The sequence below is a fragment of the Oryx dammah genome, unplaced genomic scaffold (assembly GCF_014754425.2).
Source record: "Oryx dammah isolate SB20612 unplaced genomic scaffold, SCBI_Odam_1.1 HiC_scaffold_5, whole genome shotgun sequence".
Classification (NCBI taxonomy): domain Eukaryota; kingdom Metazoa; phylum Chordata; class Mammalia; order Artiodactyla; family Bovidae; genus Oryx; species Oryx dammah.
In genome coordinates this window covers 47,226,947-47,363,069 of record NW_024070189.1, presented here as the reverse complement: position 1 = coordinate 47,363,069, position 136,123 = coordinate 47,226,947, and the positions used below count along the sequence as shown (strand labels likewise).

The 136,123-nt window shown below is 46.6% G+C and overlaps 2 protein-coding genes and 1 non-coding gene across 5 annotated transcripts in view; 1 reads left to right on the top strand and 2 right to left on the bottom strand.

Annotated features, from left to right (window-relative positions):
- Positions 1-2,565, top strand: part of LOC120863388 (proton-coupled amino acid transporter 1) — a 49,654-nt gene extending 47,089 nt beyond the window's left edge. For both annotated transcript variants that reach the window (XM_040239552.1, XM_040239554.1), the window contains exon 11: positions 1-2,565. This exon is cut by the window's left edge and continues 1,847 nt beyond it. The gene's annotated coding sequence lies outside the window, so the exon portion shown is untranslated.
- Positions 2,566-19,084: 16,519 nt separating this feature from the next.
- On the bottom strand, positions 19,085-102,499 carry FAT2 (FAT atypical cadherin 2). Of its 2 annotated transcripts, XM_040239549.1 has the most exons (25): positions 102,340-102,499; positions 82,355-82,546; positions 76,180-79,447; positions 74,451-74,765; positions 70,342-70,400; positions 68,255-68,566; positions 67,080-67,290; positions 65,409-65,548; positions 64,493-64,774; positions 63,220-63,430; positions 55,160-59,218; positions 53,419-53,615; positions 50,756-50,909; positions 48,396-48,629; positions 45,533-45,916; positions 42,899-43,113; positions 41,807-41,944; positions 41,069-41,212; positions 39,054-39,251; positions 33,976-34,786; positions 32,309-32,454; positions 26,348-26,789; positions 23,816-23,966; positions 22,311-22,768; positions 19,085-21,007 (listed from the first exon to the last, which is right to left on the bottom strand). In XM_040239549.1, the coding sequence occupies exons 3-25, from the start codon at positions 79,424-79,426 to the stop codon at positions 20,475-20,477; spliced, it is 13,041 nt and encodes a 4,346-aa protein (XP_040095483.1). In that variant the 5' UTR covers positions 79,427-79,447; positions 82,355-82,546; positions 102,340-102,499; the 3' UTR covers positions 19,085-20,474. The 2 variants fall into 2 exon arrangements, with proteins under 2 accessions (XP_040095483.1, XP_040095484.1); XM_040239550.1 differs by lacking the exon at positions 82,355-82,546.
- An 8,299-nt stretch (positions 102,500-110,798) lies between these two features.
- On the bottom strand, positions 110,799-110,871 carry TRNAW-CCA. The gene has a single exon. It is a non-coding gene; the product is annotated as a tRNA-Trp (tRNA).
- Between the last annotated feature and the right edge of the window lie 25,252 nt (positions 110,872-136,123).

Genomic DNA, 136,123 nt, shown 5'->3' with positions numbered 1-136,123 from the left:
GCTCCTGTGTAGGTAACAGGGTCGTGCTGTCGTCCACCCCTGCCAGCCTCTTACCTGAAAGTGGGGAGAACAGCACTCCTTTATCAGGGGTTTACTTTTTGTGTTTCACCAAAGCTCCTGGGGGCCGGGACCCACCCTCACAGCCCCAGCTTTTTTCTTTCTTTTCTGTTCCAAAGCCAGACTCTCATTCAGTGACACCTGACTTACCTAATCACTTGTTCACTTAGGAAGATGCAGTCAGTGGTGATCTGGTCTCCCTTAGGAAAGTGAACACTTTCCCCCATTCTTTCGGCTCTTTGGTAGTCACTCACAGGTGCTCACGTGACCAGGGTTCTAGCTGGAGGTGGCAGTGGCCCTGCCCTCTGGAGCCGCAAGCTTTCTAAGTAACTTCTGGTTACCAAAGTGTAACTTCAAGAACCTTTAGCTCCCGTTTGCAAGCCCAGGCTCTAGCAGTCTTTCCAGAGCAGTCCTGAGTCTTGTTTCCAGTGAGAAGGCGCAGGCCAGTATTAGGGGCTCAGACATGTGTCCCACCCACAGCTTCCATGGTGGAGGCTTCTGTGTGCTCAGGACACTGCTAGAGGCAGTCCTGTCCAGGTGGCTTTTGAGACCTGGCCTGGGATGCTGGGACCTGATGACTGGACAGCACGATCCTGAGGTCTTCTGGCCCCAGGTCTATTGCTTCAGGGCCCCTGCCCAGGGAATCTGGTATGTAGGAGAGACCGCTGCAGCCTTGGGGCTTCAGGAAACTAGTTTGGCCTGGCCTTAGTCCTGTTCAGTTGTTTCCTGTGCTTTTTCTTCTCGGGCAGCCTGATCACATGGCTACTTCAGGAGACCCAGGCAAGGTGGATGCCATGGGGACCTTCCCGCTTGTGCAGCTGCACAGCAATCAATTGTTGAGTAAAGGGTTGGCCAGATGGTTGTAGTGGAGGAAGCCCTTTCTTTTACAGAAGTAGCTGGCAATCCAGCTCAGGGAAGCTTACTCCTCTGCTGCCCATGGGGATCAGGGCTCCTTCCCTGCTTCCTTCGCAGCCTCTCCCTGGGCCCTGCCTTAGTCTCTGGTGAAGAAGCCCCAGCATAAGTTGGAGACCAATCAGGGAACAAAAGACCAAAGGCTTGCAGGGATGTGAGGCCACATCTTTCTGACCAAAGGTAAACGATAGGGCTTTCCGGCCCAATGCTCTTCCACTCTGTGTCCTTCTCCAGCCTCCCCAGGGCGGCCCCAGGTTCCGTCAGCCCAGAGGTAGCTTCTCAGAGTCCCTTGTTCCCTCCTGCAGATGCCACTATCAGGAGCAGGTTTCCAACTCCCTGCGGGCAGTATACCTCTCCTTAAATGCAGGTTCTTGCTGGGAACAGCGTGACCTGGCATCCTCTAGTCACTTTTTCTAGAAGTTGTACCATTCACAAGTGGCATTATTTATATTTATGTTGTGCTGCTAAGAGCCCTTCATGTGCACAGACCCTGGCCAGACGGATGTGACTGTGTGGTGTGTCTTAGCCTAGAACCTGCAGCTTGACGACTCTGTCACTCACCTCTCCAGTCAGATTCACTGGCTGATAATGCTCACCGTTTACCCTCTACCCCCACGAAAGGCAAACTTTGCAGTTGCCTTAAAGTAATGATCTCCAAACAGGTATGTTAGGAAAATCTTTTCGCCCTCCTTGTTCTCCTGCCTGGCTTTTTTCCCTCAAATCTCTTCCTTCCTAAATTGTAGAACATCATCTCTGTTTAACACTACATGTTCACCTCATGTGTTTTGGAAGTGCAGAATCTCAATTTATGTCTGTTTACAGCTCTCTCTATTCACTACTCATTCCAAGGGAGTCTGTATCAGTTTGTTTTATTTCATGGCTATTTGGATGTTCAGGTGAGCCCTGGCATCTACCTAGCTCAGAACACAAAGCTGCTTCTCTTCAGTGGAAATAAAATTAAAAAGGCTTGACTTGATGTACAGGAGTCGGCTCCAAGTCTGCCTTACAATTTAATTTTCCAAGGTACATTACGCATCTCCAAGACCATTAAGAGGAAAGGAAAGGGTACGGTTTGTCTTGAAATCATGGTTAATACTTTTAGACAGTCCTGCTAGTTGCAAAGCTGTTTGTGCTCACAGCATCAGCCTGTGACATTTCTTCCCTGTCGTTTGTACCCCTGGGTCTTTCCCTGGCCAGGGGACATAAATGGTGCTGAGCTGCGGTTACCAGAGTCGCAGTGGGGAGTAATGGTGAAGTTGCCTGCTGTCAGCCATGTTCTTTTGTTTCAATCAAGGTGATGCTGTGGAAGTGGTTTTGTTGTACTGAACTTTGCTGAACAATAAAATTATGTGACTCTGTTGTAAACCATGTCAGTGGATGTGTGAATAAGAGGAAAATGAAAAACTGCCATCCAGCAGGTCTTGGTAACTAGACAGTCCTGTGTATGTTATGTGCCTCTGTGGATGTGTATGTTCTGAATGGTACATGGAGAAATGTGGATCATGCAGGAACTCATGGAAGATTTTGTTTTGGGTTCTGCACACGGATCATGTGTTAAACTTTTCCTTAATAAATGAGCTTTATTTTTTATTTTTGGGAACTTGGAGTCTGTGTCTTTGTTTTCTTCTCTCTCTCTCTCTCTTTTTTTTCCCCCCCAATCACTCAGATCCCTTTACTGGATCTTGGGTCAAAATGTTTCTTGGTTTATGTCACAGAACTCATCCAGGGGAGTAGTGTGAAGAGCAGACCCACCTGTGGGTGGAGAGTCCCTGAGAAAGGCAGGTAGTTACTTTTCTGTTAGAAAATCCTGCTCTTCCTAAGACGACTACTGCTTCTCTTGAAAGCTTGAGTAGGAATTCTTAGCCTCCTCCGTGCATGTCAGAGGGCCACCCAGGACAGGCGTGATGGTTTCCAGTGTCAAGGTGGTTGGGTGATTTTATTGAATAACCCAGTTATTCAATTAAACACTAATCTAGGTGTTGCCATGGATGCATTTTGCAGTTGTGGTTAATGTCCACAGTCAGTTGCTTTTAAATAAAAAGATAATCCCCATAATGTGGGTGGGCTTCGTCCAATCAGCTGAAGGACCTCAAGAGCGTAATGGAGGTGGTTTCATTGAGAAAGAGAAAATTTTGCCTCAAGACTACAGCATTGATTCCTGCCCAAGAGTTTCCAGCCACCAGCTGGCCATGTACATTCTGAACTTGCCAGCCTGCACAATCACACAAGTTCAATGCCTGTCTGTGTCTCTCTCTGTCTCCTCCTCTCTCCACCCCCCACCACCTCCCATGTGTTTTTATGTGTGTACATCTCCATCTTACTTGTCCTGCTTCTCTGAAGAACCCTGACTGATATAAGAGATAATACTTGTATTACCCCCACCTTTCTTGAAGTGACGAGATAGATGTCAGGACATGGAAGAGATGATTCCCCTTCCTTTTTTGTCACACTGAAGAGGAAAAGCAAGGCCATCCAAGCTGCCCCTAAGACGATTTGAAAACTAGTCTTCGTGGGCTACAAGATTAAGTAAGTGAGGTCGCTCAGTCGTGTCCAACTCTTTGCGACCCCATGGACTGTAGCCTATCAGGCTCCTTTTCCAGGCAGTAGTACTGGAGTGGATTGACATTTCCTTTTCCAGTGGATCTTCCCGACCCAGGGATTGAACCCAGGTCTCCCGCATTGTAGACAGACGCTTTACTGTCTGGGTCAAGATTAGACTTCTCTAAAAGCAGAGCCCTCAAGGGGCACTGTTGAGGCACAACACTTACGGAGAAAGGTGGGGAAAGATGACTGTTTTCTGTGATCAGTGTTATTACTGGACCTGAGGGGCTCAAAGGCATTCAGTGACTGTTCCAGGACAGCGGCCAGGAAGGGACGGAGTTGGGATGCTTACACAAGCCTTGTGGTTACGGAACCCAAGCTCTTTCCTGAGGCGCTGGTTGCCTCACCCTACTTGTTGCAGCCTCAGGTGGGAGGGCCACCCTTAGGGACTGTTGAGAGGCTTAGGGAGAATGCTACATGGTACCTGGCATGAGGAGCTCATGAAACATAAAGTATTAGCTGAATTGAAGAAAACCAATATTTGGAGAGAAGCTGTTTTACTTGTATTTTTGGTTCTGTGTTCATTCATTATAATCTTGTCTTGCTCACTGGCTTCAGGCAGAGCATTCAGCCCTTCTTAGACTGTTCACTTCATGTTTTTGTTCCTGCTCATATCCATACATAATGGCCATAATCCCTCCTTCCAGGTAACAAAGGCCCTCAAGGTCAGCCAACTGCACTCACACAGACATAAGCTGAGTGGACAGGACCTGGATTTGGACGCTGGATCTAGCTAGGGCTTTTTGCTAAGTAGGTTGGTTTCCTCAGACCCAGCCCATTGCATATGTGTGCCAAGAAACTGTGTCTTCAGCCAGTACCCTTTAGATCCTTGGCCACTGATATCCTCCCACCTTTGGGAGAATAAATAGGGATATAATTTACATATGATAAAAGTCACCTGTTTTTTTTTTTTAAGTACACAACTTGATGAGCTTGGGCAAATGCATGTAGTCATCTGTGTTGGGAGCCAGCGTGAGGAACCCCGCCCATGGCAAATGTCATGAGGAAGGAAGCTTGGCATACGCAAAGGCGTGATCAAGCCTCAGGAAACCCCCTGTTCCCGAGCATCTACCCCCAAAACCAGAGTACTTTACGGGGAGCTCTCCCCCATAACCATTTCTCTCAGAGAAGGAGTTAACTTGCAGCTCCAGTTAATAAAAATTCCTGGGCGTGACAAGAATGTTTCAACTTTCGAACTCTGAAGGTTCTCTGGCCTGCCTGATCAGGCTCATCTGACCGCATGTGATTGTTTACAGCCTCCCAACTGTGAGAGGCACGGGATGTTTTAAAACTTTCTAAATACAGACTCTTTTGAGAAGTTAGAAGATCATTAGTATAGTGTTAGTGGGTCGATTAGGAACTATATTGGTGAAGGGTTTTTTCTTCATTTGTCGTGCCAATAATTACTGCTAATTCCCTGCCCTGGGTGTGACAAGGATGTCTCAGGTCAAACCTCTCTGCTGACAGAACCTCTCAACCATAAACAGCACAGAGAGTTTGGAGTATTAGCATAGGGCTTTTTTCATTGATGAGTCAATGATTGCCATCAGGCCTCCATATCCTTAGGCACCTGGGAATATATTAATCAATGTATTTGGAATATAGAAAAGGAAATATAGTAGTTTTTTGATGTTAGCAATACTAGACTTTTGAGTTAATGAATTTTCTCTTTGTTATAGATCACTGTACTTTGTTATAAATCACTATAAATCACTATGCTATGTAAAAGTAACTTTATCACTATCTTAAGACAAAATAGATCTTAAAGGGAACATTGGTGAAGGGTTTTCATTTGTTGGGCTGATGTTTGCTGCTAAATCTCCATATTCCCTGCCCTTATAATGAATATAACTAGCATATAGGAGAAATAAGTATTAACCTTTAAGATTAATCATGTTAAACCTTAGGTTAAGTAAATTCCTTTCTTGATTGTAACTCACTACACCCTCACCCTATAGGAATGCAACTTTATTTGGAGGGTGGCGCCTGATTTAAGAAAAAATCACCCCCGGAAAAATAAGTTTTCTGGTTAAATGACTGGTATCAAAAAGGGCCATAAAATAGCAGACCTCCTGGCCAGAAGATGATGAAACCCATAAGACCTTTGTATAATTTTATATGAAGCACCTGATTGTGATAAGGGTCGGGTCTGCTGACCCCTGCGTGACTCTGTATTCATCCCTATGTATAACAAAAAGGTATATAAACAAACCTGAAAAATAAAGAAATCGGATCAGTTTCTGGAAAGACTGATTCCCCTGTGTCGTTTCTTTCTTGCTCCCCGTTTTCCTGGCTGAATTCCCATCTGGTACCATTAATATTCCTACTACACCATCTGTTCTAATCTCCCTCTATATCTGTAATTAAATAAGTTTTTTCCAGGATGCCGACTCCGTCCCCACCTTCAAATTACCCTGGATCCACCGGGGCTGGACCCTGGCACATCTGGCCCCATTTCAGTTAAGATACAGAATGTTTCCTTTGCCCCTCCAGGTCTCTTGTGTCCCTCTGCTATCAGTCCCATCCCCATGCCACTAGCCCTTGGGAACAACTCATTTAACTTTTCTGTCTCTAGTTTTGCTTTTTCTAGAATGTCATGTATATGGAACGTTAAGTGTTGTCCCCTCTGTCTGGCTTCTTTCACTTTACATAATGCTTTTTATACTTAACATTGTGACATGTGTCCAGAGTTTGTTTTTATTTCAAAATGATACTCTGTTGTGTGTTGAACCATAGTTTGTTTATTCATTCTCCAGTTGTTGGACATTTGGGCTGCTTCCAGTTTTGGATGTTCTGAATAAAGCTGCTATGAATATTCATGCCCAGATCCTTGTGTGGACAGATGTATTTATTCAGTTCTGTTCAGTCGCACAGTTGTGTCCGACTCTTTGCGACCCCATGAACCGAAGCATGCCAGGTCTCCCTGTCCATCACCAACTCCCGGAGTTTACCCAAACTCATGTCCATTGAGTCAGTGATGCCATCTAACCATCTCATCCTCTGTCCTCCCCTTCTCCTGCCCTCAATCTTTCCCAGCATCAGAGTCTTTCAAATGAGTCAGCTCTTTGCATCAGGTGGCCAAAGTATTGGAGTTTCAGCTTCAATATCAGTCCTTGCAATGAACACCCAGGATTGACCTCCTTTAGGATGGACTGGTTGGATCTCCTTGCAGTCCAAGGGGCTCTTAAAGAGTCTTCTCCAACACCACAGTTGAAAAGCATCAATTCTTCAGCACTCAGCTTTCTTTATAGTCCAACTCTCACATCCATAGATGACTACTGGAAAAACTATAGCTGTGACTAGACGGACCTTTGTTGGCAAAGTAATGTCTCTGCTTTTTAATATGCTATCTACGTTGGCCATAACTTTCCTTCCAAGGAGTCTCTGCTTTTTAATATGCTATCTAGGTTGGTCATAACTTTCCTTCCAAGGAGTAAGCGTCTTTTAATTTCATGGCTGCAGTCACCATCTGCGGTGATTTTGGAGCCCCCCAAAATAAAGTCAGCCACTGTTTCCCCTGTTTCCCCATCTATTTCCCATGAAGTGATGGGACCAGATGCCATGATCTTAGTTTTCTGAATGTTGAGCTTTAAGCCAACCTTTTCACTCTCTCCTTTCACTTTCATCAAGAGACTCTTTAGTTCTTCTTCACTTTCTGCCATAAGGGTGGTGTCATCTGCATATCTGAGGTTATTTACATTTCTCCCAGCAATCTTGATTCCAGTTTGTGCTTCTTCCAGCCCAGCGTTTCTCATGATGTACTCTGCATATAAGTTAAATAAGCAGGGTGACAATATATAGTCTTAACGTAGTCCTTTTCCTATTTTATTTATTACTCTTTGGTAAAAACTTTGGAGTGTAATTGTGAGGTTGTATGATTCAGTGTATACCAACTTTATAAGAAACTGGAAATTTGTTTTCCAAAGTGGCTATACCATTTTGGATTCTTACCAACAATTTATGGAAGTTCCATTTGCTCCGCATTCCTCCCAATATTTCATATTGCGGTTTTTTCAGTTTTACCCATCTTAATGGGCTTGTAGTGGTACTTCATTGTGATTTTAATTTGCGTTTGCCTAACCACTACTGATGTTGTGCATCTTTTTCTGGGTCTTTTTGCTATTGGTCTTTTTTTTTTAAATTAAAACTTTTTATTCATAAACAACATGATTGTCTCTGTGGAAATGCAAAATGCAGAAATACAGAATAAAATTTACCATTAGAGACAGTTAGCACATTCACAGTGTTGTGCAGCTATTACCAGTACCTAATTCCAGAATATTTTTATCACCCCAAATGGCAACCATATACGCTTTAAACACTTTCTATCCCATCCCTGCATGCCGTTTTAAAACGTACATGGGTCAGAATGGCTACCATCAAAAAGTCTACAAACAATAAATGCTGGAGAGGGTGCAGAGAAAGGGGAACCCTCTTACACTGTTGGTGGGAGTGCAAATTAGTACAGCCACTACGGATAACAGTGTGGAGATTCCTTAAAAAAACTGTAAATAGAACTGCCATACGACCCAGCAATCCCACTGCTGGGCACACTGAGGAAACCAGAATTGAAAGAGACACATGTACCCCAATGTTCATTGCAGCACTGTTTACAATAGCCAGGACATGGAAGCAACCTAGATGTCCATCAGCAGACAAATGGATAATAAAGCTGTGGTACATATACATAATGGAATATTACTCAGCTAATAAAAAGAATGCATTTGAATCAGTTCTAATGAAGTGGATGAAACTGGAGCCTATTATACAGAGTGAAGGAAGTCAGGAAAACACCAATACAGTATATTAATGCATATATGTGGAATTTAGAAAGATAGTAACGATGACCCTATATGTGAGACAGCAAAAGAGACAGAGATAACACACTTTGGGGCTCTATGGGAGAAGGCGAGGGTGGGATTATTTGAGAGAACAGCACTGAAACATGTATATTACTATGTGTGAAACAGATCGCCTGTCCAGGTTCGATGCATGAGACAGGGCACTCAGGGCCAGTGCACTAGGACGACCCTGAGGGATGGGATGGGGAGGGCGGTGGGAGGGGCATTCAGGATGGGGGACACATGTGCACCCATGGCTGATTCATGTCAATATATGGCAAAAACCACTACAATATTGTAAAGTAATTAGCCTCCAACTAAATAAATTAAAAAAATTAAAATGTACTTGGGATTTGTTTTGCTTAGATATGGTAAGGTACACAGAAACAGATAGGACTGTCAAGGATGGTTTTTAAATTTTGTTTGTTTATTTTTGGGCTGCATGGCCTGTGGGACTTTAGTTCCCTGACCAGAGATCAAACCTGTGCCCCCTGCATTGGAAGTGCAGACTCTTAACCACTGGGCCACCAGGAAAGTTTCAGGATGAAGTTTTTATACTCACAGATCCATAGAAACAGGAGGCAGAGCCACACAGAAAAGTGCCATGAGTGATCAGGAGGCAGAAGAAGACAGACAGACGAGTGGGTGGGAGCCTTTAGGGCGATTTTTGTGGGAAAGGCAAGGCAGGGCAGGGTTAGCAAGCTGAGCAAATTTGAGGTTAGATAGGTAAACACTTTGAGCAGCCTGGGCTGTAAAGGTGGTCTCTAGTTGTTGATAACTCCTGGAGTGATTTAGGGTGGGGACTGTGATCCATACTGATAAGATGAGTTGGGTTGGGAATTGCTGGATTGGTTGATTTGCATATCAAAGGGATGTCCTCAGGCAGGCTGTTTGCTGTCTCCAGAAATCAGCTGACTCTGGGAGGGGCAATCCCTCTCTGGGTCCACAAAGACCCCAAGAGGTCAAAGCATCATAAAGTGCAGAGAATAGAAAATGTGATTAAAACACTCTTTCCTCCTACCCCTGGCAACTGCTAAGCTGCTTTCTGTCTCTATGGGACTTTCCTATTCTGGATACTTTATATAAATGGAACCACAACAATACATGACCTTTCTGGCTTCTTTCATTTTATATAATGCTGTCAAAATCCATCCATGTTGTAGTGTACATTAGTAGTTCATTCCCTAGCAGCAGTCACAAAACTGCTTTCTGTTTCTTGGTTTCATTACTCGATGTAACCAGCATCTTGATCATCTCCTCTTCTCCTCCTTCACCTTCCTCTTCATCGAGGTGACCATTTTCCTTCTTTTCTTGGTTCCCTGATTCCTTAATTCCCTGGTTCCCTGGTCTATCTTCTTTCAGTTCAGTTCAGTTCAGTCGCTCAGTCGTGTCCAACTCTTTGCAACCCCATGAATCGCAGCACGCCAGGCCTCCCTGTCCATCACCTTCTCCCGGAGTTCACTCAGACTCATGTCCATTGAGTCAGTGATGCCATCCAGCCATCTCATCTTCTGTTGTCCCCTTCTCCTGCCTCCAATCCCTCCCAGCATCAGAGTCTTTTCCAATGAGTCAACTCTTCTCATGAGGTGGCCAAAATACTGGAGCTTCAGCTTCAGCATCATTCCCTCCAAAGAAATCGCAGGGCTGATCTCCTTTAGAATGGACTGGTTGGATCTCCTTGCAGTCCAAGGGACTCTCAGGAGTCTTCTCCAACACCACAGTTCAAAAGCATCAATTCTTCAGCACTCAGCTTTCTTCACAGTCCAACTCTCACATCCATACATGACCACTGGAAAAACCATAGCCTTGACTAGATGGACCTTTGTTGGTAAAGTAATGTCTCTGCTTTTGAATATGCTATCTAGGTTGGTCATAACTTTTCTTCCAAGGAGTAAGCGTCTTTTAATTTCATGGCTGCAGTCACCATCTGCAGTGATTTTGGAGCCCCCCAAAATAAAGTCTGACACTGTTTCTACTGTTTCCCCATCTATTTGCCATGAAGTGATGGGACCAGATGCCATGATCTTAGTTTTCTGAATGTTGAGCTTTAAGCCAACTTTTTCACTCTCCACTTTCACTTTCATCAAAAGGCTTTTTAGTTCTTCTTCACTTTCTGCCATAAGGGTGGTATCATCTGCATATCTGAGGTTATTGATATTTCTCCTGGCAATCTTGATTCCAGCTTGTGCTTCATCCAGCCCAGCGTTTCTCATGATGTCCTCTGCATATAAGTTAAATAAGCAGGGTGACAATATACAGCCTTGACGTACTCCTTTTCCTATTTGGAACCAGTCTGTTGTTCCATGTCCAGTTCTAATTGTTGCTTCCTGACCTGCATACAGATTTCTCAAGAGGCAGGTTAGGTGGTCTGGTATTCCCATCTCTTTCAGAATTTTCCACAGTTTATTGTGCTCCACACAGTCAAAGGCTTTGGCATAGTCAATGGAGTATTTATTCAAATAATTTTCTTCTTTTAAAATTTGGTCTTTAGGGACTTCCCTAGTGGTTCAGTGGCTAAGACTTCAAGCTCCCAATGCAGGGGGCCCAGATTTGATCCCTGGTCAGGGAACTAGATCCCACATGCTGCAACTAAGCATTTGCATGCCACAACTAAGGCTCAGCACAGTCAAATAAATAAAAGTAAATTTAAAAAATATCTTTAGCAATTTGGTCTTTAAATTTAAAGATTAAACTTTTTATTTTGAAGTGATTATAGGTTCACAGAAAGGTACAAAGAAATATATAGGGGAATCCAGTGCACCCTTCACCCAATCTCTCCCATGTTGACAGCTTGCATAACTATAGTGTTGTAGCCACGCATTCTGGGAAACAAACTCACTCAGAAGGACAATGCAGATAGTGTAGTGCAGTTAATTACACCGGCGGGCCCAAGGCAGAGTCTCCTCTTAGCCAAGGACCCTGACCAGTTTTTGTGAAAACTTTATATACACTAAGCATACGTGCCCAAACCCACTTCCCCAAACTCCCTGAAACTAGTCTGAACAAAGGAAAAAGAAAGATACAATCAAAGTCAACCTGTGCCCAAACCCACCTCCCCAAATTCCCTGAAACTAGTCTGAACAAAGGAAAAAGAAAGATACAATCAAAGTCAACCCGTGATTCATATGCCTTAAACCTAGGTAGTTAACAGTGGACAATTATCAATAGGCTTGTGGTCGTTCCCTAATAAGCATAATAGAATGTATGATTCTATTCAGTCACACAGAAAATTAGGGTATTCTTTTAGACAATGGAGAGCCCTGGGGCTCTTCCTTCCGGGGGCCTGGTTTTCCAGTTGGTATGTCATTTCCATAGACACTGGGCATGTAGCTCAAAGTCCACAGTTTGCTCCCAGATGGAGTCCTGCTTTCAAGATAGAGCCTGTTCTGTTTCCTCCTTCAATAGTACATTATCCCAACCAGGAAGTTGACATTGACAAAATCCATGGAGCTCATTCTTGTGTCTCCATTTATAACTCACTCATTTGTGTGTGTGCACGCTTGTGTATGTGTCCATGTGTGTGGCTAAACAATTTTAATTACGTGTGGCTTTTTCCACCACGGTCACGGTGCTTAACGGTACCTTTACCACAAGACCCCTTCATGCTACCCTTTTGTTAGGTAGTTAGAATAGGAAACAGGAGTCCAAAATGGCAGTGGCTAAAAGACAAGGAAGGGAAAAGCCTGCGAAAATAGAACAAAGGAAGGTCCAAGGAGGGTCCAAGGACCAGAGTGAGGACCTCGGGTAGAACAAACAGCACTCCTGGCTAACCCAGTTTACATAGGGCAGGCCCAGGGGGAGGAGAAAACACATAAAAAGAGGAGCCAAAGGGCTCGCTCTCTATCTCTCCCGAACGCTGGCGCACTCCCCCACTCTATTCTCTTCGCTTCTTTGGGTCGCCATGCCCTCACGCCTCGAGGATGGATTCTCCTGCTATTTTCTAAATAAAATAGAGCTGTAACACAGAGCTGTAACACTGATTCGTCTGAGAGCTATAACACTGTCTGTCCAAGACCCAAAAGCTGTGATGTTCTGAGGGCTTTAACGTTCGTCACTCCAAATCTTCGTTGTGATGAGACAGAACCGGGGAGCATACACTCTCCTGACACCTTCATAGACACATCCACATCTGGAACCTTACCAACATCTGCTATCCCCTGGCAATGACTAATCTATCTGTTGGTCATCTCTGTCATTATGTTATTTCAAGAATGTTCTATAAATGTAATTATTTTCTATGTATCCTTGTGAATTTGACTTCTTTCACTCAGTGTAATTTCCTTGAGGATCATTCAAGTTGATGCATGTATGAATTGGTCGTCCCTCTTCATTGTTGAGTAGTATTCCGTGGTATGGACATACCGGGTTTGTTTATCAGTTTACCTGTTGAAATTTGCATAGTTTCCAGGTCTGGCTCCTACAAATAAAGCTACTGTGAATATCTATGTATAAGTTTCTTTGTGAAAAAAAGTTTTTGTTTCTCTGGGATATATGTCAGGAGTGCAATTGCTGGGTTATATGGAAAGCTTATTTTTAGTTTTAAAAGAATCTTCCAAACCAGTTTATAGAGTGACTGTACCATGTTACCTTTCCATCAGCAGTATATGAATGATCTAATTTTTTTGGTTTTTTTTTTTTGCATCTTTGCCAGCATTTGGTGGTGGTGTTATTTTCTATTTTAGCCATTTATCAGATCTTGTAAATGTTTTGTTAGATTTTACCTAAGTATTTAATTTTCTTTGAAGCAGTGGTAAGTGGTACTGTGTTTTTTATTTCAGTTTCCACATATACATCTGTATTATATAAAAATAAAATTCATTTATGAGTATTATTGATGTCTTGTGATGTTTCTGCACTTACTTTGTAGTTCTATGAGTTTTTGGTAAGATTCTTGAGATTTTCTATGCAGATGTTCATGTTGTCTGCAAATAGTAGTTGTACTTCTTTTCCGATCTGTATACCTTTTTTTTTTTTTTCATACTGCACTGGCCAGAACTTTCAGTGCATGCATGCTAAGTCACTTCAGTTGTGTTTGACTCTTTCTGACCCCATGGACTGTAGCCTGCCAGGCTCCTCTGTCTGTGGGGATCCTCCAGGCAAGAACACTGGAGTAGGTTGGCATGCCCTCTTCCAGGAGATCTTTCCAACCCAGGGATCAAACCCACATCTCCTGTATTGACAGGAGGGTTCTTTACTAGTAGTGCCACTTGAAAAGCCCCTATATTAGAAAAGAGTGGTCCCAGTGAACATTCTAACCTTTTTCCTGGTCTTACAGGGCAAGCTTTCAGTGTTTCACCTTTACATATGATACCAACTACAGGATTTTATAGAAGTTCCCCTGTATCCCTGTACTGAGAGATTTTCTTGAAATCATGAATGGCTTAATTTTGTTGAGTGCGTTTTCTGTATCAATTGCTATGACATTAACATTTTTCTTTTTTGCCTGTTGATATGATGTATTAAAATGGATCATCTTTGAATAGGTAACCAACCTAGCTTACCTGGAATAAATCCCACTTGGTCATGGTATATGGTATATTATTTTAGGTATATATATGTATACACACATACATGTGTACATACATATATGTATACACACATGTGCATACACACACACACACATGTATACATGTGTGTATATATATTTGGATTGCTTTTTACTCACCCTGATATTGACTTTTATTCTGACAAATGTAGAATCCAGAATGGTGCCTTTTTATAAATGAGCAAAACCATGTGCTGTAACTACAATTTTTGGCATAAGTGGGCTTTTGCCAGTTCCCAGCTGCTATGTGCTACTTAAAGACCACATATATTTCCTTAGGACAGAGCTTCTCAGCCTTGATACCATGTACATTTGGGGCTGGATTATTCTTTGCTGTTGAGACCGTCTTGTGCACTGTAGGATTTTTATCAACATCTCTGGTCTACTCACTGGATGCCACCTGCATCCTGCCAGTCATAACAACCCAAAGTGCTTCTAGACATGGTCAAACTTCTCTGTGTGTTGTTTGTGTGTGTATGTGTGTTGAGTGTGAGGGGTTGTTTGGAAATGACCACCCTCTCAAGAACTGCTGCTTTAATATACTTAGCCTCTACCTACCCCTAACTGGGGAGATGTCCTTGTGTCTTGGCTGTGAAACAAAGATGTATGAGCATGGATACTACAATAGGATCTGCCTTTTTAATAGCAATAATAACATATCTAACATCTTCTAAGCATTTACTGTGCCAACCATGCTAAGCACTTTACTTATATTCTGTCCTCAGACCCAGAGAGGTAAGGTGCTGCTAATATCTCTGCTTTTCAAACTAAAGCCTAACAGGTTAAATGACGCCCAAGATAACACATTTTCTATTATTATTTTAATTTCTTAAATTATGCAAGTGTAATAATACAATTGCAGGAGATTTGAAAAATCCAGAATTATTATCATTTTTTGCCACACCACATGGTATGGAGGATCTTAGTTCCCCGACCAGGGATCAAACCCATGCCCCTGCAATGGGAGCATGGAGTCCTAACCACTGGACCACTGAGGAAGTCCCTAAGATCTCACATTTTCTAAATGGTGAATCCAGGTCTGTCTGACTCTAGACCTCATGTCTTTGGCCCTTGGATCCACTGCCTTGCCACCTGATTCTGTCACTCCTCCCCTTGCATCCCTCGGTGGGCACAGTGTGTCTCCAGACTCCCATCTGCGCACCTAACTTCTCCCACGTTCCCACCCCAGGCTGTTCTCCCCACCCTGCACCCCGCCCATCAGAACCCCCCAGTGCTGAAATACTTTAAACCTTCAGGCCTTCCCTTTGTGCTGTTGTCTTAGCCCAGCCGCTCCTTCTCCCTGTGCTGAACCTGAAGCTAAACTTTAATACCCAGTTGTGATGGCTGCTGCTCTCTAGAACAGGGATCCCCTGCCCTTGTTGTACGTACGGGTTTGTGGCATGTTAGGAACTGGTGAGTGGTGGGTGAAACTGAAACCAATCCCCCCACCAATAATCTCTAATCTTCAGTCCACAAAAGGGTAGTCTGGCTCTGTCTGCCTGTCTTTACCCCCAGACACTCACTTTTTGCTGCTCTTCCCCCAAGATGTCACGTGTGTCCCTCCAAAGCACTGCTCTTATTCCTGGAAGATGCTTCTCCGTGAGGCCTTGAGAAATGCCATGTGATGGTGCGGCAGTGCAGGCTGCCCATGCAAGGAGCAGCCTCACAATTCCCTTGCCATAGGTCCTGGTGGATTCCAGCTGCCCTTCCTCCTGGAACATGGTTCTGAGTCCTCCCCAGCCCCTTCCTGGCTGCCCTCCTCTAGCAGTGCCCAAGATTGCTGTGTAACTCTTAAGGCCCAGGCTCAGAGCTGGATACAGGGTTACCAGGATGGCCTAAGTTGAACCCTGGGGGACTGAGCAGACTCTACTTCCCCAAACCCAGACACTCCAGCTGTTAATACCACCTAGAATTATAGTGACATTCTTGGTCTCTGAACTTAGTTGGATCATTGGACTAAGCCCTCTCAGTCCCAGTTGCTCCTGTTCCTTAATCTTCTGATGTCCCATATTTATGATTAGTTTCAAAAACTCAAATGTAAGGCATAGTTCTGGAGTCAGGCATCCCTGGATTGAATCCTGGCCCTAGCACTCATGAACTGGGAGACTCCACTTGAAGTCATTACCATAAGTTACAAGTCACTTAACTTCTTGTTATTTTTTAAATATAAATATTGTAAATACTCTTCTGTCTTTACTTTTTAAAAAATCTTTATTTATTTATTTGGCTGCACCAGGCTTTAGTTTCAGCACTCAGGATATTTAGTTGTAGCATGCGAAGTCTTGCTTGCAACACTCGAGAACTAGTTCCCTGGATAGAACCCCGGTCCCCTGCATTGAGGGGTGTGAAGTCTTAGCCACTGGACCACCAGGGAGGTCCCAAGCCACTCAATTTCTGTGTGCTTCTTTTCCTCCATCTATAAAACAGAGATGACAGTATTCACACCATAAGCTTTGTTGTTGTTCAGTCCAACTCTGTGACCCCATGGACTGCAGCACGCCAGGCTTCCCTGTCCTTCACCATTTCCCGGAGTTTGCTCAAACTCATGTCCATTAAGTTGATGATGCTATCCAACCATCTCATCCTCTGTCATCCCCTTCTCCTCCTGCCTTCAATCTTTCCCAGCTTCAGGGTCTTTACCAATGAGTTGGCTCTTCACATCAGGTGGCCAGAGTATTGAAGCTTCAGCTTCAGCATCAGTCCTTCCAGTGAGTATTCAGGGTTGATTTCCTTTAGGATTGACTAATCTGATCTTGCAGTCTAAGGGACTCTCAAGAATCTTCTCCAGCACCACAATTTGAAAGCATCAATTCTTCAGTGCTCAGCCTTCTTTATGATCCCATTTCACATCTGTACATGACTACAGGAAAAATTATAGCCTTAACTGGACAGAACTTTGTCAGCAAAGTGATTCTGCTTTTTAATACACTGTCTAGGTTTGTCAGTAGCTTTTCTTCCAAGGAACAAGCGTCTTTTATTTTCATGGCTGCAGTCACCATCCACAGTGATTTTGGAGCCCAATAAAATAAAGCTCACCACACCATGAACTTGATGAGGATTAAATGAGATAAGACATGCCAAGCGTTTGCACAACACCTGTCATATAGCAAGTGCCAGTAAGAGGTGATGGTGAGGATGATTGTGGTTAACTGTGTTTTCACCTGGGTCAAGACAGGTGGGTCTTGCCTGGGTCTCTGCCTTTCTATGCCACTGTCACGCTGTGTCAGACTCAGAACATTTTGAGTCAGAACCCCAGTGGCTTGAGGATTTCCCTGAGACACGTTTGGGGCTGCCACAGCTCTGTATCTTGATCCCAGACAGCCCTCTAGTGGCTGATCTGCGAATGTGCAGGCGCAGGAGACAAAGGGAAGGAGGGACCTGGTGGGGAGAGAGGTGGCTGGGTAGAGAAAGGCTCTGCATTTATGAGAAGAGCAGGGAGTTTTCTAGGGAGACCCCCAGTCTGGGATCAGACCTGAAAATGGTCTCACTACTGTGAAGTGCTACCTGTGGGACTTCAGATCCACCCCTTCTCCTCTGCAGGCCTCAGGGTTAGGAGCATTGGGAATGATGATGAACTGGATCTGTGTATCCCAGACAGAGGTGATTTAGGGGACCCTGGACAGTCATTTTGAAAACCGGAATGTTTATGTGTTTTCAAGTGGCGCTAGAAAAATTAGTAATTTTCACTTCTTTTTGTCTATGGATATTATCCTTTTAGAGAGAAGTGAAATCGCTCAGTTGTGTCCCATTCTTTGAGACCCCATGAACTGTAGCCTGCCAGACTCCTCTGTCCATGGGATTTTCCAGGCAAGAATACTGGAGTGGATTGCCATTTCCTTCTCCATGGGGATCTTCCTACCCTAGGGACTGAACCCAGATCGTCTGAATTGCAGGCAGGCTGAGCCACAAGGGAAGTCCGAAAGTGAAAATGAAAGCCCCTTAGTCATGTCCAGCGCTTTGCGATCCCAGGCACTATACAGTCTATGGAATTCTCCAGGCCAGAATACTGGAGTGGGTAGCCTTTCCCTTCTCCAGGGGATCTTCCCAACCCAGGGATCGAACCCAGGTCTCCCACACTACAGGCGGATTCTTTACCAGCTGAACCACAAGGGAAGCCCTATCCTTCTAAGGTGAATAAAAATATTTTTTAAAGTCTAAATACACTAAAAGAAAAATATTAAGTAAACAATAGAACAGGTGTCATTTTATCAGGATCAAAATCATAAAAGTAAAATCAAAAAGCAACAGAAATTTGGGCGCCGCTGGACTAGATTCTTTGTGGTTTCCTGCACCGTGCTGATAAGCTAATCCTATCTGCATACTATACCTGGTATTGTTCCCTAGCATAAGGGTCACCATTTATTGTTTATGCTGCTATCAGCTCTTTGAACTTCTCTCTCAGAATAGGGGTATTATTTACTGTTTATTTTACTGACCAGTGAGAGGCCCAGTCATACCTGCCTGAGGCCACGTTATGATGTGGCACAGCTGGTTTGGAACCGAGCCCATTGGACCCCCGAGCCACTGTCTGCTGTGGTACCAGCCACGCGCATGCCTTCTCTGCTTACCTGCACTGGGAGCTGGACAGCAGGAACTAGACCCTCCAGTCTCAGTGATGGACCGGCAAGGCCTTCATGGACCAGGTTGCCTGGCGACATTCTCATCCAGCTGGGCCTCAAGGTGAGCTGTGGAGCTGTGGCCACAGGTGACTCTGGGCATCAGGGGAATGGCCTCCCAAGACCTGTGATGTTAAGCCCCCTCAGCCTGGCCACCGCGATGTGGTGCCAAGGGTGCTGGCCAGAGGTCAGCAGTCCTGAAGTCTTGTCCTGGGCCTTTCATTCACTCGCTCCTTAGCAGACCTGTCCACTCACTGTGCCCCGCTGTGTCAGAACTAGAGGCGGTTTTCCAAACAGTATCCTAGGCCCCACCCCTAGAGGTTCTGATTTTGTATGTATGGGTGGAACTCAGGGATCTGCAGGTAAGCCGTTTTGCAAGGGAATCATGGTGCTTAGTGACCTGTGGGGTCCCTTCCAACCCCCAGACTCCATGAACCTTAGCTTGGAATGGCCAGTAGACCCCTGTGACCTTCCCCTGACCCAACCCCAAACAGCCTAAGTGACAAAGAAAATAACAGTAAAAAAGATATTTTATTGTTAAAAAAACAACAACAGATGAGGAATGAAACCAGGCACCCCATCATTCACACTCACAGTCGCCCGCACAGCCGTGAACCACACACACAGACACGCTCTCACCCACACAGCTCCCTCTAGCTGTAAGTGGCAGCCTTGTGGGTAAGAGTCACCATTTCTCTTCCTTTTTACTTTTGTCTCCCTAAACAACACACAGGAAGAAGCAGTGGACCAGCGTGGCAGGGAAAGGAGTGGCCAGGCCACCAGAAGCTCTGGTCCCTCCCACTCCTGGCTACATACATTCTGCACATGTGTGCACACGTACTATACATGGATGCCCATGTGTGCAGACATGCGCCCACACTGACCCTCCATGCATAGCGTTGAGTCACTGCAGGTAATACTTGGACTGGCAGGTCTCTGAGACAGAGGGGCAGGAGAGGACCCTCCTGGTGTCTGACTCCCTGCTGCCACCCTTCCCTGCGCAAGAGTTGACTTCCTTGTGTCTAGGGAGGACAATGAGTCCCTACGGGGCAGCTCATCCAGACAGCAAGGTTGAAAAGTGCCTAAGAATTATTTCAAAAATGAAGAATCGTGCCCTTCTTGCCTTTGGCCCAAAGTGCTTGCAAAACTTGGGCTGAAGAGCCCAGAGTTTCATGAGGTCTGAATTCTTAACAAAGATGGTTCAGGGCTGCACAGATCCTGGCAGGCCCTGGCTGGTAGAAAGTCACATGACTTAGAAAAGGAGGGACAAGGTGCTTGGAGTTAGATTAGAGGAGTGGGACCACCAGGAGACTGCGGCCACGTGATGCCCCTGGGGAACCTTCGTCACCAAGGCTCATCAGCTTACCTCCGATGCCTGGTGGGCAGGGTGCACAGGTGGCATGTGGTAGCTGCTCACCTCTCAGCCCCCTGGAGAGCCCCTGTTGCCCCGCAGGGCTTGTGACCTTGGGCCTTGTCTCTACAGCAGGTGTAGTGCTTGCCTGTGAGGCACAGGCCTGCCGTGGCCTGCAGAGCGCAGCCGTGGGCAAGTCTTAAGAGTGTGCCCGTCAGGGTCGGCCCACTGAATCCCTGGGGACCATCAGGGGGGCCCACCGCCTCTTGCCTATCCCAGGAGTCAGTTTTTCCTGGGTTTCCAGGGTAACAGCTCTGGGCACCCCCTTTCTGCTGGGGGCCCTGGTGCTGGGTCTGGAGCTCTACCCTCAGCTTCCCTCCATCCTCAGGGACCAGCTGGGGTCTGCATGAGCACATTTCAAGATCTGGCAGCTTGGACTGGGTATGGGGGCTTCCCTCCCTCTTTCCCAGCCACGCTCAATTCACTCCCCACCAGTTGGCGGGGGGAGGTGTCGGGTCCTCAGCCTCCCACCTGCCTCCCTCTGAGGATAGCTAGAACATGACCTCCTCACAGCTCCCATAATCACTCTCCACCATGTCAGAGCCCTCATAGTTGGGGGGGGCCTGGGGCTGGCCCCGGCCCAGGGGGTGCCCACCGCCCACCTCACAGTCGGCGTAAGAGGGCCCGGCCCGGCTGAGGCGCATGCTCACCCCCTTGTAGCCCCCTTCTGCCAGGCAGGGCCCTCCCCCTCCCTGCCGGAACTGCGAGTGGTAGTAGCTGATGGCTGTGTACTCGTTGAGACGGGGAGCCGGCAGGTGCTCCCGGGGACTGGGGGGCTGCGGGGGGATCAGATCTTCCAGGTTCTGGTTGCTGTAACGGGGTGGGAGAGGTGCTCGCTTGTTTTCCAGCTCCAGTGGGAAGGGGAAGCCCCCGTAGAGGCCACTGGGCTCTGGCATCACAGCTGGGTTCTGGTGGCAGTGAGGCGATGGTGACAGAGGACCAGGGGTGACTTCGGAGTGGGGGTATTCCCAGCATTCCTTCCTGGAGTAAGTTGGGGGCCAGACCGTGGCTCCGCCTGGGTACACTGAAAGGGAACACATGATAGGGTGAGCTCTGAGTTTCCCTGGTGAAGCTTCCAGCTGGCCTTAGAGCTAATGTACATGACTTAGCATGTGGCAGAGAGGAGTCAAGGAGTCAGTGGGTATGTGGCCCATCTGTGTGTATTGTCTCTGGCAGCTTAAATTAATATCTAGAATCCAGTGGGGCCAAGTTGAAAGCCAGAGGTTTAACTCAAAGCCAGCCCATTTTGCAAATCTGTGCCATTGCTTCAAGGGTCAGTGAATAAGGGAAGAATCTGAATGGCTCCATGCAGCCAACTCCCATTCCTGGAGACAGCAGCTCCATCAAAATCCTACTGGTGAGTTTTGTCTCCTTAGTTGAAGGAAACAAACATGTCTTTTGGACTAGGAGATGTGATGGTGTCTATCACAGGGAATGATTACATGAGACGTGGCTTGGAAGCTTGGTGATCAGGCCTCCTTGGTCCTACCTCTATCCCTGGTCCTACCTCTATCCCTGAAGAGTTGGGAGAGTTACAACAAGTCACTGTGTCTATATGGGTCCCAGTTACCTTAATGGCAGACAGTTAATGCCAATAACTGTTGAACTATTAGTAAGTAAGCCTGGAAACATAAAGTACTTTACAAATTCACCTCCTGTTGAGCTGAAGATGAGAGGAGGGTGAAGATCCCTCCTCAGGGTGAGCCAGGTCTGGCCCAAGGCTGCTATACCTCTAGACTGGGTGGCTAGCCAACTAGACAACTGCCTCTTTCTCTCCCTTTCCAGAAAAGTGTAAATATACATGTAAGTGAGTTAAAGTCACTCAGTTGTGTCCGACTCTTTGCAACCCCATGAACTATACAGTCCATGGAATTCTCTAGGCCAGAATACTGGAGTGGGTAGCTTTTCCCTTCTCTAGGTAATCTTCCTAACCCAGGGATAAAACCCAGGTCTCCTGCATTGCAGGTGGATTCTTTACCAGCTGAGCCATCAGGGAAACCCAAGTAAATATATACAGAAGCTCCCTTTTAACCCCATGGGTCCTCCCCACCCCCATCCAGGGTCTGTGGGTTTCTGCCATGGACGTCAGTCCTGTGGAGTGACTTGGAATTTAGAGGAGTGCATCACAGTTCAGTGGAACGAGGCATAGACTCTTGAGTCCAGAGGCCTGGAGTCTGGTCCAGCCCACTAGTGCACCCTGACCTTGACCACATCCCTTCGTGGACTGGATGGTGGCTGAAAACCCTCATGTCTCAGATAATGGAGTGTTTCCATCTACTGCCCTGTCCCATCGATCCTAGAGGCTAACAGCCTGTGGCTATACTGACCCATCTCCTCGCCTGACCATCTCCTCTTAATGATGGCCTCGTTGTCAGGGTGGGAAGAGACCGCAGCTGGCGGGAGTCTGGGAGGAACGCTGCAGACCATGGGCCGTTGCTTAGAGCTGGGTCCAAAAGTGACAAGTTCATTTGGAGCTGAGGTCTTGCCTGGCTCCATTTGGTTCAGGTTGTTGCAGGAGCTGGTGCTCAGGGGGTTGAGCTCAATGGCAGGCGTGGCTTGGGTGTCAACACCCACACTCCTGGCCAGGAGATCTGGGTCCTCCATGGCCACGGGCTTGTGCGACTTGCAACGGCGGCAGTAGAAGAGAAGCACCGTGGAGATGACGACGATGACCAGCAGGGCCACTATGATGATCAGAATCTCCTGCTGTCCCCAGTCCCCCCTTGTGATCTCAGGGGTGACGAGGCAGTGTCCTTCTGAGCAGCCCCTGGCCTCCATTTCACACCTGCAGGGACAGAGAAGTAGAGGATGCAGTCACTATATAGGCCTTTCCATGACCCCTCTTTATTTATTATTTATTTGGCTTTCTTGAGTCTTAGTTGCTGCATGCAGGAGTTTTCTTTGTGGTTCACAGATTCTCTAGTTGTAGCAGGTGGGCTCTGAAGCACTCGGCTTAGTAGTTGCAGCCCGCGAGTTTAGCTGCCCCGTGGCATGTGGGATCTTAGCTCCCTGACCAGATGCTGAGAGAAAGGACTTTAAGATAAACATATGGGGGAATCTTGGACAAGCCCTTTCCTTCTCTGGGTCTCAGTTTCCCCACCTGTAAAATGGGTGGGTGGACCACACCACTGGATCTCTTATATACACACTGACAGCAGGGTGGAGGGTCCCTTGGGAGCGTGTTATAAATAGAATCCCAGGCCTCCTTCCTTGGAGATTCCAATTTAATTGTTCCAGGAATTTTTATTTTTCATAAGTCTCCCTCATGATTTTTAAAGGTTTCCAAGTTGGGAATTCATAAAACCAGTGAATTGCCAGAAGCCTCTTTGTGTCTAGGATTATCGTGGGTGGCTCTCCTTCCCTGGCAACCCCAGGGCAGCATGACACAAGGCACAGGTAGCTAGTGGTGGGGCATGAGTCCACAGTGGAGCCTGTCCCCAGGGGAATCATTGCCCCCAGGCCACTTTCTGAAAAGTCGGGGGCCAGAGCAAGAGAATAAGAACTTGAGCATTTTCAGACTTCAGCAAAGACCAGAAATGCCTGAGGAGCTGGTATGAGGTAGATTCCTGGACCCCAGCCTGGCAAGTCCAGTCCACTGGGTTCAGCAGAGGGCTTGGGCGGTCTGTCTGAATAGCAAGTGCTTCCCCTTGTGGGGTGTTCCTGATGCAGGTGGTGGGAGGAAGAAGGCCTGACCCCTGGAAAAGGCCACGAGGCCAGGTCGCTGGATTACTCGGCCCCTGGCTGCCCACTGGCCTCTTTAGGGCTTAGAGGGCAGAGGTGCTGCCAACCTCAGGAAGAGGAGCCCACAGCCGGGGGCCTCTCCTGTGCTTACCTGTCTCCTGTGTAGGGGTGAGGGCAGACACAGGGGGCTCCCTCGGGGGAGGAGATGCAAGTTCCACCTTCTAGGCAGGGAGTCGAGGTGCAGTTCTTTTTTTGTTCGCAGTGCCTCCCGGAAAATTGTGGGTGGCACACGCAGACATATCCTGGGAGGAAAGGGCAGGGAGGTGAGAGGACATACTGGCCTTGTGGTCTGGCGACTGCAGGTGGACTGAGCCCCCAGGATGGAGAGGGACCTTGAGTGTTTGCAGATCTCGGGGTCCACACTTAGCTACTGAGTGCTCCCCTCTGCCACGTGCTCCGTGTTGGGCAGTGGTGCTCAGCTGGGCAAGAAGACTTGATTCCTGCCCTTAAACAACTTACAGCCTACAGGGAACAGTCATCTAACAGATACTAATGGGTACCATCATTGTCACCCTAGACAATGCTATTCAGCGTAGTCACTGTTCTAAGTGTCTTCAAGTATTAGCTCATCTGACCCACCCATTGGCTCTGAGATTGGTTGCTGTTATGGTCCTCATCATTAGTTATTATTATTGTCCTTGCGCCTGGGGACAGGTGGAAGTTGATGGCTGGCCAGGAAGCGAGGCCTGGGAATGTATGACATTGGCTCAGAGTTACACCACAAGCAAATGGCAACTGGAGGGTGGGGAATCAAACTGAGACAGTTATATATCATATCAGTATATTAGTAATTATTATAAAAACTCATTTTATTGAAAGGAAGTTTTAGGGGAGGAAACTAGCCTAAACTAGGGACCAGGGGAGGTTTCCTGGAGGAGGTGGTATTTTAGTTCAGACCTGAAGGATGAGTAAAAATTAGCCAGGCAAAAAGATAGAGAGGCAAAGAAGAAGATGCTTTAAGCAAAGGAGAACGTGTGCAAAGACGCAGAGGAGAGGGCATGACATATCACCAGGGGTCGGGGCGGGCCTTTCTTACTCTACTGCCTTTTTCCTTCCCTAAACTGATAGGTAAACATTGAAAGTTTTTTTTTTTTTTTTTTTTTGCCATACTGCACGGTATATGGGATCTTGGTTTCCTGACCAGTGATCAAACCCTCACCTCTCAGTGGAAGCATGGAATCTTAACCACTGGACCACCAGGAGGTCCCTAAAGTTTTTAAAAGTGTCCTTCCAACATGCATGAACTATATTTTACATGCTTGAATTTTTACACTCTTCCATCCACACTGCCACAAGTAATTCTTTTTTCTAATTTATTTCTTTTAATTGGATAATAATTTCTTTACAATGTTGCATTGGTTTCTGCCATACATCAACATGAATCAGCCATAGGCATATATATATATGTCTCCTCCCTCTTGAACTTCCCTCCTACTGCGTTTAATTTTGGCTCAATTTGCCAAGGTGTGCATGTGCTTACCTTTCCCCTCTCCACTTTCCTAGCAATAGACATCCCACTTCCATCAACAGGGCTGCACTGAACATCCTTCCATGTCATCTTAAGAACCTACATGAGAACTTTCACACACACACACACACACACAAAATTCACAAACCCAGAGTATACCAATACTTTGACTAAGTCAGGTCAGATTGCTGTCCAGCATGGCTGCAGCAGTCTGTACTTCCACAGCAAGTGCATGGGGTTCCTAAGCACCTGTATCCCTGTCAACACCTGGCACTCTCCCATTTTCTAATGTTTGCCTGACTGATAATACTGTCATTTCTACCTGAGATATCCAAGGAGTCCATCACTTCTGTGTCCCCACTGCCATGAGTCTGACCCCAGCCCTCACCACCTCTCATCTTCTCTTCTGCACCAGCCACCTCCTTGCTCTCCTGCTTCTGTCCCTCCACTAGCATCTTCCAGCAGGACACCAGAGCCATCCTTACACAGTGCAGATCTAAGCACATAACTTTCCCGCTCAGACCCTAGTGGCGGCTTCCCCTTGCTGTTCAGCTGCTGCTGCTGCTAAGTCACTTCAGTCGTGTCTGACTCTGTGTGACCCCATAGACGGCAGCCCACCAGGCTCCCCCGTCCCTGGGACTCTCCAGGCAAGAACACTGGAGTGGGTTGCCATTTCCTTCTCCAAAGCATGAAAGTGAAAAGTGAAAGTGAAGTCACTCAGTCATGTCTGACTCTTAGCGACCCCATGGACTGCAGCCTACCAGGCTCCTCCACCCATGGGATTTTCCAGGCAAGAGTACTGGAGTGGGTTGTCATTGCCTTCTCTAGTATAAACCTAGCCGATCCCAACTCACCAGACAGTAAAGGAAAGGGAGGAATTATTTCCACTGAGATCTGTACCCTGAGCCTGTCTCAGACTTCAGCCCTGTGACCTTGGCTGAGTTCCCTTATCTTTCCAGGTATCCCTTCTGTAGCACAGTGGTTTCTTGAGCAGTAAAACAGAGCTTTACTTCCTTTTCCCCTCTCTCCCTCAAGGGGCTGCGTTGGAGAAATATACTCAGTCAACTCTACAGTGATCCATGATTGCTAGTTCAGCATGTCAGGGTCCTCTGCAGAGGCTCCTGCGGTAAGCCTCGGGGTCAGCCACAGCCTTACCTGCCCCGCCAGTCTGCGAGCACTTCCCACCATTGAGACATGGGTTCCAGCCGCACTGGTCACTGGGGAAGCAGCACTCAGTGAGGGCCCGCCTCTCCAGCAAACCGGCCGCCTTCTTGCCATGGACCAGCAGCTCCAGCACCTCTCTGTTGATCACAACAGCATCCAGGCAGCCTTCAAAGCCCTGGGAGACGTTTGGGGAAGAATGCGAGTGGATGAGGCCACCCAGAAAGAGGTCCCTTTCAGGCTTCAGACCCTGGCAGTTCTCTGGGAGCTCGAGGGAGGTGCTGCTTGTACTGTCAACCAACAGGCGGACGGAGGTGTCCATCTCCTCCACCAGAACAGAGTGCCACTTGTGGTCATTCACGTGCAACTGGGAGGAAAGATTTCCATAGAAGCCACCTGGGCAGTGGTATTCCAGCTGGAGCACTCCGTTGACCAGCTGTAAAGAAAACCCAGATGACCATCAGCAAAACCAAGAAGTGCTTATAAAAACCCTTGCTCAGAAGCTGCTAGTGCAAAGAATGTTAGTGTATTTTTACAGGTAAGAGGGGTAGTGATTTTTCAAGGCTGTATTTTTTTTAGACATTGTATTTGTAGAGCATAAAACCCCTCAAGGTGCACTTCCATTTGTGGTCTCATTTGGCCCTTGCTGTTCTCCATGGAACGTCCTGGGCAGGGGTGGCATCTCCATTTCACAGATGAGGAAACTGAGGCCCAGAGACATCTCGCTGGACCCTGTCTTTTGGAGTCTTCTTCACAGGCCTCTCCAGTGTCCTACTCTCCTAAGCCTTCAGGGAAACTAAAAACCTCCCTTTCACCCCCACTCCCTTATTCAACAGTTCAGCAGTTCTTGAAGTGGATCTTAAAGATGATTTCAGGAGATCCACAAGCTGACAAAGGTGCATATAGTCAAAGCTATAGTTTTTCCAGCACTCATGTATGGACGTGAGAGCTGGACCATAAAGAATGCTGAGCACTGAAGGATTGATGCTTTCAGACTGTGGTGCTAGAGAAGACTCTTGAGAGTCCCTTGGACTGCAAGGAGGTCAAACCAGTCAATCCTAAAGGAAATCAACCCTGAATATTCACTGGAAGGACGATGCTGAAGTTGAAGCGCCAATTCTTTGGCCACGTGATGCGAAGAGCCAACTCACTGGAAAAGACGCTGATGCTGGGAAAGATTGAAGGCAGGAGGAGAAGGGGATGGCAGAGGATGAGACGGTTGGATGGCATCATCATCAACTCAATGGACATGAGTCTGAGCAAACTCTGGGAGATAGTGAAGGACAGGGAAGGGTGGTGTGCTGCAGTTCGTGGGGTCACCAAGAGTTGGACACAACTTAGCAACTGAGCAACAACAACAAAGTGAAACTATTAAGTAGAGCTGGATTAAGTAGAGCTTCCTCTGGGTGAAATATGAAGGTCTAACCCAGTGTTTTCATAGAGGCTGGCCATTTGTACACAATCTTGCCAATTTTTGCCCTGGTTGAAAACTATACATACCTTTATTAAAAAGAATGTTTAGTATTATTACAGCAAATAGAAAACCAATATAACTTGCCATTGAGGAAAGAGAATGTATGGAGAGAGTAACATAGAAAATTACAATACTATATCTAAAATAGATAGCCAATGAGAATTTGCTGTGTGATTCAGGGAACTCAAATATGGGCACTGTGACGGGCTGAATAGTGGGATGGGGAGGGAGATGGGAGGGAGGCCCGTGAGGGAGGGGACATGGGTGTACCTATGGGTGGTTCTTGTTGATGTATGACAGGAAATCACAAAATTCTGTAAAGCCATTATTGTTCAATTAAAAAAATTTTTTAATAAGTACATCTTATACAAAACACTGTTATTAACTCACTGCTTTCACTTACCAAAGACCACAACTCCATTGATCCCTCCATTTTTTCACTGTTTCTCGCTTCCGTCATGTCCTCACTCCTCACCTTATCAAGCTTAAAAGTCCATAGACAAATTCTTTCCCCTTTCTAACTCGGTAGATCTCACTTGGCAAATACACAAATCAGGAAAAACTCAACTTTCCCTCTACTCTGTATAGGTATCATGGAGCTGAACGTGGCTACGGAGTAACACACAGCCTTTGCTTATCGGTCTCCCTTTAACTTCATGGCCATGAGTCTCAAATGTGTCCTTCGTACTACCCAACAATTGTATAATTGTACTGTCTTGGTTGGGCTTCCCTGTTGGCTCAGACAGTAAAGAATCTGCCTGCAATGCAGGAGACCCAGGTTCGATCCCTGGGTTGGGAAGATCTCCCAGAGAAGAGAATGGCCACCCACTCCAGTATTCTTGCCTGGAGAATTCCATGGACAGAGGAGCCAGATGGTTTTGCAAAGAGTTGGACAAGACCGAGCGACTAACACTTTCACTGTCTTGTCTAGTCCCCTCGCTCTCCCAGATGACTATTTTCACAACTTCTCTCTCCTTAGACCCTTAATGCCTCTCTCCCCATCCTCGCTCTCAGCGACCAGATGGGAAGTCACCAGATAGGCACGGTCACCATCACATCTGTCCATGTTGTCCAAAGCCAATCTCTCTATTCGTGCACTAGATCCCACCTTACTCTTCTTAACCTCCTATAGATTGGACAAGAGACCACTGACTATCTCTTCTCCTTCTATATCTTTGTTCATTCTCTACTGGATCATTCCAGGCATCATATAGACATGCTGTTATTGCTCTAATCTTTTAAAAAATATATATATTTATGTATTTATTTATTTTCCAGGTCTTAGTTGTGACATGCAGGGTCTTTGACCTTTGTTGTAGCATGTGGGATCTTTAGTTGAGGCATAAGAACATCTTAGCTCTGGCATGCGGGATCTAGTTCCCTGACCAGTGATCAAACCTGGGTCCCCTGTTTTGGGAGCATAGAGTCTTCACCACTGGACCACCACGGAAGTCCCTATTGCTCTAATCTTAAAAAAAAAAAAAAAGTTTTATTGAACCCACATCTCTTGCCAGATTGCACTTTCTTTATTTGCTTTCTCTTTGTAGTAAAATTCCACTCCTACCCACCGTGACACCATGACACAGAAACCACTGATATCAGAGTATGCAGCATCCTCTTTGTTGCCAAATCCAATGATTGATGTCACTTTGTATCTTATTTGACCTCTTAGCAGAATATGACTGAGCTGATCACTCAATACTTCCTTCTCTGTTTATATGTAATTTTATTTATTTATTTATTTATGGCTGTGCTGAGTCTTCATTGCTGTACACAGTTGTTCTCTAGTTGCAGAGAGTGAGGGCTACTCTCGAGTTGTAGTGCATGGGCTTCTCACTGCAGCGACTTCTCTTGTTGCATAGCACTGGGCTCTAGGGCATGCAGGCTTCAGTGGTTGTGACACATGGGTTCAGCAGTCGGGCTTCTCATTGCAGCAACTTCTCTTGTTGCGTAGCACTGGGCTCTAGGGCATGCGGGCTTCAGTGGTTGTGACACATGGGTTCAGTAGTTGAGGCTCCAGGACTCTACACTGGCTCAGTAGTTGTGGTGCATGGGCTTCATTGCTCTGAGGCATGTGGGATTTCCCCAGACCAGGGATCAAACCCATGTCTCCTGCATGGATTCTTTAGCACTGAGCCACCAGGGAAGCCCCACTGCTTCCTTCTTAATACAAACCCTTCATTTGGCTTCCCAGATACAATACTCTGTTCGTTTTCCTTCAGCATCACTGGTTGCATCTTTTCATTCTCCTTTATTGGATTCTCCTCTTCTCTTGACTTCTCAGTGATGGAGTATCTCAAGGATAAATCCTTGATGTACCCTCATTTTAACCTGCACTCCTTGGTGATCTCCCCAGTCTCATGGTTGTGAATACTACATGTATGGTGAAGAATCTCAGATCTTCACCTCCAGCCCAGAACTTTCTCACTAGATTTTGGTTGTCCAACTCCACTAGTAGGTCTAATAGTTATCTCAAGCTCATATGTCCAAGATGGAACTCCTGGTCACCCCCGCTTCCCCAGTCTACTCTATCCATATCCTTGGCTAGGTCCGTTGGCAGCAACTCCATTCCTTCTGGTTGCTGCAGGCCAACATCTTACTCCTTGTTTTCTCTCCTAGCCCTCATTCAGCTCCTCTGGGGTCCTGCTGTCTTTGCCTTCAAAATATCTCTAGCATCTCAACTCTTTTTTTCCCAGTTCCACAGTCATTCCCCTGATCTAAACTGCCATCATCTCTCACCAGAATTACTTCCTTTGGGCTGGGTCTTTCCACTTCCATCCTTGTTCCTCTAAAGTCTATTCTCAGCACAGTAGCCATGAGGACCCTTTTCACATATGTCAAAACATCTTAATTCTTTGCTCAAAACCTTTAACCTCCCGTACATTACTCAGAATAAAACCCAATGTTCTTAAATAGCCTGAGAACTTTTTATAGATATGATCTCATCTCATCTTATTATGTATCAGACCTCAACTTGTGCTACTACTGTTCCCCTGCTCACTTTACTCAAGCCATATTGACATCTGAGCTGTTTTTAAACATGCCAAGCAATCTCCTACCAACGACTGTTCCCTCTACCTAGAATGGCTGTTCCCCCAGAGGTCTACATAACTAGACCCTCAATGAAACCTTCCCTAACCACCTTATTTAAAATTGTAACTTCCCACATTCCTGATCCCCCTTAACCTTTTTTTTCTCTTTTTTTTTAATTTTTTTTTCCTTTTTTTTCTCTTTTAACCCCAAACACTTATCACATTTAGACAAATTCTATAATTTTCTGATTTACTAGGTTTACTGTCAGTCTCTCACTATAGGATGAAAACTCTAAGAGGGTTTTTTTTTTTTTAATCTTTTTCACTGATAAGACCCAAGCACCTGGAAGAGTGCCTGTTGCATAGTAATGCTTGATAAATATTTGCTAAATGAATTCAGTTCTAACTAGGGCTTTCCTGGTGGTCCAGTGGTGAAGAATCCGCCTTGCAACTCAAGGGACACAGATCCCTGCTGTGGGACGATCCCACACACCACAGAGCAACACAACTACTGAGCCCTTGTTCTCAGAGCCCATGCTCTGCAACACAAGAAGCCACCACAATGAGAAGCCCCAGCACCACAACCAGATAGTAGCCTCCACTCACTGCAACTAGAGAAAGCCTGTGCGCATCAATGATGACCCAGTGCAGTAAAAATAAATAAATATTTTAAAAATTCTAAATGGGGCTCCCCAGGTGGTGCTAGAGATAAAGAACCCTCCTGCCAATGCATGAGACATAAGAGACGTGGGTTTGATCCCTGGGTAGGGAAGATTCCCTGGAAGAGGACATGGCACCCCACTTTAGTATTCTTGCCTGGAGAGTCCCATGGACAGCAGAGCCTGCTGGGCTACAGTCTATAGGGTTGCAAAGAGTCAGACACAACTGAAGCAACTTAGCACGAACTAGCTGCCAAAATCTCCTTTCTCTTTGGGAGGTGGACATGTGTGATGGAGGTGTTAAAATCAGGCAGGCACTCTGAGACTTTCTACAGATATAATCAGAAGGACTGAAAGACCCTTAGAAAGGAAATTCATTTTCCTCCATATGATTCGATGTACCTTAATGCTGAGTGTGTCATCTTGAGCGCCCCCTAGGTCCAACCCATCTTGGGGAACATTGGTCTGTTACTCAGCAAAAGTGATAAAAGCATCAGCCAGGTCTAGGTGGCCTCATGCATCTCTCTCTCTATCTTCAGAGGCTCTCTGTCATCCCACAGAACAGCCCAACCTCTGTTGTACTAGGACATGATGCACCCCCAAGTGGGGTGGTTTTGGCCATTGTAACTAGAAAGTCTCATGTTCTGACCTTCGAGAGTCACACCCAGGATCACGGTAAACCACGCAAGGATTTCTTTGCGGAAGTTTGCCTTCTTGGCCACACCCATGCCACCCCACCTCCCCAGCCTGGCGCGCCCCCAGGAAATCACTCAGGGTGGCGGTTTCTTACCTTCAGGGAGAGACACACTGTCCTATTGCTGAACAGGAGAATTGCCTGTGACTGGAGTGTTTTCAGGCGGAAGTGTATGTGCCAGTTCTGAAATTCCGGGAGACGGTACCGCCCGAAACTCTGACCGCTGAACCTCACGGCAGTACCTGTGAAAGCAACCAAAGGTGTCACCTCCACATCAAGTGGTCACCATGGAGCACGGGAACCGACTTTGTCTCACTCAACTCTTGGGTGGCAAGCAGCGTCATTGCTCACATTTTACAGGTGAAGAAACGAGGGTGTGGGGTAACTTGTCCAGGGTCACACTGTTAGACAGGGGCCATCACCCTGCACACCTTTCTTTGGTCCCAGGGACCCTTGCCTTGGTCCCAGCCTGGGTCAGAAACTATGAGCTCAAACCATGAAGGAAACGCGAATCGAGCCAGAAATATCAACCAAGTATGTTGGTTGATATCAAAATCCTCCATAGTTTCCATGTTGATTCTGACATCACTTTGGGAAGAAGGAGGCCAAGTTGGAGAGGATCTTGCATATATGTGTGATTTCAGGAACACTACAAAGGCTTTTTGCCTCAAAATATCTCCTTCATCATTAGGAGTGTAATCATTTGAATAAGCACATCCCACATGATATGCTGTTAAGAAGTCAAGAAGAAAGCAAATAGTGACAAATAATGTAGCTAAAACTTCTATAAGGTCCTGCATGCCCCATCCCTCATAGCAATTGCTAATGCACTGTTGCATAGTGAGGGGTCTGAAACTTCACCTAAACTTGAGTTTTTCAAGCTCATTTGACCATGGGACCCTTTAATGTGGACCACCTACCATTAGCCCTTGGACATAGCATTCTGTGGAAACCCCTCTGAGAAATGCTGTGTTATATTAAGCAATGCCCTCCCCAGATTTTGTTTTTTAAATCCACCCTCCCCAGAAGTGAGTCCACATTAAATCCTTAAAACCTCAGTGTGAATAAGATTATCAGTTGTCAGGGCTCCAGATTCCTAGGGAAGAGGATTGATTTGGGGGGAGGGGGATTGGGAGGAGGGGAAAAGCGTTGAAGAGAGGGAACTCAGGTCAAAAGGAGGAGAAAGAGAGTTTTAATAACCCACTCAAGGGTACACAGCTAGTAAATGATAGAAACTCAGATTTGAACCTGAGCTGCCTACTCTGAATGCTAAGGTTAAACCCGTCAGACTGTAGTAATAATAGTAGTAGTGTTACTGACTCAGGTTAATTGACCACTTTCTATATGTCAGGCGCTTTTCTAAGCAAGCACTTAATATTTAATTCTTACTTAATCCCTACAATAGCACAAAGGCACAGAGAGGTTAATTAATTTTCCTTGGGTCACGTGGCTCACAAGTGGCATAGCTAGGATTGGAACCCAGGCAACTTGATGCTAGAGTCTATGCTTTTAGCTGTGATCTGAACTGTCTCTTGTATTCTTACCATTATTTTCAAAATGAAAAAAAAGTGACCAGAACTAGGGTGCTATTCCATGATGAGATTTTGTGAGGCCATACCTGTCTCGTGGTGGTCCATGGCCCTTAATCCTATGAAAACGTCCCTCTAACTAAACTGAGAGCCCTGTGTTGGGATCTCCAGCACTGGAGTTGGGCTGGCCAGGCCCAGCAGCACTGGGTGTCCTGGGGAAGGCCCGTTTCTCACCTTTACAGGAGCAGTTCTTCTCCAGGCGGTGCCTCGGTGTCAGGATGCTGAGCCGGGCTGTGCTGTACGTGGGCCCAACCCTGGGGTCCAGGCGCACGGTCTCTTGGCAGATTTGTCCCTGGCAGCTTGGCCCCTGGCAGGGCACCACAGGCATGGCTGACCTCATCTGAATTCCCACCGAGTGTTCCATCTCCTTGGCTGAGCGAGCGATGGTGGATGCCAGCTCCTGGAGCTTGGAGAAGGCCCCCGAGTGCCCCTCGAAGACCAGCAGCACATCCACACCAGCCGTGGTCTCTGCTGGCTGAAGGCTGGCCAGGTGGATGTTGGCTCGTTTGATGTCCAGCCAGTTGCTAAGGAACCTCTGCAGGTTCCTCCAGTGGTCACTCACCAGCTCCTCTGGGGTGAGCTGGTGGAAGCCCATCCACATGGTCTGCTGCAGAGCCTCTGGCCCCATGTGCCACACGTGGACATGGACGCCAGCCACGGTGGAGAAGGTTCCATCGCTGACTGTGACGTTGAACGTGTATCGGCCCCGAGGCAGCGCGTGGGAGGCGATGATCTTGCCATCGGTCGCCCCCACTGAGAAGCGCCGGCCCACGCCCTCCTCTCCCGCCAGGCTGTAGGTCAGCGTGTCCTGTGGGTCTCGGTCTGTGGCGTGGATTTTGCCCACCATGCCGCCCTGGAACTCCTCCTCCCCGGTGGTGATGAAGATCTCCAGGGGGAGGGCGGAGGGCGGGTAGTGGCTCTGCTCCCTGACGTGCACCTTGACCAACGTGGAAGATGAGAGGGGCGGGGTGCCGCTGTCTGACACCTGTGGGTGAAGCAGACTACGAATCAGGACAGTGGCTGTGGCCCCTAAGGGGCCTCCCTGCTGCTCCAGCGTGAGCTCAGTGTGCTGTCGCATTTGAAAAGGAAAATCGTCACTCGAGAAGCACCAAAGGCTTTGTGGAAGGACTTACAGTCCACACCAGGCAGTAAAACTCAACTCGACCACCTTCTTATCTGACACCTCTCTGAGTCCCTCCTAAAGCCTCGCAAGCCACACGGTTCCTTCCTCTTGAACTTCTCTCATCCCGTCTCTTTCCCTAGGAGGGTCATCACACGTCCCCTGGCGATTTCAGAGCACGGCCTTTGTGGCCACTGTCTGCCCAACAGGTTCTCTTACTTCTCTTTACTATGTGACTGGGGTCCGGCTGGGGATGGGCATGTCCTCTTCAGTTCGGTCAACAAATATGTTTTGAGTGCTTGTACAGGCCAGGCGCTCCGCCGTGATCAGGAGAAAAGAGAGGTGAGGAGGAGAGGTGACAGACAGGGGACAGCAGGTGTCAGGCCCTCAGGTGGGAAGGAATGCTGAAAAAGCAGGAAGGGACCAGAGTGGCCAGGGCTGAGGGCCAGAGGTGAGCAGAGAGGTAACCCAGGTGGTTACTGATGTGCTGAGGAACAGGAGATTGGATTTAAGTCAGAGACATGAAAAGCCACCAAAGGTTTTAAGCAAGGTGATTATTAGAATAAATTAGAAATGCCTTTCCCTTGCACATTTCACCAAGCATCTCTACAACTTTCTGCCCAGACTTAGGCAGACAAGGGTGAAGCTTTCCTTCTCCTCCTCAGTAGCATTACCACTTTCTTAGCTCTCAGTAAGGATCTTCATGGTTTTCCCTACAGTAATATCTTGTTCATATGGATTTGCTTTGAGTGGGCAAGAAAGGTATAATAATACACCTGCTTCTGGGAATTATGGGTAGCTGATGAGATATCAATAGCAATGGTAATAATTAATATTACTGCTAAGTATTATAATATATAGGCTTTCCTGGTGGCTCAGATGGTAAAGAATCCTCCTGCAGTGCGGGAGACCTGAGTTCGATCCCTGGGTTGGGAAGATCCCCTGGAGGAGGGCATGGTAACCCACTCCAGTATTCTTGCCTGGAGAATCACACGGACAGAGGAGCCTGGTGGGCTACAGTTCATGGGGTCACAAAGAATCAGACATAACTGAGTGACTAAGCACTGCATTATAACATGTAACTGACATTATATGAGTACAAACTGTGTGCCAGTCACTTTTACATGCTTTAAATGTGTGATCATAGTTTGTCTGATGAGGCAGGTATCCTGAAGTGTCCTACTTCACAAAAGATATAACCGAGTCTCAAAGAGGTCAATTAACATGCTCAAGGTCGTACAGCAGGTAAAGCCAGAGCAGAATCGGCTGGCCTATACAGAGTCGGACACGACTGAAGTGACTTAGCAGCAGCAGTAGCATAGTGCCTCCCAGTGAACAAAAATGGAAATACAGGACAAATGCAAGAAAGTGATTGAGTTACTAAGTGATACTCTGGGCCAGGCTACAGAGCTCAGGAAGCTGATCTCTTGACCTATGCTTTTGGCTTTGAAGACCCTCTACATTAGCCCACATCTGTCCTCTGAGTCAAAGCCTCCCATTTCCAGCTACTTATTGGACACCTTCACTTAGATATATCATGGACTCCTTAAGGATAATATATGCTAAACAGAGCCCTCATTTTATCCCATAAACCTGTTCTCCATCCAAGTCTCTCCAGACTCATAAATGGCCCTACCAACCAGACTTCACTGGAGTCAGGAACCTGGGAGTGGTCCTGATTCTTCTTTTTTCTTTCTCTCCCCATATCCAATCCATCACCAACTCCCACTAATTTCCAAGCAAAACATGTTGCAAATCTGTCCACTTGTTCATCTTCACCATCACCTCAAGGTCTCAGCACCACCTGCCTCCAGCTTAGATGACTTCTCATTGGTCTCCCTCAACCACTCTTGCCCCCTTCAACTGATTGTCTCTGGAACTTAAAAAATGAGCTTCCTGAGACACAAGAAGGGTCACTTCCCTGTTGGAAACCCTTCCATCACTTCTCACTGCACCTTGATTAGAATCTACAAGTATTACCAAGGCTTATCATGGGTGACTGTACTTCCTGGTTAGCCCAGGACAGTCTTGATTTTCATTTGTTATGAAAATCAACCATTATAACCAATTAACTGTTTTTAGTGCCTCTCTCACTCTCGGGAGCATCACAGTTTGGACCTCAAATAACATGGTCATCCAAGCTATGAGGCACCCATGAGCCATTGAACCCACCCCTTCAGCTTCATTCCCCTCATCGCTCACCATGTGATGAGCAAATGATCATGCCTCGGGTCACTTCAAGCTCTTTCCCCAAGTGGGATTGGTCTTGGCTTGTTCTTGCCTGGGACACTCTCCAGCCCCCTTCTCATGTGGCCAACTCTTCAGGTCTCAACTCAAGGGCAGCCACCCTCTGAATATGTCTCTGCAGTGCCTTTTGAGCTTCCCACCCCTTTCTTTCTTCATCTGTTTATTGTTTATCTCCATAATTAGAATCAAAAGCCCATGGGGACAGGGATCACCCTCTTCTTTCCACTGCTAGCATGGGACCCAGCATATGATAGGTACTCAATGGATGCTGAATGAATGAATGCCTGACTGGCTGTCTGTCTGAATGGATGACTACATCATCCTGAGCCCAGAGAAGTTCACAGGATAGTAGTATCCACTAGACTTAAGGTTTGGAAAAGAGATTTGGGGGGATGCAGTGAGCATCGGCATGTTTCATCAGCATTTTGGCCGCTTTTTCTTGGGCAGTTTTCTTACAACCCGTCATAATATCACTGTAATCCCCTGCACACGTATATATGTTCTCTCATTGGACCCCGGCACTGAAACCATGGGTAATCATTAGTCAAATCCACTTCACCTGCCTTCACTAGTCAAGGTCGCTTTAAGACTTGCATCTGCATATAACCTAAATAATACGATAGTTGCCTGAATAATTTTCCAGGACTTGGGGAGTCAATTGTGCCTAGTGGGAATAGAACTGGTTCAGACTGGGTAGGACCACCAGCCCTTCAACAGAGCATGCCCAAGTTCTGCTTGGTGACCTTGATGTCAGAGGGCAGAAAACTCCACCCTCAGGTAGTGCAAAGTGCCTCCATTTCTGGACATGCAGAGGCCTGTAGCTTAGGAACACCTGCGGCAGAACAATGATTACCGCACCTTTTTCCAATCACCTTTCACCGTGCTCCCCTCGCTCCCCAGGTCTCACACTGCCCTGGCCCTTTGTTCTTTATCCGTAAACACCCAGAGCCCCTTGCCTTCAAGGAGGTGGTTCTGAGACTTGTTATCCTATCACCTTGCCTGGCGGCCTTGCTAATAAACCCTCTCTTCACCGCAGACTTCATCATCTCAGCATTTGGCTTGCTGTGACGCTGGATAAACTGAACACCAATGCTCAGAGGTAGGTCTTTAACAAGACTTGAGGTTCAAAGAGCTATTCTGGCCAGACTTGAGGAATTAGATCCAGGGTGAAGGAATTTCTGTTCTGAGAGCAGGGCAGGGATGAAGAGCTTGGAGTCAGAGTGCTGGGATTTGGAGCAGGCCAGTTCTACCACTTATTAACAGTATCACTTTAAGCCCGTCACTTAATCTCTGTGTGCCTCAGTTACCACATCAGGAAAGTGGGAGTGATAACTGCACTCACCCTGAAGCATGGCGTGGAGATTTAGTGCAGTGATGCACGTGAAGCACTTAGCCCAGTGCCTGGCACGTAGTAAGGGCTCTGTACATTTTTTTTCCTAATAAGAGAAGCACTGATGGCGCTTTTATTCATTTATTATTTTTTTATTGGAGTATAATTGCTTTACAATGTTGTGTTAGTTTCTGCTGTATAGCGAAGTGAACCAGCCATATGTGTATATATATCAACATATATAAATGGCTATATATATATACATACCCCCTCCCTCTTTATTTTAATTTGAGTTTATTAATTTTTAGTTGGAGGACAATTGCTTTACATTATTGTGCTGGTTTCTGCCATATATCAACATGAATCGGCCAGGGGTATATGGTTCTCTCTTAAACCTCCCATCCCACCTCCACCCCCATCCTACAGTCTGCATCATCGCAGAGCACCAAGCTGAGCTCCCTGCGCTATACAACAGCTTCCTGCTAGCTGTCTATTAGCACTGCCAGCACATGTTTCGTCCCCATGGTCACCACCAGTGGCCCCCACAGCTCTCACCTCGATCTGAAGCTGATACCATTCCTGGACTCTCTTGCTCAGGCCTGCAGTAGTCACCAACCATCCATCTGGGGTCACTCGGAAGGCAAAGCCATCATTCCCCTTGGTGATTCGGAATGAGAAGGGGGGACCATTCTCTGGGGAGTCTGGGTCACTCAGAATCAGTTGCAAGACTTTGCTGCCAATAGGGGCATTTTCCTGAGAACAAGAGTGAGAAAATCAAAGAGCAAAGTGAGTCCCAGTCCTTCCTCTCACATCTTTCTGGATTCCCTTCTCTAGGATGAGTCCTTGGCACTCTGGCTGCTCCCAGGTCATGCCTACATCTTGAACTGTCATTCATTCATTCTGCCTGTCTGTGAATTAGTGGTTGACTTTGTTAGTCTAGACCAGAGCTTCCTGAGGGCAGTCCTAGGCTTTAGAAACAAAGGCCATTGAGGCTGGAAGAGCCTTTAGAGGCCCTTTATCCTACAGAGAGGTGACTTGTCCAAGTCACATAACTGATAATTCATGTACATAAATTAGTCCCTGAGATCCACGTGGGAATTTTGTGATTCAGAGGATCAGCTGAAAACCTAGAGATGGTTTCATGATTAGATGACCAATGGAACACACATCCAATGAGAAAAATTCAAAGACAATCAGTAATTCAACTGAGAAGAATGGATCCCCTGGGTATTGTTCCAGTTTTTTTTTTTTTTTTTTAATATTTATTTGGCTGTGCCAGGTCTTGGCGGCATGTGGGATCTTCAGTCTTCATTGCAGCACCCAGGATCTTTAGTTGCAGCATGCAGGATCTAGTTCCCGGACAAGGGCTCAAACCTGGGCTCTCTGCATTATAAGCACAGAGTCTTAGCCACTGGACCACCAGGGAAGTCCCTGTTCCAGTCTTTGTTCTGTAACACAGGAATTCAGCATGCTATAATATTTACAGTGATTGTTAACTGTCTTTTTAGCATCAAAAACCTTATCTAAAAACACAATCTTATGAGCAGAAAGTCATAGTTTCATATTTGACAAGTAGTCTGCCCTTTCTTATAAAATCCTACTTTTATTCAGGTAGGGCAATACCCTCAGCAAAAATATGCTCCTCCTAAGAGGAGACAATGATTGGTTTAAGTCAGTTGTAATAATCTGATTTCCTATGCCAGTTTTTTTATTTAAGGGTGATCGTATAATCCAGTTCTGACCATTGGAGAAGTCTGACAGGTGAGGGTTCTTCTTTTGATAGAAACAGATTCGGCAAAAGAAATCTCCTCCTGTTCACCTTTGAAGAAGGTTAGGTAAGGATGTGATGCTGGAGCTGCAGCAGGCATTTTATAACCATAAGGAAGAAGGTGAGTGAATTTTAAAGAAAGTAATCCAAAATTGTGATATCATTTTTTCTGCTGAAATAACCAATTCTGGAATTGGTTTTCCCACTATCAGACCTGTTGCTATAGGATTAATAAGGCCTTATTGTTTAATGAACTTTTAGTCAAGTGATCTATTATTAGCAACCAAAGCATCCTAACTCATAATTTCCAAAACAGGTGACCCTGGTTGATGGATATGGGACTCAGTGCTCCTACCCACTTCCTTACTTCTCTCTATGTGATCACAATTCCCCACAGAGTCCCAAGATTCTCCAAATCCTGTTTATAAACCATTAGTATAGTGTAAATAGCTTGGGATCTGGAAAATCTTTGAGTTCAAATCCCAAATTTGCCACATTTTGACTATGGCATGTTTCTGTACCTCCATTTTAAAAAATCTGTAAAATGAGTGCTATCTACTTCCATACGGCTGTGTGAGCCCCCTGTGAGATAATGGATGCAGAAGAACCTAGCAGAATGCTAGATAATTTTTAATTGTATAATCCGTAATCCCCTTCAGCAGGCTGTGTTGCCATTTGGGATATCAATGCAAGGTCACAGTCACTGTTTGGGTGGACTGATACCAGTGGTGAGCACCCTCCACTAGGAAGAAACTGGAGGGAAGATGATGACTTTGGGATGATTTTAGAAGGTTGAGCATACCTGGACAGAGGTGCTGTAGTTGAGCTGGAAGAATCTTGGTGGGTTGTCATTGACATCAACCACTTGGATAGCGATGTCTGTGTCCTCAGAGAGTGCAGGCTGCCCACTGTCTGTGGCTCGGAGCTTCAGGGAATAGCTAGAAGTCTACAGCAAGAGACCCAGGGGAGAATTAGCAACAGGGCCCTCAGTTCTGCCCCCCTGATTCATGACTAATATTTTTGGAAAAATAAGATGGAGACACTCCCTTTTGCCTGTCCCCATTGCTCTCCCATAGCATTTTAGGGCTCAGGTTCTGGTGTCAGGTGGAAGTAAATTTGACTTCCAGTTTAACTATTTACTAGCTATGAGACCTTGGCAGAGTGACTGACTTGTGTGCGGGTGATATCAGGAGCCACATCCTAGCATCACTTTAAGGGGCAAATGGCATAATGTATGTACATCACATAGCAAAGTCCTTGGCACAGAGCAGGTGCTCAGTAAATGATAACTTGTTATAATGATCTAATAATCCTTGGTTAATAGTGAGAAGTTGGCCTGAGTTAACAGTCACTCAGCCCCTCTCCTGCCTCTGGCTTTACACGCCCCAGAGTCTCCACGGAGAAAAGGAATGGGGGACACTGAGGGCAGGTCTGGAGAAGCATCGGGCTAGGGTGTTGACCACAGTTCACCCTCTGGACCTTCAGCAAGGCTATATTCCACTCTGATGATCTCAGAATGGGTCCCTCCCACGTGACTCACCTGTTCCCAGTCCAGGGCCTTGGCCACCTGTAGCTCTCCTTTCTTAGGATGGACGGCAAAGTGCCCAAGCTGGTTCCCTCCTATGAGGCTGTAAGTGATGGCACTATTTACAGGTCCGTCTTCATCAGTTGCTGACACCTGCAGTGGAGGCAGGTGATGGTTATGAATGGAGGGGCAAGAGAGACCAGAAAGGAAATCTTGGCCCCTAGGAGTGTAGGGGGCGCAAATATGTTCCTGGCCCACAGATTGTCCTTGGGCTGGCAGTCCCTAGACCACAGTCATCCTTTCCAAGAGGATATCTTCATTTACATCCTGGTAAGGATGTCAGCAAGTCATGGTTCATTCATTTATCTATCCATTCATTCATTCCTTCATTTACTCATTCATTCATAACTGACAGGGTACTAAGGTCCTGTGCTAGGGGTTGAGGAATATGCCAAAGTGAGTAAGCCCTCAGGAAGCTTAATGTGTAATTTTATGGTCAAGTCTAATTTGGAGCAAAGAATGATCAGTTTTATGGCTATAAATTTCACCTGGGGAGGTTAGACAAGGATTTGCAAAGGCTTGACGGATAAGGAAGGCTTCTGGGAGTGGAGTCAGCATTTCAGGCAGAGGAAACGATATGAGCCCAGGGATATGAAAGTACAGAGGATGTTTGGGGAAACATCTCCTCCTGTGTGGTTGGAGCGTAGGGAGCATGTGAAAGGAGATGAAAACCTCAAATACGGGCATGCAGAGTTCACTTTCACTGCATGAAATGGGGAGCAATTACCTATTTAAATGCAAAGAGGTGTTGTTTGGTGTCCCCCTATTCCTCCCTTCCCGGACTGACCCTCTGTGCCCCTTGTGTCCTCTGGGGCCTCTCCCATTCCCATTATTTCACTACCTGATCTAGATCTTATCAAACATGGCTCTGAGACATTTTGTCATGAGAGAGCTTGGTTGAGTGGCTACATGTCAGTCAAGTCTATAGTGTATTAATTGATAAAATAATCTATGCTCATAGATGATTAAAGGAAGGGGAGATAAGAACCCACCCCAGAGTCCCTCCCCCCGCCCACACACACACAGGGCAAAATCACAGATTCTTACTGTCAGCACAACATCCCCTACGATGGCATTCTCTAAGACCCTTGTGCTGTACAGATGCTGGGGGAATCTGGGCCGATGTTCATTGACATCTGTGATATTGACCACGATAGTGGTCATGTCACTGAGGGAGGAAGAGCCCTTCCGGCTGCACTCGACGGACAGGAAGTGCTTGGGGCTGGTCTCAAAGTCCAGGCTCTTGTTGACGTACAGGATCCCTGAAGAAACAAGAGGTGATGGGAGCATTGAGGCAGTTGGGACCACAAAGGCAGAGTGTTGAGGGGGTCTTGAGCCAAATCCCAGGAGAGGCAACTCAACTGTGTTGGGAGAGATTGACCTCCTGCCTCATCTTCTCTGCCATCTCCTGCATCATCTGTGCCATCTCCTCCATCATCTCTCTATTTTCCCTCCCCCATAGTCTCCCTTCTCCTCCTCCATCTCCTCTCATTTTCCTTATTACCATCTCAGCAGCAGCTTTTCCCTCATTTATTTATGTACGATTTCATTGAGATTTCATTTAAGTCTATAATGTTAACTCTGCGTCATATGGAGCTATAATAACCCTTAGAACAAGAACAAGGTGTGATTTCCATTTTCTAGGTAAGTCAGCTGATGTGCCCAAAAGCTAAGTGACCTGCCCAAGCTCAGTCACCTAGTAAATGACAGAACTTATATTATAGAGTTTTATACTACCCAGCATTGTTCAACAAATTGTTAGGGCAGAGTTATTATTCTGAAAACTGGAAAATAAAAGAATAAGTATTTATCCTGCTATTCCTCTATAACTGAATAGTTAATGGTAGAAAACTCTTCTTCATAAAATGATTCCAGTTAGTAAATGAATGGAGAATGACAGGACTAGGAAAAGCCACCATTTTTGCAGCCCCTTAAGAAATAATATACCTAGGAAATAATCATTAAAGGCTGTTAAAACCTCTGTTGAAAGAATAGCTAATGAGGAACTCTGTAATAGATAGATCATACTGACAGCCTCTGAGCCCACCATCAATCTTAACCTCAGGAAAAAGAACCAATAAACCATTACATGCCTCCTAATGTGGTGCAAAGGAGAGCCCAGCATCATCTATGAAGCACTGTTGGCAAAATATTGAGCTTGAACGTGATCAAGGTCTTTGATCCAAATATCATTTATAATAAGCTTGGGGGCTAGGGGGGATATATTATATGACATCATAAAGGTACAACTACCAATCCACAATATTAGAAAATCTTGCCTCACTCATGACCCAAATTTTTCATTAAAATAAATAAAATAATAATCTTATTTTATTAAATAAATAAATAAGTGGGAAACAAAGAGGGAGAGCAAAATGTTAGAGATTCAAAGGGACGTTATATAGTTCCTATCAATGAAATGCAATATGTGGACTTTTGAGGCTGTTGACAAACAAACCAACTTCAAAAAGTCATTTAAGATATAGTCTGAAAAGTTGTCTGGAAACTATATTAAGGAGTTATTATCTTTTGGGTTGTGCTAATGATATTATGGCTGTGCCTATACAAGAAATCTATATCTTTTAGAGATACACACTAAAGTATTTACAAACCACATGATATCATGTCTGGGGTTTGCTTTTTTTTTTAACTGAATCTTGATCCTGTTATTTATTTGGCTGCACTGGGTCTTAGTTGTGGTACACGGGATCTTCAGTCTTTATTGAGATGTTCAGGCTCTTAGTTGCAGCATGTGGGGTCTAGTTCCTTGACCAGGGATTGAACCCCAGGCCCCTGCATTGGGAGTGCAGAGCATTAGCCACTGGACCACCAGGGAAGTCCCTGGGATTTGCTTTAAAATAACTCAGCAATGGGTGGATGTGAGGGTTAAGGATGAAACTAGACAAGACGAATGTTGATAATTACTGAAGCTGCATGGGGTCCATATACTGTTTCCTCTATTTTTAAAAAATATGTTTAAAGTCTCCATAATAAAAACTGAAAAAAAAAAAAAAAAAGGAATGCTCAACAGGCAGATGCTTTAGGAGGTAGAGCACACCATTGCAGAGGTACTGTGGGGAGGGATCCACGTGGGGCCTGGTCTGACCTGAGCAGCTTCTGAGGCCCTTCCAAGGGATGCTATGAGTCTGACTTAGATTCTTTCATGGATAGGAGGATAGAAGAGAGCAGTTGTCCTAGATGTCTATCTTTATGAGACTAAGGGAAAATTCCAGGGAGTTGGGATGTTTGTGGATGGCTTTAGGAGGGAAGCAGGCAGCCTTGCCTTGGGCTGCTGAAGCCCCAAATTCTAGCGGGTGCTTTATGCCTTGGCAGCCAAGGATGGAGGGTGGCCTCAGCATCCTGGGGCTGGATGTGAGCTGGGACTGTGAAGCTGCAAAGTGGGAGGAGGGGGTCCTCAACACAGAGTCCTTGGTGGGGACATAATGGAAAGAGGGGTGTTTCCATGTAAGCTGGGCCCAGGGTGCAAGAAGGGACTTGGTATCTAGAGAGATCCAGAGTGAAAAAGGGGCAGAAGGATGCCAGGGAGGGGCTGTTGTATGTGAAGAATCCAGTGTTCCCCAAGACTGTGAGTCAGTATGTGTGTGTGTGTGTGTGTGTGCGCGCGCGCGCGCGGGCGCGTGTTTAGGGTTGGGGTGGAGCTGCCTCCCGGCGCTGTCTCACCTGTGCGGGCATCCAGGCGGAACCTCCCCTGCTCATTCCCACTGACTATGCGGTAGCTAGTCTTCTCAGCACCCGGACGAGTGAGGGTGGCGAGCCGCAGCACCTCTGTGCCTCGCTGGGCATCCTCTGGCACCTGCACGCTGTGCTCGGTGCTCAGAAACACGGGCAGGTAGTCCTCCAGCCCCACCACAGAGACCGTGACGGTACCCAGCGTGGAGAGCGGTGTCGGGGTGCCCAGGTCAGAGGCACGGACGGTGAGCTCCAGAGCTGCCTGTGGCCTGACCCGCAGCGGCTTCTCCAGCCGGATCACACCCGTGGTAGCCTCAATGGAAAAGTGGCCTTCAGCAGAGTCCGTGAGAGAATAAACCACCTGGGCATTGGTGCCTGGGGAGGGAGACAGAGTCCATTATTCATCCAGAGGGACCTCCCCTGGGCCCAGCCTGCTGCAAAGCTTTCAGACAGAGGAGGGTCTGGAAGGCAGGGTCCCTAAGCTAAAATGCTTAGGCTGTTAGCAGTGAGACCCTGTCATGTGGGGATTCTTGACGAGGGTGGGGCCCAAGACCTCATAAAAGGTTCTTGTGAAGGGGAGGGTTATTCTGCAAACCCTTAAGGATATCTGAAGCTGTTTATGTAGAGGTTAGGGTCCAATGTCAGTTCATAAAATGAAAATTTTACAAGATTGAAATCACCCATAGCGAGTTCTTTGGTTGTGATAGAACAATTCTTGATTGTGGTGGTGGTTGCATGAGTCTATACATGGGATAATATTGAATAGAAGTGCACACATGTACATATTCAAATAAGTGCGTATGGAAACTGTGAAATTTGAATAAGGTTGGAGTCTAATTATCAGTAATGTCCCTGGTGGCTCAGATTGTAAAGAGTCTGCCTGCAGTGCAGGAGACCCAGGTTTGACCCCTGGGTCAGGAAGATCCCCTGGAGAAGGCAATGACAACTTACTCCAGTATTCTTGCCTGGAAAATCCCATGGACGGTGGAGCCTGGCAGGCTACATGGAGTTGCAGAGAGTCGGACACAACAGAGCAACTTCACTTTCTTTTTTTTTTTTCTATTGGTAATGTCCCATGACCAGTTTCCTGGTTTTAATGTCATACTACAGATTGCTGCCTTTGGGGGAAGCTGGGTGAAGGATGCATGGGCCTCTCAGTACTATTTTTGCAACTTTCTGTGTGTCTATAATTATGTCAAAATAAAAAGAAAACAAAAAACAGAAAATAAAATATACACCCATGGAAAGTTCTTAGTAAATCAAAGCACATGGTGTTTTTCCAGCTTTGTCTCAGAGGCCGTTATTTCCTTTGGTTGTGGACCAGATGAAGCAGTTGGCTCAGGCAGGGCCCATAGGGTCTGACGAAGGCCAACATTTAGTGCTCAGCCATGAGAGCCTCACCCAATGGGAGGAGCACAGGCCTTGAACCTCTATAGAGACTGAATCTCACACACACATGGGGACACACAATGCTTTTCTTGAATTTACATGAACTAAATGTGCATACCATGCACATTCTTCCATATGTGTATTTTTTTCTCGAGAGAGAAGTACTGGTCAGGCTACGTTTGAAATATTGAGGTGGAATATTTGGGTTAGAATAATAATAACAGTTTTGAAGGGTTAATTGTTAACTGGTACAAGGCCAGAGGATGAATCCTAGAAGGGAGGTAGGGTTGGAAACTCAAGAGTGAAGAAGCTAGGGCTCTTTCATCTAGAAAAGGAGCCTTGAGGCTGGAGCTGACAGCACGTCCCAGTCTTGGAAGGTCTAGGACACCTGTGTGGCTGCAGATGGCAGGACCATGATTGACAGGTATCTGCTCCAAAATGCTAACACTGAATAATTATCTGAGGAGGGAAGGGGCTGCCTGGGAAGTTGGGAGCTTCTGTTCCTAGAGGTGTGCAAGCCCTGGCTGGTGAGCATTGCAGGGCCAGAGCATTGCAGGGCCTTAGATATTAGATGCCTTTGCACTGACTATTTGCCCTCCCTGGAACCCCTGCGTTCCTCCAAAATCTCTCACCTCCCTCAATGCCAAGCTAAAACTCCCTTCCTCTAAGAAGTTGTAAATTTACTCTGTTGGTGTCTCATGAAGCAGGGTATTTGATCTGTCTTATCACTACCATCATCTTCATCATTGTTCCTCTGGCTACTTTGATCCTGAGGGTATTTTTTACCTATAGCAAAATTGTCCAATTTTCTTGAATTAAATTTTATAATTGTATATGTACATATATATGTATAAACATGTATATATACACATGCATCTATAGACATAGAGATCGCCACAGTGAAAAACTTCATGATGTCAGAATCTTTAAATGGTACAGTATGAAATGAATACTCCTGGATGAATCCAACTTGCCTTGTAAATAGTAAAAAAAAAAGAATCCTAATGAAAACCATGTCATTAAAATTAAAATGTAAAAATTAAAACGTAAAAATAAAATGTAAACTATTCCACTTCATTGCCTAGAAAATTGATCCAAGAATTTAGTAGACTAAATGGAGTTTGTGCCCTAGGCTTTTTTCTTGTGGCCAATTAATCAGAGTTGAATAATTCTGATTGGTGTATTGTATTCAAAATATCCTGGAACTTAAACTATAGGATTGAAAGTGCTCCAGGTCTAAGAGGCAGGGAGAAGCAATGAGGCTGAAATGCCCCCATCAGTCTTGAAACGGCCAAAATCTTTGGTCCCCTAGCACTTAGATATGCAGTTTATGGACATTTTCTACTTGTAACTGTCTGTAGGCTCAGGAGTGACAGTCCTTGCAGTTCCAGAACAACAGAGAGAGCCAAAACCTCACCTAGGGTGGCCCTGTACGCAAATGGCCTCTAATCCTTGTCTTTCTCACCTTGGTCAGAGTCCCGGGCCAATACCACTGCCACAGGGGTCTTCACCGTGGTGTTGTCGAAGACCGCCACAGTAGAGTGGCTGGGGAAGAACCGGGGGGCGTTGTCATTCACATCCTCCACATGGAGGATCACATCTGCCTGGCACGATTGGCCGCCTCCATCTGTTGCCTTGGCAACAAGGCTGTACGCATCCTTCTTCTCTCGATCTAAGGCTGTGAGTGTGGTCAGCTCCCCTGGCAGGAGAAAGGACAGAAAGTGATCTTTCTCTGGAGGCCATGGTCCTAGCATGTACATTCCTGATGTCTATATGAGATAACCTCAGCACCGCCCACCCACCTCAGTGTGCTGTCACAGAGAATAGGGGTCCTGTGTGCAGATGGTTAGGAATGAGGCTCAGTCTGTATCTTTCCACACCTGCTTGCTTTCCTAGTCACATTCTACCACCACATCCCCAAATTAAAATGCATACCAACAAGCTACAAAGAGGCACAATGTCTTAAAATGCCAGTTAGACAGTTTCTAACACCACATAAAATGTGTTTATGCTTTGGCCTGCAGTCTCACTTCTAGGACTGTATCCAATAGAATAATCAACCCAAGGAGAAAATAGACATGTAGAGATATTCTCTGCAGCATTCTTTATAAATAGCACCATACTGAAAATATCCTGTGTCTTTCAAAAAGGTACTGGTTAAATACGTTATCATTTAGCCATACAGTAAAATATTCTGCAATGTAAAAAGTGATTATGGCAAAACTTTATGTACTGCCTTGTTGATAGCTCCAAGATATTGCTCTAAGAAAAAGGATGTCACAAAATAGTATGCTATATACAGATTGCGGCATGCATGGAAAACCAGTCTGATAGAATATATGCCAAGAGTGCTTATCTTTCAGTAGAGGCTGGTTATCATGAAGATTTTCCAGTGTCTGCCTACCACACATCTACATGGTTTGTATTTTTGAACAATGAGTAAGTGAAAGTTGCTCAGTTGTGTCTGACTCTTTGCGACCCCATGGACTATACAGTCCATGGAATTCTCCAGGCCAGAATACTGGAGTGGGTAGCCTTTCTCTTCTTCAAGGGATCTTCCCAACATAGGGATTGAACCCAGGTCTCCCACATTGCAGGCAGATTCTTTACCAACTGAGCCACAAGGGAACCCCATTTTGAATAATGAGCACTTATTATTTCCTTACTCAGATAAACCATTGAATTTTTTTTAAGACCCTGCTAATCATCCTTCATCTGGACAAAGAACAGTAGAGAGAGGTTAGGTCACCTCCTTGTGTGACTCAGCATGCCTGTGCTAGGGTCAGAAAGGGCAGTGCAGCTTCTTGAAATACTCACTGTCAACTGCCACCTCCCTGCTCAGCAACTTCCACAGTATCCTTTGAGCTACTGTTTCCAAGTGTCAGCAGCTGGCTTTCTGTGCAAGTCACAGAGAGGGCTCAAGAGCTTTCTACGCTGCATGTCCCTACACCCTCCATTACAGCAGCAGGACAAGGACTTCCCCTTCTCTGAAGGAATCAGTCTCTACCCTGCCTTCTCCACCAGGCACTCACAGCCAAACCTTTCCCAAGTATTCTGGTCTACTCTGCTGGACTCTGCTTCCCACTCTCTGCTTTGTCCCCTAACTGATAATGACAATGGAAACCGTATCTACTGAATTATTATTATGTGCCAGACTTGGGCTTAGATTTCTATATACTTTATTGGGATCCTTATAACAGCACCCTGGGGTTTTATCTCAATCTGCAGCATACAACCTTGAGATCATGTCTTTGATCATGATTTTTTACCCACTTGAACCCTTTAATGGCTCTGTAGGTAAGGACTTGGCTCCTGTGCCCCAGGGGGCCTCATCCTTTGCCCTCTTTCTCTCCTCCCCTTCTGTGTACCAGTTTCTGCCTTCTAGGTCCTTACCTATGCATGTTCTTTCCCAAAACAAAATCCTCATATGAAATCTCTTTCTGCCTTGAATGTCCAAACTTACCACTCCCTTACCCCCTGGCTATTTCCTCAAAGAAATTTTACTTAACCTCACTTCTAAACTTAAGTTCTGCTGTCAAAAACTCACCTAACATCCTGAATTTTTCTTACCTCAGCACATGTCAAACCACTGACTCAATACGTTTCCCACTAGACTGTGAAAAACTCGATCTTGTCTTATCAATTTTTGCCCCCAGCATCTAGTGAATGCTTGGCACATAGTGCCAATATATGTTTGCTGAGTGGAAGGATGGATGGATGGATGGATAAGTGAATTCTTGTTTCTTCTCTAAGGAGCCTGGGTACTGGGCACTGGTTATTCAGTGTATCAGTTCTTGGCTTGATCTTGCAGCTCAGGAAACCTACCTGTGTGAGGATCCAGCTTAAATTCATCCGCCCCAGGGCCATGCAGAGAATATGTGATCTGAGCATTGGTGTCGGAGTCCAAGTCTGTTGCAGAAACTTTCAAAATGAAGTGTCCTGGAGTTACATCTTCACTGACTTCGCCAGTGTAGAGAAGCTGAAATCGAAAGACAAAGAAGAGGGAGATTGTGGGAGATATGCTAAGATCCAGAGAGAGACAGAGTTATAGGACAAAATAGAAGCAGAGAGAGAGAGAGAGATGAGAGAGCAGAGATGGAAGTGGGGGAGGGGAGAGAAGCAGAGAGAGGAAGGGAGGAGAATAGAGTAAGATAGAACATGCAGGGAACAGGGAGATCAAAAACAAGGAGAAAGATGATGGGGACCTAGTCAGAAAAGCAGAGAATGAGAGAGAATTTCCGCCATCTGAAAGCTCACACTTAGGGCTAGAAGTGAAAGTGAAAAGTCGCTCAGTTGTGTCTGACTCTTTGCCACCCCATGGACTGTAGCCCACCAGCTCCTCTGTCCATGGGATTCTCCAGGCAAGAATACTGGAGGATCTCCAGGGGATCTTCTCCAGTGGATCTTCGTAACCCAGGGATTGAACCCAGGTCTCCCGCCTTGCAGACAGATTCTTGGCCAGCTGAGCCACCAGGACCTGCCACAGTCTCTTACTCCATAAGGGCCACATTTCAAAGAGTGTGGCCCAGGGAGAGGCTGGAGCTCCCTGAGAACCCAATGTTTCTCCAGCTACTGGCGCTGGACACAGTTTCCAAGCAAACTTGTCCCCCCATTGCCAACTGTGGGTTAGCACGGACCCCCATACATGCTCTGGGTGGAGGTTTTGTGCCTGGCAGGCTGTGTGGAGATGCTCCCCACCAGACTCTTTCCCCTGGCTCTGGTTGTGCTCTTGATCACCTCTGAGAAGGCTAAGGTGAGCTTGGCCCCAGACTCCCTCAGCATGAGGAGGATACAGGCTGGTTAGAAGGATGCTGAGGCAAAAGAGAAAGAAGATATGGCCACTGTTCTCCCCAAAAGGTTGCCCTTCTGAGACCATCCAAAAAGTGTTCATCTTGGATCCTGCAGAGACATTTTCCATGCACCCCACTTGATAATCCAGGTTCTCTTTTTCTACTATGCTTCTATGAGATTGGAGCTTAGAAAACAGAGGAAGGAAAGGTGATAGGATATATGATTTTTGTGTATCCCAAGGTATGTGTCCATATATATACATACAAATAAAGTATGAAGAATTGAAGTATACACATATGCACATGCTTATATAAGTATGTTTGTATGAGTTGTTGCTGCTGCTGCTGCTGAGTCACTTCAGTCGTGTCCAACTCTGTGCGACCCCATAGACAGCAGCCCACCAGGCTCCCCCATCCCTGGGACTCTCCAGGCAAGGACACTGGAGTGGGTTAGAGAGGTACATTTACTTGTATGAATGGGTATGTTATGGATGAATGTTATTTGGTGGCTCAGATGGTAAAGCGTCTGCCTATAATGCAGGTAAACCCAAGTTCAATACCTGGGTCAAGGAGATCCCCTGGAGAAGGAAATGGCAACCCACTCCAATTCTCTTGCCTGGAAAATTCCGTGGATGGAGGAGTCTGGTAGGCTACAGTCCATGGGGTTGCAAAGAGCTGGACAAGACTGAGCGACTTCATGCATGCATGCATGCATGCTTATGTGTATCTTTGTGTGTAGGTATATATGTATTTGCATATTTATAGAGTTATAATCTTTCAATTACATGTATGTGTGTGAGTACCTACATATAAGTGTGCACTTATATGTATATATACTGAAGAACTGGATTTTTTATACAATTGAATTATGCTAACTTGATGTCATAAAAATTTAATATTAATAGTTTATTTGGAAACCTTGAAGTAATGCAACCCCCCCAAATTAAAAATTATTTATTGTGTTTTAAAAAATATGTTTAAAAGCAAAGCTACATGACAATGGTTGTTGATTTATGTCCTCTAAGAATGCAACTTCTCTCCTGATGTGTGTGTGTGCGTGCACACACACACACACACACACACACACACCCCTCAATATTTTCCTTGGGAAATTTAGTGTTTAATTATATGAGGTCCTTAGGAAAGTCTCCCTTATCAAAAATGTAGCTGCCCTGCCTGTATGTTTGTGTATACATGTATCCTGGAGGAGGGTTTCTGTTGGTCTGTATAATGCATGCAGATGTAGGGATATGCACATAAATACATGGTGAGTGGTGCAGGGTGTCTCTGGGGGAAAGTCTCTTTGGATATATTTGATAACAATGAGCCATGCTAACAAGTTGAGTGATAGAGTGACTTTTCCATTGAGCGTAGCAGACTGTTTGGAGAATGAAGTTACTTCTGGATATGTTTTACAGGAAAAAAGGATCTTTTTAGAGAGTGTGGGGAAGGGAGTGGGGAGAGCTATGGACCATGAATCCTAAAGAGCTTGGTGACATCCTTTTGGGAAGGGCAAGGAATTACCTGGAACGGTCCCTGCCCCAGGCACTAGTCTGAGGCCGGCCGGGGAGAAGCAAGGGCAGATTTGGTCAGTGATGGCCCGCCTCAGGGATGGTACTCTGAGTCCTTCTCCTTCCTCTTACCCTTTGCTCCAGCTTCCTTATCTCTACTCCTCCCCTACCCTCAGCTGGCTCTCACCTGTGAGCACTGTGGGCTGTTATCATTGATGTCCAGGACAAAGATCTCCACGGGGACTGAAGCCTGGAACTTGCCATCGGAAGCTGTGATTCGGAGCAAGTACTTGGCTGTGTGCTCACGGTCCAGGGTCTTCCTCGAGAAAATTCTCCACTCATCTCCAACTTGACTTATGCCAAACTGGCCCAGGGGGTCTCCCTCTAGAAATATGGGACAGAGTTTACTGAAGCCAAGCCATAGGAACAAACCAGGCTTTGTACTATAGGTGACTGCCCACCTGACACTTTTTTTTTTTTAAGGATTGCAGGGAAAGGCAAAAATTTCCTTCTTTAACTAGGGACCTACATTTCTTCAATGAGTCAGTTATTTGGTGTTATGAAATCTCTTTCAAATTCAAAGGTCTCCTGTTAAATGGAATTATCACTGCAAGAAACACTGTTCCAAAGTATGTGGCTAAGGGGCACATTTCTTCTTTTGTGTGCATTGGAAGACACTGGGGGAAGTTAAAGGGAAGCAGATAGCAATTCTAGACAAGAACCTTCTAGTATCCAGTATCTGTCCAATAGTGGAGGGCTGGAAGGTGATCCACAACATTCAACTCTCTGAGGTTTTATTTTACAACTGAGTACACAGGCTAACTGGAGGTTCAGATGGCTCATTAGGTTTGCTTCTGAGTCATCTTTTCTTGACATCCATCATTGACAGGGGAGATGGATTTTCAAGATTCTAAGATTCTGGAGCTCCAAGATTCAGCTATTCCCAGAGTTGATGATACAGTGACATTTATTATGTTATTATTCAGAGAGTTTAAGATTTTTGTGTTTTTAAAAGTCTGATATTATAAGATGATAAGATTCTATTTCACTAAGACTCCATGTTTCAAACAACTTTTATCCAGGCTCTGTCTCCAGGAGTCTGTAATTCTTGGTTGGAATGCCATGCTTGTTAACTCTCCACCAGACAGCTGTGAGAGCAGAAGAAACTATGACTATGGGAATGGGATGATAAGGCAGCTGGGACACAGGGAAAGGGACACTGAGAAGTAAAGAAACTCTCTGGCCACCGGATGGCTGGTTTCACCCCTGGACAGAGATTGGAGGCGTTTAGGTTTGCAGTGGTTATCTACTGGGGAAAGCAGTTTGTAGGGTCTGGTTTTAATCCCAGTCCTGATGCAAGCTTGGAGTGTGACCTTGATTGAGTTTATCCTCCTATCTGGACTTTGGTTCTCCCATGTGTGTGTGAAAGAAGAGGATTGGGTTGGAATCATATCCAACCCACTTAACACTCAGGTCCTATGATTGACTAGGAAGCATTTTCTACAATCCACAACTTGCCCTTGGCAGAGTACTACTCTGCAAGGATAATCACCTCACAGAATTTCTATAGACCACGCAACTGTTGATCCCCTCTCCATCTTCCAGAAGCTAACTGAGAACATTTACAGTATCTCCCTTCTATTCTATCTACTCCAGCTAAGGTAATAAGAGATCCTCTTTACAAAACAATTTCTAATTTATAGGGCGCTATCAAAGCTTTTTCAAGTTAGATCCTGTCAGCATCCCTTGAGATGAATTAAAACAGCCATGCCAAGTCTATAACTGGAACAGTTTAGGTCCTGGAAAGTTAAGTGATTTGCTCAAGATCACACTGTTAAGTAGCAGAGCAAGGACTTAAACCCATGTCTTAAGAAACGTCTTACTGGAATTTTTTTCAATGCATCCCACTCTAAGATAGGTATCCTTACCTGTGATATAGCAGGTGACCTGTCTGTTCTGCTCAGAGATATCAGCATCCAAGGTTTTAAGAGTGGCCACAGGTTCACCAGGCTCACTGTTCTCAACCACAGATCCTCTATAGTCTTCTGAAGCAAATCGGGGGGCATTGTCATTTTCATCTGTAATGGAGACTTCAACCAGGACCTGAGAAGATAGCTGGATGGTCCGGCCATGGTCATAGGCCACTACGTAAAAGTGGTAGATCTGGTTGGTCTCACAGTCAAGTTCCTGGAGTGTGGTGATCCAGCCAGTTTCACTGTCAATGGCAAAGAGTTCATGGATATTGCTACCAGGGTCCACTGGCAACCTGTAGCTCACCTGGCCATCATCCCCAGTGTCCTGATCATTGGCAGTCACTTGAATGACTGAGGTCCCCACTGGCATATTCTCAGTGAGAACAGCCTTATATGGATCAGCCTCAAATATAGGCCTATTGTCATTGACATCCTTCACTTGGATGTTGACAGAGACCAGGGAACCCAAGTAAGTGTCATTATGGGGGCAATGAGCCATCAAGTCAATCTGGTACCATTTGGTGGACTCATAATCCATGGCCTTCCTCACCTTTAGAACCCCTGTGTTTTGGTCCAAGGAGAAGATGCCCTCCTTGTTGCTCTCTGGCGTGGTGCCCTGCACCAGACTATAGATGACTGGATCTTGAGCGGCCACTGCTTTAACAGAACCAATTTCAGACCCCTCTGGAAGGTCTTCTGATGCAGAAAAGGTATATAGAGGTTCAGAAAATTGGGGCAAGGATACTTCATTAGGAACCACCTGAAGTCGTAACAGCATGAGAGAGTTCCAGTGAGGAGGGCCCCCATCCTGAGCTTTAATTTTTAAGTCAAAGGCCCGATTTTCCAATCCCACCAGGCTCTCTTTCACCTTGACCACACCAGTAATTGGGTTGACTTCAATGACCTCTTCTTCCAAGTCCTCCACTGAGTCCACTGAGTAGGTGACGTCTGCATTCCGGCCTTCGTCTGCATCATAGGCCAGCACCTGGATGACTGGGGAGTCCTTACTGACATTGGACTGAATGGATACAGTGTACTCAGATGCTTTGAACTGTGGAGGGTTGTCATTTTCATCCGTGAGGATGATCTTCACAGTGCAGAAGGCCACGCGTCCTCCTCCGTCCTGAGCCATGACCTTAATGGCAATGACCCTTTCTGTGGAATTTTCCCGATCTAGTTTCTGCAGTGTGGTGATCTGGCCACTCGGGTTTATGGAGAACTTCTCACCTGCTAGTTTATTGATGATGGTGTAATCTACAGTGCCATAGGGACCACTGTCTTTGTCTATGGCTAACAACTCAATCACCTTGGTCCCCACCTTTGCATTCTCAGCCAATTCCGCCTCATAAATATGCTGCTGGAACTCTGGGCTGTACTTGTTGGCATTTGTAGTGTTGATATACACAGGTACAGTTGCTCGGAAGACCCCATCAGAAGCACCTACCCTCAAATTGTAAGAAGAGTCTAAGTGCTTTTTGCAAAGGTTGTACATAGAAATTATTCCCGATGAGCTGTTAATGGAGAAGTGCCTGTCCTGATTGCCGGAAAGAATCAGGTACTCCAGGCGGGAGGTGTCCCTGCTGTCAGGGTCAAGAGCTTGAACTTTGAGAACCAGGTGTCCGCAAGTTGCCAGCTCACTGACATTGGCTTCGTACTGAGGTTGCCTGAACTCTGGGGGGTTGTCATTGATGTCAGACACATTGACAACCACAAGGGTTTCACCAGTGAGTGGGGGATCTCCTCTATCCATGGCCCTGACTTTCACATGAAAATGTTGTTGGGCTTCATAATCTAGCTCTTGAACTGTGGACATTTCCCCTGTGCTCCCATTGATCTGGAAGAATTTGGAAACATCTGAGCCATCCTCTACAATCTGGTAAGAGACATCACGGTTCTGCCCTGAATCCTGGTCAGAAGCCAATAGTTGGATCACGGGAGTCTGAGCAGGCAAACCTTCTGAGATTGAAGTGGTGTAGACCAACTGAGAGAAAGTGGGAGGATTATCATTCACGTCCTCCACCAGGACTTCCACGGTGGCTTCAGAAAATGACCCCAGAGCAGTGTCTGTGGCTCTGACTGTGAACACATGTTTGGTCTTAGACTCATAGTCCAAAGGGCCCGTCACAGTTAGGACACCAGTCTTAAAGTCAGTGGTGAACAGCATCAACGGCTCTTCTTCTACAATGTTGTAGATGAGCCGGAGTCCCTCTGGACTCCGGGCCTGGGTGTGGAGAATAGGGGTATAGAGTGTGATATTTTCAGGCACTCTGACTTTGTAGTAAGGTGTCTGAAACAGTGGGTTGGATTTATTTCTCACAATGACAAGTACCTCTTCCTCAGCCTGGAGGGATGGAGTTCCTCCATCTTGAGCAATGACTTTGAGGCAATACTTATTCAGAGCCTGATAATCAAAGGGTTTCCTTAATGATATGTCCCCAAGATAGGGGTCAATTCGAAAATATGTGTAGTCTTCTGCAAATGCATAGGTGACAGCACCATTCACCCCCAAGTCCTGGTCAGTGGCAGATACCTGAAAGAGGACATCTCCTGGTTCTGTGCCGTCTTGGATGATTGTGTGGTAGGGCAGATGTTTAAATTCAGGGCTATTGTCATTGACGTCCTCAACAGAGACTCGGACCAGAGCCTGAGCCACCCTCTGAGGTGTCCGATTGTCCCTCAGTTCCACTGCCACCTCATGAGTGTCCTGCTGTTCTCTGTCAAACCCCACACCTCTCGTCTGCAACACACCTGCTGATTTGATCATCTGGAACATATCTGTGCCATTCAAAAGGAAGTAGGACAAGGTGTCATTCAAATGATTGCCTTGGGCACCAAGAATCACCAATGCCTTTCTCTCCAGTAAATTCTCCTTCACTGTTGCCCTGTAGACATCCCGGTCAAACTGTAAGGTTGTGTTAGGAGCTTGTGTCCAAGAAATCTTTACTAGTGCAGTATCTTGATACAGGCCATCAGAAGCTCTGACGATAAGCTCCCGAGAGTGTCCCAGGAGAGTAGGATCCAACACAGATATGCAACCAGTAATGGGATGCATGGCAATAGCTTCGTCAGCATTGCCAGTTTTGATGCTATAACTGACTTCTGAGTCATCGTCACTGGCCTGCACCGTAAGAAGCACCATACCCCGGTGGACTGGCTTCATTATTGCTACTTCATATATCTGGTCCAAGAACCTGGGAGGACAGTCATTAACATTCCTGACGTTGATTATGACCTGGGCAGCCCTGGGTGCAAATAAGATGGGGCTTCCTTGGTCATGGACATAGATGTTGAATCGGAAAGAGGGCATGCTTTCGTAATCCATCTCTAATACGGTGGTTAGAGTTCCCATGCTGGGATCGATTTTTAAAAACTTCAGAGTCTCTGGTTCCAAAATTTTATAGACCAACAAGGAATTTGCTTCCTTGTCCCTGTCAGAGGCCCGGATCACGAGGGGGTTGTTGTTTTCATCCATGATCATGCTGTTCAGTGCAGCTGCTTCACTAATTTGGCCCACGAAAGTCGATTCTGAGAACATGGGAGCATTGTCATTTTCGTCAATGATGTAAACAAGAACCATGACATCAGTAAATGCACCCGCCATATTGCTGCCTCGGATTTTCAGCTGGTAAGATGAAATTTTCTCATGATCCAGTTTCTTCTGAGTAGAAATGAGTCCAGAATATGAGTTCATGGAGAATACGCCATTCTTGTTTCCCTCTCTTAACTCATAGGTAACTTCTGAGAAGCTTGTAGCTGAGATGAGGAGGATTGGGGAACCCACAGGGATTGATTCAGGGATCTCTACAAAGTACTCAGAGTTTGAAAAGACGGGGGCACTGCTGTCGGAGGGGTAGACGTGAATGATCACTGTAGCCAGGTCATGCCCTTGTGGGGAGCCTTGATCTTCTGCCTTCACTGTTAGAGTATAACGGGCATGATTTGCCTGATCAAGTTTCTGCGCTAGAGTGATGATGCCTAGCAGGGCGTTGATGTTGAAGAAACCTTCGCTGTTCCCTAAAACAAAAGACAAGAGAAATTGAAGTTTACCACATCCTCAACAGGTACCAACTAGGCTTTCTAGATCAGTATAAGACAATCACACAAAAGCTGGGCAGGGCAAAACCCACATCCTGTGCCACCATGGATTTAGTTATGCTACAAGATGTAGGGTAGGTCTGTCTTTATGAAATCTCTTAATTGGTGCACCTAGTAGGTGCTCCATAAATGGAAGGTTATGGGGTCATAACTTAAAGCTACAGACCAAAGCCATAGTAGGGTTTTGGAGGAAAGAAAGGAGATTTAAACTTTGTAGGAAAAGCATACTCCTCTCTGTATTTCAGTGGTGACTTTTATAGGAAAAGCTTCAGTTACAGTATATAGAATTTTAAACCATTCTTTATATAACTTTGAATAGCTTTGGTTACACACTCAATAGTTGAAAACTGTCAATAGGGAATCATAAACTGTCTAAACTGACACAGACTGGGAAAACTGCCTTGTCTGTTCCTGTATAGTCCACTTTGTCAGGGTTGGGAGTGAGCGGTGGGGGTTGAGTGGGGAGGGACTGGGTAGCACTTGAGACTCTTGGCCAAATGCCCTTTCCACCACACCTGGATTTCCTAAAGGTTAGGCATTCTCAAACCACCTTTGCAGGTTTGTTTTTTTTAATATTCAGCCACTACCTATACAACAGTATAGTATACATTTTATACCATTATTTAATGGATACTTTCCTTTAAATTGATTTCTTTTTTAAATGTAAAGTATTTTTAACAGGCAACTTTATATATTGGTTCTTTAAAAAGCAGCACAGTATTGCTTATTGTAAAACAGAGGTTACCATAAAAACCAGTCAATGGAAAATATTTTCTTAAAATTCTGGATAAAATCTATTGCTTGCTAAGAGGGTCTGGCCCAAGACCTACAGTCTTTCTGCAGCAAGTATTAGAAAATTAAAGAGATCCTAGTACCCAAAGGAATCTTCCTTGACTAATCAGGAAGCCCAAATGAGAATAAAAAAATGGACTCCTTTCTTCATGTCTGATTATTATTTTTATCGTCCTTTTAAAACTTGATATTTATTTGGATAAATACATAATACCATTTCAAATTTAAGTTGAGGGAAGTTGTGATTATGCAACATTACATAGTTCACAAAAGGTAATGCTGAAAACTAATCATGTTTTCCTAAAAAAAAGTTCTCAAAGTTATCACAGTTTTTAGACTCTGAACTTACTTGGGCTGCAACTATTCTTTTTTTTTTTTTTTTCCTTTATGTTTTTTTATACTATGGTAATAAACAGATAACATGAGGTCTACATTCTTGAATTTTTAGAGGTTATAGTACAGTGTTGTTAACTATAAGCACAATGCTGTACAGAGATCACCAGAACTTATTCAGCTTGCATAACTGGTGCTTCTTTTCAGTTTTATTAAGATATAATTGATATATGACATGGCATTAAAGGTGTATAACATAATTTGATCTATGTTTGAGTATATATTGCAAAATGACTACCACAATGTTTAGTTAACATCCATCACCTGATATAGTTTTTCAAATACGTTAATTTTTTCCCTGTGATGAGACCATTACCTATTTAATACCATGACTAACACCTGAATAATTCTGCTCACCACCCAGGAGTACAAGTCCTTCACTCAGGGGAGTACTACTTATTATTATGCTTATTTCATTTATTATTTCAATGGCAAAGTAAATAGCCAGGCTTCACCACAAAACCTTCCATCTGATTCTCCCACTAAGCAAAGTCACTCTGCAGCTGACTGTTGAAATGATTTCCCAACTTGCCTTTGTTATACAAATCCTGAGGTTGATCAAAGAATGTGGTTTTAATGAGTAACCAGAAATTTAAAAGTAGTTCCCTTAAAAGTAGCCAAGTAAGCATAATCATAATTTATTTTACTGCTGAGAGAAAAAAAAATAGGGAATAAAATTGTATATTCATTTTGATCTTAGAACTGCAGAAAGATGCATAAAAAAAAGAGAGAAATACATGAAATTATTTTCTCTGGGTTATGAAAGCCATGGCCAAGTGTTATTTTTATTATTTTTTTGACCATACTTCTGCATGCTGCTGCTAAGTCGCTTCAGTCGTGTCCGACTCTGTGCGACCCCATAGACGGCCTCCCACCAGGCTCCCCCGTCCCTGGTATTCTCCAGGCAAGAACACTGGAGTGGGTTGCCATTTCCTTCTCCAATGCATGAAGGTGAAAAGAGAAAGTGAAGTCACTCAGTCATGTCTGACTCTTAGTGACCCCATGGACTGGAGCCTACCAGGCTCCTCCATCCATGGGATTTTCCAGGCAAGAGTACTGGAGTGGGGTGCCATTGCCTTCTCCATGCAGGATCTTAAATTTGAACCTGTGCCCCTTGCAATGGAAGTCAGTGCAGAGTCTTAACCACTGGACCACTAGGGAAGTCCTCTGAGTGTTATTTTCTTCTTCGTAGATTCTTGGTTTTTTTCAGCTTTTAAAGAATAACCATGTGTTACTTCTTCAATCAGAAGATTATTTTAAAACTAACTCAATGTGTAAAAAAAAATTAGTAGCAAGGGGAATACCTTGGTGTTCCAGTGGTTAAGACTCCAAGCTTCCTCTATAGGGCACCTGGGTTTGATCCCTGGGTAAGATCCCATATGTGTGAGGCATAGATTTTTAAAATGTATTAGATTTATTAAAAAAAATTAGTACAACATCAGTGGGACTGTCAGTGAGAAAAAAGAGATGATTATACTTCATAAGTCACAATAATAAGCCATTAATGGGTTATTATTTGCATTATTATTCTTCAGGGATGACAGACTTCTGCTGTATGACAAGGTATAACAATTGTCTCTACAAAAAAGGAAAATGTGAAACATTCTGAGTTCTTGAAAGTATATAAGACACTGACAAGCAGTAAATGAATATCATTATGCTCCATGAAGGCAGAGAGCAAGTCATGCTCACCTTTGATCATCCATAGCATCTTGCTCTATAGATACTAATTCATATTAAAGATACAATAATTATTAAGTATCAATTATGAATTATCAATCATTACAAATTATGATTAGTAATTAGTTGGGTACTGGATATTATCATTTTTGTCATATTAACTACTACTTATAATTAACACTTAGTAATAACCCCTGGCACTTGTATAATATTTCACAATTTACAAAGTGTTAACATACATTTTCTCTGTTAGTCTTCACAAAGAGTTTCTGGCACAGATAATATTCCCATTTTTCAGATTAAAAAAATAATAGGTATGAAATCATGGTGTAATGATTGATAATTCATAATTGATACTTAATAATTATTGTATCTTTAATATGAATTAGTATCTATAGAGCAAGATGCTATGGATGATCAAAGGTGAGCATGACTTGCTCTTTGCCTTCATGGAGCATAATGATATTCATTTACTGCTTGTCAGTGTCTTATATACTTTCAAGAACTCAGAATGTTTCACATTTTTCCTTAGAAGAAAATACTCCTGAAACTATGCCATGTATTTTATCAAGTATTTGTAAGTCCCTTTTATTGTACATGCACAAAGATACTATCTTTTACAATGTTGCTTGGGGGACTTCCCTGACAGTCCAGTGGTTAAGACTCTGTGCTCAGAGTTTAGTGGGAATTGGTTCAATCCTTGGCTGGGGAACTAAGATCCTGCATGCCACATGGTGTGGCCAATATATATATACATATTGCGAGGACTTCATAAGCATCCTGTACATGTATGGTCATTGGTGGATATATATATATACACATCCTCAATGTAAATTCTCCCATAACTTGAGTAATCCTTTGTTACCATTCTCACCATCTTTGAAAGCACATTAATTTAGGTCATTATAGTTCCAGAGAATGCTCTAGAATGATAATTTGCCAAAGTTTAGCAAGTAATTGACACTTGAATAACTTGCAAATCCATGCTCCTGGTGCTTTTCCTTATTGCCAAAGCCCCTCTCCTCATATCCTGCACTCAGAGTCAGACCTCTCACCTTTGAGGAAGGAGTAGCGGACCTCAGCATTGGCTCCCCGGTCACCATCCATGGCTCGGACCTGGAGCAGCTCTGCTCCGGGGACTGTGGTGTCAGAAACACGTGTCTCATAGTGGAGCTGGGTGAAGCGAGGACGGTGGAGGTTTCTGTCCTCCACGTGAATGGACACCCACACAAAGTTCCTCTTGATGGGCATCTCCTGGTCACGAACCTATGGGCCCAAGGGCGTGATGGGATGAGCAGCAAGAGGAATGGAGGAGGCAGGATTAGATAAAGGTCAATGAAATAGAATGCCAGTGAAAAATACACCCAATCGTAACTCTCTGTATTCCTTTAAGCTTTGCTCTGTTACATTCTTTTCTCTTTTTAAATAAATGTATCAGTTTATGATTATTAGACTGAGCTATTTTCATGGATAATTCCACTTTAGGAGAAAGGCAGAAATAAGCAGAGGAGCAGTATTTTCCAAATTTGTTCTTGGAGAATATTAGTTCTTCAAGATGTTAGTGTATTATTCAGGAAAAAAAATTCTGTAGTCAGGTAAATTTAGGGAGCACTGAACTAAGCCAAGTTGATGTTTTCTTTGCTGCAGGACTTCTCAGAGCCTTTAATATATATTTAAGTGTCCAGAGGATGATAAAGTAGCATGTAAGAACCTTGAGCCTTGAGTTGGAAAGGCTGGACTGTGATTCTGGTTCCATCTAAAAAACTGTATGATGGTGAGCAAGTCTCTTCCTCTGTGAGCCTCAGGTGTAAGATAAGAGAAATAGGACCAGGACTGGGACTCGAGTGAGACAAATGAGGGATGGAGGGCATAAATTCAGGAGGCTCTCACTCTCAGGGTTATGAAAGTGCAGGCACATGACCCTCGGAGTAAGCCCTTCCTCTTTTAGGCCCTTACATATCTGTTTGCTCTGGGTAGGATGGTCTCTGGGCCCCTCCCAGGTCTGATGCTATATGAGTTCATGCGATCACGCAGTCATGGAGCAAGGAGGGAATTGTTGGGGATATTTGGAGTGAGCCCAGGAATAGCCAAAGTTGCAGGAACTTCTTTGGCAGCCATCCCATCTCTTTCCTCACTCTCAGGCATCCGTTATGGAAGATGCCTCTGGCAGGCAGTGAAATGTCACAACTCATCTCATGGATTATCACTATAAACATCAGTACACCTGGCTCAGTAGGGGAAAGGGAACCCTCAGCATGCCTCCAAGCATGTACACCCCCACACATCCGCATACAAGCACATCCTTACCCAAGTCTTTGGTTAACTCACCATGACTGTCAGTGTGTGCTGGGAAGGCCCCGAGCCCAGGTCCAGTTTCCCCACAGTTACCAGGACACCACTACTGGGGTCCAGCTGGAAGAGACTGGCACTTCCTGGGTCTTGGCTGCCGTGTATGGTGTAGATAAGGCCCTTGCCCTTGTCTTGGTCTGTGGCCTGGACTCGGAGGAGCTCCACGCCAGGCATTGTGTCCTGAGGAACTCTGACCTCATAATGAGCCTCCAAAAACTGGGGCCGATGGTGGTTAACATTGGCAATCATGACAATGTAGACCTAGGGAGGCGGGTGAAAGAGAAGATGGACTGTAAGCTCCCGTGGGCCAGGGACCTTGTCTGTCTGCTTCTCCACTGTAACAACTAGGCCTGGCATACAGCAGTCACTTGATAAAATTTTGTCAAATGAATGACCATATTTCAGAATCACAAGACTTTAAGATGGTGGTTTTCAAAATCAAAATTCTTCTTTAAGGGCCTTTTCTTCAGATGAAATTTTTGGGGTGAAATTCCAGTATATGGAGCAAATAAAATGGGCTGAAACCAGAATAGAAATCCAGAGCCCCACTTCCCATCATTCCTTACATCTATGAAAGCCCTTAGGTGCTCTATCTTTAATTGAAAACTGCTCATTTAGATAAAACTCCTTATTATACAGAGATCCACAGTGGGAACAAGAATTCTCCCAAGATCACAGGTGTAGAGAGAGTGATCAGATAAGACTGGAATGCAGAACCTTGATTCCAGATTCAGTATTCTTTGAGGTGCACACATGCACAGAGAGCCTTCTGCGTCCTCATCCCTACCAAGGAGGCCCCAGTGTGCATTGGTGACATACTGGTGAGCACAGCTACTTCCAACCAAGGAAACCTCCTATCTCTTCTCAACTCAGGGCTCCCAGTGAGGCTTCTCACCTGGGTGGCAATGGTTTGGGACCCGTCGGTCACCTCCACAGTCAAGTTATAGCTCGACCTCCTCCTTGTATCGAGAGGCCTGGCAATGACGATGCTGCCCGTCGTCTTCTCAATGTCAAAGTCCATGTCCTTGTCCCCACCTGGGAGGGGGGTGGGGAAAAGCATGCACGGCCTCAGTGATGTAGGCAGTAATATAATAGCACAAGTACTAGAGGAGCTGGTAGCCGATCCTGTCGGGTTTTTGTCAAAATATTATCAAGATCCAAGTGATGATTCAGGAAAAGGTAAACTTATAAGGACTGGGGAGTCCCAGAGGAAGACCAAAATTTGCCCTACCGTGTATTCTGTTACTAGACTTAAAACGTGCAGGAGTGATGGAGCTCTGTGTCATGGCTTACAGGTAGTTTGCGTGGTCTAGAGAAGCCTAGACATGGGAAAAAATGGAAATAACTCTGTTTGGCAAGAGGGAATTGTTTATTAATAAACTATGAGAATCCAAAATATAGAAGCAGCATGCAGCTGTTTAAATGTCTGATAGTAGAAATCTGTTTAGTGACACAGAAATATGTCCAGGATGTATTTTAAAAGGTTATAAAACAATATTTTCCTGTAACCCTAAGTGTGTGGGTGTGTAAAGAAGAAGGACTAGAGGGAAACATCAAAATGAAAACAGTGGATTAACTTCTATTTAGTGGGAGTTTATCCTCCCACTGATTAGGTGATTTTTATTCTTTCTCTGTACTTATTTGTATTTTCCAAATGTTCTATACAGTGCATGTGTTAATTCTGTACAAAAGAAAAAATGTCAAATGCTTATAAAGAACAGTGAATTAGCAATGGAAGTAAATCTAGGAGATTAAAAAGCTTGAGATAGGTTTGGTATCCAACCTCTGAAGCAGGTGGGAGTCTCTGTGATAGGACTTCAGGTGGTACGGAAGCTCTTAGATTAGAGATTCTTGACCTGGAGTCCCTGGCTGGGTTTCAGAGAATCTATAACTATCCCCCCACCTAGCCCGCAAATTTGTTCACAAATTTGCAGGTCACAAGTAGCCTTCTAAAAAGAGAGCCTAAACATTCATCAGATTCCCAAAGGGATCTGTGAACCACTCCCAACCCCGATATGTTCTGACAAAATGTTGATTTAGAAACAGAAAGAAATTTCAGAGGAGGCTGTGAGAGCTTGGACCCAAATGTCTCCTACCACGAGAATGCACCCTTTCTCTGATCTTGAGGATGGAACCTGGGACCAGAATGTTAAGCATAGCCCCAGGGTACAGCTGGCCTCGAGTTCGTGGTCAGTGAAGTCAGCTCTGCAATGATGTTCATAGTGAGGCAGAAGAGGAAGCATAAAACTTGTGTTTTCTCCGCTGGGTCTCTCTGCCCACTCTCTGGACCTGTGTCTTAGGTCTCCCAGGAACTTGGGATAACAGGCCCCATCCATTTCTGGCTGGGGTTACCAGTGAGTTCCTGAGATCATAGATGGTATGAAGGAAAGCTTGGAAGAAGCAGTGTCCTGATAACTTACTGCCCCAGAGAAACAGGGAAGAGGCAATCACCACTCACAGCCAAGACAGAGGATGCCAGGAACATGACCTTGAGAGGGCTCAGAAGGATTGTGCCCTGAGGACTAGGGCTCAGGATGGGAGGGACTGGCCCTCCTGGGGCCCTTACCTGAGATACTGAACCAGAAGAGACCAGGTCGGCCCTCAACACTGATGACCCCCACCATGTGATTCACAGGGTCTGTCTCCATGACCGTAAAGCTGTAGTGGGATTCGTCAAAGGCCAGTGGGATGGAGGAGGGCCGGGGCTTGGGGATCCACTCGATGTGTAACCGGACGCTGGCCGAGAGCGGTGGCTGCCCACCATCTGTTGCCTTGACCTGAAAAGAGGCCAGAATTCAAGCTGAGGCTTTGTCTGTAGGGTTGGAGCCAAGAAACAAGAAGACCCAGGTGGCCAGGCCCAGAGACAGAGTGCCCTGTGGTGGACTGAGCTGGTCTTTCATCCACTAGTTCATCCATTCGGCACAGTTAGGAGCTTACAGTAAATAGGCACCAAGTCAGCGGCAGCGAGCACAGTAGTGAACAGAACATAGAACTATGCTCCAGAACCTTATGGGTATTGAAAGATGAATCAAAGCCACTATTAACTGAAGGCTTTGTGTGCTCATTCCTAAGACTTTCCACGCATGGGCTCTTTACCCTTCCCAACAACAATCAACATAATAAACTAGAATTTATTGAGCTCTCCCTATCATTATGCCCTGCTCTAAGAGCAATATGTGCAATAACCAATTCAATCCTCATGACTGCCTGGAGAGGAACCATCATCAGCTGTTTATTGCAGGAGGAACCCGAGGCTCTGCGTTGTGAATTCTTCTGCCAGGGTTGTCTGCCTGGCCAGCAGTGAGGCTGGGATTTAGGCTACCAACATGATAGCCCAGGCCCAAGCCACTTAACTATGTTAGCTTCCTACAAGGAAAATGTTCTCATCCCCATTTTACAGATGATGGAACAAAGGCTCCCAGGTGTAATGACTTGTCCATGGCCACACAGGTGTAAAATGTCAGTGCTAAGATTGGAACCCAGGTTTATCTTGATTTCAATGCCTCTGCCCCTCTCAACAAAAATCTTTAAGAACAGAGTGCATTTCCCAGGTAAGGACCTTATTGCCTTCAAAGAGAAAGGCCCAGAATTTTGATCTTTTGGCTTCTTTTTGGGAGAAAGCCATGGAAGGGAGGACTTCCCCCATCACGCCTAAAGGCTGTCTCCCCGGTCTTATATCCTCAGAGAAGATCCATCCCTGAGCAGGTGTGCACCCCGTCCCCACCCCCACCTGCCCCTCACCGTGAGAATGTTATACTCTCCAGCTGTGAAGGTGCTGCTTGCTGACACCACGCCTGTGACCGGGTCGATACTGAAGCCTGCCTCATCACTCTCCTCGATACTGTAGGTGACCCTGCCATTGAGACCCTCATCCAGGTCTGAAGCCACCAGCCTGTACACAGGCCCAGAGGTCCCTGGGATCAGCCTCTCTGGAAGGCGGACATTGAAGAGCTTGTGGGAGAAGACAGGGGGGTTGTCATTGACATCCATGATGCGTACCACCACCCTGGAGGTGGACCGGAGGGAGGGCTCCCCGTTGTCCAGCACAGTCACCTGGGGAGAGGATCCAGCGTGAGTTGACAGGCGCAAGGCCATGACAATGTATCGCCGCCCACCGCAGCTCGTCCTCTGCCCCTGCTTTCAAAAGCCTGGAAATACCAATCCGTCTGTTCTTTGGTGTATGGTCGTGATTTTTATTATCGTAACCTCATCTTCTTGGAACCCAGCTCTCTGGCAACCTCGCCCACAGAAAAGCCAGCAAGAACAGAGAAAGAAACCGGAAAGAACTGGAAGAAGACAAAGCCACAGAGGCTGTAACAAAAGCTGGGGCTCTTTACTCGGGAGGCCCATGGGCCATTTCTCCCAGACTTTTGACATTCTGTTTGCTCATAATTCTCATAAGCTTTGTTCTCGCTTTCCTTAAGCTACGGGAGATTAGAAAAAAACAAACGAGGAGGCGTTTATGGAGGCGTGGGCAGTACCTTTGGAGTCAGGCATGTGGCCCAGTGTATGAGATGAGATCTGGAGACAGAATAAAGGCACGAAAACAATTTCAGGACCAGGCGCTTGTCCATGTGCCAGCAAATTATCACATCCATCAGTATAGACAGGACGTTTCCACTCAGAATGCTTCTCAATTTTAAAAAGATGTTGCAATTTAAAGACAAATGCCTCTACTGAACTATGGAGAATGCCTCAGCGTCTAGAAGGCCATTGCTACTGCTACTGCTAAGTCACCTCAGACGTGTCCGACTCTATGCGACCCCAGAGACAGCAGCCTACCAGGCTCCCCTGTCCCTGGGATTCTCCAGGGAAGAACACTGGAGTGGGTTGCCATTTCCTTCTCCAATGCATGAAAGTAAAAAGTGAAAGTGAAGTTGCTCAGTCGTGTCCGACTCTTAGTGACCCCATGGACTACAGCCTACCACGCTCCTCCGCCCATGGGATTTTCCAGGCAAGAGGACTAGAGTGGGCTGCCATTGCCTTCTCCAGAAGGCCATTGAGCTGCTGCTTACTAGTGATGCCTGTTTTATGCAAAGGGAATGTCCAGAGCCTGGGATCATAGAAGGCAACACTGATTTCAGTTCTGCTGAGGAATATGTGTCCCTCCTAGCTGATGCCTTTAAGACTAGCAGAGATGCCTGTTCATCAGTTGTGGATAACACAGGACAGGGTTGACTAGAGTACTTCTGATTTAAGCCCCTCTGGGTCAAGACTGATGCCTCTCATTGGAATGGTCACCAGGGATGCTTATTTTAGAGACATCCTAGAAAGAGCACGACTGCCCACGTGGCTGAGTGGTAGAGAATACGACTGCAGTGCAGGAGATGCATGTTTGCTTCTTGGTGAGGATCCCCTGAAGAAGAGTGGCAACGCGCTCTGGTATTCTTGCCTGGAAAATCCTAGGGACAGAGGAGCCTGGTGGGCTAAAGTCTATGAGGTCACAAAGAGACCCAATTGAGTGTCTGAGCACACATGCACAGAAAAAGCATGGGCCTAGAGGACAAAGGTCTGGGTTTTCATCCTGGCTCTGCTACTGACCTAGTGTTTGACCTTGGGTGACTCTAGAGCATGAGGATGGGCCAGAAAGCATACTGGACAAAGACATAACCCATGTGTACTGCTCTGTTTTCCTTACACTCCCTGCAGGCATTACTAATTGATCAGTGTTTGCTGCTCAGCTTAAGTAGCAACTTCTCCCTGAGTCAGAACCCTTCTCAGCTACTGCCTGGAGACGCGCATGTGGCCCCAAGGCCTGGCTTGGCTCCAGCCTGGCCTCCTGCAGGAGGTTTTCAAATGTAGTGAAGGGGTTCAGCAGCATCACTCACCTCCAGGATGTGTTCATCTTTGTTTTCTCGGTCCAGCTGCCGGGCAGTGGCTAGGAGACCTGGAGGAGAGATGGTTGGGGGGAGACTGGAGCAAAGGGCTCCCAGGGCTATTTTACTGGGATAAATTCAATGCCTACATTCAAAGCCTAGATCAGAATTCTCCTGGTCTTGGGAGAGCGCGAACATAAAGAGGAAATAGAAATCTGGAGAGAGAGGAGGGGAGGAGAGGTAGGGATAGGACAGCAGAGGTCCCCACCTACTTCCTGCTTCCGCCACGAGGAGGGTGCTGAGCCCAGGACACTGTTGAGTGAAAAGGCAGCTCATCAGGAGTTATAACGGGGGTCACAATCACTGCCTCTAGTTCCCGAGAAATCACAAAGGGGTGACGTTTTACTCCTTTGTTCTAATTCTCTTGCTCACCTGGCACCTAGAATGGGCTCTTCCCATGCCCAGCTGGCACAGATGAGCCAAAGGAGGGCTGTCCTGGGCTCCTCCTAGCACTTCTGTAAATTCCGGAAGGTGAACTTAGTGATCTGTAATTCTGGTTTTCATTTTCTAGGCACTGTGGCTATAAATTGAGGCCATAATGGTGAAAAGGAGCCAGTTCTCTGCCTGCATCAGACAAGTCAAGCTCAAGATTGTTGGGAGACCAGAGGGGCACCTGAGCCCATAGACTTGAGAGGTCCTAGCTGGGTAGGCGGGACCCTTTTCAATGAAGGCAGAGCTATTGGTAGGAGGTTGTGGGTGTTCTAAAAGCTTTCTGTAAGTTTCTTGATCTTGTTTAGGCAATTAAATGATACAGTAATGGAATGAAGTGTGGGGTGGGGGCCTCCTGAGGGGGAAGGGGGATCTGGTGTCGGGGATGTGAGGAGTGACCTCTGTTGGGGGCGTGTCTTTGCCTTTGTCTCATTCTGGCTGTTTCTTCCCTCACTGAACGCAGCCATGGGAGAGGACCTAGGAGGTTGTTGGAAAGCCCCACAACCAGGAAGGAAGACGTTCCTCTGGGACAGAGTGAATATTGTTTCAGGTCGCCCCACCCAGCTTGTCCCCCCAAGCCGAGGAACCTGCCGGGAAAGGCCTGGCATCTGGGGGACCCCCAGGAAGAGTGCGGGATGAGAGGGCTTGGTGGAGAGCCTTCCTTCCAGCTCAGTCCTGCCCTCCTCCTGCTCCCTCTTCAGCCCCTCTCCCCTCTCTCTGTTGATTCCTGTCCATCCCCCACCTCTCTTGCCTTCCCAAGGATTCTTCTCCCCCTCCCCTCTCTGTGTGTCTGGGAAACTCAGTCACTGTTCTTCTATCTCTAGCTTTTCTTCTCTCTCTTTGCTTTCTCTCACCACCACCTCCCCTGCTGCCTTCTCCCGCACCTTCTCGGGGCCGGTGTCTCTGGAATTGCTGCTGGACCCCCTGGACCATTGCCCCTGTGGTCCTCCACATCCCCCTCTCTGAGGTTGGTATGAAGTCCTAGATGGGAGTAAGGCTGTTAGCAGAGAAAACTGGGGAAATCTGAATGAAATCTGTAATTTCCTGAATTCCCTCGCACCAGTATTAATTCTTAGTGTTGACACATACACTGTGTTAACATTAGGGGAAGCTGAGTGACCGGTGTATCAGAACTCTCTTTGCAGCTCTCCTGTAAGTCTATGATTATTTCACCATTAAAGAAGAAGAAAAAAGTTTTTTAAAAAAGAAAGAGAAAATGGACCTACTTGCTCTGTCTTCAGCAAGTCCTGGGTCTTCTCCTCCTGGCTGCTGCTTCCGTCACCATTTTTACCCAAGTGCCTGCCCAGCCTGCTGCCTGTCAGAATCTTCCCTTCCTGCTGTCCCATGAAGCCATTGCTGGTCCACTACACTGAGCAGCTTCCTCTCTCCTCGAAAGTCACAGCCTCGCATCTACTCATCTTTTACAATGTTGTACTCTTTACCCTGGTTCGACAGCTCTTTTTATATCCAAATCTTTATACTCCTCATGGATTGGGTTCCTCAAGGGCTGAAACTGTGTCTTATTCTTCTTCCCCTCTCCATAGCACTTAACTTAAATGCCTTATAAGGACAGACACCTTCAAACATTTGCGGAATAAATGAATCTCGGGCTTAACCAATGATTGTGGATGCTGGCAGAGATTCATTCATTCATTTCCTCATTATTTGTTGAGGTTCTATTCTGTGCCAGGCCTTGATATTATAGTTTTCAAAAAACAAAGTTCCTTTTCTGGAAAGCTTGTTGAAGTCTAGTGAAGTATGTGGATAATTGATGGAATAATCACACAGATGACTATAATGTTCTATGTGATAGCATGTTTTTTAAAAGTAGATGCTGCTGGGAGGTGTATTATAGTGTCAAAAAAACAAACTTCTTTAAGAAAACAACAGCTGAGCTAAGATCTGAAAGAAAAGCAGGAGTTACCTTGAAAAAGGAGAGGAGACCCCTGGCAGAAGGAAAAGCTTGTGCAAAGGCCCTGTGCCAGGAGAGGGCGTGCGTGGACTGAGGCAGGCCACATGGTTGGAATCAGAGAGTGATTGAGTGAGAGAGGCAAGCTCATGGGACGTGACAGGGCTTGGCTTTATCTTAAGGGCATAGGGAAACCAGCCAAGGGATCCAGGTATGAAAGTAGGACAATCTAAGGGATAAGAAAGGTAGGTGGGGGTGGGGGGTAGGGGTCATTGCTGGATTTATTATTTTATTTTTAAATGTTCATGCTGATAAGAATTTCTGAAGGAAGGAAGAATTTCTGACTGAGGAAGACTAAGCATCTCTGCCCTTTGGGGCATTTTGCCAGACCTGGTGTCAGGGAACTGTTGACAGTAAACACAGCAGGGATTTGGGAGAGGTAGAGAACCTATTACCTTAGGTGAGAGATGGCTTCCCAATTCCAAAAAGGGAGGGGCCGAGTAGGCCCAGGCAGAGAGCCAGCTTGGGAAAAGCATCCTCCTTCCAGGAAGACTAATCCATGCCCCGAGGTCAAAGGTGCCAAACAGATGTCACAGGGCACTTATGTCCCCCACCCGCTGTCTGCCTCAGGACCCCCAGGCCCATTGCTTTTCCTGACTCCCTTTTGCCTTAAGGATCATGAAGGAAGCTGCTGCTAGCTCTCCCCCATGCCCCTACCTCCCCACCTGCCTTTTTCCAATCTTGCCAGACGTCTGTCCTTCAAGGACAAGAGTCAGTGGTTGGAGCTGGAGAATGGGAAGTTGGGTTGGAAGGCAAGATTGCCAGCATTCTCTGCAATAGCATTGTTGTTCCTGGTCCAGAGGGACACATGGCCTTGGAGCTGTACCTGCAGCCATGGGAGCTGGCTCTTATTCTTCTGGGAACCAGGCAGGCAGCATAAATGCAGGGAGCAGGCGGGAGTGAGGGGAGGAGAGAGGAGAGAGGACACGCCCGCCCTACGCAGGGAGCTGCTGTTGGCTCGGGTGGCTGTGGCCCCGCGGGATGTGCAATTGGCATGCTAGATCTTCTAGTTACAGAAGTCTGGAACATTTTGTGAGCTTTGCTCGTTTATAAATGTTGGCAACAACTTGAAAATTATTGTTTAAAGCTTGTGCAGGCCAAACAGAACACTGCTGTGGAGTGTATCTGGTTCACTGCTGCAAGTTGTTGACCTCTAAATTCCTCTGAACCATCCTAGATGGGCTGGGTTGAGGAGAGATCTTTGTGAGACTGTGGACTCCTCTGAAGTGGATCTCTATCACCACCACGCCATGGGCAGGCTTGAGATCAGTTTGAAACTAGAGTTAAGAGACTCAGCCTGTGGCTTGTGATTCTGGGGAATGGTCATGTTGGGAACCCTTGCAGGGTTGAAATAGTCCCAACTTGACAACATGGAAAACCTGCTTGGCTTCCCTAGGCCCCAAGGAAAGAAAACTGACATATTCTTATTCTTCCATAGAGATGGACTTTGATGAAGTGCAGTTCTCAAACACAGCACACATCAAAATCCTCTGCATGTCTTATTAAAATACAGATTTCTGATTCAGTAGGTCTAAGGTGGACCCTGAGAACTTGACCTATTAGCAGCTTCATATGTGACACTCATGATGCCAATCTTCAGATCACAACTTTGAGAAGCACTGCTGTAGAGAATCCTATTCACCCAGGTTTCTGAGGTCCTTACCTGTGAGAGGATGGAGGACAAAGAATCCCATATGGTTCCCGCTGGTGATATTGAAGGTCAGTTTCCCTTTGGAGCTGGAGTCCGGGTCCCAGGCATCCAGCTGAAGCACAGAGGTGTGCAGGGGTGCATCCTCCCGGACGGAGGGGTAGAACACGGGTCTGGACATTTGGGGTGGGTTGTCATTGACATCCAAAACCTCAATGTAGACTTCAGTTACAGACGAGAGGGGGATGGAACCCCTGTCTACTGCCAGTACCGTCAGCCAGTAACAGGATGCAAATTCTCGGTCCAGGGGTGCCAGAGTCTGAATCATTCCTGGGGAGAGGTGATCACCAAACCCAAAGTATTTCAGAGCTCAAAGGAGCTCTAGAGATCACTTTACCTAACAGTCCTGAAACCATACCATGGAAAGGATATTACCAAGTGTTTCAGGAGAAAAGGGAACTGTGGCCTATATGGCGTGGGAGCTGCTGAGTTAAACACAGGGAAGCTTGTATCCTTATTGAAGAACCCCTCAGAGCCTTTCTCTGCTAAGACAGATCGATAACTCGGGCATATGGGCACACGCAGGATTTCCAGAAGGCCATAGCAGTTGATCTGCTTTTTCCTGACTACTTCAACCCAAGTCCAATTTATTTATTTCACATTCTCTAGGTGGGATTTCCATACTTGGTTCCTTACAGTGGTTCCTTCAAGCTTCAAGTCCTTATAGATACTAATTCAAGGGTGAGGGATTTGATGAATAAATTGCTGTTCCCCTCTCCATCGTCTTCACAATTTTAGAGACTTAGCTTCACTCATTAGTTCACTCATTCTACAAATTACTTATTATGGGCCAACACTTTTCTAGAGGTCAAGGGTCCAAGAGTGAGCAAAAGAGGCTGGGGCCCTAAGCTCTCATGGGGCATACTGAACTCTGAAGACCTAGGTGAGAGGGCAAGGCCTGGTTCACAGCCATAGCATCTCAGAGCTGAAGGAACCTTCCTCCTTTGACAGATGGGGAAACTGAGGCCCATAGAAAGAGCATGACTTGATCAAGATCATGCAGCAAGTAAGCAGGAGAGCTGAGTCTAGAATTGACTCTCACTCTAATTCTCTTTCATCACCCTCCCCTTTACCCTGGAGAGAAATCATCCATCAGGTTGTAAACTTCTCAAGGTGAATAACCTACTTTTATTCACCTGGGATCTTCTCTAAGTTACCTACCTCAGGGCCTCACAAGTAGAGGGTGCCCAGTGTTTGCTGAATTGCACTTGTTTTCTATGGAGCTTCAAAGGAATAAATACATTGCTGCCACCTTTTTGGAGGACAACTTGGAACGATATATTAACATTGAAAATGTGTGTTATCCTTTGACCCAAGAACTGCATTTTTAAGAGGTTTTCCTATAGAGACTCATGCATATGAGTAAAAGTATATGAACAAATGCAGCCATTAAAAAAGAGTGAGGAAATTCCCAGGTGGTCCCGTGGTTAGGGCTCTGTAGTTTCACTGCCAAGCACATGAGTTTAGTCCCTAGTCAGGGGACTAAGATCCAAAAAGTCATGTGGCGTGGCCAAATAATTTAAAAAATAAAAAATGAAAATAAAATAAGAGGGACAGGAAGGAGTGGCCCTATTTATTGCTCCTTTTAGCTTACAGCCTGACTTCTCTCAAAAGAGCCCCTGATTTTCCTTAGCCCCATCCTCTCCCAGCACCTAGCCCTCCCGTCCCTCCCAACGCCCAGTACCTGTGTCTTGGTTGATGCTAAAGGCAGCAAGGCTGGTGCCAGCGCGCAGGAAGTACTGGAGCTCCCCGTCCAAGCCAGTGTCATCATCGTGGGCGGCCACTACCATCACTGAGGTTCCTGAGGGGCTGTTCTCCTGCACCTGGCCCTGGTGCACAAAGGACGCGAAGTGGGGAGGGTGGAGATTCTCATTCACATCCAGGACGATCACCTCCACGTGGCAGAGGGTCCTGCGGGCCAGGGGCTTCCCACTGTCGCTGGCCCATAGGCTCAGGTTATATCCAGCCCTCCTCTCAAAGTCCAGCTCTTTCTCCAGACTGAGTGCCCCGGTCATCGGGTTCACATGGAAGGTCCCATGGACATCATCCAATAGGACATACTGTACTTCTCCCGCAGGGCCCAGGTCAGGATCAGAGGCATCCAGAAATGTTAGAATAGTCGCTGGGGGTAGATCCTCTGGGACCTTAAGCCTGCGGTGTTCTGTGATGCACTGAGGGGAGTTGTCATTGACATCTTCCAATGTGATAATCAGGTCAGTGACAGAGAAAAGCTGGTGGCCCTTCCTGGGCTGGTCCCTGGCCTCCACCTTGAGTATATACCGAGGTTCTGATTCCCGATCCAAGTGTCCTGTGACAACTATTTCTCCGGTGAGAGGATGGAGGGAGAACTTCTCTGTGGGGCTTAACAGCACGTATCGAACCCTCCCATTATCCTCTGAGTCAACATCTTTTGCTTTCAGCTCTGCAACAGTGGTTCCAACTTCTGTGTCTTCTGAGATTGTTACCTGGTACCCCCCAGGAGGAAATCTGGGTGCATTGTCATTCCAGTCTTCCACATTCACTGTCAGCAGCTTCCAGGAGGACTTCTGGGGAGTGCCCAGGTCATACACTGTTACATTGAGGATGTAGAAACTCGTGGCTTCATAGTCTAAGGGGGCAGCTACAGTGAGCAGCCCTGTTTCCAGCTCAATGTCAAAGCAACCCTCTTCATTGCCATCTGCAATCACATAGACCAGTTTTCCATTAAAGCCAGCATCAGGGTCAGTGGCTGCCAGATGGGCTAGAGGTGTGTTGAGAGGAGCACTCTCAAGGATGTCAATGGACTGTGGAAAGTGGTCCTCAAACTGAGGGGTATAATGATTGATCTGATATGCACTTAAGGAAGTGAAATCCTCATCATTGGACTCCTGATTCTGAAGCCCAATAGAGTGCAAGATGGTCTTTGTGAAATGTGTCAGTACCCCTGTCTTCTCACACTTTACAGGGACCTCAAAATGAGGGTCCTTCACTACAGTAACATTCAAAGTCATGGGTGAGGCATAATTTTTCCCATCTGAAGCAGTAATTTTCAGGGAATAGCTGATGGGTTGACCAGTAGTACGGTTCCTAAAAGAGCGTTTGAGGGATATCACACCAGAGAAATGATTTAGATCAAAATACTCTAGTTCATTGCCCGATACAAACTCGTATTTTAGGTTCAGAAGCTCATCCACATCTATAGCTGACACAGTCATTACTGATTTTCCTACTGGCCAGTCTTCGTGGATAGACCCAGTGCAATTAACTTCCTCAAACATAGGCTTGTTGTCATTCAGATTCTTGAGCCTAAGAGAAACAGACACTTCTTTTTCCTGGCGAAATGGGGATCCCCAGTCTGATGCCCGTACCCGGAAAGTGTAAATTCTATTCATGAGCTCGTAGTCCATGGGTTTGGAGGTGAAGATGATCCCCAGGTAAGGGTCAATAGAAAAGGGGACAGCATTTGGACGAGTGATGGAGTAGGTGATATATCCATTCTCTCCATGATCCTGGTCTGCGGCACTAACAGTCAGAACGCTGGTGCCTGGAGGGATGTTCTCATCAAAAGCGCCATCGTAGGAGGACCTGTTGAACACTGGGGCATGATTGTTACCGTCCATAATGTCAATGACAACAGTGGTGGAGGCCAGGCCCGGTGAGGTTCTGATGCGTAGCTGGTACTGGGCTTGGTCATGGAAGTCCATGAGCTTTGTGGTGGTGATCAGCCCCGTGCGGGCATTCAGTTTAAATGCTGCACTCTCTGAGGATGGCTTTAGAACATACTTCAGGTTGGGGAAGGCTGGGGTTACTTTCACCATCACCACGCGGCTGCCAGTGGGGGAAAACTCACTAAGCTGCACTCTGTACATGGCCTTCTCAAACTTGAGGGAAGTCAGCTTGGAAGGGGGCAGGTGAAAGCCCCTGATCTGGGAGTAAACAGAAGGTCTGCTCCCAGCCCTGGCCTGCAGGCTGAGGTTGAATCCATGAGGGTGGTCCATCCATTTGATGTCTTTGACAGAAACCACGCTGAACTCACTGCTCCGGGCATAAGACTTGATGGCTTTGAAGTTCTTTCCAGGGTCACCACCAACGATTTCCAGCGAGTCCACATCCACCCCTGAGCTGTTTGCATCTACCATGACAGTGGCGTAGGTGGCATCCTCATGGCGGTCTGCTGTAGCCAAGACCACCGAGGAAATGGCTGGGGGCTTCCTGAGGGCAGGCTCTACGTGAATGACAAGCACAGCCAAGTTGCCAAATCCGTTGCCCTCCGAGATCTTCCGCATGCGGTCCACAGCCAGTACCTGGAGCTCATGCTTCCCTCGCCAGGTGACGTTGAGCTTCCCAGCCAAGGTGACCACCCCGCTGGTGGGGTGGATGGCGAACATCTCCGACCTTGTGTTAAATGCATAATAGATCTCGGCGTTCTGGCCCAGGTCTGCATCAGTGGCGCTCACCTTGCAGATAGGGCTCTTGAGGGGCATGTCCTCAGAGATGGTGACTCGGTATGAAGGCGGGGAGAAGAGGGGCTTCAGGTCATTCTGGTCCAGGATGCGGACCACCACGCGGGCCAGCGCTTCTAACTCCAGGGTCTTCTCCGTGGCTTGGATGATGAGGGTGTAGCTGTCTCGCACCTCCCTGTTCAGAAGGGCCGTGTTGCTGCTCTTTGTCCTTATTCTCAGAAAGCAGAAGTTGCCCACCACGTACTCTTCTGTTTTAAACACGTTGGCCACATCTCCAGAGATAATCCGGTACCTCACTGCCCACTGGGGGTCTATGAGGTAGATGCCCATTTTCTCAGAGCTTTCCACATAGGTCTTGGGAGCAGAGTTTTCATAGATGGTTGCATTATATAGGGTGTGTGTGAAGTGCCAGGCTGAGGAGATGAGGGGGTTCTCACAAGTTGTACAGTGGAGCAAGAGAATGGCAAACCCCAACGAGGCAATAATCATGATGGAAAACCTCCTGAAACCCTGGGCAGAAAAAGAAAGGGCGTGAGTTAGGAAAGAAATGGTTCCTACTGCTGTGGCTCTTAACTGGGGTGGTTTTGCCCCTCAGAGGACATTTGGCAATGTCTGAAGGTATTTTTTCCTTCCCAGGTGGCACTCATGGTAAAGAACCCACCTGCCAATTCAAGAAACTTAAGAGACGCAGGTTTGACCCCTGGGTAGGGAAGATCCCCTGGAGAAGGGCATGGCAACCCACTCCTATTCTTGCCTGGAGAATCCCATGGACAGAGGAGCCTTGTGGGCTACAGTCCATAGGGTCGCAAAGAGTCGGACACAACCAAAGCAATGTAGCACGCACAAAGGTATTTTTGGCTATTCCAGCTTGTGCAGGAGGTGCTGTTGGCATTTAGTAGATAGAGGATGGGGATGCTGCCAAACAGCCTATGGTGCACGGGACAGACACCCACAGCAAGTCAGTAGTGCTGAGATTGCAAAACCTTGTGTTTGAAGAGTAACAGACTAGTTTAAGTCCTTCCTCAAGGGCATCCAGCAGATACAGCACAGTCCTTAACTGTTTCCCTCCCTTTTCCAAACCTTCAGTGGTTCCCTGTGCATGCATGCTAAGTCGCTTCAGCCGTGTCCACCTCTTTGGGACCCCATGGACTGTAGCCCACCAGTCTCCTCTGTCCATGGGATTCTCCAGGCAAGAATACTGGAGTGGGTTGCCATTTCCTCCTCCAGGGGATCTTCCCAACCCAGGGATCAAATGTGCATCTCTTATGTCTTCTGCTTTGGCAAGTGGGTTCTTTACCGCTGGAAAATCTTCCTCAGTGATGCTGAAATCATTCTGAACAGGTACCCAAGCTTAGCAGTCTGGCACTAAATACTTCCCATAAGACACTGCCGTCAGGGCTGAACTCTAGTTGAACTGAGCTGCATCTGCACATGTAGGGGCTGCATAAAAGCAAAGGGACCAGGATCGCAGGCCTGGCATCAGGCTCCTGGGCCATGGGGCCTGGCTCCACTATCTACTAGCTGGGTGACTTTCTGGACAGGTTATTTCACCTCTATGAGCCTCAATCCCCTCTTCTGTAGAGCAGGAATAAGGATAATATCTACCTCATTTGATTGTTTGAAAATTAAGTGAAATAACAAAGGTAAATGAGCTAAAAGAGTGCCTGGTACATAGTAAGTTTTAACATAAGTGAGGTGAAGTGAAAGTCACTCAGTCGTGTCCAACTCTTGCAACCCCATGGACGGTAGCCCGCCAGGATCCTCTGTCCATGGGATTTCCCAGAGAAGAATACTAGAGTGGGTTGCCATTTCCTTCTCCAGGGTCTTCCCAATCCAGGGATCGAACCCCAGTCTCCTGCATTTCAGGCAGATTCTTTATCATCTGACCCACCAGGGAAGACCGTAAGTTTTAACATAATATTAACTATTATTAGTCATAGGAATCTAAGTTTCATAAATGGAAGGGGCCTGCCCATGGCCTGACAGCTAAATAGAAACAAAGCACAAATTAATCCTGGTGAGACATCCCTTGTGGTCCAGTGGTTAAGAATCTGCCTTGCAATGCAGGGGACATGGGTTCAAATTCCTGCTCAGGGAAATAAGATCCCACATGTTGCAGGGCAACTAGGCCCGAGTGCCACAACTACCTACCCCACACATCACAGCTAGAGAGCCCAAGTATTATAACCAAAGATCCTGCATGACGCAGCTAAGACCTGATATGCCAAATAAGTAAATAAATATTTCATAGGGAAAAGTCCCTGGCTTAGCTACATCTCCTCCACCAAAAAGTCCCTTTGGATGGGGCCTGATTCTGACTTGTCTTGTAATCCTGAAGAGAGAAACACCTTCTCTTCCTCCTCTGAAATGGCTGAGCTGAAGTGGTCCTAAGAGATAATGGAGCTCAGACCTGCTTCTCATGCAGAGATGGAAAAAGAGAACCCAGGTAGGGGAGGGATCTTGCCCCAAGTCACATAGTGGGCGGCCAGGTAAGAAGCAGCCCCTGGCAATTGTTGAAGTAACCACGAATGAGTGCCTCACCTCTAAGACCCACTGTTCCCCATCCTCTCCCTGACAGCTTCCTCAGTGGCTCATCCCTGAACTCCATCCTGGGTCAAATTATGAGACTCGTCAGGGCCAAGGATGGGGAGGGTCATGGGGGGTGGGCTGAGTTTGGTTGCCAAACCGAGTCTTCTAGAAGCACGTGTGAGGTTGTGTGCACCAGGCTGGTGCCTGGCCTGACCATGGGAGTCTTGACTCTGGGGAGTTCATGGCTATCAGCCAGATGTGCCAAGCATTCCTGGAGGAAACAAGCAAGACTTGTTTTTCCAGTTGCCTTGGTCTTCAAAGGCAAGGAAGAGTTAAACGTCCAGGGCAAGGGGGAAAAAGAGAGGCTTAGATCCTTGTCTCTCTAGAGTCGAGACAACCAAAGGCAGGTTCTTTAAGACCCTGTGGGTTGCATCCCAACACGGGAAGGAGAGTGAAGGCAGAAATGGGAAAGTCAGCCTAACCTGGGCTCTGAAAGCCTGTGATAGTAAAGAATTTGATTATGCCTCCTCCTTCCAGGCTCCCTCCCACCATTCCTCACTTGACATCCTGTTGGTGGCGCCCTAAGCCCAGCACCTCAGAAGAGAGGGGCCAGGATGGAGGCAGACTCTACACCTGGGGTCCTAAAGCCGGTGACACAAAAAGATGTTGTCTATTCCCCACCGTTCCCACTCCTTGCTGTCACCCCTTGCTTGCCACTGCAGCCCACAAGGGTCCTGGCCACAGAGAAAAGCCACACTTGCCCATCCCTGACACAGTTCCTTGCAAGCAGGAAGGGGACTGCCCACCCCCATCATTCAGACCCCACCCCTTCCCCCAGGACAGCATTGCTTTTGAAGTTGAAGCTGGAGGGGGGAAATGAGTGCTTACCTGGTCCCAGGTCCACACTCAATTCGGTGGCCCAGCAAGTCCAGGATGCAGGCAGCCTCCCAGCTCCGCCCTCCCTGCTGTGGGGAACACTTCCTGTTCACCAGGTCAGCTCCCATGGAGGGCAGGTCCCAACAAGACACTCTGCTCAGCAGCTGCAGGGGTGCCTTGCAGAGCTAGAGTCCTTAAAGTGAGCTGCAGAGAAGGGAGCAGGGATGGGGTCTCACCGGGGCAGGGTGTAGTGGTAGTGGTGGTGGTGGTCAAAGGGAATGATGTCAAAGGGAATGAACCCTTGGGTGGGGGTTTGGTGCCCATGGCTGTGTTCAAGCTGTAGGACTCACAGACCTGGTAAGTGGTTTGCTGGGGGAAGGGCCTGTGTCTGAGACTTGTTTCTGGCACTGTGCCCAGGCAAGTGAACAGGCTTGCAGGGGGCAGGGACATGTTCAGCTCCCTGGGCTACCCTCCCTACGCACAGCACCTAGGACCACTATTTTGAAACATCTTGTGAAAGCATAAATGAATTCTTATCACTTCCACGCTTAAAATTTTCCAGCAGCTTCCTGTAGCATTTAAATGAAATCTGAACTTGTATCATAGCCTGGAAGGCTCCCCACCATCTGGGCCCTGCCTGTATCTCAGATGATACCTCCCAGCACCCCTCTTATTGTTCACCAAGCTGCAGTAACAAGGGTCTTCTTTCTCTTCTGCAAACACACCAAATTTGTACTTGCTGTTTTCCTCTGCTTAAGATTCACCCATGGCTAGCTCCTTCTTGTTATCCATTTCTCAGCTCTAATGTCACCTTCTAGAGAAGGAAATGGCAACCCACTCCAGTATTCTTGCCTGGGGGATCCCATGGACAGAGGAGCCTGGCAGGTTACAGTCCATGGGGTCACAAAGAGTCGGACATAGCTGAGCGACTGAACACAGCTTCTCAGCACACCTTCTAACCCCCAGGTTGATGTAGCCTGCTATCTAACACCCTTTTTTATCACTTCACCCTCATTTTCTCCATGGCACTTGTCACCTCCCAATATTGTTCTTATTTATTTGTTTACTGTCTCCTGGGCTCCATGAAGACAGGAGCTTTGGGTATCTTATTCATGCATGAACTCCCAGTGCTTTGATCAGTGCCTGGTAAACAAGCTCAATAAATACTAGTTGAAAAAAATGGAAAGATCTGGACTTAGGAAAAGCAAAGACAGAGGGAAAACTGAGAGAACCTTTAGTGAGCATCCCTTCCTTTTTGAAGCTGGAAAATAAAGTCCCTCCAAAAGAAAGGGGCTTGCCCAAGGTCACAGGGTGAGAACCAGAGCTAGGTTCTTTCCTCCTAGTCACATTGTGAGAAAGAGAAACTGCTCACTTGTAAATCCAACTGTTTGGGTTCAAGTCCAACTCTACCACCTGCTGACTGGATAACCTTGGGCAAGTTTACCTCTTAGAACCTCAGTTTCCTCATCTGTAAGATGGGGCTATTAAGAACACTGCTTTCCTGAGGTTTTATGAAGATGAAACGGGATTGTGTACGTTAATGTGCTTAGTATGGCACCTGGCCCATAGAAAAGCAATCAATAAATATTAATTACTGTTGTTTCAAAGCCAAGGCAGAATCAAAGACTGAGATTGGGGTGAGGGAAGGGTCCACCGAACCCCCTAGAGAAGGCCCAGTCTGCTCCCCAGAGGAGCAGGAAGCCGCTGGTCCCTGGTCGAGTCTAAGCTTGCTAGCCGAGCCATAGGCTGTGCTGGGAAGCTGCGAGCAGGCGCTTGTCTGGGGTGGGGCCTCAAGCTTTTGGCTCCCCAGACTCAGAGAGAAATCTGCAGGTGGCTGAATGTGCACATTTGCAAGAAATCACATACACACACACTTAGGAGGCAATTTTGAATAATTATGTGGGTACACTCTTTGTGTGTGCCTGCTTGACAGAATGAATGGAATGGGAGTAAATAAACTGGTAGCCATGGGGCTTGTGTGTGTGCACAGGTGTGAGCAAGTGCGGGTGTGGGGCTTCATGAATGGGCTCTTTTAGGATATATGTGTGAATCAAATTCTGTGTAACTCCCAATCTCATTTCGTGCAGAAAATGGTTCACAGCACACAGCTTCTGGCTGTGTGACTTTGGGCAAGTGACTTACATTCTCTGATCCTTAGTTTCCTGACTTCATATCATTTTGAGAATGAAATGAATTAAAGTACATAATCACTATTGTATATGACACAATTTTCAACAAATATTACCAAGTACTATTGCTTTTTAGCAACCGGCTCAGATTATTGATTGTTGAGTTTGTAGGTAATGAAAACTTCTAGATGTCTTTTCACACCACCCCCAATCTGTTCCTATGCAGGCTGATCTTCTGCAACTAAATGACATAGGGCTTTAATGAGACCAGGATTCATTTCTCCATGTATTTCACTCACTGCTCCAGCTTCTCAGAATCTTAATTCAAATGTTTAGCAACTTGGTGATTGTAACATCTGTGTCTTTATCCTAGTCAGTGATAAAAGTCTGAATACAACTGGCAGGAACAGTGTTCTGAGATGTAGCCCTGTTTTCTTGGTTAGCAATCTCAAGTGCAATTCTGGAATGAGTCGTCTCACAATATAGAGAGCTCCCATCTCTGGGGGAATCCAAGCAGATTCTGGGCGGCCATCTGGGAAACGATGTGCTACTCCAGGGGAATGGTTGCCCTTGGGGACTATAAAGAGAGCTCTAAAGTCCTTTCCAACTTACATGGGCAGCTTTTTGGTTTGTGGAATTTGGGACTTCCTCTGGCTGTGGATCAGGGTTGTACATTCACTGATGCCTATTCAGTGGTCAGTGTAGTTAGCTGACCTGGCTCTTGGGAGACCTAGATCTAAAGTCACTTATTCCCTGGGAGTGTTGGTCAAGTCAGTCACCTATGCCATCTGGACCTCCATCTTCACCTGTAAATGATGTGTTTGTCTTGGGGGAAGGGGCAGGAATGGATCCGCTATTTCAGACCCCTCTGTTGCTTTCTTTTTTTCCTAATCAAGTTGTATTTGGAAACACAGCCTATAAACAGATAAAAGCAGAACTGCACTATTGAAGCGGGGCTCCAGGCCTCGGACTCTGCCTCCAGGCTTGCTCTTCATTCTCTTGGGAAGCACAGGTTTGAAAAACTAGACTGGGAGCCCCTCCAGATCTGACAAGTGGGGGCTCTGCCATCCTAACATTCTGTGTCCTGCCTGCATGTTCTGAACTGCCTGGTGGGATGTGCTGTGAATCTGATGCTCTGTGACCTGTATCCATAATGGTCCATGTGCGAGGACTAAGGCATCTAGTTCTAGGAGTTTGTGACTCTGTGATTCTGTCTCTTCCATGGGGAAGCAGATGCACTTAGAAGAATACAAAGCCAAATCAAGCTTCCACTAAAGACAGTCTTACCAGATTTGTTCAAAATGCCAGGCTTGTTTCTGATGATGAAATTCCTCCCCATCACCCAGGCACAAATCAGAAAATGACATTCTGCCTCATGGCCTAGCATCTTCCCTTTTCTTGGACATTAACTAATAGCCCAAGAGTACTTTTAGGAAATGCCTCTGCCCTTTTACTCCTGTTTCTCGGTGAAGTAAACTGAGATTTGCCTGGCACACCAGGGGCACCCAGAAGGGGGAGGCTGAACTGATATCAGAAAGCTGAATTTCCTGAAGCTGGACATTCTGGATTGCCTAGGCTCGGGGGAGAAGCAATGAGGGAAGATATTTTGTATACTTTGGAGAGTCTTTCATGAGAGAAAGAGTCACTGGATTCATTCCTCTTCACTGGGTGATGTCCACACTCTCCCCCCAAAAGTCTGAATATGAATTTCCCATGGATTTGGGTGCTCTCAGGATTTAATTTTTGATGGCCCACCCCTATCCACTGCCTCTGGCATCCAGTGTGAGGCTGGCTCTGTGGCTCTCAAGAAAGAATCCTGAATATATTCTATTTATGACAAAGGCTGGGGAGTGGGGGAGGGTGGAGCCAGGAGTGAGAATTAGGCCTTTTGCCTTTGAGCCAGATTAAAACCGTAAGTGAAAGAATGTTGACATTCCAGGAACCTGCTTGTCAGGAAGTCTTTAGCTACTGAAATAATTTTTCTACTTAGTTGTATGGAGCCACTGAAGGTTTTAGAGAAGAGGCAGGACCAGAGCAGAACTATGTGCTAGGAAGAGTAATCTAACATCAAATCAAAAGGGGAATTTTCCCACTCAAGATTCCTGCTCTATGAAGTAAGTCAGAGAAGAAAAAACATCGTAGCTCATCCCTTATATGTAGAATCTAAAAGGAAATGATACAAATGAACTTACTTACAGATTAAGAAGAGACTCACAGAGAAGGAACTTATGGCTGCCCGGGGTGGGAAGGAAGGGTAGCGGGAAAGGATAGTTTGGGAGTTTGTGATCGACATGTATACATTGCTGTATTTAAAATGGATAACCAACAATGTCCTACTGTATAGCACAGGGAACTCTGTTCAGTGTTATGTGGCAGCCTGGGTGGGAGAGGAGCTTTGGGGAGAATAGATATATGTATATGTATGGCTGAGTCCCTTTGCTGTCCACCTAAAACTATCACAACATTGTTAATCAGCTATGCCTCAATAGAAAATAAAAAGTTTTTTTTTTTTTTTTTTAAAAAGATTCCGACTCTAGTGTGGACTGGTCTTGCACACCAGCTCTATTGGTTTAAGTCAACTGAAATTCAGGAATTGGTAGGGAGGCTCGATTCATTTCTAAGAAACTCGAACACTTGAGTCATGTGCTAGTTTATAGGCAGCCACTGCTGAGTCCTTATGTAACAAAAACAAGTCAAAGAATTGGATACAAACAGGAAAAGGACCAGGGACTTGAGCCCTGGATGGGCCGTGTGACCTTAGCAATACCTGTCTATAAAAAGATAATAATAGCTTCTCCTACCTACTTCCCAGGCCTGGAGGAAATACAGATAATATGACAGGTAAAAGTACAGGGAGGAAAGACGCAGAGTAACACCTTATTAGGACCAATAATGGCTTGCTAAATGGCAGCAGGAACCACCAGCGGACTGAGAAACCCAAGCCTGGAATTAAGGGGAAGAGAAATGGCTGAAAAGAAGTTCTCATCTAGGGCATAGGTGAAATAGAGCTGAGACTTGAGGTCCCCTTCTTTATTAGTATTCTGATTATCATTATTGATGACAAAAATTATACTGTCTGATATCTGGATGGCAATCTATACGTTTTCAAAACACATCTGCATGCATTTTCTCACTTGGTCTTTGGAGAAAGGGTACAGTATTGGGTAGAATTGATAGCAAGACATTGGTCTCTGAAGTCAGATCAACCTGCTTTCAAATCCCAGCTCTTATCATTCACGAGCTGTGTGACCTTGGGCAGTTATTTAACCTCTCTGTTCCTGGAAAAAGGGAAATGAGAGTAGCACCTATCTCATGAGCTGTTGAGAAGGCTGCATGAGTCAATACATGGCAATTCCTAGCACAGGATACACTCAGTGTGAGTTAGTTTCTGTACCAACCTCATCCTTGTTGTGACACTTACTATCATTCTCATTCTGTAAATGAGAAAGGGAGGCTCAGATAATTGGAGAGCTCTGCCTGGTTCACCCATCTAGCAGGTGGTGGATTCAAGTACTGGCCCAGAATAGGAACCCATATTTCAAAAAGAGAGACTCAGAGGGGGCTGCAGCTGACTCTCTGGAGCAACATTCTCCAAAAGAATTTTCTACAGTGATGGAAGTGTTCCACGTCTGAGCTGTCCACCATGGGAGCCACTAGCCTATATATTCATCTGTATGTCAGTGTTGTCCTTAAATATACTTTCTGATATTTTTTTCATGGAGGAAGGGGCACACAAAGGCTACAGTGACTAGGGCCCTCAAAAGGCATAATGTGACCCTGGAGAGCTGGACATTTGAAAGAAACAAACTGGATTTTAAGGAAGAAAAGGGACAAACGGGGGGATAATGGGAAAGTGTTTTGCTATTGTATCTCTTCTGCCAAAGCCATTCATTTATGCATTCATTCAGTACTTATTTATTGAGGGCCTACCCCATGAAGGCATTCTAGAGCAGAGAACAGGATGGATAAGGACCTTGCTCTTGTGGGGGTTGGAGTCTAGTGGCAGAGAGAGAGGTTAAGAGAAAGTCTGGTGGTTAAGACTGTACTTCCAGTGCAAGAGGCGTGGGTTTGATCCCTGATTGGGGGACTAAGATCACAATGTGGCCTAAATAGATAAAAGTACTTTATAAGGGACTTCCATGGCAGTCCAGTGGTTAGGACTCTCTGCTTCCAGTGCAGGAGGCATAGGTTTGATCCCTGATTGGGGAACTAAGATCCCACAAGCTAGTGACATCTCCAAAGGAAAAAATATATCATCAGATGATGAAAACTGATAAATTTGTAGAAAGCAAGATTAGAGAGTGATGGAGGAGGTGCTATTTTTGAAAGAGTGGTCAGGGAAAGCCTATATAGCAAGGTGACATGTGAGCAGAGGGAAGGCCACAAAGTCATCTTGGGAAAGAGTTCCAGGCAGAAGAAGTAGGCAGTGCAAAGGCCCTGGGGCAGGAACAAGGATATTGTAGACAGATTAGAGGGGGAAAGGAGAGAGGGGTTCCTGCTGGCCAGAGAGGTAGCCCAGGGCAATTCAGGCCAAAGGAAAGACCTGTAGTGAGCAGGACCCCGTCATGAGATTGACATGATGGTCTACAAGGAGCTGAAGGAGAGAGGGAGGTGCTGCTGGACATAAAGTCTTAGAGCCCTTCAAGGCCATCCCATGTGGCCAATGTGTAGTATACAGGCTGTCCCACTTCAGTTAGTTTTGTTGGGCCATAGTATATTGTTTTGTTGTTTGATGGCTTTTTACCTAATTAGTTGTTAACATATAAACATTGGAAAGCTTCACCCCAAAATCTAGACTCTAGCTTCCATTTAACAAAGTGGAGGGCACTGTCTGTGTTGGTCCATAGAATGGCTGGCTGGAGCTGAGTGGTGGCTGCCACCTGTAGATGGGGCCTGTGTTCTCCAGACCCCTTCCCCAAGCTCTCCCAGATTCGGAGGCTGCATCAGCTACCGTTTATCTTCAAGGTAGTTTTCTATCAGAAGAGACACATAACCTGTACCCAGGTCTCTTTCCAAACTGTAAGGAAAATAGACTCCGGGATGGCCTCCTGTCCACGCACTGGGCCTGCTTGGCCCGTGAGGCTCCCCCTACCCTGGCTGGAGAGTTCAGAGCCCCCAACACTCACTGAGCCCCAGAGAGAATAAGGAATCTCTTCCTCTTGGGACTGCCTGTATGGATGCATGAGCTTTGCATTTGGAACTGAAAACTCCCTAAACCAGAGGGCATCCAGGGATCAGAGGGCTTGAGAGGAGGACAAATCCTGTCCCACTTTTTCTGGATTCTCTGTCCAGAAGGATTCATAAGTTACCAAAACCAGTTCTAGCTCAGAATAACGTTGAACCTGTTTATCAGTCGTTCTGGAGACAAAGAGGAGGAACAGAACACCTCCTCTAAGTTCTGTGTTTATGCCTTGGGATCCCTCAGGCACAAACTCAGCTCCGTGGGAAGGCCTCTTCTCTTGGTGGGGCAGCCTCCGGCCAAGCAGGAACCAGGAGGCCCCCGCGTGAGAGAAAGAGGCTGTCCTGAAGGTTAGAGTTTGGGGTGGCTCTCTGTGAGGCTGGAAGGTTGTGTCCTGAAGTCAGGAGACAGACATCCCTGGAGGACTGCAAAGCTCCCTCCAGAGGGTAGAACAGATTGTAGAGGCCAGAGTGTCCCCACCACATGGGCCTCACTTGGGGTAGGGGGTCTTTACTCCTCTGTGCGTCTTGCAACTCTTGGGTCTAGTGAAACCCTTTGTCTTTCCAGAAGCTATGGATGAATTTTCAGACATATAGGCATCAAGTTCCAACAGCGGGGACCTTGGATCAGACACTGAACCTCTCTGAGCCTCTGTTCTCATCTTTAAAAGAGACATTCTAACTGAATGCACCTCAGATAGTTGTTCTGAAGGCTTGACTAGGTGATTTCATATTAAACAGTTAGCACAATGTTACACCTAGCAACTGCTGAATAAATATTAGCTGCTATTTTTTAAAACTGTCATTATCATTATGGAAAGTGGACTGAGACCCGCCTGCTGCCCTGAGCCCACCCCCACTGGCTCCCACCTTCACCTTCTCAGGCGTCTCTGTGAGGTTCCCAAGCCCCGCTAGGGCACAGTGTGAAAGTTGCTGCTGCTGCTGCTAAGTCACTTCAGTCGTGTCCGACTCTGTGTGACCCCAGAGACGGCAGCCCACCAGGCTCCCCTGTCCCTGGGATTCTCCAGGCAAGAACATTGGAATGGGTTGCCATTTCCTTCTCCCATGCATGAAAGTGAAAAGTGAAAGTGAAGTCGCTGAGTCGTGTCCGACCCTCAGCGACCCCATGGACTGCAGCCTTTAGGAGTCTAATCTCCGTTTTGTAGAGATGGGAGGACTCTGCCTGGAGAAGGGAAGTCCATAGTGCGCTGTACTAAGTCGCATTGGACTTTGGCGGCACACCTGGAACTAGAACCCAATCTCCTCATCTTGAACACTTTGCACTGGCCAAGTTGCTCCCCACACCCCTACTCCTTTCCAAACCTGGGGCTCCTCAGGAACCCACAAAGCACTCGTTCTACTCAGGAGAGTGCAGAGAAAGGAGCCAGCCACTGGGGTCACACCTGCCTCCTGTATTGCCTCTGCTTTCTGTTTCTTTTTTCTTCCTTAACTAAAAAAATTTAGCTGCACTGCAGGGTATGCAAGATCTTAGTTCCCTAACCAGGGATTGAACCCTTGCTCCATGCAATGAAAGCAAAGAGTCTTAACCACTGGACCAACAAGGAAGTCTCTCCTGCCTCTGCTTGTCTGGAGGCCTGACTTCCTCTATCCAAGCCTCAGTTTCCTCATCTGTGAAATGGGGCTAGCAACAGTTACCTTCATGGAGGATTTAGTGAATTTATGCATGCAAAGCATTTAGCACATAGTAAATAATGTTATCTATTACTATTATTCATTATTATTACTATAGTTATTGGAATAGTTATAGTAATGTTATTACTGTTACCTTTGGTGTTCAAAAATATGTGTGGAATATTCTCTGTATGTATACACATACCTGTCCATGCTCCAGGAGCCCCTTCCGGGAGTACTGTTAAACACAGATACACACACATACATATACACACACTGTGAGTCTCTGTGACATCTCCTGTCTCCTTGCAACAATTTGTAGCAAAGCTCACACAACAGCTTGAGCAGCATTTGAATAATAAAAATAATTTTTGTTCTTGTCACCGTTTTCCCCACAGTGGGTACAGAGAGGTCAGAGATGTGATCTTATTTAGAGTGTGAGGGGGCATAAGATGGGGTGTAAGGTGAGCAGAAGAAGATGGGCTGTGGAAACACAAGGCAGAGAATGTTGTGGACACCTCACAACCTACCTGATCTCTCTGGTGTGTTGAGGTGACTCTCTGGGCCCCATCTCATGTGATTTGTCAAACGAAGCCATCCAGTATGGTTCCCCTGTCTATCCAAATACAACAAACTGCCTTCTCCAGAGTTAGCAGGCCTTGTGGCCCCCAGTGAAGTGAATTCTGTTCCTCAATACTGGCTCTTTGAAGCTGCTGGGACTGAAGCTTCCCTTTCTTTTCTCTCTCTCTCTCTCTCTTTTTTTTTTTTTTTCAGTTTATTTGTTTATTTCGTTTTGGCGGCACTGGGTCTGCGTTGCTGCGAGCCCCCTTTCTCAAGTTGCGGCAAATTGGGGCTACTCTGTAGTTTCTGGCTTCTTATTGCAGTGGCTTCTCTTGCTGCAGAGCTTGGGCTCTAGAATGCACCAGCTTTAGTAATTGTAGCTTGAGAGCTTAGTTGCCCTGAGACAGGTGGGGTCTTCCTGGACCAGGGATCGAACCCATGTTCCCTGCACTGGCAGGCTGATTCTTAACCACAGGACCACCAGGGAAGTCCCTAAGCTTCTTTGTTCCTTGTACCAAAGGCCATCTGCCGCCCATGGCCACTGCCTGCCTGGTCTTCTTGGGGGTGAGGAGGCTCCCGTCAGGCAACCTGCTGTTTGAGTCATGCTCAGTCCATTGCTAGCTGTATGACCTTGAGCATATCTTTAACCCTGACCAAGCCTCTGTCCCTTCATACATAAACTGGAGAAGTTAATCCCGCTGCAGTGAGATTGCAGTTAAGATGAAGTGCCTCACACTACGGTCCCAGTGCCTTGCAGAGGAGCCCTCAGGCAGTAGGGCAGTGATGAAATGATTTAGGGATGGGAGCTCCACTCCTTTGGTGCTGAGGGACCTTGGTAATGTATCAGAGGGCCTGGGAGGGGACCAAACCAGAGACCCCCTGAGCAAACCACCTCATTTCATGGGGTCTCCACTTATCCGTCTGGGAACTGGGACTAGTGCCTGCTCTCCTGCCTTCCTGGGTAACCCTCCCCTGTGAAAGTGAAAGTTGCTGACTCTTTATGACCCTATGGACTATATGGAATTCTCCAAGCCAGAATACTGGAGTGGGTAGCCTTTCCCTTCTCTAGGGGATCTTCCCAACCCAGGGATTGAACCCAGGTCTCCTGCATTGCGGGCAGATTCTTTACCAACTGAACCACAAGGAAAGCCCAAGAATACTGGAGTGGGTAGCCTATCCTTTCACCAGGGGATCTTACTGACCCAGGAGTCGAACCAAGGTCTCCTGCATTGCAGGCGGATTCTTTACCAACTAAGCTATGAGGGAACTCTCCCCTGAGCTGTTGGCAAATGATGCTCTGAAGAAGGTGAGGTTTAGGGAATAGGAAATACGCAGGCCTTGATCACAGCTGACATTTACTGACTGTTTACTATAGGCCAGGCCCTTGGCATGCATTATCACTTTTAAGCTGGTTTATAGCAACCCTATAATTATGCTCATTTTGCAGAAGGGATAAATGAGACTCAGAGAGGTTACCTAAGCTCCAAGTTCACACAGCTAGCCAAGGAGGATTAAAACTCAGATCTCTGGTGCGTCTAACAGTTCCCTGGCCTGCCTCCCAGGGCCTGTGGGCTGGAAGGAGTGGTTGAGAGGGAGAGTTATATGATCCCTCCCCCACATCAAGGATCTTGTAACCATGGGTCCTCTCCCACCAGCACACAGATTCTCAGCAAAAGCTTCATCTCCAGTTCAATCACTTTCCTTCTGGCTGTGCCCAGCCCAGCTGTTTGTCTGTCCAAGTCCAATCCCCTCTGAGCAGATCAGCTCAGGACAGAGCAGAATGTAGGCAGGCCTCGGCAGGTGAGGAGCGGTGCTCTAGCAGTAGAGCAAGGCAGGCAGCTCCCTCCGCTCTTTGCGGTCCTGCATGGAGCTGGCTGAACCTGACTGTAGAGCTAGGGGCAACAGAGGGGCTAGGGATGATGTGGTAGCATCAAGGTGCTTACTAATGAGATGCAAGTGAGCTTCTGCCAGGGACTCCAGCTCAAGCCCCCGGGCTCTGTCCACCCCGACTCCCTGGTAAGTGTTCTCCACCAAGCAATCTGTGGACCCAAAACTCAACAGGACCACTGGGTCAGTTGTGTTCTCACCAGACAGGGCTGGCCATTGAATTAAACCAGGGATTATATTTTGAGAATTCCCTAAGGGGATGGGTGTAGGGGTTACAAATACATATTTCAAGCCCCACCCTAGATCTACCTGAATCAAAATTCTTACGGATGGGGCTGGGGAATAGATGTTTAACAAGTTCCTGGGGTGGTTTTTGTGTGACTGGCATTTGGGATCCATTGACCGTGGTAATCGCGTTCTTTAAGATCCTGTGTTGTTAGTATCCCATCTGTGGGCCCCTTCTAGCCCCAGTGAAGAGGTGGGTAGGGAAGTTAGGAAAAGACCAAAGTCTCGGTGACTTTTAGGCTAGACAAGTGCTTCTCAAATGTCAGTGTAATAAAAATCACAGCCTCATCCTTAAGAAGCCTGATTTCGTTGGGCTGTGGAACTCAGAGGGCTTCTCCCCCGTTAGTGGGGACCACTGGCTCCCTGGCAAAGCAGGAGCAAGATTATCTCTAAGGTCAAATAGAAGAGTGAACAAGAGCAAACAGGAAGGTGAAACAACAGATCTGTTTCCTGTGCCTTTCACCTAAAAGTCTCTGAGTGCAAATCTCTGTGCTCATTAGCATCTCAAACCCCAGAGACAACTGTTTTCAATTCTTGCAAACAGGTCTATCTCCCGAATAGAGACACAGCCCCATGAACCATGTTCTCCTTGCGGTGAATAAAATTGAGCTTACCATCAGTGGATTCCATCCACACAGGCATACTCATGGCCCAACAATTTCCACCTTCGGCATTTGCACAGCAGTATCGTGTATGTATGTTCACACGAGAATGTTCAGAGCAGCATTATTTATAAAAACCCTCTGCTGGAAACAGCCTGAATGACCACCAAGAGCAGATGGATAAGTAAGTTGCGGCTTGGTCATACAGCAGAATACTATACAGCAAAGAAAATGAAAGTATTGTTCTAGGTAACAACACGGATGAATCCCCCTCACGTAACGTGGGGTGAAAACAGCCATATACAAAAGAGTACATATTGTGCTAGTCCAACTGTATAAAACTTCCGAACAGCCAAAACTCGTCTATGGATTACATTAAGATAAAGTTACCTTGGGCGGGAGAAGAGGGCTAGTTAGCAACTGGACAGGGCGCAAAGAAGGTTTCTGGAATTGGTAGTAATGTTCTCTTTCTTTATCTGGAAGCTGGTTAGTTTCTGGAAAGTTCACTGAGCTGCACACTTGTGATCCGTGCCTTTTTCTGTTTTCTTATTATACTTACTTTAAAGGTTTTCCAAAAGTACTAGTAAAGGAGCTCAAAGAAGACTTTTAATAAAAGAAAAGTCATTTAACTAACAAAAGGGAACTCCAGGTGACTTCTGACTATGGCAGATTACACCGGATTTCATGACTGTGGGATCATGGACTCTTCCTTTCCCAGGAATGAGGAAGGAGACAATTCTCAGAACCTGAGAGCTTGGGCACCATGCCAGGGCATACGAGGGCTGTGGAAAACCAATGCCTCAGCATTTTCCTATCCCCACCTCCACATGGCCCGCCCTCCCTAGAACCGCAAGGACAATGACAGCCCATTTTGTACTGGGTTCCCAGGTTCAACTGAGTTCACAGTTCATTAGGGCTTGCTTCATGCAGCATTTTTCTGTCCTCAGAGCAGGTTTCTGGACCATGTTGTTCTTGTATCCTCTCAAAGACCCTACATATATTTCCATTTTATAGATGGGGAAGTTAAGGCCCTAAGATAGGGATCAAAACACTTGTCCAAAGCTAGCAAGAGCTAGCAAGCTGCCCGGCCAGGACTTAAACACGAGGTTTTAGATGAAAAATCCAACACTCCCTTGGCTACACCACAGATGGATTCTTCCAAGTAATAGCAATGCTAAGTATCTGTCAGCATTCGTGAGCAATCAGTTAGTGAACACTCCCTCAGAGTCCTTCAGTAACCCAAGGAAGTAGGTACTATCATTTCATGCATATTTTACAAATGAAAAAGCTCAAAGATCAGAAAGTCCAAGTGCCTTATCCAAGATCAGTGTCCATTAAGTATGGGGCATGGATTGGAAGAAATGGTCTGAGTTGAGACCAAGCTCTGAACTGCTAGTTCAATGGTTCCCAAACCCAGCTGGAGTTCCCTTGGAGCTTGTAAAAATACAGATCCCCTGGCTTCACCCCCAGACCACACATTCCGATGATGTGGACTCAGGATGCAGCTGAGAAATCCATATTTTTTAAAACAGCCCTAGCAGTTTGGGATGCTCAGCTCTAAACAATGCTTCCACTGAAATATGACAGTAAAAACAAAATAATTTAAGTGTAAAACTTCATTTAGCAACTTCCAAATAGCTCATGGAACCTCTCTAATAATTAGAGTCCTCCTAACAATGGTACACAAGCCCTCAAGAATATATTTGAGAACAGCCCGTCTGATTGGATGATAGCTATGCTTAGGATGGGGGGCAGTGACTGACAAGGAGTATCTGGAGGGCTCTAATGGGGACAGGGTGGTGTCTGCTTTTTGCTCTGGATCCTGGTTAGCCACTGTTTGGATTCACTTGGTAAAAATTCATTAAGCTGGAGAAGGAAATGGCAACCCACTCCAGTATTCTTGCCTGGAGAATCCCATGGATGGAGGAGCCTGGTGGGCTAGAGTCCACGGGGTCGCATAGAGTCAGACACGACTGCGCAACTTCACTTCACTTCACTTCATACAGAGAATAATGCTGACATCTCTAAAGTCACAGTAACAAGTATCAGAAACGGATGGGCTTTACCCAAAACCGGGTCAACAGTATGACTACTAATGACTTCTCAAAACAAAGACATACTTTAAAATAAATCCAAACTCTTAAAAAAAAATTCATTGAGCTATAACTTACAATTGATGCATCTTCTTTTTGAATGTTTGCGGAAAGGAAAAAAAAAATCAGGCTGACCATCCATCAGAGACACTGTAGAAGCAATCTTTACATAGAGTAGAGATTTGTATAAAAAATCCAATAGAGTTCTTCTAATTATATGCTTCTAAGAGTTTGAGATTCTAGGATTTGAATGTTCCACAATGCTCTGATTCTCTAAGTCAGTTCCAAGACTGCAGGAGCCCCCAGATCTGTAATAGTAGCTAACGTTTAATGAGCTCTTAGTATGCACTGACTGCTATGCTAAGATCTTAAGAGTTTTATATGAATCAACTCACAGCAACTCTGTGAGGTGGAGAGCTTTATCCACCACAAACCCCTCAGAAACATGAAACGATGGGTTCAAGCTCACAGAGCTGGAAAGCAGCAAAGCCAGGACCCGAACTCGAGTGCCCTGGCTCCAGAGCTGGTGTGCCAACCATGGCGCCATACTGGCATCAAGCTCTGCTACTTCCCAAGGCCGAGTGTTTAAGTATTCCAGTGATGTGTTTTGTGCCGTCTAGCCTTGCATTTGCTGGGAGGACCCAGAGAGAAGGGGGTGCTGCAGGCACAAACAGCAGCTCCCACCTGGGACACGTGAGCACACATGGGCCAACACGCACATACATGCTGACGTTACCCCACAACTGGCATGTGCAATCCTGCTCAACTGGCACTGAGGCCAAGTGCTGTGGGTGCTGGAACTGAACGGGAACGGGGAACAGGAGAGTTCTCCGTCGCTGTTCCCTGCCCCCCGGCCAGGGGATGGGCAGTTGTCGTTTACCTGCCATTCCAGGTCACCTTGCAGGGGCCCCCACCAGTCTCAGGAATGGAGAAGGACTCAGGAGTGGGGTGGGGTGGGCAGAGGAGACATTTCTCTCTTCTGCAGGCTCCAAACTGGAAACTGCTTGAGGCATCACCTCTTTCAGGAGGTAGTTTGTCATTCAGTGGGTAATGGTGGACCATCATCATATTTTTATATATATATATATATATATATAAAGTCACACTCCTTGGCCTGACATACATGGCCTTGTCTTGTGGCCAAGTGATGTGGCCCCGTCTTGCCTTTCGGAGCACATCTCCAAATATTCCCTACCCAGCTGACAGTTGCCTGCACATTCATGCTGTTTTCTTTAATTGCTATGCTTTTGCGTGTGCTAGTTTCTCTTTCTGAATTGCCTTTCCCACTTTTTTTCTTTATTTAAGTCTTATTTAGTCTTCAAAACTGATATTCAGTCCCAGCTACTCCTAGAAGCCTTCCTCCACTAACTCTGTACTAGGCTAACTATGTATGGCTCCTCGGGCCCCTCTACCTGCTTGAGTTTGCCTCTATTTTACCACCTACCTCAAGGTATTAAACCATCCACTTACAGACCTGCCTCCACTAGCTGTGAGTCTCTGGAGGCCTGACACATCGTAAGCACTAAGTGTCTATTGAACTAAGGATCTGTTGAGAAAACAGAAGCTGTACGACTGAAAGGAAGTGCCTTAGCTTTTCTGAGTCTCTATTCGTGTCCACGCTAGAAACTAATAGCAACAGCAAGAAGAAGTGGTGGAGGATCACGATTTCAGGCCTGCAGGGAGGTCGTGCAGAGCAGAAGAGAAGATATAGGTGACATGGTCTAACCTAGTGGTTCAAGGGGCTCAGTACATCAAGAGTTCTCTCTTCAGCGTTCAACGTTCAGGGCTGTGCTTAGGCCCAGGACCCATCGAAAGCTGGCTACTGACTTTAGGCAAGTAAAATGGAACCTATTTACAAATTTCCATTTGTAAAATGGAACCAATAATTCTTTTTTGAAATTTTTATTGGAGTATAGTTGATTTACAATGTTGTGTTGGTTTCCACTGTACAGCAAAGTAAATCAGCTATATATACACATCTATCCCCTCTTTTGGGGATTTCCTTAAAATGGACACAATAATTCTTAAAGGAGACTTGAGGGAACTCCTGAGCACCTTCCACTTGTACAGTTGCAGATTCTTACTGACTCTCTGGCAGTAGTGAGGGGATGGTGCACAGCTGTGTACGTATGTGTGCGTATGTGTTGGTGGGGGTTGGAAGAGGGGTCTGATTGATGATGTGTATGTCCCTTGTCCCCTGAAAGGCGTCTTATAGTTTAGGGATCCACCTTGTTCTTCATCCCAAATTGCTTCCACGGGTATGAGGGCAATCCCCTGGCCTCTGAGGCTGATCACTCACATAGCAAGCAGGACTCTCTCCTGATCTGGGCTAGGCAGAGAGAGGCAGAGGAAGGTGAGAAGATCTGGGACATGGCCTTGCCTTCCCCACTCACTTGCTGCGTGACCCCAAGCCAAGTTATCAGTCTTCTCTAGGGAGGCCTCCGTGTCTGATTCAGTGATTTCTAGGGACCCTTTCACACTTATCTATGGTGGGATTGGACTAATGCTTAGTCCCTCTGAGTGTCAGTCCTCATCTGTGAAGATTCATTCATTCTCTTAATAGACATGCACTGAGCTTTTATGCACCAGGTGCTGTGCTAGACACGGATTCTGGAGCTGTGAGCAACACTTAGTAGGAGAGACTGTATCATATAAAATATACACAAATAACTAATAATTACAGTTGAGATCTGTCTTAGGAAGGAATACTTCAGGGTGCCCTGAGATGATCTCTACCCCAGAGGAAGTGGAGAGGAACCAATTAATTAATTAATGATCATGCCCTGGGTACAACATGCATTATCTCATTTAATGTTCACATCAGTCTCTGAGAAAAGGATTGTTATTTGCCCCATTTTTTCAGATGAGGAAACTGAGGTTTGAAGAAGTTGAGGCCCAAGTGATACAACCAATAATATCTAGGATTTGGACCAACACTCATCTTCCTTTTTTTTAAATTTAAACTTTTTATTTGTATATGTATATGTATGGCTGATATAGCCAATTAACAATGTGATAATTTCAGGTTGACAGCAAAGGGACTCAGCCATACATATACGTGTATTCATTTTCCACCAAACTTCCCTCCCATCCAGGCTGCCACATAACACTGAGCAGAGTTCCTTGTCCAATAGAGTAGGTCCTTGCTGGTTATCTATTTTAAATAGCCATGTGTACACGTCCATCTCAAACTCCCTAACTATTCCTTCCCCCCCCATCCTTCCCTCCCGGCAACCATAAGTTCATCCTATAAGTCTTGGACCCATACCCTTCTTTATAGACCTGTCTGAAAACCCCTATTGTAAATGTAAGCATCAGTACCGTTAGTCATGGAAACTGTAGCATGGAGTTTCTGAGTTAGCTCAGCCTGTGCTGGGGCCCAGGAAGCAAAAGAAAGTTCAGAAGCTTGGCCCACATGTTGCCAAAGGAACCAAAAAGGCAGGGTCCACCCAGCGGGCACAGGAACATCCCTGACTATGCCAACCCCATCACCCCTGACACACGCTGGTTTCCTCTAAAGCTGCCCCAAGTTCTTTCTTCTCCTACTCCGCCCCAGCAGCAGTGCCGGTGCCTCAGCCTGTCCTGGGGCAAGAAAACTATCAGGCTGAGGTGAGTTCAGTGGCACCGGGGGAAGAGTGTTCGAGCAGTGCACCATGGTGGCCCAGCTCACTGAGGCCTGGTGCAGGGGACCCTGGCCACTCCTCCCAGTGGAAAACACAGGGACAGCTGACACGTGTGATCTGGAGCGTGCCAATGTCCTTCTAGGTCTGGTTTCCTGCATCCTTAAGAGGCCACCGAGCATAGAAACAAGTTCTAGGGAGATCTTGATTCCCTCCAGGTCCTCCCCATTTTACAGATGAGGAAACTGAGGCCCAGGGAGCTTGTAGCAGACATGGCCTCGCTGTTCTGCTCCACTGCCCTAGCCAACTCATGGGCTCAGTCCTTGCCTGCCAGGGGTATAATCTGTGCTCCGTGGAGAGTCCTGGGGGGAAACTGAGGCCCAGGGAGCTTGTAGCAGACACAGCCTTGCTGTTTTGCTCCACTGCCCTAGCCAACTCATGGGCTCAGTCCTTGCCTGCCAGGGGTATAATCTGTGCTCCGTGGAGAGTTCTGGGGGAAACCCAAGCTTGCCTCTTCCTGCCCTGGGGGATGCTGAGTTCCAAAGCTTCCTCACCTGCAAAATGCAATCATTCTTGCTCTGCCTACCCAGCAGCCTTGTGGGAGTGAGATTAAGAGTGTATCTTACAGGGATGCTCTGTAATGACCTATGTGGGAATGGAGTCTAGAAGAGAATGGATATATGTATATATATGGCTGATTTACTGTGCTGTACGGCAGAAACTAACACCGCATTGTAAAGCAACTATACTCTAATGTTTTAAAATTAATTAAAAAGGAATGGATCTTAACAATAACCTAGCTGCATAGGGAAATAGGCCCAGAACTGTGTGGAACAGTTTCAAGCCATACTGCCCGTGACTTACAAGCACGCAAATAATGAAATTCTCCTTTCCCCTGACTGCTTTGAAAATGTGACATTTTCAAATGACCGTATGTAGTCAGCCCCATCCCCGAACACAGGAAGCATCCAGAAGGTGTCAGCTGTAGTAGTCACTGATGCTCATTTCTGCATGGAGGGCACTGCCCACCTGCCCAGGGTCAGCGCCCCCACCCACCCATCCATAGAAGAAGCTGAAGGATTGAAAACACTGAATCCTGAGCCTGCTTCTCTACCTCCCTGGTGCCCTAAACCCCAGCCTTGCTCCTGCATGCTGTGCGCCTGGGAACAGAGACAGCCTAGCCTCTCTGAGCCCTCAGCATACCTCAGCATGGCTGCTGCTTCCCCCCGAAGTGGAGGGCTACTCCCGCCCCCACCCAAGAGGAGGGCTGAACTCCGGCCCTGGCGGCCCTGTTCAGTGTTCCACTTCATCCGTCCTACCTCCACAGATACACATCGGATCCCTGCTTTCCCCAAGAGCTGCTCCCGCTCCCCACACTCACCCCAGTGCTGCCCTTGGCCTCTGAGGCTTGCTGCCTTTCACAGCCCTCCCCCAGCCAGGAGAGTTGAGGTTCTAATCTGGGTGCCTCTAAAGAGTCCCACATGAGTCAGGGCCAGCCAGATGTCTAACTCTCCCTTAGGCTTGCCTCCCGCCCCCTCACCAGGTGACTCTGTCTGTGTAGGGATACTGTGCCCCCTGCCTTGGACACACATGAGGACTTAGCATCTCTTGGTTCCCTGGACCCAGCCCTTCCTCCTCAAATCAAAGAGAAGCTTATCTCCCCATCCCCTTGAAGGTGCATCCTCAGAAAGCCCAAGCAAGGAATTTCATTCTTCCAAGAAAAGGAGTCCAACTTTCCACACATACAAATATGACCTTGCTCCTCCAGGAGATCAAAGCCCTAACCTTGTCCATTACGGCCCTGTCCCCGGCGCTAGGCTTGGGCTGGCTTCATTCAGTGTACCTAGGTGTACCTGGCCTCAGGCAGGGCCCAGGTGTCTTACCCCTGCTGTGCCTGCTCCAGCCATCTCCCAGGTTCTGTTGCACCTTTCAGGAGCCCCTACTGAGGACCAGAATGGATAAGATTTGCAACCCCTGCCCCCTGACTTGCCACCCTCCAGCAGTTCTTACCTGGACCCTTTGTGGGGGGAGGGTGCCCCAGAGTGGGCCGCTGGGCAGGAGTCCCTTTCACAAGCACCGGGCTGACAAGCTCCGGAGGGAGGCGCGGAGTCTCAGAGCAGGAAGGCGCACACTCAAAGAGGCTGCTGAGAAAGTTGGAGTAGGTGTGTCCCAGCCCAGGAGGAGGAGGAGGGAAAAGGAGGTGGGAGAATTGAGGCGGATCATCCCCTCCTGCCAGCTCTCTGTCTCACGGAGCAGGAGGGAGGGAGGGAGCCAGCTGGGCTGTGGCCCAGAACTCACGGTGGGGAACCAAGTCATGGAAAATGATGACTGGAGAGTTGCTGAGAAGTGCGGCCCATCTCCACCTGCCTTCTCTGTTTTACAGAGGGATAAACTGAGGCCCCGGTCAGGTCGTACTTGTCTGAGGACGAGCAGAGACCACGAGGCCCTGGGAAAGGCCCCAAGTTGCTCAGCTCTCCGACCAGAATTCTCTCCTTTCTCTTCCCCACTCTGCAGATCTGAGATGAACAAGCACAAGCACCCTTCCCCCCGAGGTCTGGTTCAGAACCCTGGCACTGCCACCCACAAGCTCAGTAACCTTGGGGGGGTTACTAGTCTGAGCCTCAGTTTCCTTTTGGGTGGATAATAACTACCTTACAAGACTGTTATGAGAATTAAATGATATAAAGGTTGAGGGAAGGCTCTTAGCAGACTGAGTGCCCCCCAAAAGGAAATTCTTCTTAAGGTTATTAGCTGGGATTTTCTCCAGGAGTGACTTAACCTCTCTGATCTCTGGCTTCCCCAGCCGTGAAACGGGGGTAACAGGAATCTCTGCTTGTAAGGTTGTGCAGAATCATGGGACAGAGATGTGTGTAAAATGCACAGCACAGTGCCTGGATCTGTTTTCCAGGCACTGTACCAGGCACTGGGGATGTAGTGATTCGCCCCGTAGAGCTGAAAGTGGCTCTGAGACCATCTTGTTCAGTACCCCTACCCTCCTCTCTCCCTGGACTTGCAACCCTTCTGCAGTTTCCCTGACAAATAAATGTCTTTGCTTGCATACCTCTAATTATGGGGAACTCACTACCTTTCCCCAGCAGTCAGTTCTGATTCTTAGCAGTTTTACCTGATGTCTAGCTGAGCAGTAGCCCTTGAACCTGGTTAATAAATAAGCATTCTATTTATCCTTATTCTTACACTTATCAAAACCACGTGGCCTAAGGCAGATGACATCAATTTCCTCTGTTTCCTCATTTGTTAAATGGACTCAAAACTGCTGAGGCCACTCAGAAAAGATATATTTCCTCTGCCAAGTGACAAATGCTAACACCTGGTTCTCTGGCTAGGACTAGGTTTTCTAGATGTTCAGGCTCTGGTTTAGGGGACCCTGTGTTTAAGTGGAACCATGAAGGTTCTGGTCTTTTTTTTTAATATATTTATTTATTTATTTTTGGCTGCACTGGATCTTCATTGCTGTCGGTGGGCTTTCTCTAGTTGCGGCCAGCAGGGCCTTCTCTTGCTGAGGAGCATGAGCTCTATGGTGCACAGGCTTCAGTAGCTGTGTTGCACGGGCTTCATTGTATACGGGCATGTGGGATCTAGTTCCCTGACCAGGGATCGACTTTGTGTCCCCCGAATTGGCAGGTGGATTCTTAACCACTGGACCACCAGGGAAGTCCCCAGGTTCTGATCTTGTTTGTGGAGGAGTAAAGAGACTCTTGGCTGTATCCCAGCTCTCAGGAGATATCCATTCATGGAATGACTGCAGTCCCTGTGGACCATCCCCTCAGGGATCTGTCACCAGCATTGGGGATGACCACAGGTGAGCAAGTGGCTGCCACGTGTTGCCTGAGATGTCCAGGGAGGAGTCTCCTAGGCGTCCCTCCTACAGGCTGCCTGAAAGCCTTAGGGGTTTACAGCACGAGAGGACTCCTGTGATCCACACCAATGGAAAGGCTAACCTGGGCAATTATCCACTTGGCTGATTGCCACCCAAGTCTCCGAGTCTGGGCCGATTAGGCATTAACCTGAGGAAGGTGGCTGGGCAGCCCCATGAATCCTTTGACTAGTCATGTGCGACTATCTGCCTTTGGGCTCCCCATCCTGGCCAAGACTGGCCTCCAGCCTGTCCAGCGAAGGGATGTCTGCAGCCTGGGGGTAAGAGGAGATGAGGAATGGGGTGAACCGAGAACCACAGATCGCTACTGACATCTGTCCCCTCCTCTCCAGTTCCCCCTCCACTCTTGCCCCAGGCCCTGATCCTCCTCCCTGCTGGCCCCAGGTCCTAACTAGGTGCCCATGGAACCACCTGGGAAACCCCAGGGGTCTGTGTCTAACCCAGGAGTTCTCAACTGGGGCTGCTGCCCACTGGCATCACTTGGGGAGCTACAAATTCTAGTGTCCAACCACTGCCCACCCACTGAATGGTTGCCTCTGACTCGCTGGCAACAGGCCCCGGCATCAGTGTTTCTCAGCAGTGTCAGCCATGTCATAGGCATTAAAAGAATTACATCTGATTCTGAATCCCCTGCCTGGACCTCAGTTTCCCTGTTTCACTGAAGCAGGTGTTGAACTCTGATCTTTAAGATCCAGCTCTGAGATTCTAAAGCTAATATTCTTGACATAGGATGCTGTAGGCTTCTAAAGAAAGACCTAGCACACCATCCCTGCCCACTCTCCTGTTTGCCTGGAGAAAGCTGGACTCCCCACTGTGGTCTGGGTGAGTGCTTCCCCTCTCCTTCCTAGGTTTTCCTTTCTAGAGCAATCTGTTCACATTCCCCATGGGGTAGGGAGTATAAATGAGGGCCTTGAGCAGTGATGAAAATTCTAACCAGATGGCAAATTTTAGGGTGTCCATAGAGTCTAGAAGCACAGATAATTGTATTTTCATTTGTAACAGGCTGAACCCCTCTAATTCCTTCTGGGGCAGGCTGAAATCTTAGGTTAATTCAGGGGAAATTAGAGGCACAAGTCATGAGAGCCAGGACGTCACAGATGCAAGTGCAGGGTTGGCTGACAGGCATCCTGCTTGGCATGGGACTGAGGGGCTTCCAGGGATGCAGGGCTTTCAGGGACATGGGACTGGTCTGTCACCCTAATGGAGGGAACTTCTGCATTACTGCCCCAGGTGAGCTGCATACCCAGAGTGTATGGGATGAGTGTAGTCCACCTTGGAGAACTGGTCTGGAGAAAAGATTCAGCTCATGGGGACAGTTGGCTGATGGACTGGTTACACTGAGACAACACGGTCAATGAACCTGCGATGCAAGCTGTCATCTCTGGGGCTGGGCCCTCTTCTGTCGTATTGTGTTCTTCCTGGGGAGGGTCACATAGAGCAGCATGCAAGTGGGTACAGAGCAGGGACCCTGGAGTCCGGTTTGTGGACCTGTGGACAGAAAGGGCTCCAGAGGCTTGACTGTCAAAGGAAGGGACATGGTGCCTTTAAGGAGGATGAAGTCATCGGGGGATGAGGCCACCTGGCTCCATGAGGGCTGCAGCCCAGGGGAAGAAGCAGAAGGTGGAAGGCAGGTGGGCTGTGGGGGCCGAGGTGGGGGATGTCAGCTCCACGGCTGACAGACGGGACCCAGCAGGAGTGGGAACCACTAGCCCTGGCATTGCCTGGGGTGCCCGGGAATGTAATCAAACACTCAGCAGACCTGCTGGCCATGGGCATCTGGGCACCACCAGGCCCTCCAGCTCATCCTGACCCCCAGCTGGCAGTTCTGACAGCTCCTGCCAGGAGCAGTGTCCGGCTTGTTGGTCAGGCTGGAGAGAATGAGCTCACCTGCCCAATCCAGCCCTCCGTCAGCCTGCCCCAGGCTGGTGCTGGTGGGTGGGGCTGGCACAGAGTTCCCGGAGCCCGGCTGGCTGGTCCGAGGCTTTGGTTAGGTCACCCCAACAGGAAGCTGGGAGGTGGTGAGTTGCTCTAAAACGGACATGAAACAGAACCTCTGATGTCATACCCACCCTTACTTGCCCCCACCCCCGAGGATCAGTATCCCTCCCATGTACCCTTCTCCACAACCATGAACCACTTTTCTGCCTTTTGTATAGTAACAACAACAATTATGATGAATCTATAAATAACTGATATTTGTTCCAATTTATGAAGTATTACGCTAAACATCATCTCGTTTGATCCTGAAAGAGATCCTCCTGATAAGGTACTACTGTTACCATTTTCATTTTGCAGAGGAAGGAACTGGGATTTACTTTTAAGTGACTTGTTCAAGGTCATCATACTCTTAAATGGCAGAGATAGGATTTGAACCGAGTTTATCTAGATCTAAAACCTGTGCTGTTAGCCTCGGCCCTTGGTTATGCTCCAGTCTAATCACAGGATTTGGATCCATGGCCACGCCACCTGCATCTAGCAAGGCCCCACTCTCGATCCAATGCTCTGTTCTCTCTGTCTTACACATCCAAGTAACTTTTGAATAAGGCCCCCCACATTATCCTTTTACACTGGGCCTCATAGATGAGGTGCAGATGGCCTGCAGGTCAGCCAGCTTCAGCCCATCACCCTCCACTGGTTCCTGCTGGAGACTGCCGTCCTGCCTACATCTACCAGGTCCATCACCCGGTTGCCCACTCAGGAAGGTCTCTTGGCCTCTCCCTCTGCACCTCCCCACGAACTGCCAGGGCTTCTGTGCCCTTGCCGAGTGCAGATTGCTCTGTGCTGGTCTGACAGTGAGATCTGGGCAGGATAGCACTGTGTGGTCCCTCTCCTCCTTGCTGCATTTACCAAGGAGTTGGGGCACAAGGGGAGGTTTGGACTTAAGGTTAGACATTTGGATTCAAACCCAGCTCTGCCATCTTGCAGCTGTGTGGCATTGGACAAGTTACTTAATCTCTCTGGGAAGTAGTTTCCTCATCTGCCAAATGGTGGTGAAAATAAAAGTGGCTGAATGGAGTTCTTATCTCTCAGGGGTTGTCAGGATTAAATAAGATAGTGAATCAGCAAACCTCCAAGCAGGGACTTCCCTGGTGGTCCAGTGGTTAGGACTTTGCTTTCCAGCCTTGGGGTTGCCAATTTGATCCCTCCTTGGGGAACTAAGATCCCACATGCCTTGAGGCCAAAAAACCAAAACTTAAAACGGAAGCAATAGTGTAAAAATTCAATATAGACTTTTAAAAAATTGTCCACATCAAAAAAAAAAAAAAAGCTCTAAGCAGTGTGCCTGGGGCAAAAAGTGGTGGTTTTCCAGATCAGTGGTGTCTAATTCATCTATGAAGTTCCAATAGCTCTTCATATGGTGCTAATGAAATGTGATAGGTGCAGAGAATGGATATGTTAGGGGAAGCACACTGATTGAAACCGCCCACCCTGGCCAGGCCCTTTAGTAACCATTTGCATGAGCTGTTTTATGACAGGAGATCCTGGTAAGGCATACGGAACTAATAAGCCACCACCAACTAGAAGAGTTAGGGAAAGGTCAAAAGGAAACACCATGTGTCTGTCCACTTCCCAGAATCCCTTTCACTAACATCCATCTTGGCTGAGCGATGCGTGCGCCACCAGGAAAGACTCTGAATTAGAATGATTGGCCAAAGACCACCCGGAAACTAATCCCATCACCATAAAACCTGAGACTGTGAGCCATGCCGCAGAGCAGTTCTCCTGGGTTCCCTTACCCTACTGCTCTCCACCCAGGTGCCCTTTCCCAGTAAAATATCTTGCTTTGTCAGCACGTGTCTCCTCAGACAATTCATTTCCGAGTGTTAGACAAGAGCCCGCTCTTGGAGCCCTGAAAGGGGACCTCCCCCTTCCTACAGCAGATAGATGGCAAGTGCAAAAACACCATATGTGTAGAGGGTAGGACATGGTTACAAATAAAGGAGCTTCCCTGGTGGCTCTGCAGTAAGGAATCTGCCTGCAATGCAGGAGACACAGGAGACGTGGGTTCAGTCTCTGGCTCAGGATGATCCTCTGGAGGAGGAAACGGCAACCCACTCCAGTATTCTTGCCTGGAGAATTCCATGGACAGAGGAGCCTGGCGAGCTATAGTCCGTGGAAGTCACAAGGAACTGGACACAACTGAAGTGGCAGAACACACATTAACTGTGTTATACATCTTCATCTAGCACACAGACGGAAGAACTGAGGCCCGGGGAGATTTCCTGATGTGCTCAGGGCCCTAACGCCCGCCCCTTCCTCACTTTCTCAGATGCTTGGGTCCTGCAGAGTCACCTCCAGGCTGGCAGGGCAGAGGCCTTCAAGGCAACAGTCTGCTCTCCAATGCCTGGATTCCAGAGGCAGCTCCGGCAGCCTGACCAGCCCCACATTCCAGACATTCTGCACAGGCGAGGAAGAGGCCGGCCATGAGGGAAGAAATCCAGACCACTAGACAAGGGGTGGCTAGGGGAGAGATCTCCTGGGGAGCAGGCTTGCCTGCCGCTCTGGATTCCTCAGTGCCCACAGCCCTCCTCCCAGGCCAGACTGCCCGTGACCCAGGGCTGGAGGTGTTGCTCAGGGAAAATGACTAGTAGCACAGCGGTTTTCTAACTGAAGACTTTGTAGGGATCCTGGAGGGACAGAAGGATGAAGTTGTTAAAACATGCAAGTTCCATTGAGATCGATAAGTACACACTGTCATATTTAAAATGGATAACAAACAAGGACCTACTGTATAGCACAGGGAACTCTGCTCAATTTTCTGTGACAGCCTGGATGGGAGGGGAGTTTAGGGGAGAATGGATACATGCGTATGTATGGAGATGCTCTTCTGTACCTGAAACTAACATAGCATTATTAACCAGTTATACCCCAAGATAAAATAAAAAGTTTTAAAAGAAAAAAGACAATCAAACATGTTTCAGCCCCCTCCCCATTACAGAGGGGCCCAGCAGTCTGTATTTTTTTAAATTAATTTATTCATTTATTTTTGGCTATGCTGGGTCTTCAGTACTAGAAGGTTTTGTCTAGTTCTGGCAAATGGGGGCTGCTCTCTAGTAGGGGTGTGTGGGCCTCTCGTTTCAGTGCAGTGGCTTCTCTTGTTGTTGAGCATGGGCTCTAGGCCATGTGGGCTTCAGTGGCTGCAGTTCCTGGGCTCTAGAGCACAGGCTCAATAGTTGTTGCCCATGGCTCAGTTGCTCTGCATCATGTGGGATCCTCCTGGATCAGGGATGGAACCTATGTCTCCTGCGCTGGCAGGCGGACTCTCCACCTCTGAGCCACCAGGGAAGCCCGGCTTTCCGGATTTTTAAGTGAGTCTCTAAGAGGGTGCTGAATCAGGTTTGGGAGCCTCTGTATGTTTGTTGTTGTTTAGTCACTCAGTTATGTCCAACTCTTTGTGACCCCATGGACTGTACCCTGCCAGGCTCCTTTGGCCATGGAACTTTCCAGGCAAGAATACTGAGGTGGGTTGTTATTTCCTTCTTCAGGGGATCTTCCTGACCCAGGGGTTGAACCTGCGTCTCCTGCATTGCAGGTGGATTCTTTAGCACTGAGCCACCAGGGAAGCCCAGTCCGCTGTACAAATGAAAGATGAAGGTGATGCAGTCAAAAAAGGGAAAACAAGTGCCCAAGGTTACCTAGTCACAAGGCTGTCCAAAACGGGAGCCATTGCACCTGCTGGAAACAGCAGGGCCTCAGCAGTGAGCTGCACAAGGCAGGGAAATCCAGAAAGGAAGAGGGACTTGAGACCAGGCTGGCTTGAGAAGAAATGATAAGATGAGTAATAATTCCCCCTCTTGCCTCCTTCTCCCCTCCCCACCATCCCCATGTCCCTCTCCAGCACAGAGGTTGCCAGTGGACCCAGTTCCCAGTGTACACTGAGCCCCGGTTGCTCACACTCTGCCTGTGGACACCCATGCCCTAGCCCCAGTCTGCACTCTTCTTCTGAGTTTCCTTCTCACGTCATCATGCACAAGAGAGCACCGTGGAGTAAAAGCTCCTGGGCTCAAGTCCCAGCTCAGTCACTATCATGCTGTGTGCTCTTAAGTAGTGTCCTGACTCTCTGACTCTCAACTTATCTGTACAATGATGGGACTAGACCAGCTTTTCTCAAAGTGCAGTTCATGGATCAACTGTACAGAAGCACAGAAACTTTGCTAAAACGCAGATTCTCAGACTTCCAACCAGATAAGATGGGTGAAAAAAGAATTGGAGAAATCTTTTTAAGTGTTGCATTTACATGGTATATTTTCCTTCTCAAATAATAAAGAATTACATTTAAGGCTAAAGGCTTCTTTGCCACCACCAGCAATACCTTCTTCAAAGGCAAACAGTGTAATTATTTAGGTGTGTAACTCTTCTTACATTCACACATAAATATACCAGGAGGAGATATATAGCTTTGGGGGTTTTTGCTTGCTTTCAGGGGGTAAGTAAGTGAAGTGAGTAAGTGAAGCCGCACAGTCGTGTCCAACTCTTTGCGACCTCGTGGACTGTAGCCTACTAGGCTTCTCCATCCATGGGATTCTCCAGGCAAGAGTACTGGAGTGGGTTACCATTTCCTTCTCCAGGGGATCTTCCTGACCCAGGGATCGAACCTGGGTCTCCAGCATTGGAGGCAGACGCTTTAACCTCTGAGCTACCAGGGAAGATTCAGGGGGTGGGGTGGGTTGTTAAAGCAGTATATTGTGTGTCCTGCTGCAACTTTTTCACTCAGTGGTGTGTCTTGGGGTCTTTTCATGGAGCTACCCGGGCTTGGAGCTCATTCTGGGGGCTCTCTCAAGTTTGAGAACCTCAGAGCCAGATAAACTCTAACATCATATCTTATAAGTCTGATTTTAGCATAGGGTAGGGGCAGGGAGAGCAATATTTCCAACAGTGAGGAAAAGTCCAGCCTAATTAGAAGGTCCTCGGTACTTGGCCGTGGACTCCATTGCTCAGCTATCCTGTCTCAGGGGTGTGATACCCTGAGAGCCAGCTAGGGTCCCCTGCTTTCCTTCCCTTAGAGCCCTCAGGGCCACTCCTCTCCCTCTCCAGCCCCCGGTCACCCTGATGTCATCTGTGCAGGTGAAGCTGACTCAGGCTCTCCTGCCACACAGAAGGCAGCTCCCTGTGGCTCTCGTTGGGGACTGATTGGTGTGACTTGGTGAAGCAGCCCAGGTTTCCCAATACCTCCTCTGTGGACACCTTCAGGCACATGCCATCTGGCTCTTGGGGGAGCCCAGGAGCCATCACGGTCCAGAGTAGTGATGTTCTCTTCACTGTGCTCAAGGGTCTGCCTCAGCTGTGGGACCTTGACGGAGCCCTGGTCGTTCCCAGGGCTTCCCTCTCCCTATCTGCACAGAAGGTTGTACTCATTAATCTCTAGGCCTAGCAAGAGCATCTAGCAAGACAAATCATGCAAGATTTGTCAAATGAATAATAGTTGAAAAGACCCTTCCAACTCCCAAGGACTGCAAATTCCAGCCAGCCAGTATGAACAAAATGCTCAGTGTGTGCCTAGCCCTAAACTGGAAACTGAGAAGAGTGGAACCCTGGAAGAGACGTGGTCCTTGCCCTGGAGTTGCAAACAGCCCAGCTGGGGGTCCAGTCAGCAAGTCAGTCAATATTTCCCTGGAGTCTAGCCTGGGGAGGGATGGAACCAGGTCAGGGCAGTCATGGAAGGACAAGAGGTCAGGTCACAAGTGATCAGGGGAGAGTGTGGCTTAGGAGACAGGCAAGTGGAGGCTGTGGTCACACAAACTAAGGGTCCTGCATAAAGGTCAGTGGAGAAAGCATTCAGAGGGAAGATGAAGTATGTGGAGAGTGGAAGCAGGAGATGCAAGTAGGGGGAGTGAGATATATAGCAGGCTCAATAAATATTTGCAATAAACATCTTGTTATAGACACCAATTGTGTTAAATGGATAAACAGAAATTGTTGTTTAGTAGGTAAGAAGTTGTGTTTGACTGTTTGCAACCCCATTGACTGTAGCCTGTCAGACTCCAGACTCCTCTGTCCATGGGATTTCCCAAGCAAGAATATTGGAGTGAGCTGCCATTCCTTCCTTAGAGGATCTTCCTGCCCCAGGGCAGGATCAAACCCATGTCTCCTGCATTGGCAGGTGGATTCTTTACCACTGAGCCACCAGGAAAGCCCAAACAGAGATAGATAAGCATATTAAATAGATGGCAGAGATAAGCAGACGAGAATAAGTTAGCAATGCGTGGTTGGATGGACCTGTGGCTGGCTGGCTGGACGGATGAGGGACAAATGGGTGAGTAAGCAGAGAGACAGACGGATAATCTTAGTCTAGGGTCATTGGATGTAGGTCTGATGCCTAAGTTTGGATTTGGGCCCTTTTACTTACTTACTCTTACTGACCATATATCCACGAGAGTTTTGTACTGAGAAACAGAGATGATCAGTCCAGTCTGCCGTGTTAACCAGGAAATTATAAGAACTGCCTCAAATAGTAGATGAGAAGGGAAACTGCATAAAGCTACAGGTAAGTGTCAGAATATTGTGGAAATAAGCAAATCTAAAGGAGTTCTTGGTCCTAGATATACAAATAGGACAATGCAAGACTGGCTGGTGGAGGAAAAGACATAGGAGCTGGGATGTATATTACACAGCAGTAGGCCCTACTCCATCAAGTAGCTGTTGAGTTACTGAAAGCCTGATGTTAGGAGACGGCTTGAGGTTGGTGTCTCACTTTACTCACTTTGTCTCATCATCCAAAATATTCTACTCCTCCCTGACATAGCACCTTGTGCTGTGAGGCTCAACTCTGCTTCCCTCCTTGGAATCCCCTGGATCACTCAGCCTCAGAGTCAGTATCCAAGGGCCCACAATACCAGAATCACTTGGGTGCCCACCGACAAGTACAGATTCTGGGGTCCCAGTTTTGTCTTCTAATTCAGAGTCCTTTAACATGCCCCGGTTGAGGATACCAGCTTGATGCCTGCATACAGTGATTCTTCAATAAATATCTGTTCATTTTGCAGCTGTTGATGTTTGCCCCAGCTCACTGGTTGATGTCCCATTGGCAGAACTGAGACCTGAACCCAGGTCTCCTGCTGCCTATTCCAGGGGCCCTGCCAGTGCCTCCTGCAAGGAAATGGCCACCATGACCTCTCCACGGCCTTAAGCTCTAAGACTGCAGACTCCTCAGCAACTCTGAGACACAAGCCTCTCCAATTGCCTGAGGATTTTAAACTAAGCCCTCTGGCTTTCACCAGACTGCTGCTGGGATCCTTGAAAACCTAGGGATAAGAGAGGCCTAGTAGAGATAAGAGATTCTTGCTTCTCCTCCCGTCTGCCTGCTGCCCAGATGAGGGCCATGCTGATGCAACGCTGAAGTCCCAGGTGTGGAGCCACAGGGGCGATGCAAGAGCAGTGGAGCTGCTAATTACCCACAGAAGTCCCGCATTGTTTAGAGCAATTGTTCTCGCCCTCATAACTCCCTGGAATCACCTGTGGAACTTTACAAAATATTGTTATGTGAGCCCACCCCAGAGACTGTGAATGTCTGCAAGCCTAGGCGTCAGGCTGTTAAGTCTCAGTACGTGGTGCCAACAGGGAGCCAAGACTGGGAAGCAATGCCTAGAGGTATCCCTTATCCAGGGACTCGCCATGTTTTCCAGCTGGAGTGCTAAGCGTTGAATCCTCATTTTCCAGATGGAGTAAATGAGACTTTGAAGCATCAGGCAATATGCTCCAGAGCACACAGTGTCTTCCTTAAAAGCCGCAGAAACCAACTTTGCATAACTTACACAGAAGGGAAAATTAATGCACAGTTATGAGCGACACAGAATGAGAGTATAGAGTTCACAGCTAGAGCTCCTAAAAGACAAGAGCCAGGAGTGGATGGGTGATCAACTCAGACCATCACCACTGGAAGGATGCCCCTTATCTCTGTGAGCAATCTCAAGATCCAGATTGCTTCCGAGGGCTGGGCTGGCTGAGCTTGGGTCCCCTGTAGAACTGAGATGAGGGAGAGGCTGACCCCACACTTGTATGCCTTGAGAGTGAGGGCTTAGACAGTAAAGAATCTGCCTGCAATGCAGGAGACCCTGGTTCTATCCCTGGGCCAGGAGAATCCCCTGGAGATGGAAATGGCAACCCACACCAGTATCCTTGCCTGGAGAATTCCATGGACAGAGGAGCCTGGAGGGCTACAGTCCATGGGGTCACCAAGAGTCAGATACGACTGAGCAGCTAACACAATAGACAGTGAGTGCATCCTTAAAATTTTCACCCTGGGGCCCTTCGTTACCTGAATCCCCTCATTCTAGTGCTGAGCGTACACCTTGGCCCAGGGCTGAGGATCGCCAGAGTGACAGCCCACTAAGACTGCATCAGATAGCCCCTGGATGCCTCTCCAAAACACAACCGGGATGCTGTTAGCAAAAAGAAAGGAATGGATGCTGGGTGAGTGAAAATGTAGATGCCCACTCCCAGGTTTTAGAGCAGAGCAATTAGTGGCATGACTCTGGAATTGGATGAATCTGGATTTAAACCCAGGGTCTCCCCTTAAAATCTACTTGACCTCAGACAACTCAGCTTGTTTTTCTGAGTGAAGGTACAAAATGATGCTGATACTGTGTGATCACTGATCTGTATCATGGTACTGATGCCGTACCATGTGTTGACCACTGCCTTCTGGTTCTTCATGCCAAGTTTTTGCCCCCTCCCACCTCATACCAGTGTTCTCAAATGTTCCAGTGGGGGCATCTAACTGCAAAGGAGAGAGGGCTTGGGCCCCTGAGGACCTGGAGGCAGAATCTGAAACCACTCAGAGCAAGCACATCCTTCCAGACTGCCAGCAAGTCCATAGCCCAGGGAAGTGAGTGCTTATGTCCACAAAAAGACACATACAGAAATGGTGATAGGGATGCCATTCATAGAATCCATAAACTGGAAACAAATGAAATGCCCATTAACAGTAAAATCAGTAAATGGAGCAATAGTATGTGAGCACAGAAAATAGCAGACCACTGCTACCCGTAGTGACATAAATGATCTCAGACATTCATGAATGAATAGGAAGCAAGCCAGACCCCAAGTAGCATTTTCTGTATGACTCCATGTACATGAAGTTTAGGAACCAACAAAATCCATTGAACGGTATTTAATAAGATCAGTGAACTTTATTATATGTAATGCCAATTTAAGAAAAATTTTAATCAAAAAAAGGAAAAGATTAAAGTTCTGCAACCTAACCAAATATGCTTAGACTTTAACAATGATTTCCTCCAAAATATTTCAGGGAAATGGGCTGTTTGGGAATACAGGCCTTGTTTATCTAGTGGGCATCAGTCCCCTCTTCCTAGTGTCCATCTATCCTTGGAGCATGCATCCAAGTTCAGAAGTTTCCCCTCTCACTCCATTTTGAATGCTCTCCATAAACATCCAAAGCCCAGAATAGCAAGCTAATGATCCATAAGCCACAATCACCCCTTCTCAGGTTCTGTTTGACCTACTCTATGTTGTTTATTTGTTTGTTTTTCCATATTTCCTTTCAGAATAATCCAGACTTCTCTTGAAACTTTGGATATCTGAAAAATGGGCATGTTGGCAATAAAGGACTGGAGCTTAGATGCTGCAGGTCTTGACAGGTAGGACATGGGTGTGTGAGTTCCCCCAGCCCCTCCTGGCCGGCTTCAGTCATGCCCTGCGTCTTCCTGACCTCTGCTGGCATTTGAGCTGCTGCCCTGCCTGCTCACCTCAGACCCGAACCTCTGCTGCTCTCCTATCCAAATCCTTCCCTGGCCCCTCTGTCACTCCTGCAGAAAGCCTCCCAGAGAAGCTCCCCAACACTGTCTTGTCCTTTCTAGGTCAGGGGCCAGTCCAACCCATCACCTGTTTTTGTACTGCTTGCAAGCTAAGGATGGCTGTGAGATTTTCAAATAGCTAGAAAAAATCAAATCAAGCATAATACATTGTGTTACCTGATGAAATTCAAACTTCAGTGTCCATACCTAGATTTCTTGGAATACAGCCATGCTCACTCATTTAGGAATCATCTGTGGCTGCAGAATTGAGGAGCTAAAACAGAGAGAGTATGGCTCATAAAGCCTAACATATTTACCAGCCAGCTCTTTGCAGAAAAAGTACACCAGACTGTGCTCTACCTGCCCCCAGTCCACTGGATTGTTGCCCTATCAACTTTACACACTGTGCTGTTTGGATAATTTGCTGTCTTGAACTCCTTAATGAGATTGTGTCATATGCCACCTTTATACCACCCTTTCCATGGTCTTTTCTTTAATATATTTATTATTTATTTGGCTGCTCTGCATCTTAGTTGTGACACACAGGATCTTTAGTTGCAGCATGTAGGATCTAGTTCCCTGACCAGGGATTGAACCTGGGGCCCCTGCATTGGGATCTTGGAGTCTGAGTCATTGGACCACCAAGAAGTCCCATTTCTTCCATGGTCTTACCTCTGATGGAGCAGATGGTTCTCTGCCTTAGGGGTTGGGGAAGCAGGAACAGCCTGAACCCCTCCAAATGGGTTTGGGAAGACAAAGGAGCATATATCCAAGCTGAAACGCCAAAGGAGGCAGAGACCTGGATACCTACTTCCTCTTTTAATTGCCCCTGCTTACAAGAACCCTAGAACCCTAAGTCTCTACTCCTGGAAGGGACTTCTGAGAGCCTTCTACCCACCCATCCACCCATCCATCCACCCATCCATCCACCCACCCACCCATCCACCCGTCCACCCACCCACACATCCATCCATCTATCCATTCATTCATCCAACACTATTAGCACCCTTATATGTTCAGTGCCCTGTGCAAGGTGAGATTGGAGACTAAAACTTGGTTTCTGTCCCTAAGAACATAGCACTTAGTGGGTAAGATGGCTGTCTAAAAACAAAATTATACTTCAGTGTGAAAAGCATTATAGGGAGATGTGAGCATGCAGCCCGTGCTAACTCCAATTCTTTAATTTTGCAATTGAAGACAACATAGTGAACCAAAGAGGCTAAGAAACTTGCCCAAGGTCCCATGCAAGTTAGTGACAGACATGGAACTGGAATTCTTTCTTAACTCTCTCTTCTTTGCACTTTGCTCTCCAATTCCTTCCTCCTCTTATTCATTTAACAAATAGTATGGAACCCCTGGAGTAGGAAATGGCAACCCACTACAGAATTCTTGCCTGAAAAATTCTATGGATGCAGGACCCTGGTGGGCTACAGTCCATGGGGTCACAAAGAACGGCATGACTAAGAAAACACACACACTCACATGGAGCCCCTACCACATGCCAATCACTGCTCCATGTGCTGGGCCTGCAGTAAGTGAGCGAGACAGACACGCTTCCTGCCTGCTGGACTTTCCATTGGAGGGGAGGAGGCAGAGAATAAAAGCATCAGCAACTCAATCAGTTGGGTGATTGGAGCAAGCTGTGTGCTCTAAAGAAAGCAGAAGGGTCAGAGTAGCTTGGCCCTGCTCTGGTGGGGTGGCCAGGGAAGGCCACTCTGAACAGATGACCCGGGACGGGACCCAGAGTGAGAAGAAGCCAGCCACAAGATCAGAGAGGAACGTTCCAGGCAGAAGGAAGAGCAACAGCCAGGCTGTGCTTCCTCCCAGACTCAACTCCTTGCTCCACTCTGAGCAAGAGAACCGCACATTGGAAGGTAACTAGAGACTATTTCTCCTTCAGGGTTTTGCTCTGCTTTTTGCTTGTTTGGTGCCCGTCTGCTGTGCTAACTGGAAGCGCCGTGAGAGGAGGTGCTGTGGAGGGTTGCCCATCCAGGGTGTTGCTGTGAATTGAAGGGAAAGCAGTGGGGAGGAAATTCTGATGGAGATGGGGAAAGCAAGGGGGTTTCTCTCTGAGCACTCAACTGACAGTAAATGAGACTCTGCAAGACTGGTTACCAAAAAGTAACAAAACGTCTGTCTCAGCCACATAATTACTGCACTTAATTCTTTAAAGGATTATCTTTGAGACAGGAGGCGGGTAGGGAGCCCAACCTGGGAGTTCTGGCAGCCACACAACCTCCTCTGAGGCAGCAGGGAGACCTGGGGACCCCAGTTGCCTCAGCAACAACCCGGTTGGAAGCCAGGAATCCAGGGTTACAGTCCCATCTCTGCCCCTGAGACTATGTGACCTTGAACCAGTATCCTACCCTCTCTGAGCCTCAGTTTTCTCATCTGTGCAGTGAGTGAGGATATGCTGAGAAGCATAGTTTCAAACTATACTTCAAGGAGCCCTAGAGTCCTAAAGAGGGGTTCTTAAAGTTGCCTTGGGGGAAGGGGCAACCGAAGATAAGACAGAAAGAAGTGGTGTCCCTGTTCTTTTTAACCAGAATAGCCCTTCACCCTCTGGGCTTCTTCATGAGGAGGTGATGTGTAGTAATAATGAAAACAAACACTGAGCCCTCCCACGATGTTGGGTGGATTACATGCACTAATGTGTGCAAAGCGCTTAGTGTAATTACCCTGCTTAGTATTTTATCATGGGCACATATATATCTTAGAGATGAGGAAACTGAGGCTCTGAGCTGTTAAGTAACCTGTCTAGGATCTAAGATGCAAACGCTTATGATCAGGCCCTTTTTAGCTGTCCCAGGATTCAGAGCACAGGTGTCTTCTATTAAACTAACAGGCTTGAGCTGAAGGCTCTGTTGCTTACTAACAGGCCTTGAGGACCTCAGGGGTTATTGAAGGAGATATACACACAGTTTAGATGGGACTGGCTAATGGTAAAGGTTCAATAATTGTTAGCTGCTATCGTGGTTATTATTATTTTAGTTTCATGTGAAGACTGATCCCACTTCTAAAATATGTTTGGAAAGGACTGGAGTGAGTGATCCCTAGAGATCTTCCAGTCTAGGCAGTCTCCTTCTCAGAGATAGGCATGCAGTGTGGGTGGGCGGTACCCTGCTGCCGTGAGGGTTGGCACGGGTGATGCTGGCTGGTAAGGAGGCTGTCATTAGTTTGGTTTTTACAAAGTGAGAAAAAGAAGGACAGACAGGCTTACTGGAACAATCTCACTGATTTTCACAAAATTCCCTTTACTTCCTTTAAAGGACAGTACTTGAATGAGATGGAAACGTATGAACAAAACTGCCTGGTGTTTGTTGAGCCCTGGCTATGTTCTGGACACTTTACACAGATGTTCTTGTTTAATCCTCACAACTCCGACCCCCGCACCGTCCCCACCCCACCTCCCCACACCCCCCATAGAGCTGAGACAACTGAGACTTAGCACAGCTGACTATTTTGTTTGCAGTCCGATCCCACAACCGAAAAGTGCCAGAGCTGAGACACGCAGAGGCGCTCAGGACGCAGAGCGCTGCTCTCTTTACCCGCATGCAGTCTGTCCTGGGGCCCACTTTTATGGTTTCTGGCCTTAATGAGATACCATTTACATGCCATAAGTTTCACCTATTTAAAGTATACAGGTCAATGGCTTTTGATTTATTACATAGTTAGGCAATGTTCACCCTAGGAGAATTTTAGAACTTTTTCATCACCCCTGCCCCCAAATTTCATACCCATTAGTGGTCACTCCCCAATCCCCGTCCCTCCCCTTCAGCCCCTGCTAACCTCTAATCTACTTTCGGCCTCTGTAGATTTGCCTAATCCAGACATTTCAAATAAATAAAATCATACTAGATGTGTTCTGTTCCTGGCTTCTTTTCACTGAGCATAATGGTTTTGAGGTTCATTCCTGTGGTAGCATGTACTTCACTCCTTTCTGTGGCTAAATGAGATTCCACATACAGGTATCACCCACTTTGTTTATCCCTCTATCAGTTGACGGATACCTGGACTTTTCTACTTTTTTAGCTGTTAGGAATAACGCTACTAGGAACATATATGTTTGAGGTGGGTTTTTGGTTTTTTTGGGTTTTTTTTGACATATGTTTTCATTTCTCCTGGGTGGAAAGGCTGTGTCATATGGTAACTCTATCCTTAGCATTTTGAAAAACTGCCAAACTGTTTCCCAGAGTGGCCATTTTGTGCATTCCCGCCAGCAATGTATAAGGTTTCCAATTTCTCTACATCCTTGCCAACACTTGTTATTATTTGCCTTCTTGATTACAGCCATCCCAGTAAGTATGAAATTGTACTGTGCTGGAGTTTTGATTTGTATTTCCCTAATGACTAAGGGATTAATTTCCCTAATTTCCCTAATGGCTAATGTTGAGCATCTTTTCATGTGCTTATTGACCATTTGTGTATATTTTTGTGTATTCAAATCCTTTACCCATTTTAGAATTAGATTATTTGTCTTTATGTTGTTGAGTTGTAAGAGTTCTTTATATATTCTGGATAAAATCCCTTATAATAAATACAATGTATAAGCATTTTTTCCCAGTTATGTGGGTTGTCCTTTCACTTGTTTGATGGCATCATTTAAAACACACAAGTTTTTAATTTTGATCTCCAGCTAATAAATTTTTTTCTTGATTTGCTTATGCTTCAGATATTATATCTGGAAAATTATTGCCTAATCCAGAGTTGCAGAGATTCTCACTGATATTTTCTGGTTTTGTAGCCCTTTATGTCTATGGTCCATATTGAGCTGTTTTGTGTATGATACTATATAGGGGTCCAAATGAATTCTTTTGCATTTGTGTATCTAGTTATTCCAGAACTGTTTGTTGAAAAGGCTATTATGTCCGTGTTGAATTGTTTCAGTGCCCTTATCAAGATCAATTGCCCATAAATGTAAGGGTTCATCGCTGAGCTTTTGATTTTTTTTCCATTGACCTATATGTCTATCCTTATGCCAGTACCGCACTGTCTTGATTACTGTGACTTCGAAGTTAAGTTTTGAAATGGAGAAGCATGAGTTCTTCAACTCTGCTCTTCTTTTTCAAGATCGCTTTGGCTTTTCTGTGTTCCTGGCATTTGCATATACATTCTGGAATTAGCCTGCCATGCATGTGTGTGCACGCCCAGTCATGTCAGACTCTTAGGGGCCCCACGGATTTTAGCCCACCAGGCTCCTCTATCCACGGGATTTCCCAAATTCTACCCAAAAGAGTCCCATTTTTTTTAGAAGTGTTCTTTCTTTTGTGAAATAAGATGATAGAAGACAGTAAGTTTTAAAGACTTTATTTAGCCCAAGAGAGAGCGAGAGGGAGAGAGAAGAAAAGCAATCCTGTATTGGGCCCACAAAATTCTGGGAAATATTATCAACCTGTGAAATCCAAAAGTGACTTAGAAATTTCTGGAGAATGGGTCAGATTTTCAGGTAGGGCAGAGAGTGTGCCCTCCTGGGGAGGAGAAGGCAGAGATGGCATCAAGTGGAGCCTTGCTGTAGCAGCTACCCCTTGGAGTGTCTGAAAGACTGAGAGGTGGGATGGGGAAGACCCTATTTGCAGGAAAGGCCCAAGAGACTCCTGGGGGAAAAAGTCACCCTCAACCAGGGGAATGAGGTCTTGGCCCCAAGAAGGCACCAATGTCAAGATGACGGAAAGGGGTGGCGTGGGGGACAGCCCAATGTCTGACATTCAGAATTAGCTAATATTGACTGAGTACTTATCCTGAACTAAGCACTTTAGATAAACCCTCATTTAATGCTCACAGTCTGAAGTCCATGGGGTTGCAAAGAGTCAGACACAACTGAGCAACTGAATTGAACTGAACAATCTTTTAAGTTCATGTTACATTGCTTAATTGGCTGACAGAGCACTGTCCAATAGAAATACCATGTATCCACATATGTGATGTAAAGCTTCCAGGAGTCACATTAAAAAAAGTTAAAAGAATCAGGTGAAATACATTTTGGTAACATTTTTAGATAACTCAATATTTCAAAAACGGTATTCTATCCAACTTGAAATCGTTTTTACTAGTGAGATATTTTTCTATTCCTTTTTTTTTCTTACTAACACTTTAAAAGCCAATGTGTTCTTATACATGTCCAGAACATCTTGATTCAAATGCTAAATTTTCATAAGCAAGATTTGACCTGTGTTTAAATTTTATAAGGTTTACATTTGAAAAAATAGCTTCACATTTCTGAGTTACATCAAGCACTTAAAAGTGAACCAAATATGTGCTTTTAAATTTAAATTAATAAAAAGTAAATTAAAAAAAATTCATTTCCTCAGTCTTCAGTTTCCTAGTCTAACCAAGTTTCCAGTGCTCTATAGCCATGAATGGTTAGTGGCCATTGTGTCGGACATGCCGGTGAACACTCCTGTCACATTCTGTCATGAGGGCAGTAAGAGTCAGCTTGATGACCACTGCACCCCTTGCACTGAGTGCGTCATAGTAGGCATTCAGTACAACTGGGTCATTTGTAGAGATGCGGATGGACTAGGGTTTGTCATAGAGAGTGAAAAACATAGACAGTCAGAAAAACAAATGTTGTATATCAATGCATATATGTGAAACCTAGAAAAATAGTACAGATTAACCTAGTTCCAGGGCAGTAACAAAGACACAGATGCAGAAAACAGACATGTGGACACAGTGAGGAAGGGGAGGTGGGATGAACTGGGAGATTAGGTTTGACATATATATACTACCATGTGTCAGATAGACAGCTAGTGGGAGCCAGCTGTATAGCACAGGGAGCTCAGCTCGGTGCTGTGATGACCTAGATGGGTGGGATGGGGGTGGGAAAGGGAGGGAGGCTCAAGAGGGAGGAGATACATATATATACATGTACATATACCTGAGTCAGTTCATTGCTCAGCAGAACATTAATGTATAATGTAACACAACATTACAGAGCAATTATACTCCAGTAAAATTTTTTAAATAAAAAATAAGCATTTATTGAAGAATGCATACATGAATGCATCAACAAGAAAATAGAGCTAACGGTCAAATGAAACAACTAGTAAACATACAACTAAACTGGGCCAAATGCCTACAGCTAGTAAGTGGCAAGGAGAGAATTCAAAGCCAGGTCTGACTCATTCCAAAATCCATTGGCTGAAAAAAAAAAAAAAAAATGTGGGTATAGGAAGCCTGACTACTGAGCCAGGGACCGTCAGGGGGTCCGCAATGCCCTGCCAGCCCTCGGTAGGATCCCTCTCGCCCACCTAGCCTTCCTAACCTGCTGTGCTACCTTCCCTCTGGCCAGACTCCGAGAACACTCCAGGAGCTCAGAGGAGTAAAGGCCAGGAAGAGCTGGTGGCACCATGGACGCGGTAACAGCCGGCCACACACAGCATAAGAGCAAAGCCCCGGGCACAGGAAGTGTATACCAGCTACACAGACAGAGCCCTCATTTGTCTTGAAGTCTGCAAGACTGATCTCATATCTGGTCCCCAGTCCTGGCCCAGAACAGGAATGAGAAGCCAAGAGAAGACTTCAGTTTCAGTCACAGGACTTCAGAGCTGGAAAGAGATGGAAAGTTCTTCTCATCCAAAACATTCATCTGGAAGATCAGGAAACTGAGGACCAAGAAAGGCATGGTCCCACGCTCAGTCACACAACGGTCTCTTTAAAAGGAAAGATCACATCTTAGTATCTCTGCTGCTCATGATATGACTACTTATTTTCTCTAAAATGATACCAGATTCAAGTTTTCTTCCAGCCCCTGCCAATCCTTCTGCTACCCCCATAATGCTGGACCCCAGTATTCTTAGCAGGGTGGCCACATTGCCAAGAATTTCAGTTGGTTCTGCCTTGAGCTTTTGCTGACCATTCTCTCTGCCTGAAATGCCTTTTCTCCCTTTGCTCTTTTCTACTCCACCCCCTCACAGTCTCAGCCTGGCTAGAGGGTTACCCTTCAAGGCCAGGGTCAAATATCACTTTTTAGATGAAGTTTCCTCTCTGCCAGTGAACTTGTGCATGTCTTCTTCTGTGAGCCTCTCCACAGTAGCTATGGGACAATGGAGAAAACCAGGGGGCTTCAGGAAACTATGGGAGCGGCCCTGTGCTTTGCATAGTAAGTCACATGCGTGCATGCTAAGTTGTTTCAGTTGTGTCTGACTATTTGCGACCCTCTAAACTGTAACCCACCAGGCTCCTCTGTCGATGGGATACTCCAGACAAGAATATTGGAGTGGTGGCCTTTTCTTTCTCCAAGGGATCTTATGTCTCCTGCATTGGCAGGTGGATTCTTTACCATTAGCACCACTTGGGAAGCCATGACTGAGACCTAAGGTTGAGGGGAGATTGTGGAAATTAAGACTGGAAAGAAAGGTTGGGGCTGGACGGGAGAATGGGGCAGATCATAAACAGTTGAGAAGTGAGGACATGGAGGCCTTGCTGTGCCTGTGTGGAGTGGAAGCCAGGAGATCTGGTCCTACAACAGGGGCATTTCTCCGGGGATCTTGCTTGATCCCATTTTCACAAGGAGATGGAAAACAACATCACTGAAGGTGTGATCCCTGGCCTCCCAGAGCTTCAACTCCTATAAAGATCAATCATGTATTCATTCATTCAACAAGTGCCTATTGAGAATTTTACCTCTGCACTATCATAGACATGGAGAATAAAAGTGTGTGTGTGTGCACACAGAGTGGAAAAGGTGGACATGTAGGCTTATAATTCTTTCAATGTGCTAAGCACTGTCCTATATGCTAGGGATACAGCTGTGCAGAAGGCAAGTAGGTTCCTGCCTCAGGAAGTTCCTGCTCTGGAGAGAGAAGACAGACATTGAATAAGTCATGACAAGCTGGACAGGTGCAGTGCATTTTTTGTGAAAGAATAGTAAGAAGCACCACGGTCACATGCAGCAGGGGAGCCTGTCTTGATCTGGTGCCTCCATCATTTTATCCACCCCTCAAAGAGGAAATACAAAGAATTCCAAGATGAAAGGTGAAATGCAAGGTGCTGGGTGCTTTGGGAGTACAGCAGGAGGGCATTGAACCTTGATGGGATTGAAAGGAAGGTCTCTTGGAGGAGGTGACTTCCAACGTCATCTACAAAGATGTATGACTATAGGTAGGAATAGATACAAGGAACAAGAAGGGCCTGTAAAAGAGGGTCTGAACTTTTCTGACAATGTGATATTTGATTTAAGACTTGAAACCTAAGTGGAAGTTAACTGGTAAGAGATGAAAGGTGACGAGTGTTCCCAGCAAGGGACAAGCATGTGCAAAGGCCCTGGGGTGGGAAGTATGCTTCGCTGAGAACCACTTTCCTCCCCAAGCCCTTTGACAAAGATCTGTAAGTTCAAACCACCAGTTAGAGCAGAGAGCTGGTGCTGGAGAATGTCCTGTGTGCTTGCTGTGCTCTGTTGGTGGGGCATTCAGATCACTGAGAGGCAAATCCCTGGGACCTAATTCTGAACTAAGAGCATGTGAAGGAACTTTAAAGATCCTTGAGGGACTTCCCTTGTGGTCCAGTGGTTAAAGACTCTTAGTGCAGGGGGTGCAGATTCGAATCTTAGTCAGGGCACTAAAATCCCACATGCTGTGTGGCATGGCCAGAAGATTTTAAAAATAAAAAATTTTTTGAAAAAGATCATTGAATTTAGCATCACCAAGCCCTCCCCCTTTCCTGAAAGAGAACTGAGACTCAGAGAAAGCAGGGGACTTACGAGGGTCACAGATGATCATGCTAATTAATCATCGTGTGTGTGTCGTTCAGTCATGTCCGACTCTCTGTGACCCCAAGGACTATAGCCCACCTGTCCGTGGGGATTCTCCAGGCAAGGATGCTGGAGTGGGCTGTATTTCCTTCTCCATAGTCATCATGAGGTAGAGACAATTACTTGTTTCATGTAACAAAGGAGGAAACTGAAGCTCACAGAGGGGATCTTGACTGGGGGTCACCCAGCTAGAAACTCCCAGAGTTTCTGACCCAGAGACTACAATCCTATTCAGCAGAACTCTTAGGCAGAACTTGGCCAGAACCCAGGTTCTCTGACATTCAACTTCATGCTTCTTGCTTTAGAACAGAAATCCAACCTGGTGTACCCCTTCTGGGAGACCTTCTTGAACCAGGAGTGACCAATTTCAGGTTTACCCTTAATAGTGTGGGGTGACAAGCAAGGGTCCAAATGCAGGGCCCCGTGACTCTAGCCCACCTGCCTTCCCTTCATACCTGTTCCTTTTCCACAAGGAAGGTGCTGACACCTCTCAGCCAAAACTCCACCCACACCACCCTAACGCCTGCCCAGCAAACAGCACCAACTTGCTCCCTCTTCGACAGCCCTCAGGATGCACTGCCAGCCCTTGGAGAAAGCCAACTGGCAGAGGCCTGATGCAGAGGGAAGTGATGGGGGAGGTCACAGGCTTGGGGTGAGCTGTCTCCTTGACTCCATAGACTCTTGGCCTCAAGGGAGAATGCTGCTGGGGGATGGGCAGGATGGGTCCGGGTGGGGCCCCATAGCTCCAGCATGAGGATTATCCTAACTGAAGACAATCCTGGGGCTATCGCTAGGTCCCCCCTCTACCCTCACTAGCCAGCTCTCTCCACCGGGAGATATTGGTACATATTCCTTATACTCCCTTCAAAACACACAGTCCACCCCCCTACCTCCTCCTGGGCCCTTACCTAATAATGACCCCCACTTCCCACCCAAATCACCCCATCTCCACCTCGGTTGTGCCTTGACTTGTGCGAATCACAGGCCTGTGAACTGTGCTAACGCAGGATGAGTCAAGGGCAGAGGTCGAGGAGCTGAGAGTCCTGGGAAGCTGCTCTGAGCAGGGAAGAGGAAGTTCTGGGGCCAAGAGGAGTGAATCAGGCAGGAAGTACTCTCACATCCTGGTTTCTGGCCTCTACTCAGAAACACGTGGCAGCAAGGGGAGTGGTGGGGGTGGTGGGGTGGGATCAGGCAGCCCTGGTCTTGGGTCAGGAAGCATTAAAGCAGTCTGTTTTTCCAGGAAAATATGTAGTTACAATCCCCAGAGTTGCCGATTCTGCCCTTTGCTTCTGGGGGAAATGAGAACGCTCCATGTGTGTGTGTACACGTGTGCATGTGTCTGCATGTGACAGCTGTGCGTGTGTCTATGGGCACACCTGTCTATGCATCCATCTGTGTGGTTGTGTGTCTGTGTGTTCAGAGTCTACGTCTGTGTTTGAATACATAAGTCACGTTGCCTATGCCTGTGAGGCTCTGTTGTGTGGGTCTGCCTGTCTGTCTTTCCCTCTGTAACCTGTCTTGGGGCAGCAAACAAGAGACCCCCAGCTTGGCTCCTGCCTTACGATTCCTGAACCTGTAGTCTCAACCACTGTGTTTGACAGCCTCTTGAGTACTGACACTGCTTCCTACTTTCATCATTGTTGTGAGAATATAATAGATACTCAATATATATTTGTTGAATTAATATCTCAGAGGGGCCCCCACCTGGTCCCACTCTCTGAGAAGCTCCAGAAGTCCCAAAGAGGGGGCCCAGGAGGTGAAAGAAACTTCAGCCAGGTATACGTCTTTCATAGCGCAGGACACAAGTGTCAGCTAACCTCTCCAGCCCTCAAACTTTTGTTCAGTGCCCCCTTCTGCCCTGGTCAAAAGTCAGGAAACAAAGCTCTGAGCTCTGTTGTTACCTTGCTGTGTGACCTTGAGTAAATCCCTTTCCCTCTCTGAGCCTCAGTTTTCCTATCTGTTAAAAGAGCATGTTGGATGTACAGACATCAGAGGCCACATCTAGTCTCAGCATAGTGTGGTGGTTTTTTGCTTGATTCTTTTGGGGTGCGTGTGGGGGGGTGGCTGTGCAGCAGTGGAAGCAGAGAGTCTTGACCATTAGACCACCAGGGAAGTCCATCATTGTGTCATTTTTGCCTTCAAGCCCTTTGCTCAGTGACTCCTGTCCATACTGACATTGAATCAATTTAATTGCCTCTCTCGGATCCTTCTCCAACTTGTACAACTTCCCCTGATCTCAATTCAGGCTATGAGCAGAGGTCCCAACCAAGTCCTGCTCTTCAAGTCTTCACGCTGTTGCTGTGTTCTTGGCTCTGAGTGCCCACTGGTATTCCCCAGAGATAATAATGAGATCCCCTATGCTAGAAACCTGCTGGTTGACATTTATAGGCTTGGGAAGGGAACATCTTGGGAAAACAGTGATGAAAAATGCAGTTCCTCTACTACCTTGGCCTCTGGGCCCCTGGGGGTGGAAGCATTCTGTGAGTTGATTTTTCCAGAGAGAGCTGGGGAAGGGTGAGGGGAAATGCATTGCTGATTAATGTTCTAAAACCTTCTGTTAAGCGTTTCAGGTGGGAACCTTCCCTAGATGTATTACTGCTTCCCTGCCTTCCTAAACAAGAGGCTAAGCATGACTTCATCTTTGTTTGATGACTCAGGGCCATTATAAAACATTAATGATTGAATTGAGTGTTAATACAGGAATATCCTTAAGGGCTATGAAGGTATGTTAGGCTATTGGCCCCTGCACTGCAAGAGACAGGCTTTTTTTTCCCCCGTATTTTTTCTTTGTTCACTGGCAGAGTGTCAACTATCACTTATTTTAGGTTCGCTCTATTTATAATAGTGAATCTGTTAGATAACTGCATATCTACATTGTGTCGACAATGAGTACGTATATTTACTAAGCAAGGGTCTCTCCTATGAATAAAATACATGGTAGAATTTATACTACCATGACTACTCAGAAGCCTTTTTTCCAGCACTTATTAGCCATGTGAGCCTAAAAAGATCTTTTTATCACTCTGATCTATAAAATGGGATGAGTAATAGTATCTGCTTTGTGAGGTTATGGCAACTAAACATAAAGTTTTATGCAATGAAGGCACTTTACACACTTCTTCGCAATAGCTGCTACTCAACAAGTGTTATTTGTTTTACTCTTTTTTAAAACATTTATTTATTTCCGGTCTTCATTGCTTTTGTGAAGGCTTCCTCCGGTTGCAGAGAGCAGGGGCCTCTCTCGTTGCAGCGCGTGGGCTCTAGCTCACCCGAGCTTCAGTAGTTGTGGCACTCAGGCTCAGTAGTTGTGACGTATGGGCTTAGTTGCTCTGCAGCGTGTGGGATCTTCCCCGACCAAGGATTGGACCCATGTGCCCTTCACTGGAGGCAGGTTCTTATCCACTGTGCCACCAGGGAAGTCCTTGTTTTATTCTAGGATTCCTGTCTGAATTATGGGTCAGTAATATGGCTGGGTAGCTACTCGAGTTCTTCATGACTAAGATGATTCATTCCTAAAGAATGCTTTGAGCTGCAAATAACAGAAAATTCAATTAATGTTATCCTAAACAAATGGGTGTTTGTCTTTATTACAAGAGAAAGACAGGTAGACAGCTGTTGCCCTTAGTGACTCAGTCATGTTAGGACTGGGGTCGCTGCAGCTTTTTTTGGTCTCTGCTTCATGGCCACAACGAGGATGCTGCAATTCCAGTCATTACATCCTCTTTCAAGGCAGAAAGAGAGAGACAGAATGATGCTGGCTATGTCTGTTTTCCCATGTGTTTGCTTTCCCAGATTTCTCCTTGTTTCATGGTCTAGAACTGGGTTACATGACTGTTGTCAGTACAAACGATTCTGAAAAATATGAAACATGTCATATTAGACGAAATGTCACATCTTTCTTGGGACTTACTATGCCATCTCTCCTTGTTTCTGTGCTCCATCCAGGGTTCTGTTAGCGATAAAGAGGGCAAAATAGATACCAGGTCAGCCGCTAACATTGTTTATCCCAATAACTATCATCATTCTTTATTTAGTCTCAATTAGGAAACTTTGATTACAAATGGGAGAAACCAAAATTAGATTGGCTTAAGGAAAAATAAATAAATGGATAGAAAAATTAATGGGAAGAAAGGAAAATAATAAAAGAAATTAATTGACTCATATTCCTGAGAAGTCCAGGAATAGCTTGACTTTAGGTAGTTCAGTTCAGTTCAGCTCAGTTGCTCAGTCGTGTCCGACTCGTTGCGACCCCATGAACTGCAGCACGCCAGGCCTCCCTGTCCACCACCAACCCCTGGAGTCTACCCAAACCCATGTCCATTGAGTCAGTGATGCCATCCAACCATCTCATCCTCTGTCGTCCCCTTCTCCTCCTGCCCTCAATCTTTCCCAGCATCAGGGTCTATTCAAATGAGTCAGCTCTTCACATCAGGTGGCCAAAGTATTGGAGTTTCAGCTTCAACATCAGTCCTTCCAATGAACACCCAGGACTGACCTCCTTTAGGATGGACTTGGATCTCCTTGCAGTCCAAGGGACTCTCAAGAGTCATCTCCAACACCACAGGTCAAAAGCATCAACTCTTTGGTGCTCAGGTTTCTTTAAAGTTCAACTCGCACATCGATACATGACCACTGGAAAAACCATAGCCTTGACTAGACGGACTTTAGTCGGCAAAGTAATGTCTCTGCTTTTGAATATGCTATCTAGGTTGGTCATAACTTTTCTTCCAAGGAGTAAGCGTCTTATAATTTCATGGCTGCAGTCACCATCTGCAGTGATTTTGGAGCCCAGAAAAATAAAGTCAGCCACTGTTTCCACTGTTTCCCCATCTATTTTCCATGAAGTGATGGGACCAAATGCCATGATCTTCGTTTTCCGAATGTTGAGTTTTAAGCTAACTTTTTCACTCTCCTCTTTCACTTTCATCAAAAGGCTCTTTAGTTCTTCTTCACTTTCTGCCATAAGGGTGGTGTCATCTGCATATCTGAGGTTATTGATATTTCTCCCGGCAATCTTGATTCCAGCTTGTGTTTCTTCCAGTCCAGCATTTCTCATGATGTCCTCTGAATGTAAGTTAAATAAGCAGGGTGACAATATACAGCCTTGACGTACTCCTTTTCCTATTTGGAACCAGTCTGTTGTTCCATGTCCAGTTCTAACTGTTGCTTCCTGACCTGTATACAGGTGTCTCCAAAGGCAGGTTAGGTGGTCTGGTATTCCCATCTCTTTGAGAATTTTCCACAGTTTATTGTGATCCCCACAGTCAAAGGCTTTGGCATAGTCAATAAAGCAGAAATAGATGTTTTTTTGGAACTCTCTTGCTTTCTCCGTGATCCAGCAGATGTTGGCAATTTGATCTCTGGTTCCTCTGTCTTTTCTAAATCCAGCTTGAACATCTGGAATTTCATGGTTCATGTATTGCTGAAGGCTGGCTTGGAGAATTTTAAGCATCACTTTACTAGCGTGTGAGATGAGTGCAATTGTGTGGTAGTTTGAGCATTCTTTGGCATTGCCTTTCTTTGGGATTGGAATGAAAACTGACCTCTTCCAGTCTTGTGGCCACTGCTGAGTTTTCCAAATTTGCTGGCATATTGAGTGCAGCACTTTCACAGCATCATCTTTTAGGATTTAAAATAGCTCAACTGGAATTGCATCACCACCACTAGCTTTGTTCGTAGTGATACTTCCTAAGGCCCACTTGACTTCACATTCCAGGATGTCTGGCTCTAGGTGAGTGGTAAGCCTGGGCCAAATGCACAAACAGCATTGCCAAAAGACTGCCCTTCTCCACTTTTTTCTCCACTGTCTGTTTTCCTTTGTGTTTGCTTAATAATCAGCTGAGTTCTCTTCACCTGATAGTGTCTGAGAGCTCCAAGCTCTTATTTCTCCCCACTCTTGTCTGGCAGAAAAGAGAGTGAGTCATTTCTCCCTGTTACTACAAGTCAAAGTTCCAGGATGAAAATTGGTTGGCTATGACTGGGTCACAGGCCCATCCTGGAACCAGTCGTGGTGACCACAGGGAATTCAGGGCTGATTGGCAAGGCCAAATTCTCAGCCTCAACTCTAGAATGTTAGGTTCAGTCAGCTGCCCCCAAAGCTCTGATTAAAACTGAAGGTTAGGTGGACTGGACCCCGTCATGAAAATGAGATGTGGAACCAGAGGAAGCGGGGGATGAATACAAAGCAGGCATAGTGCTTTGCAGTTTTACCATAGACCTATGAATTTGGAACAGCAGGGATTCTGGTCCCATTTTACAGTGAGTTGTAACCATCTAGGAGAGCCATTTAGCTCATAGGTGGTTAGAATCCCAGTTCATCTGAATTCCTGGTATTTCCCCTACACCACATCCTGAGCCAACCAAAAACTAGTCAACCAGGGATTGTCCAGAGCCACAGAGTCATGGAACAAACATGCCAGTGGGATCACCAAGAAAGACCACTGGTTCCATCTCATTCTTTTTTTAAAAAAAATATATTTATTTATTTGGTTGTGCTGGGTCTTCATTGCGGCATGAAAAATCTTTTAGTTGTGGCATATGGGATGTAATTCCCTGACCAGGGGTTGAACCTGGGCCCCCTGCATTGGGAGCAAGAGTCTTAGCCACTGGACCACCAGGAAACACTCTCATATCATTCTTATAAAGCTCCTTTATCTCCGTTGTCTTATTAGAGTTTCAAATTCCTGTGGGGAGGGCAGGACCAGAAGAAATAGGTCCATTCTACTGAAGAGGAAGAAGAGGGAGCTGAGGAGTGATGGTAACCACTGTGATTTCTCCAGCACTTACTTTATGCCCAGCCCTGCATTATCTTGTTCATCTCTCATCAGCACTGTGAAGAAAGGACTATTAGCACCACCATTTTCCAGACAGGTAACTCAGGGTCAGAAGAGTGAAACAACATGTCCAGGATCCCACAATTAATAAAAAGAGAAGCTGGGGCTTGAGGTAGGGGTCTATTTACAAAACTGGGCCATAAACAAAGGAATCTGTATCCAAACTGGCTTCTCAGTAAAAACAGACCTGGCTACTGCAATCTGAGGATTGGAAGGGTAGATATTTGGGGTCCTTGGTAAGTGCAGGAATTAATGTCAAGAAGGCAGCTCCAGGACTGCCCTGGTGGCCCAGTGGTTAAGTCTTCTCACTCCCAATGCAGGAGGCCCAGGTTCAATCCCTAGTCAGGGAACTAGATCCCGCATGCCCTAAAAGCCCACAGGGTACAACTAAAGGTCCCATATGCCACTACTAAGACCCGGCACAGCCAAATAAATTTTTAAAAGGAAGAAGAAAAAGAAGAAGGCAGTTTGAAGAAGCATTAACAGAGGTCCTTTTTCTTGCTTTCAAGACATCTGAAATCATGCTTCCTCTGTTTTCCTTCTGCATGTTCCCCACCCCAACATGATCTATTCATGACAGCTTCAAGCCCAAAGACTGTCACCAAACTCCAGAAATCAGCTCAGGAGGAAAGTTTTGGCTTGGGAATCTGGAATGCTGCTTTTGAGTCTATGTTTCTTGGAAGAAAAGTTATAACCAACCTAGACAGCATATTCAAAAGCAGAGAGATTACTTTGCCAACAAAGGTCCATCTAGTCAAAGCTATGGCTTTTCCAGTAGTCATGTATGGATGTGAGAGTTGGACAATAAAGAAAGCTGTGCACAGAAGAATTGATGCTTTTGAACTGTGGTGTTGGAGAAGACTCTTGAGAGTCCCTTGGACTACAAGGAGATCAAACCGGTCCATCCTGAAGGAGATCAGTCCTGAATATTCATTGGAAGAACTGATGCAGAAGCTGAAACTCCAATACTTTGGCCACCTGATGTGAAGAACTGACTCATTTGAAACGACCCTAATGCTAGGAAAAATTGAAAGCAGGAGGAGAAGGGGATGACAGAGGTTGAGATGGTTGGATGGCATCATTGACTCATTGGACATGAATTTGAGTAAGCTCTGGGAGTTGGTGATAGACAGGGAGACCTGGCATGCTGCAGTCCATGGGGTCGAAAAGAGTTGGACACGACTGAGAGACTGAACTGAACTGACTCTCTGGACCTAGAAAAGTCCCCTCTCTGGGTCTCAGTTTCCCCATCTTAAAAGGAGTTAGTTGGACTCCATAATCTTCAGAGCCACTTCTGGCTGCAGCTAGAATCACTGTCTCAGGTTCCAAGATTTCTCCACCCCTTGCCGCAGCTTCAGATTTCTTGCCTGGGGGAAAAGCAAGGGCAAGTTGCTACAGTTCAGCAGTTCAGAACTCTCACAGCAGAGAGGCAGAGGGGCATGGCTCCCGGCCCAGCAAGCAGGCTTACCTAACCTCAGCAAGCTGAGCAAATCCCTGAGAACAAAAAGGGGAGTGGACCTGAAGAGGGAGGGGATTGAGTGAGTCTCTCCCTGCCTGACTGAGCCAACTTTAACCCTTTCAGTGCCTTCCCAAACAGCAGGAGGGCAAGCAGGGTTTCAGGGCAGGGCATGCTTGGGCATCCAGCAGTTGCTCTGCCTCCAAAGCTAACTTTCCATAAGGGAGGCCTCCTGGGGAGCAGCTGCAGCTGGAGATGTCATTTGTCCTTCACAGATCCAGATGCAGGGCGTCAGAGTTGGAAAGAGTCCCATTCTATCATGTGCAAGTCAGGAGGCTAAGGCCCAGAGATGAGGAGGAACTTGCCCAAGGTCACACAGCTTCAGAGTCACAGCAGGAGTTTGGAGTAGCAGAGCTCCAGGCACAAAGATTTTTAAAAATTTGTTGAACAGTTGGAACCTAGGCCTCCTTGACTATACCATATCGCCTCCTGGGATTCTTGAATCAAAGAATTTCCATCCCCAAATTAGAAACAGATTGTTGAGGCCTGTCCATAAATTCCTCACTTGAACCTGCAGTGACTAATTCTCCCAAGAGTGTAGGATCAAACCCACTGTGGCTATTAAAAATTTAATACAAAGCCCCAGTGCCTTGGGGCAGTCTTTCTTATTAGCCCTGGAACAGGGCGAAGCCTGCGGAGTCAGGCTGAGCCAAGAAACATAGGGTTGGAGTTTCTTTCCTGGGAAGTTTCTGGGGCAGCCCTCTCCCCGTATGCAGGTAGCTTGGGGGGACCCTCAGGAAAAGGCATCTCTTTTTCCTGTACCAGCCCCAGTGGTAGACAAAGTGGGGTGCTCCTCAGGCAAAAGAAGCATGGATTAATACAGGCCACCCCATCTCCAAAGAACCCCAGCCTCTAACATTTCCCCCATATAGTTGAAATTCCACCCTTAGTATGAAGCAGACTCTCGAGTCTCTCAAAGGCCTCTGTGAGTGTGTGTGTGACCCACAGGTGAAGAAGGAGTTGGGGGTCCAGACTACTGGTAAATTTTAAGCGATGGGCATGCTTTTGAGCGGGGAGAGTAGGCAGACTGCATCAGAACTGGGAGCCTGGGACCGGAAGCAGGATCTGGGTGATCTGGGTTTGGCAGTGAGGACATAGCAAGGTTGCCTCACCTGCCGAGATTTGTTCTTCAGGGGACCAGTAGGACCATGAGGTTGCGTGTGGCTGGTCAGCCCAGAAAGGCCTTCTTGGCTCAGTCTCCCTGTGAAGTCCCTGGGGAGGTACAAGTTCCAGGGACTATTTGTAACTATTATAAGTGCCATTCTGTGCCTGGCATTGTCCTAGGCATCAGGGGTAAAGCAACAAAACCCACATGGTTGCTGCCCTCCGGGACAATGACAGATGGGAAACACAAAGATCACTCTGCCATCACTGCAGATGTGCCTCAGCCCCGATGCTGAGCTCTTTGGCAAACTAGCCTCCTGGAGGGAACACAGAGCCATGTTTATTATTCATCAGACGTGTATCAACTGTTTCCCACATGCCTCTCCCTCTCTCATGAGCACGTCCAATCCATCAGTGAGTGCTCCCAGCTCTACCTCCAAAACATGCCCCGAATTTGACCAGCTTCTCTGCATTTGACCCAGATACTGGTATTGCCTTTTATTCCCTGGATAGCTACTCCCCTGCCTCCACTCTTGTCTCACTGTAGTCTCTTCTCAGAGGAACAGCCAGAATGATTTGCTCTAAGATGTAAATCACTGTTCTCCTAAAACCCTCCCTGGATATCCCATGGCCCCTAACATGAAATGTACAAAGGTACCACGGCCCCTAGACAAAACCTTCATTCTCTGTCTTTTGCCCACTGGTCATCTTCCCTCTCTTTCTGTTTCTAGAAAATGACCCCGGTTTCCTTTCTTTGGGTCCCCACAATTACTGCTGCTTCTTGGAATGATTGCCCCAGCTCACTATTGTTTAGGTCTCAACTCAAAAGTCAGTATCTCAAAGAGGCCCTCCTTGACTGCTTTAACCAAAACCTGCCTGCTGTCATTTATTCTCTATCTCATTCATTTATTTTTATCATCACAGCACTTACTGAACTTATTA

Coding starts and splice junctions, on each gene's coding strand:
- FAT2 (XM_040239549.1), bottom strand. CDS start 79,426: ATGATTATTGCCTCGTTGGGGTTTGCCATTCTCTTGCTCCACTGTACA. Junction 50,910..53,418: donor ACAGCCCACAGTGCTCACAG/GTGAGAGCCAGC, acceptor TTTCGATTTCAG/CTTCTCTACACTGGCGAAGT. Junction 23,967..26,347: donor CTCGCAGACTGGCGGGGCAG/GTAAGGCTGTGG, acceptor CTTTCCTCCCAG/GATATGTCTGCGTGTGCCAC.